This window comes from Leuresthes tenuis, unplaced genomic scaffold, assembly GCF_036924035.1.
Source record: "Leuresthes tenuis unplaced genomic scaffold, fLeuTen1.0.hap1 SCAF_12, whole genome shotgun sequence".
NCBI classification, from domain to species: Eukaryota; Metazoa; Chordata; class Actinopteri; order Atheriniformes; family Atherinopsidae; genus Leuresthes; species Leuresthes tenuis.
Genome location: NW_027325366.1, coordinates 4,132,277 through 4,257,507, shown reverse-complemented (window position 1 = coordinate 4,257,507; position 125,231 = coordinate 4,132,277). Strand labels below are relative to the sequence as shown.

The 125,231-nt window shown below is 39.4% G+C and overlaps 1 protein-coding gene across 1 annotated transcript; it reads right to left on the bottom strand.

Annotated features, from left to right (window-relative positions):
* Positions 1–24,649: 24,649 nt before the first annotated feature.
* Positions 24,650–120,600, bottom strand: ramp1 (receptor activity modifying protein 1). Its single transcript, XM_072397870.1, has 3 exons — positions 120,196–120,600; positions 57,276–57,411; positions 24,650–26,143 (listed from the first exon to the last, which is right to left on the bottom strand). The coding sequence occupies exons 1-3, from the start codon at positions 120,251–120,253 to the stop codon at positions 25,888–25,890; spliced, it is 450 nt and encodes a 149-aa protein (XP_072253971.1). The 5' UTR covers positions 120,254–120,600; the 3' UTR covers positions 24,650–25,887.
* Positions 120,601–125,231: the final 4,631 nt, after the last annotated feature.

Below are 125,231 nucleotides of genomic sequence, written 5' to 3'. Positions count from 1 at the left end.
AACCTTTTTCTTGTGTGGTGTCCGACAACTGTTGTGTAATTGATAGTTTTGAGGATCAGCTGGCTGAGGTGGTGAGGAAGTACGAAATTCTAAACAACATATCTTGTAAGACATGTAAAGACACAAAATGGCTAATAATTTGTGGAAAGAGGGTAGGCCTGTTTCTGTCAGAGTCCCACAACACTTAGCGCACTTGACGCGTGCTGCAGTGGGAAGGCCCGATGAGAACTAACCACGAGTTTGAGTTTCTTGTGAAATATGAACTATATTGGGCAGAACTAGCTTTATTGTTGTTCTTGTCAGCTCGAGAAAACAATCAAATTCCTCTGTTCTTGTGGAGTATGTACAGGCCTTTGGATCCATACAGTTCAGTTCGATTGCAATAACCTAACAATCAGGGTACGGACCAGGAGAGGTTATAATACCTTTTAAATGTGACAGTGAATACATCAACGTTACAGTTACTGTTGTGTTTAATTGTCATGCATTAGACAGACCTAACGCAAAATTGTATTCTTTTGTCCCAAGACTTTGTGACTACATTGTGCAAACCCCCCATTCTCGTTACAGCAAGAGATTTCCCCAGCTAACATAGAGTGTCTTCTTTAAACAGTCGCTGTCACAACATACGATCTATGTTTCAGTGTGCAGAGTTCATTCTGTGTGTAAAAGACAAAATCAGAGATTTATGACAACAGGTAATAGGCAGGCTAACTGTGCAGGCTTTTAAAATAAGGTGCTTGCAGGCAAGCCAGCGAGCTAATTAGTTAGTGCCCTTCAATCACTGAGACTTTTTCCTTTCACAGTGTCCATATAATTCTCAACATGTATATGCTGTGGTAAACTATCCTGCAAGTTTGCTAGGTCAGGTGCTTTTGGACTTTGGACAGGTTTGGTGGATAATAAGATGAAATATTGGCAGTTAGTATGTTTGCGGTTGAAATCACTTAGTGGCTGCCGTCTTTGTTAGCTGGACAACCTAAATAGCAAGTTCACAATTAAAAACCTGATGTAGTCAACTGACTCATTTAAACATCTGCTGCCTTGGTTTTTGACCATTGATTGTTGATTTCTGTGTTTGTGTGTCAGTCACAGAGCGACTGTGTCACTCAGGCAGGATTCACTTACACTTGTTTCAGGCCTCAACCATCTCACCTCTCATTGATTCTGTATGTGTCATCTTGTATTGATGAAACTGAATTGTTTGTTCATAGCTTTGCTTTGTTAGCATCGCTTGCCTAGAGAAGTTGAAAGGAGTTCTACTTTTCAAGTGAAAGTACGGGTGCCAAATCAGATCATGTGACTTATCTTCTGACCCAATGTCAATACAAATGTAAACGTTGGGCATGCTCACTTTCTGGCGGTGATGCATACGTCTTGCATGTGTGTGAATCCTGCCTGAACCAGTGACAGTACGGAGTGCACTGTGAATGGGTTTTCGCCAGCCCTTGTTATCACAAGATATATAAATAGAATATCCATGGAATTGACGTAATGCTGACGTCAAGTTTATCTCTTTATGTGCTGCTTTTCACAAACAGAAACTTCACAATTGACTCAAAGCAATTGAAAATAAGGATATTTTAGAACATAATCTTTAAACATTATTGTTCTTTATTTCCTCCATAAATCAATAATCAGTGACCATAGCAATTCCTACTAATAAAACTGGGGTTTTCTTATTGTTTGTTTTGTCTGATCCCCTAAACAGAACTGGATTGTGACGGATGAAGGAGCTTAGCTGTGTGTGAATAGTGCAGATGCTGTTATTGAATGTTAAAACACTGCTAAGACTATGATAAACACTCTCAGCAGCATTTTTTCATTAGGTGTCTGCAGCAACGTTAAATTAATTACAAAGACTTGTACATCTGAAACCCGACATCATGAACGGTTTGTAAAGATAGCAATGTGAAAAAAAAAAGAAAAAGAAAAAGCACCTTTTACTTGATGAGCCTCCATCTACCTCCATGGCTAATTAACACACTGGACGCATTTCTGATTACCATGTTAATACACGGACACTTTCAGCTATTTCAGTCCTCAGCCTTGTAGCTCTGATACTGTTTACACCTGCACAAAATGTACAATGTCCAAACAGATGTTCAGTTCAACTGTATTTCACCATTGTGGGTGTCTCTACATGGAAGCTGCCAATTTGGTCTTCTGAATCATAGCTTTACTGCTTGCTTTACAGTTGCACAATAGGCTTAATGCACATGGCAGTAATGCTGTACTTCCTGCAAAATGTAAGCCAGCTAGATCACTTTTACTATTGAGGTTGTGTTTGTCAAATTTTCTAAAATGTTTCAGAAAAAGTTACCTAAATTGCAGAAAACTGAGACACAAACATATGCTAATAACACACGATTAACTAAAGCTTCGTAAGTATGGATGGAGCTTTTTTTCTGTCATCACCGATGTATGACATGATTTTTGAATCATCAACCCAATATCGTTAATGGGGAGTTTGGTTAAGTCCTAAAGTTCACACGCCAGTAAACACGCCATAGCCATCTTTTGAAATCAAATAGCATCACAAGTTATTGAACTAGCTGGCCCTGAATGCAGGTATGAGTATTTGTAGCATTAACTGTCTTTAAAAATAATTCAAAGCCTGACTGGACAGAGTTATAGACAAGTTTCTTGCCTACAAACATTACTGGATGCATGAGCATCCAGGGAGCAAAGCCACATTTGGCATTCATGAGATTGTAATAAACTTCATTAATAGAAATACATTTTCAATAATTGAAAAACTCAATCATAAAACACTATTCCATTGACTCTTATGATGTGCAGGGGTTCAGTGACATGTGACTGTAATGACCCTCTCTGCTTACAAACTGATTCAGGCTCTTATGATGACAATGACCTGGATGACTGAGAATCCTCATCAACATCCATAGCTGTACTGTCTGTTTTTCCCTGACAGGCAGTGAAATGGCAGTTATTTAACTCACTGTTCAAACTGAAAGATGCATCAAAATTTATTATCCGAGACTATGAAAAGAACCAAATTGCTTTGTTAGCTTGGAGAAAAAATAAAATAAATCCTCATGAAATAATCATTTCATTGTCAAACTAGTTTAATGAGTTAGAGGTGCATGACTTTAAGCATTAACATTTTTTATATTCTTGTGACAGTCCATTTAATATTTCAGTTATTTTACTCACCTAGCTAAAAACAAGTGGTCAGCTGTTTTTTTTTTGTTTGTTTTTTTTAAAAACTACACTTCATTGTTTCAAAGCCCAAACTGGTTATTAAAAATGGGTTTGAGTCACCTGTGACTTATATTTCTGCATTTTACCCACCTGGAAGTGAGGTGTATTTTGGCAAGAGGGTACATGCTCACACTCCTCCACATGCATTCCTGCAGTTTTTCTCACTGTGTCTCAAAACTCTCCATTTTCACATTCAACTTGTCTGAGGAAGAAATGCAGACGGTGCAGATGTCTGTCAGTCACACACACTGAGCCAGTCGCTGCACTTTGGAGGATACACCATCATAACGTACACTTGCCCTCCGGCCACAGCATCGAGCATTATCTCGGGTCTGCTGTGACAGCTGACAACATCAGGTGGGTAATGAGATGGGTGAGTGCTATAAATCATATTTCTCCACTTCTCTAGATTTCCGGGTCCCAACACGCCTCCAGTGCCCGTTGAGTCCGCATACAATCTGAAGCAAGTCCTCTCAAACCATCCTCAATTATCTTAATGCATGTTTCCTCTCCCATGAGCAGCATTAGTGAGAGGGTGTAGAAACTGTGTCCCTATTGAGCTCACACCTGCCAGCCACATTAAGGAGAAGATTAATCAGTTTAAATGATGGGCCATTTATCACATAAATTGGTTGCAGCGAGCACTATTGTAACTTGGGAGATGATTTTAGTAGAAGATTATGGAAGGAAGGATTATGTCAAAACAATCTAAATCTGTTCTTGCTGTTAAAGCTAACAGATGTGGGATTGAAGATATATCTTGTTCAGGATTTGAGTTTTGATTAAGAAGTCTTATAAAGAATCATATGCCTTTTGTGTACGTAATTTACTAACTGAATTAATGCATATTAGATTTCTTTTTATACATTTTTGCAAAAGCTATAATCGTGAAGTTGTTATATCTGTCCACCCATACGTCCATCCATTCCTTCTCTGTACTGAGTTATTATAAATGTATGCTTCATCTACAGAATGGTGTCTTGTGAGTGTAAGTGCCCTCTGTCTCGCTGACTCTGAGTTCAACTGTCAGGATGGCCAGCCTTTTTTAATCATAACACATCTTTTTAGTCATTTCCTCATCCAATCTCATGAGGCCATAAACTGGAACTAGTGAAGCAAATTTGGTCTTAACATCTCTTTCATTTTCTTCCCCACCAATAAAACGGAAGACTGCAGCTTTGGAGTTGAAGCAGATTTATGTGTATGAGCTGTCTATAGAAATGCATCAGTAGTCGTCTCATAAAAGCATGGGTAACATTTCTTAGTTTTTTGTACAGTTCACTTTATTATTATTATTATTATATGACATTTACATGATTTTGGTGTTTCCACAACATTTATTGGAAGTGTAATCAGCTGGAACTGTTATAAGAAAGTACAAAACAACGACGAGGCATGTGTGTCATTTTAAGAATTTCTTATCAGCTAAGTTTGTGTCCCACGTATGTTGCGTTTGTTTAGAGCATTGGTTGCGAATGTCCTCAGAAATGAACATGGAGTCCTTAATTTAGGGACTGGTTACTGAAAACAAATATGTCGGAAAACTATATCCAGGATGAAAATACTCAGCATGGAAGTGCTGGTGCTAACTATGCTAACAGGACATCCATATTTGCATGTATATTGCAGGTATTTTACAATGCCACCTTACTGAAAAGCAGAAGAGTGAGAATGAACTTTGGAGGTTAATTCCACATTAAGCAGCACTCTAATGGCAACAAACTTAACATCAGTATTTGAAGAGAGTTCAATCTTAGCATAGAATTCATCACACAGTAGCAAGGACAATATCAGCAAAAAAGTATCACCAAATTTGGATAATACCTGCTTGAACGACTATGGTGGGATAACTTTGAGAACAAAGGAGTTGTTGCTGCAGAATGGAAAGACATTTCTTATATGTCAAGGACATTGCTTATTTCTTTAATTGAGCTGCTTCAACAGCATATTTACGGGATGACTGCTCTAATGAGGTCGCCTGTTAGTGTTGTCAAACAAGTGACTTGAACCCTGCAGTATTTGACAGATGTTGGGAGATTATTAAAGAAACCAAATGCCTTTGCAACGTCAATATACATAGGTGCCATATGTCTGTGCATACCCCCCCCCCAGGGTCCACCACACCAGACCAGGTGCATGCTGTGCAAAGAGGCCTCTGAGGCAGTCCAGTACCTAGTATCAAGCTGTCGGGTGCTGGCAGGTACAGCATAAATGGAACAGTATAACCAATGGATGTGACTAGTGTGTCAATGTATAACATGTATAACAATATGTATAACAAATCCCAAAGTCAAAGTGGTACATACCTACCAAGGTGGTGGAGAATGACAGAGTTAAGATCCTGTTGGACCTCCAGATCCAGGCTGATGAACTGGTGATGGCCAACAAACCAGGCATTGTGGAGGCTGACAAACCACAGAAGAAGGCAGTCGTGATAGATGTAGCAATTCCAAGTGACAGCAACATAAAAAAGAAGGAACATGAGAAGCTAGACAAATACCAAGGGCCAAAGGAGGAAGTTGAAAAAATATGGGAAGTGAAGGGAACAGTGGCGATTGTGGTAATCGGAGCACTCAGGATCGTGACCCCAAACAGTTCTAGAAACAACTAAGATATTGCGTGGAGGACAAGTGATATATATATATATATATATATATATATATATATATCTGAGAGAGAGAGAGAGAGATGTGATCTTCTCAATAGCTGTGAAGCTACAACAATTTCATTTGATCTGAGAAGTGAAAAAAAAGAATGACAGATTTTCTCCTAATCTTTTTGTATTAACTTAAATGCTGCCAATACAGATTTTACAGATTCAGCTAAATCAAACTACAGTCCAATTTTTGTTTCTCTACATAATTCCATGCTGTCAGTTTATGATCTGATGTAGTTTATCCTCCTGAAAGTATGGTGTGGCCTGCAGTTGCTGCTATAAACACTATAGCCACACATAAACACACACATATGCCCCATAGGTTACCATGTGAAAGAGTCGGTAATAGCAGTTTATTCTTACCTGTAGCTGAGAGGCATTATGAGAGAACACTCTGCAAATCTGCTCTACCTGTGTTTGCACGTGCATGTCCAGGTGTGTTGGTGTGTGTTCAATGAACAAGCTGATGCATGTAGACTCACATATGTCTGTGTATGTCTCACAGTGTGCAACTAAGGGTAAGTGCCTCTCTATTTCTTTTGTTGCGCTTCAAAAGCTACCCACACACTGTTGCCAGCTGTGGGAGGCATTTCATTGTGCTGTGAGATTAACTTGGCAGACTGCAAACGATAATAAATTTAGTCATGCCAGCTTAAACAGAAACAATAAATGCATCACTGTTATTAAATAGGCCTTCATCTCTTTTGCTTTGTTAAACTGAAGCAATATTAATATTGTGCTTTTTTCATATGCAGTTTTGCAACTGTGGTCATGTTCAGTGATGTGGATGAATCCTTCTACAAGCCACAAGTTCACATTCATCTCCAGTTTATTTTCACGCAAACCAAAGTGCTCTGCATGGAGTCATCAAAAAAGTAAATGAACGTGGTCATGTACAGAGTAATCAAGCATATACCTCTGCACATTTTGTTATATTTGATGTACTACAATACATAAGCACTTATTATTATGCACAAATACGAGCATCATGGTCAAGCTGAACACCACTGCACACATCCAGCAGCATTACCTCCACTGCTTGGCTTCATCTCCTGCTAAAGGTACTGTCAGCTATCATTTGTGATATTCATACAAATCCAAACAAATAAGCTTTACTCTGTTTCCAACCCCAGCTTTTGTGCAACATCCTTTTATATGCACAGAGATGGTGGGCTAGCAAATCCTTCTGTCTTCACTGATGTGTGCAGACATTTTGAAATATGTCTCAGGTTCTGCTGCAATTGTTCATCTCACAGTTTATCTTGCAAGCAGACTATAAGGCAATATTTTTTCTTAGCAAGCATCTCATACCAGGGAACACAAATGTGGGGAAAGCTCATTAAAGTTCCTGCGTCAGTGCATTCAGCACAGAACAGAGCGTAAGTCTTTCTCTGCACATAGTAATCTCTGCAGTTTATTCAGCACTACAGGCTGCAGGGACATGCTGTTCTACCGATAATTTTCAAATAACACATGAAAATGATCCCAGTACATTTACTTTGTGCACTTACTGTAAAATAACTGGTAGAAGAACTAAGATATGCAAAAATGTAAAAAGTCTCCTTATTCTACACTGTTAAACAAAATCTGGGAGATACAGAAATATATCCACCAAGATTTGCTGTCAGTTGCATCCGACACCAGTGACCTCATAAGCAGTTTCTGAGTTTTCAAGTGAAGCTCGGTTGCTAAGTGCTTTTAAAAGTTTTAAAATTTGATTTCTTCAAATGCGGGAGATTAATCAGAGAGAATTGATGGAAGATAAAGAGATGGCTAAACATATTACAAGCCTAGCTCTTTACCTTTGATTTCTCCTAATCTTTTAGATTAGATTAGATTCGATTCGATTCAACTTTATTGTCATTGCACAGGGTACAACAACTGAGATAACGAAACACAAATTTGAAGTGAGTTCAATCTTAGCATAGAATTCATCACACAGTAGCAAGGACAATATGAGCAAAAAAGTTGGGACATTGTCTGTCCATCCATTTTCTATACCCGGTTAATCCAACCCCTGGAGGGGTCGCTCGTTCATCACAGGGCCACACAGCGACAAAATAAAACAAACAACCATCTATGCACACACTCACTCTGAGTCACCAATTAAGCTGACATTCAAGTTTTTGAGTGGTGGGAGGAAGCCGGAGTACCCAGAGACAATACATCAATACTGAATACATGCATGCACGGGGAGAACATGCAAACTCCACTAAGAAAGGCACCAGCCAGGATTTGAACCAGGGAATAGATGTATTATAATAATATATATAATTTTCCTGTATCTATTCCCTCTTACTGTAAGGTAATGTTGTAAAATTATGCATAATAATTTCAGTATTTAGAAGATGTGACGGGGAAAATATTCATGGAAAAGCCAAACAATTCCACCAAAGAAAATTATTCACACACTTGAGATGGTTTTTGCCTGTTCAATAGAACAGTGGGAATGGTTTTTGTTGATCCGGGCACCGTCATGGGACAGGATTCAAACCAGACGCTGCACCACTGGCAAGCTATGGTCTCCCTGAAACCCACCTCTCCACCAAGTGTTGGGATGTTGTGTAAAATGTAAACCAGGGAAAACGTAGCTTTAAATCACTTCATATGGTCAAAGGGACCAATAATAACCTGGATTCAGCTGGAATTGATTTCACTCCCATATACAGTATGTTTACTAGAACAAAGACAGTGGTCCAATCAAACTGACCTATAGAACTCTAACCAAAGCTGATGAATCCAGGAGGTAATTTCATGTTGTTTCAAAGATTTTTCTACAAAGAGCAAATTCTATGCAGTCCATAGGTAATCTGCTGTTTCTGACCATTTCAAGGTAAGATATCCTGTGGATTTGAATATGCTTCCACATTTCTGATCAGTGATCACCTGAGTTACTTTATGTTATGACCCATGTGTTTTGTTCATTGTCACACCATGGTTGCTTTGCTCACCTGTTTTCCATTTCCTCATTCCTCCCTCTGTATATATACTCCTGGTTTTTGTTGGATCATTTCATACTGTTTCTTTTTATGTCCCTCAGTTTTTTTTTTTTGGGGGGGGGGGACACTCACATGACTAAGATGACTAAGTTTATGCCTTGTAAGATGACTGATCAACTGCTCCTGCTTCTAGCCCCCCCAAAAAAGAAAAAGAATAATTATAATAGAAAATTGTAACAAGCCCTATTTGTTGGGTTTCCATCCCTTAGAGAAACAAATGTGAAGCAGTCTTTTGAAACGATACATAAATTGTTTGATTCAAATAAAACAGTCTGGGTAGTGTCACCAGAGCATGGGGATATAGGCTACATTGCACGTGGCTATAATTCAGTAGAAAAGTACCAGAAGCAAACCTGGAGAAGGGTAAAATATCCACATAAAGAAAATGGAGACTAACTTTAATTTCTGGGAGTATCTGAGATATTCTATCATATCTGAGAAGATGTCAGTCAGTAATGTCAGTTAATTTTTTTTGGCTGGGACTGAAAACAGTTGGTGAGTCATTTTAATCTATGTCAGGTCAGACGAATTTTTTTCTGTTTCCCCTGAAGTGTATAAGTTTTCTTTTGAACAGGCAAAAACCATCTCAAGTGTGTGAATAATTTTCTTTGGTGGAATTGTTTGGCTTTTCCTTGAATATTTTCCCCGTCACATATTCTAGAAAAAAACCTGGCTATACTAAAATTATTGTACATAATTTTACAATATTTTGAAAGTCTGCTTCAAATTTACTTGACACGTATAGACAACTGCTGAGATCACATTTATTCCCCACTTCCATGTTTTTGATGATCAACTGAAGCTCCTGACTTATGCCTGAGTGATATTATGCTTTTAAAAAATATTTTTTGGTAATTTTTTTAATTTCTTTTTCTAACACATGATTGTCTAAATATAAGCAGATCAATAAGTATTCAGTGAATATATAATGCTTTTGAATATTACTTTATTCCTACTTCCAAGTCCCTTAAGACTCATACATTATAATCTAAAAAATGATGACATCACAGTAGGAACAGTTTACCTTATAATTCTCACATTTCCCCTCAGCTTTTACTGTAACAAAACCATTAAGACATTAAGGCTTTCTTTCAGGTAATTCCCTATGTCGTAATAAAATGTTTTGTGATGCATCAGAATGCTGTAAGGCTTTAGAGTACAGAACACGAGACTGGTCTAATAAAACTATTTAATAAGAAGATAAATTGACAATGTGTACTTTCCAGATCCACACAGATATTTCCAGGCACCCTTAAAAATAGGCCTTCAATATGGAAAAAATAAAACCTTGACAATCTTACTTAAGTATATACAGATTTGAAACCAGCCTCCTAGGCACAAATTTACTTTTTTTTTTATCCTTTTAAAAGTCAGAAGAAAAGTCTGAGCCGTTAACCATCTATTTGCAGCACTGCTCGTTGGGATTTATCTCCCAGCCTGATTGCTGGCAGATTGAAATATTTGCTTGTGGTTCCACTGGGAGACTGAAAAGACAGAAATACACCAGAACCACATCGGAGCAGACAGACCTACATTAAGAATGAACATCATCAGCACACATCTGGATATGACATTATGCGGTCTGTTATCAACATGAGGGGACATTAGGAGGAGGATGGGAGTGGTCGCTGACAGGAGGCGCCCAGATTTTGCTCTTTCTGTTCTTCCTCTCATTTTCCTGTGAGCAGCTATTGACTGCATCAACAATGGCAACAGGAAGCTCTCAAATTAGGTAGTAATCCACACTAAATAGCTTTGATACTTTATTTCATCATTTAATGGGAGGTTGTTTTATTTCCATGTTAACTTCACTTCAATACATTTGGAACAAAAATTGATTACAAAGATACAAACAAAAAAAATACAAAACAAAACCCACTTATCAAGTGACCCTTCAGATGTAAGATGATGTGGTAAAGCTCCCAAACATTCTTTATTGCTTTCAAATATATATTCTCTTATAGATCAATATTCTTATTTAATATCACTCTGTGTGAGTTAACACACACACAGAGTTACCCCATTTGACCTTTTTTTGGTGTTGTTGTTAGTGACTTCTTTAAAACTGCAGTACTGCAGTTAATCTTTCTAATAATTCAAGGTATCAGTCTTTTTCCTATTTCAACATTTGTCTGACTTTTGCTGACAAAAAAAGCGTTGACTTTAAGTGTGCACTGAGAAAGTGGTCGCTTTGTGGGGGTTGTCTCCTGTTTTGTTGGATACGGTAAGGGTTCAATGCTTCAATGCTTTTCCTCTGTTGCCTGGCAACATCATCAAAGGCAATGTTTGGAGTCTTGATTTATGATCTTAAAAAAGACGTCAGCAGTTCACCATTGTCCGTGTGATGTGGTTACATGTTCTTGTTATGTTTAATTTTGAAAATCCTTGGATTTGAATAGCTCATATGAGCTTCTACGGTTATGTTTAACAATAAATATTCAGCGGCTGAAAAAATATTGGCAACAAGCAGGCTGTAGCTCAAAAGATGAGCGTGGTCATCCTTCAGTCAGACGGTTACTTGATCTTTTGGCAGGAAGCTGAAACCCACATTGTCCCCAAATTATTCCTCTTTTATAAGTTGCTTTGGATGAAAGTGTTTGCCAAGTGAAGTTATTGGTATAAGTTTCTCAACTTATTCCAATAAATTCCCCAGGACAACGTGTCCTGGGGAAGACCCAGGACCCAGGCCCAGGACACGTTGGAGAGACTATGTCTCTCGGCTGGCCTGGGAACGCCTCGGGGTCCCCCCGGAAGAGCTGGAGGAAGTGGCCGGGGACAGGGACGTCTGGGTTTCTCTGTTAAAGCTGCTGCCCCCGCGACCCGACCCTCGGATAAGCGGCAGATGATGGATGGATGGAAGTTTCTCAACTGTGCTATAATAATTCCTGAATATTAATTATCAAGTTCATTGAAAAGATACAAATGGCAAATAAATGAAACTATCAACTCAATCTTTCCTCAGTCAGAAAGCAAACTCTAGTAACTGTGCTGGTGGTCCATAAAGAACCTTTAGCCCCAACGAACATCCAATATGATTACCTTTCAATGCCCATTTCCTCACTTAGGAGAGAATCCGAAACTAATCTGGAGATCTGATGGACTTTCATAACTAAATCTAAATTAAACTGATATTTGTATTAAAGGTATCAGTCAGGTTTCACTACATAATGTTTAAAAAGATTTACAAAAACTATCTGTTTCATTAACTGCAAGTTAAACTGTGGAGCGAGCTAACGTGCCCTAAACAGCACATCAGAGCAGCTCTAATTGCACTATGACTCAACATTATTGGGGTTCATAGAGCTCCAGTTATTTCTCATTCTTAACAATTGGTGTTCACTCATCTATTTTACAAAAAGGTCTAGATTTGATACAAGACAGTAATAATGTAAAAGCAGGAGAGATAAACATAAAACAGCATAGAAGATGCAGTTTTAGCACAAGATGCTGCTTTGTGTCAGAAGACAGAATGTGGGCGAGGTAGGTAGGCCCTACAATAATTTAAAAATGTCTTTTAGGAGCAGCGACACTTGAAAATAGGACAGTGTCAAGAAGTGATGTGGAATGGCACATCATGGAGCTCCTTCGTGGGGGATTATAATGGAAAATAATAGGAGTGGGTGTCGTTTGGTGCCAGTGTGCACGGGCCTTAACACCACTAATTATATATTTTACACTGTTATATAGGAGAGTCCACTTACACAAAGGATTTATAATTCATTTTGAGCACAACCACATTCAGAACTGAGGATTTATGCACAGCCTAAGTCCTAGTTTATACTCCTCCATAACGTTGATGGCGTCGATGTGACACCGTCGTCGAGCATTCGAAGTTCTGCGTCGAGGGAACACGTTGCTCTGCAATTCACCATAGGGGGGTGTGACTGTGTGTTTGTGTGCTTTCAGGGGTTATAGCCGAATCCTTGCTTCTTCTTCCGGTCACAGTTAACAACAGTAAACAATGGCAACCGAGGTGGAGCTGCTGTATTTGCAGTTGGAGCTCATCGATATTGAAGAACAAATGCTTAAATTGCAAATGTTGAAGCACAGGCGACAGAGAAGACGTTTGCGGAGGTGGTCTGTACGACCGGCCGAGGCTGGGAACGGGTGAATTTACAACCTGGATGAACAAATGCAAGTTTGATCATTTCGAATGTCAACGAGCTTCTTTGCTGTGTACAGCCGTTAAGACGGAAAAAGCAACTGCTGGAAATTACGCTCTGAGCGGACCAATCACAGCCCTTACGCCCGCGTCTACGCGACGTGTAGTTAGAATTTTTAGGTGCACGTCAGGCTACGGGGGAGGGGTCAACGTCGACGTCGTAGCTACAACATAGATGACGAGAAGCATAAACGGCCCTTAACACAGCGGTTAGATGCAAGTTTTCACCTTATTTGAAAAAGAAGTCTCAATCTCCTTTTCTACCGTCAGCCTGTGACCTACCAGCAGCAGCTTCTCAGTGGACAGATAGCCACCTTCATCAAAGATAATACCTCACTGTCGTCTCTTGAGCCCTTTTAACACTGTTAGCTGCAAGGCACTATTGATGCTCATTCCTTGTTCATCAGTTTTCTGTGAGTAAGAATGGAGGCTAGATGGGGTGAGGTTCAATTGATACAGTGGTTATGCGGCTCTGAGCCAGCAACAGAGAAAGCTACAGAGCAGAACTGGGGGGGGGGACTTCAATAGCAAACGATGCTATTGTCACTTCTCTGATTCTCCAGCTGTGGGACTGAACCACTTCTGTTTGGTCTTTGGGAATTACTAAAGGGGAACATTGGCTTTTTAACAAGGATGTGGTTTTTTGCCAATAAAGCTGGACTGCTGCATAAAAAAACCTTCAGTTCCATATTGACAGAAATTTTTCCCAGCTGCTGTACAGTTAACTTTGAAAACATGGATTACATTGATTTTGATTTGAAGATTACACAGCTAAAAGCCTTGCTGTTACACAGACAAAAGAAGAAATGTTCGAAAGTTTATCGCATTGTGTCACTTCTGTCCATTTTAGGGCACTTTGATGTAATGAGAGACGTGTGTTTCTCATAATAGTGCATTTGAAGTAATTTGATTATTAACAAGCTTCTGCTTATGAATCACAGCACAGACATTTGGCACACCAACAAAACAGTAACTGCAAAACACACAAGGCAGAAGCTCAGAGATCTTTGGATAGCTAAAAGACTACACAACCAATCTACAGCAGATGAAAAGTACAATCTATGTGTGTTTTCACTCCGGTCAGTATCTGTTGCTTGGTTGAGCCTGAGCATCAGTCTGGAATTTAATTGCTTTGCTTGGAAGAGAACATGAGCTTGCATATGAGTGGGTGTCTCCGTTTCTTTCAGTTAGTGCCATCCAATGTTCCAAGCCACAGTTCCACAAAGTCAGACTTACACCCTGTGGAGGTTGCTTAATAGTACAACTCAGTAAGTCATTTCACTGTCTGAATCAGTTACCAGTAGAATTTTGCTGGGAAGTGAAATATTGGTTCCTACTCTTCCTGGTGTAAGAAAACAAGACTGCAGCACAGGCAACAACTGGAAATGTTAGAATAATGAGGAAATAGGGTACAGTACTGGAAAATAAGACCTGGTTGTTGTATAATTAAAGAGTAATAGGAACAGTAATGTGTACATTAACCGTGTATTCTTTTATTCTTCCTTAAACTGAAGAGATGAGAAAACTACCGGTAAACTCTGGAGGATTAATTCATGTGAATATGACGTCTGTATTGGGGGCTTTCTTTATTATTGTTTTAGATTGTGCTAACACAAGTAAAAGCTTAGTGTGCTTTTGATAGGACTTTATAACATCACCTCTCGTATTGTCCATATGTCTGTACGTAGTTTGTGCTCACGTCATTGCAGTGGGGCTTATCAAGACAAAATTACTGCTAAGTTTTCATCCTATAAATCTGATTGCAATAAAGTAAAGCTGGAAACAATGGCACCATCAGGACGAGTAATTAAGTGTCAGAGTGACCCAGACTGAGAAGACAGATAAGATGTGTGCCTTTGTGTGATAAAATGAGAACATAGTGAGACCTAGTATAACCATACAAGATTACTTGCAAGCATTCTTTGAGGGTAATCAAATACTTTATTGGCTCACTTTCCCCTTGAGTTTTTCTGCAGCATACATGATTGTGACTGATAAAAAATGTTATATCAAAGATTACCAGCCATCATCTAAAAACAACCAAAAAAATCTTTGAATCTGCCTCTCACCCAGTGTCAGTATGGCCTCCAGGCCTCTTGCAACCCTTTAAAGTGGGGTTGAATGCACGCCAATTAATTTATACTATATAGCAATAATTTTACCAATACTGTGTTGATCTAAGACTATTACATCACATTTACACACAATGTTCCTTTTATTAACATTTAAAGGGGATATATGTTAAAAAAAATGTGGCTGTCAACTGAATAACTAAAAAAACACAAACCTGGCATTTTGTGTGCTTTTCTCAAGATTTAAAATGATCTAACACAGTGACCTGTTCAGATTTATAGGTGTAAATGTTACGATCATGCTTGGCTGTGGTGTCGTTTTAGTTTCTGGGTCTTAGACGGGGCTGAGCAAAAATATTTTCCAGGTTTCCAGGAAGTCCAGGGCAGAGTCTGGATTGCTCCTGCTTTCACACCTGTTCCTCATCTGTCCTCATCAAGGTGCCTTCTTAAGGATTTGCAGGAGCAACCAGTTTTCGCCAGATTGTCTCACTATATCAGTGGTATTTAGGACGCTTCCCGTGCTTCTCAAAAATTATACTTTCGAGTACTTACCTTGCCTGCCTGTGTTCATAAGTGCCGATTACGTCGTAATTTTCCTCGCTCTGGATTCCCAAGCTAAGGAGTTAGGATTCCCTGGTGGATTCCATAACACCTTCCTACTTCTCTTACCTGCCAGCTCGTCCCTCAGAACCACTGCACCACAACCAGCATCCTCCCCTTCACTCTTGGAAACCTACCTGGACTCAGTAAGAACACCTTTTCCTGGATAAATCACTCTCTCGGAGCCACACTATCCGTCTCCCTCCTCTCTCAGAGTTTGCTGATTACATCCCCCTTAGATCATTCTTCTGGCTTCCCACACCACCACCTGTAAATAAACTTTAATCTTTCACTCAAGCTCCCAGTGTCAGTGTCTGCTCTTGGGTCCTTTTCTGAGTCTGCAAAGCAACTAGTTGTGACAGTAAAGTTATGCCTCTTTTCAAGTTCACCCCATCTCCTCTGTTTGGCCTCAAGCTCTGAACCTTTTCATGCTCACATTCAACCTTTTACGACAATGAAGTCAGCTTTGTATGAAAACTTTGATTGTCTGGGCTGTTTAGGATTAGCTCACATAGATTAGGTAATAACGTTGTGTTGATGTACAAACTTCCAGCGAATTATTACTGTTACTTTCTGAAAGATTAACATTATTATTATTATCATTATCATTATTATGTCATTACTTTTGTAATTCAATGCTCTCCTCTTAAACAGTTTTGTTCTACCATTTGTACAACCCATAGCTGTGTGGATAAGGTGTATTACAATGCTATTGTCATTGTATCAATGCTTGACGCTGAACTACACACACACATATGTATTCACACAAGTTAATTGCAAGGTAACAGCACCTCAGATTTGAGCCCAGATGAATGCCACACAGAGTTTCAGTAGCAGACACATCACATCTGAATTGGATTCAGAGTGCATCATAGCACAGAAACAGCACTGGTGAAAGTTACCAATGATCTCCTCTTAGCCTCTGATAGCGGATTTATGTCTGTTTATCTGATAGATTCCAGTTTGTTCTTGTAAATGAAAAATCTTCCTCACACACCAGAGTAAGTCATGGAGTTCCTCAGGGTTCTGTGCTAGGACCGATTCTTTTCACTTTATACATGCTTCCATTAGGAAACATTATTAGACAGCATGGCATAAATTTCCATTGCTATGCTGATGATACTCAGCTGTACTTATCTATAAAACCAGGTGAACCCAATAGGTTGGTCAGACTACAAGCCTGTCTTAAAGACAAAGACCTGGACGACTCAGAACTTTCTGCTTCTAAATTCAGACAAAACTGAAGTCGTTATCTTTGGACCTGAGCGCTTCAGGGAGAAATCTAGTTATATAGTTACTCTAGATGGTATTTCCTTGGCTTCTAGTTCTACAGTGAAGAACCTTGGAGTTATTTTTGACTAGAATTTATCATTTGACGCACATATAAAACTTTCTTGGACTGCCTTCTTTCACCTTCGTAATATTGTTAAAATCAGGAACATCCTGTCTCAGGGTGATGCAGAGAAACTAGTTCATGCATTTGTTACTTCAAGATTGGACTACTGTAATTCCTTATTATTGGGCTGTCCCACATATTCTCTGAAAAGCCTCCACCTGATCCAAAATGCTGCAGCCAGAGTTCTGATGAGAACTAACAGGAGAGATCATGTTTCTCCAGTTTTAGCTTCTCTTCATTGGCTCCCTGTTAAATTCAGAATAGAATTTTAGATTCTTCTCCTCACATATAAAGCTCTTAATGACCGAGCTCCATCATATCTTAAAGATCTCATTGTAAGATATTTTCCTAACAGAGCATTTCACTCCCAAACTGCAGGTTTACTTGTTGTTCCTAGAGTTTAAAAAAGTAAAATGGGAGGCAGAGCCTTCAGTTATCAGGCCTCTCTCTGTGGAACCAGCTGCCAGTATATATCCAGGAAGCAGACACCCTCTCAACTTTTAAGATTAGGCTTAAAACTTTCCTTTTTGATAAAGCTTATAGCGCGAAGCAGGTCTTCATGATCAAATAGCTGCTAAAAAACACTACTAAGGAAAAGCAACAAGCAAAATAAATTTGTTTGGACCAAGAAACACAAAGAATGGACATTAGACAGTGAGTCCAAATTTGAGATCTTTGTTCCACCCGCCGTGTCTTTGTGCATCGCAGAAAAGGTGAACGGATGGTCTCTACATGCATGGTTCCCACCATGAAGCATGGAGGAGGAGGTCTTATGGTTTGGGGGTGCAGCATCCTGCAGTGACATGCTATCCCATCTGGTTTGTGTTTAGTTGGACCATCATTTATTTTTCAACAGGACAATGACCCCAAACACACCTACAGGTTGTGTAAGGGCTATTTGACTACGAAGGAGAGTGATGGGCTGCTGTGCCAGATGACCTGCCCTCCACAGTCACCTGACCTAGATCCAATTGAGATGGTTTAGGATGGACCACAGAGTGAAGGCAAAAGGGTCAACAAGTGCTCAGCATCTCTGGGAACTCCTTCAAGACTGTTGGAAAACCTTTTCAGGTGACCACTTCATAAAGCTCATCGAGAGAATGCCAAGAGTGTGCAAAGCAATAATCAAAACAAAGGGTGGCTGTTTTGAAGAATCTAGAATATATATATATATATATGTGTGTGTTTGTGTGTGTGTGTGTATATACAGTATATGTATATGTATAGATATCTATGTACGTGTGTACATACATACATGAAATGTTTATATACAGTAATGAATAATGCATTACTACAAGTTATGCTATGCACACTTCCTGCTTGGGCTATTACTATTTATGAGACAACATTGCTGACTGGCACCTATAACTTACACCACCAGAGTGCAAAACAGTTTCCATTGCGGCATCAATAAACTAACTATATTCAAATATATATTGAGGGAGCTTGAGTGTCATTGGGGTGACCGGGAGAACAGCTTAATAATGTTTGTGTTTTATTGAATTAAACTGCATACTAGAGGCCCAGGTGTTGACAACAGACGATGGTCTGAAATACACCATTATAAACTTGAGTCACTTGAAGTGAGTTGTTTATAGTTCTTAGTTCTTAACCAATGTACAAACATACAAAAACTAAGTGTTTACCAGTTGAAGCCTCGATGGTAAAAGTTCTTAAAAAGGACATAGTTAAAAGTGCATGATGACTTGGTAATGTAATCATAGATGAAGCATAACCACTATTTTCACAAACAAACTTTAAAAAAGGTGACAAAAAAGAAGAATGTGGAAATCAAAATGAAAGCAGCTGGCGTAGCTGCTCATTAAAAGTTTTGATAACTTACAATCCAGTGATGGTACTGAACCGATGGTGATGGGCTGACTTGGATAAGCCTTTTAAATCAGAGAACTCACATTTTCAAATGGCAAACAATACCCACAGAAGTGCTGATTAGTTACTTAGTTGATCATCTCAGTCAGCAATTAGAGTCACAAAAGCTTTGATTTTTTTGCCCCAAATTCAGCTTGGTGTGATTTATTTTTTTTATTTTCATTTATTTTTTGCAATTCATTCCAACTTTCCATTGAAGTTGATTTTTTGAACTACTCAACTCACTGTCTGCTGCTTTTGAGCAACAAGCTTACTGACTAGTCTTCAATGCTGTTTTTCAAATGGATCCCTCATTGCATTACTATCGTGTTGCTCTCTGTAATTCTATGAAGGCTCCACTAATCACAGAGCTGACCACTGACCGTAGTCTTCCTAGCAATGCAGAGCTGGAAACATTCTGATAGGATGACAAACAGGCTTCTTTAAATGAATCCTTCACATTCCTGTACAAATGAATGTACCAATTCAAAAGCTTTATTTCTTTAGACACATTTCATCTACTTATACATTCTTTTAGATACAGATTCATCCAGTTAAAAATGCAAGACTGGAATTTGCAAGATTATTATTTTTGATATTATTAGGCCTAGATGACCTTCGTAGGTCACTCCTGCTGCATCTTAATACAGCCATATTCCCAATATAGCTAGCTTTTTCTGTTCCTGCTGTCAGATGTCTAAACAACTCTAAACTTGAGAATGAATAGCACCACATTAGGCTATGTGGTCGCCCGCAGCTGCTTGAGAGACTTCTGCTCTGCTATAAGATCCTAAATCTATCTAAGCATAACATCATTTGACAAAACCACCCCTTACTTTGGTAACAGAAAATGTCTGTGATGTGATTTTGGCTATATTTACATTTCCGATGATCAGTGGCAGACACTCTTTGCTCTTTCGCTTCCTCCAGCAGTGGGAGACTGTCTGCTACTTCTCACTCACTTGACAGCAAGCACATTGAATACAACTAGATCCTGCCCTCGCAGGGGAACAGTGGTGAGTCTATTATCAATGACACAGGCAGGGCTTGTCGTAACAGTCATGAGATTTGTTGCTAGTCACTAGCACTTTAGCCTTCCTGACAAACATGTTTCCAGTACCTCAGTTTTTACATGCCTTAAATATAATTATTCAATCATGTCTTGCAAATGAAGAACTCCCACTAATTGAAAAGCCGCCATTCCAGTTTTGCAGAGAACACACCAGAGAAGTGTTGTTTCAGTAGGGATGAGAAGACACCTTTTCTGTTTAAGCCAACTGATATTTTGACAAAAGCATGTCTTGAAATAAATAGATTTTGATAGGGAATCAAGAAATTGTGCCAACTTGTTTTTAAAAAAAAAGCTAAATATTGTCACAATCATGCCTGGCTGTGTTGTTGTTGTGGTTTCTGGGCATTAGGTGGGCTTAAGACACGGTCTTAAGGAGCTGCAGGAGCAACCAGCCTTCACCAGATGTTCTCACTTCACCAGTGGTAATTAGGCAGACTCCTGTGCTCCATAGAGATTTATTTTGTAGTACTTACTTGGCCTTCTTGTTTTTCTTCAGTGCCACTTGTCAATTCTCCTCACTCTGGATTCCCACGCTAAGGACTTAGCATTCATTGTTAGATTTCTGTTGCCTTACCTGCCTGCTCGCCTGCTGTTGACTCAGAACCACAGCATCACAGCCAATATCCTCCCTTTTCATTCTGGAGTCCCACCTGGACCTAGTAAGAACTGATCATTACCTTTGTCTGGACAAATCACCTTATCAGCTCCTCACTAACCGTCTCCCTTCTCTCGGAGTTCCACGTTTACCTGGATCCTCCCTCTGACTTCTCACACAATGCACCCGTAAATAAACTCTGCTCTAACTCTAAATCTCCCAGTGGTCTGCGTCTGCTTTTGGGTCCTTTTTGTGAGTCGGCTAGGCAATATTAGCTGTGACAAATATGTCTCCTTCAAGAAAAATCCTTTGGTGTAGATATTGCGGGATGTCAGCAGTCTGCTCTCTTACCTCAACTCACACATTATCTTTGGTAATTAGATAACAAGATTTTCATCCTCACAACATCTACTGCCTTTGATGTCACACGTGGACCCTCTGCCCAACTCTCCTCAGGTTGGCTTTGTTCATAAATTATTCATCAAGGAGAGACCACTTCTTAATAAGGTTAGAGTCAGGTTAGAGTTATTAGTTTATATTTCTGCATCTTTTTGAGCATCTCACGTTATAAACCTTTGCCACCAGTGCCGATGAAAAGCTGCAAGGGTCAAGAAATGCCATCAACCTTAAAGCTGAGGGAATGTGCAGTGGTTTGAATAAGGTCAGAATGCTATCACAGACTCACAATCATACTCACATTCACATCTGCAGGAGACTGTATGAAACAATGTGTGTAGGAAGGGAACAACAGTGAACCTTCTATGCACGCCTTTCCCTGCAGTAGTCTGTTTGGTGGAGACAAGCTGAGTGTTTGCTTGGTATACAACCAATATATTTGAGCCAGTTCAGGGAGTAAGCCAGTCCATTACTCTGCAGGGCCTTTAACTTGTTTGGTTTTGTTTTGTTTGTATCTAGGCTACTCCTTTTTAGTTATATTTAAGCTTCTGACCGAAGCTTAGCCAACATCAAGATGGCTTGTGCTTACGTCAGTGAGATATTTATCATTTTTATTAGCCTGCTTGCACTGATGTTTGTGGTTCTAGCTTATATTCCAAGGCAGCTGGATTCTTGCAAGGTTTGCAAGAGCATGATTATGAATGAATCCAACCTATTTAAGCCTTTTGTTTGTCAGGAAGTCCAATCAGTCCACGCATCTTATCAGTGTGGTGATGCAAAACGATCTTTAAAACATTGCTTATTTGAAAAAGTAGAAGATTTTATTAATGAAAGAGAAAACAATAACAATTTTCTCTTGGTGCATAAAGTGTATTGCTGTATCATTTGGTATATTTTTCACATATTTTTCAGTGACTACTGTAATTTGTGAAAGTAAACCTGCCTCAGCCTCCTCTGTTACTTGGTTTTTGTATAAAATGTTAAAGGCAAGTATGTTATGACATTACTTTAAGTTTAGAAAAATTTTCCCTGGTGTGGCATCTCAACACTTTGGAAAAAAAAAACAGAAACATGATTCTATTGCTTTTTTCCTTTAGAATATTGAAGGATTCATCAGCAACTCGCAACAAAAACAGAAGCCACGATCTGTTTTATTTCATGTTTCTATTTACTTTAGTCTGAGAAACAAATTGTTTTAGTGTACAGTTAAGAAGAGTTTTGTCACGTCAAAGAAAAATGTTATTTTCCACTCAGCCACATACAAATGGTTAAAACAATCATTCAGTGAATATAACCTAAAAAAGGCACCAAGATCAGGAGGAAATGGGCAGTATTCTCCCAGTTACAGATCTAACAGCTGCTCAAAATTGCACTTGCACTATGGGGCTGCATCACTGAACCAAACAGCGAAGGTGTGAAATCACAAACGTTGACTTCAAATAGTGCATAGTTTGGTCTCTCTTCAGCTTTGGACAAAGCAAACCAACATTGTTAATTGTGCCACCTACATCCCCATGATGGATATGTTCTGCCAAGGATTCAACTGAGATGGCAGCGCAGCGTGAGCATGCCAGCATGTATGTATACTGGACACTTGAAAAAAACTAATGATTATGTCAGTCCAACCAAAACTAGACTTTTAAAATTCATGTAAACAGATTAGTTTGACCAAAACTGAATGAAATTGAGCTTTTCAAAATTCGCATAAATCCTAATGCGATTGGAGACAGAATAACTTCTGCATGCATGTGTACACGCTAGTAGGCTTAATTGGGCATAGGTGCTCAGCACATGCTCTAAAATGAAGCATTAGTATAGTAAAATAACTGATTTCCTAATAAATCTGCTGTCATTCTCATATTTTTCAGTTTCTCAACAGCTAAACATGTCAGAAATTGTGCTAGGCACCCCATCAGGGCTGCATATCAACTCGCACTCGTCACTGAGAGCATTTTCAGACTGACCCTCTGCTCTAATAAAATCACAACAGGGCTTCATGAGTCAGCATCATCATGACAAAATATTCATGCAGATTTATTGAAATATGCTAAATCTAAGCAATCTTTGCAAGTTTGGAAACTATCAGGTAGGAAATGACGTGGGTGTTTGTGTTGAACTTTAACTTACTATCACCAGTAGGTCTGCACCAAATCAATCCACTGAATATCCATTGACAGAAGTTACTCTTTGAACTTCGCTTCTCAGTGTAGGTACACAGCAATCAGACCTCTGTGGTCCAGTGCTGGTTCTTCGATCCACAGTGTTTAACTCCAGTATGTTCGTACAAATAAAGTCCTGTAACAAGCAAGGAATGAGATAGCTAACTTGGCCCTTGTGTTTCACAAGCATAAATCTAATTCTCTGATCTGGTTTATTCTGTGGTAGTCCTAGATTTCAGCTTCACTCTTCACAAAAATCTCATTACTCATCTTTTGTTTACATATGCAGCCCAAGTTCTACAAATAATGGCATCCAGGGAAAACACATTTCTGTGATGAAGCCCTAACAACTAGCTCGTTGTCAGCTAGATGGCATGGTTGCCTAGGTCAAGGCTAATGCATTGGTGAAGGCCTTTTCATATCAATACAATTTTAGGGGTGGGGTCAGCTTTTGTTTGCCTTGAATAAAATGATCCACTGCATCATGGTGCTCTGGTTTAAGATCTGCCCTAAAAATCCTAATAAGAAAATCTATGAAAAATTGTTCAACCGTCCAACTCGGCAATTCTATAAAACATAGCCCTTCGTCTTTTTACACGTTTTAAGTAACTATTGTCCAATACAGTTATGTTATCTTTCCATGTAAACATCAGAATTTGCTTTACTCTGCATTTAAAGAGAGTCTCAGTTCTGAATGGGTGAAGTCTTGAGTCAGAGTTGTTTCAAGTGACTGAATATCATTTAGGTTTGTGTGTGTGACTTGACTTGTGTCTGAATAGGCTTGAGACTTGAATGAGACTTGCTTTTCCCAAGTGACTGAAGATTTGTAACTAACTTGCCATAGTCTGTGGGTTTTTGCTTTGTTTTTGATTCTAAGTTTGTGTTACATTATTGTTCAAATTTCCATGATTTCTGTGTTAGGCTTTGTTCATGCTTGGGTTTTCTGCTTTGCCTTGCGATATGTATTGTCTCTGGATTCTTTTCCTGTTCTCCCTGTACACCTGTGTTCTGTTAGTTTATCACCACCACCTGTCCTGTGTTAGTTTTATTAGCTCCCTCAGTTTTAATACTCTCCGGGTTCCTTTGTTCTTTGCCAGGTTCTTGTCACAATTCACAGCATAGCCTTGGCAGCACTTTTTGTTTATTTGCCCACAAGCTCTCCATCTTCTTAAGCCACTTTCCTCTTGTCTGTTAGTCCTGTGTTTAGGTCTTACTCCTCCTTCTCTTCTGGCCATTGATTGTGATATAACTTCTATAGGAATTTTGGAATTCATGTGTTCTAGATCCCAATAGCCTTATACAATATGCTGCACATCTTCAGTGAGTTACAGTTCAGTCAACATTGCTATTGAAGTACATTCATTACATATCATATCATTTATAAAAAAAACACTGAAAAGACTTGCACATAATCATTTAATAAGAAACATACTGAGTGTATTTGACATAATAATCAGATAGTTTATTGAAATTTTCTTTATGTTCATAGATTTAAAAAATAAATCATTAAAAGTCACTCCAACTGAAGATTAGACATTCCATTACAAACAGTGCCCTCAGTTTTCCATGAGATTTTGGCACAAAGTATGAAGTGTGGGTGTATTTTAAAGTGTGTTTTGCTGATAGGCAGGTTACAGGTCAATGAATTTATAAAAGAAAGAGCATTCAAAAATATCAATGAAGAGACAGTTCATACAGCATACTACCACACTGTGACATCACAAATCAATAGAAACCCAAGGTCCATGATACACAAACTGTGCTTTTGGCTATGACAATGTTTGGCAGGGTTGTGTGTTTGCTAACTTAACCCATTGCTTTCTTTCTCCTCTGTATATGGAGTAGGGATTTTCCCACTGAATCTTCTACATTTCTTTTTTTAATTGAATATTTTAGGCTTCATGCTAAACAGGATGGAAGCTTTCAGAACACATTGTCACTGTCAGTCCACATTGTAACCATCCTTTCTGTGTTGTGCTTTCTCTCACCTGAACTCAATATCTGCTTCATTATTCTGTATGTTGTCCATCTGCATGGTTGCATTGCTTTGTTAAAATATATTAGACATTGACAAAATCAGCACATTAAATCACATAATTGTACACGCTGTGTATAGTTTCAGTATACTGTTTATACAAACACATAAAAAGTCACATCCCTGGGTTTCCTAACAGAAGACTTGAGTATCTGTCCTGTTGTATCCTCTTTACTAGCACTGGATATGGCTCTGTTGAGCTTTCTGCTGTAGAACGGGGCATCGTTTTCATGGTTATTGAAAACAATCGTTAAATTCTTGTGTTTGTAAAAGCATTACAATCACCTCAAACACTCTTTGCAAGCAGTTTCTCCCAGTAAAAGGATTTTGTAATTTACAATATCTTTCCATAAGTCACTGTTTGGATTTGGGTGAGCATGTCAGCACCTCTCCGCTCTGTAAACCAAAGAAATTACTTACATTCATGTAGACTATCAACAAATGCTATTTGCAGTAGCTTCAAACGATACGCAGAAGTAGGATCTGATTTTAAGTCTTATTCAACTCGTCCTCTGGGTCCATACTCTGTTCCCAAGCTTCACTCAGGAGAAAAAATCCTTTGGTCGCCAAATATGAGGAAAGTGTAACCTTGAAGGGTCAAAAAGTACTTGTTGTCTTGAGTCTTGTGATCCCCGTCCCCACTCTTTCCCTTTACACAATCCCCTCGCTGCGCTTGCTTCGCCACACTACCAAAGCTGTCATGAGGAGGGTGACCAAGATGGGGACAACAATGAAAGGACCCAGGATGCGGTTTGGTGGATCCCTGAGAAGTCGTCCAGATAGTGAGCAGTCGTGGAAGTAGTGCCTGTGGATTCGGATGAAGAACTCATCCACCATTCGGTTGGGCCAGTAGCACCCCAGCTTCAGTGCCACCAGCTCTGTACAGTTTGTCAACTGACTGTAGAGTCTGCATGTTAATGACAAAAGAAAGAGGGTCACACACTGAAGACAATAAATTACTATGCTATTATTCCTGAGGAACAGCTTTCTCACGTCACATTACTGACAATGGTAGCAAGCTGATTAATCACTCAAATTTCAAACTTTGAATTCACGCCAAGGTGGAGTAAAACAAATCCCAATCATTTCTAGCTGTCAATTTTGCTGAGAGACAGTTGTTGCTGGCAGATTTTCTATGATGATTTCTATGTTATGAATTGGATGAATTGATTGGAAAAGCTGTCTCTGGGTAACTTTCAATGGGAAAGTTATGTCATACCATGTATACCATGTATAGCTTATTGGCATTCATTTCCCAAATTCAAATCCAATACCAACATGAACAGAACTGCAACATGTATCAAAGCAGGTAAGCACACCATATTTATTAAACTCTCACGTGTATTTGGTTTCACAGAGGCTAAAAAATAAACCATATTTCAACCTTTTGAAGGTTGAAAGTCTTATTTTCATTGCTTAGTTTGAGGAGAAATCTAAAGGCTTTGCGAGAGAGTTTGCTGACAATGTCTGTGTTCTTCTGCTAAAAATTCTGCAAATGAGACTTAACTGAAAGACTAAAGCAGTAGAATGTAAAACCATCAACTTGCTAAAATGCCTAATTAACTTGAGGGGAATTGCATGTGATAATTGTCAGTTGATTTATCCCTGCCAGTGACTCTTGTCATATTACCTGCAATCCAATGGCTCATCGCTATCATTGTCTTGTAAATATCTGCTCTGGCAGCCATCTCTGGTAAGCACAACTCAGATTTAATATGCTAGTTTAATGTCTAACTGCTTTTGATGATGCATCCCAGCACAGAGTCTATCTTTGTGGAGGGTTCATAGTTGTAAACATCTCAGGGCTGTTTGGCATGGCACCAGCATACCAGAATATAGTGTTCTGCTTCAGGTGGCAAGTTTGCTGTTTTGCTGTGTACCTCTTTCTTCCTCCGTTTCATAAATCATCTGTGGAAGAGGGATAAAAAAAAAAAGATTCTGATCCTGCTGCTGGTCTAATGAGCACTGAATGAACACTGGGGGTGTTTTTTGAGTCACTGAATGAAAGAAGAAAGAAGGAAGAGCCGAGTTGGGACAGGGGCAGATGCCGTTGGTTACCAGCTGACTCCATGTAGCTAAGGTTCGGATCAGATTCGACTTGACAGCGCAGAGCTTTGGCAAATGTGTGTGTGCATTTATGTTCTTGAACACAATTCACTGAATTACAGGATGCACTTCTCTATATAATTTGTGTCAGATATTTATTTTAATCATAAACCTTCATCCCACTGTGTTCGAAGTGCATCAGCCTGTATGACAAAAGATCATAATTTACTGCTATACAGTGCACTTTTCAAAATAAAGTACACTACCTACACGTATTTCAGCTCTACTTGGATTTCTTATCTTGGCATTCAGTCCTCTGCTTAAATCTTTAAAACTACAGTAAGAATAAAGCAAGTGATGGGATGGGGAAAAGCATGTCTGTCTGTACTTTGCAGTTAGGATAAACGAATCGTGTTTTCTGCATGACTGGCAGAAACAAACATAGTTATCAAGAACATGCTGAGGTGCTGACATCCTGAGGTGATCTTCACCTTAACAGTCCCATTACCAACTATATTACAACCCAGCCTCAAGCTGAACTTGACACATACAGATGCTTTGTCAGAGTCTTTGCTTCACTTTTTAACACACTAGGTACCATTCAAAACTGCAAAAACAATGGCTACCCATGGCAGTCGAAGTGAGTTCTCCAGGGTAAAAATTCCATGAATAAAGGAGGTCAACCTTAAAGTTACACTTGATTATTTGGCTGTTTTTGGCGGTATCTCAGCCCTTGGTACTCTAGGGCATTTACAGGAATGTACATAACAAAAACCAGTGTGTTTCAAAACCAGTCAGGGGCACATAGTTTTAAGGTTCACAAACTTTTCTGATGTTGCTTTAAGAGTATGTAAAAGCATCTGTGGTGTAAGTCACATACAGAGCCAATCTCTTTTCCTTTTCCTTGTTTACAGTGTGATGAAAACTTTACAAAACGTTCTCCTTCACCTCAGCGATGAAGACTTTTTGTGTTATCTCAGAGGAAGTCAGTAATAAACAACAGAGGAGCGTTGAAACTGACCAAGTAAGAAAGTGATCCAACCTGAAACCTTCGCAGCTGACACACCTTGTATTTAGTGCAGAAAATACAGTTGTTGACAGCTTTACTGCAAAGTCTGATGTCTTTGGATTAAAAATATGTAATATAACAAAGTTTTAAGAATTAAATAACTTTTTCTAATGCTTTATGCAAAGTGTAGGAAAGAAGAATAGAAAAATGAAGATTTTTTGTGAGTAAAACTAATGACTTGTGACGATGACCAAAAGTTTTCTACTTTTGAAAAAAAATTGGTAACCTAGAAAATTGACACATTTTCTTCAAGGTTTATTGAAGACAAGCTGGGAGAATGTAGCCTCCAATATGTAGACTTATTTGAACCAAAACATGATATTTTCTGAAACCTAGCCAGGTAGTTTTGGTGCCTAACCTTAACCAAGCAGTGACAGAAAACAAACAAAGAAACTAAAATGTTATATTCAAATAAGATTTCCATTTCTGGGACAGGACATAATTGTGTCTTCTACCACACATTAACTGACATGTTGAAAATTTATCCAATACACCAAAATGTGATGTTGAGACCTGCTGGCCAAGTGGTGCACTTTATTTGAATCACTTTTTTCACACAGAAGAAGAAAATTAAAACAAGTAATCCAATATTACTTTTAAGAAGAGATGTGGAGAAAATAACTTCTAAAAGTTATATTAACGTTATATTGGCATAAAGTCTATGCCAATATAACGTATATGATGTCTCTCTATCCTTACAATTCAAGTCGAAATGTTAAGATTAAATACATAAGATTTTGCATCTTTCTCTTCAAAGTATTAACATTTTCTGTATATAAGCAGGGAAAGATGGAGAAAGAGCATGACAAGGTGTAGAGTGTAGAGCGGAAATGAATAATAAAATGTACCCCTCGAGTGAAAGATAAATGGCAAAGGCAGCTGAATCAGACAGGAGCATGCTGTTCTTAGCAGTTTGATCTGTTTACTGAAGAGCACAATGTGAATAAGTAAAAACATGCATGATTGGGAAAGCAGACAGTCTGTAGATAGAAGTCAAATTCATTAGAAAATAATCATGCACTTTGTGGACTGTATATTTTACATAGCACGAGTCATGTTTAGTTAACCACAGTAACTGTTGCGACAGTCATAATTATGTTGGCCCACATCAAGACAAAGTTTAGACAAACAATGTTTAACCACATTCACATGCATGCAAAACCCTTTCATAGCTTCACACAACCTGAAGCTAAAGTGGAGCACAGATGCTTCCAACAGAAACCTTTGACACAGACCAACACCTTCTGTTCTCTGCTGACTTTCAATATGTCCCATTTTTCTACCTGAAAGACTGAAATGCCACTTGGGGATACCAGTTTAGAAGAAAGGAGCAACACAATCTCTGTGTTTGATACTGCCCTCCCCATAACAACAGAGTCATATATTTAGAAGCAGTTGATATAAAGCAGTGTTAAACCCCTTAGTTTGAAATTACAGTCAGAGTGGCAAATATCTTTGGCATCTTGCCATGCTCTTAGTCGGTTATGTTAGTCACTCCATCCCTTCAAGAAAAAACACAGCTGCTTCATTTATTTGAGTGAAACTGATCCAATTTCACAGCAGGTGTGTGGATGTGGTGTGTTCTTCTGTGGTGCAAAGAAAAATAGAAGTGAAGCTGACTCAGTTTTTGCTGCCAAGCTACAAAATGTTCTAGGTCAAGTCAAGGTGCTTTGGTGGCCGGTAAACTGGTTGCAAAAGGCTGATTGCTTTTTTTCACTTGAAATGATCGTGAGAAAAAGAAAGTGTCATGAAACTGTTTTGTATCTCTTTAGGACCTTAAAATCTTACAGAGTAAGCTAACCAACACCAACACAGTTGCTTGAAAGAACCTAAGATTCAATTAGACTTTGAAAATAGAACATTTTAACCAACGTGGAGGAGTGGACCCATGAAGAACTACAGACTGCATATGAATAAGTGGGTGAACACAAACCAATGTAGTTTGTGAACTACATTTTTCAATTCATTTCACTTCATTTGGGGCAGCTGTAGCTCAGGAGGAAGAGCAGTAGCTCAGGAGGAAGAGCAGTCACCCACCAATCGGAAGGTTGGTGGTTCGACTCTGGCTTCCCCAGGATACATGTCAAAGTGTCCATGGGCTGAACCCCATGTTGCCGCCCCAGTGTATCATTGGGGGTATGAATGTGTGAATGATTAGAAAAAGCACGTAGTTATGTGCATCTTAAGACGTGCTGTATGAGTGTGTGTGAGTGGGGTGAATGTGGCATGTAGTAAAGCGCTTTGAGTGGTCAGTTAGACTATAAAAGCGCTATACAAGTACAAGTCCATTTGACTGCAGTGTTGCCAAATGTATGATAATTATTGTATTTGTACGATAATTTTGTAAATGATCAATAATCCCAAAAAAGGCCAAATATACGATAATTTGACCATTCTGTGAATTTGTGGTTGTAATCGGTTGTAATCAGCCTGTTGCAACTGTCTGTCGGATTTTTTTGTGAACCTTTTCCATTTCCATGTGATAAGTTTCAAGCCAATCGTGCTTTTCTATATGAGCTACAGTGGCGTGCATGTGTTTGCCTCAGAAGTTCCTAACAGTAGGTGGCCTCCAGGCCCACTCATCATTGTTTACTGGGGACATTAAGCCTAACGCAACTGTGGGGTTGCTGATGCAAAGCCGTGAGTGCCTGTTAGACGCTATAGTTCCAGCGACTCAATAGACTTCTTACTTTGGTTATGACGGGTGTACGATAATTTCCCTCAAAATACGATAATTTTATGTCTCTGGTACGATAATACTACATTTCCCACCTGGCAACACTGTTTGAATGGTGTTGCCATAGTGGTCTTTCTGGAGCCAGAAGTGACCATATTAGGTGGAGTTGGAGAGTGATCCCTAAAGGGTGATTGGACAGAGGTGCATTTCTTTTTTGGATTATATCTACAGCATAGATGTCAAATTCAGGCCGTAATTTAAGATTTGGTCCGCGAGATAATACCAAATGTCTACTAGAGCCGGCCTGCTGGTAGACAGCACATGCACCGCTAATACTACAATCAGTAAGGACCCAGAAGCGCCCCCTCCTCTGTTCACATTCATTAGCAATCTCCTGCTACCAGTCGCATCAGGCCACCCTTCCCAAAAATGGTCAAAGGAAAGATGGTAAACAGGAGCTTTCTAGACAGGTGGGAAGCAGAATATCTGTTCACAAAAAAAAATATTCTTCTTATTATTACTTTTTGCTTTGTTTTTTTCCCATTTAGCTTGTTTGTGCATGTAAAATAAATGCTGAGTTACGAAGACCAGTTACCAAACTAAAGGATGTATTTCACTTGCAAAAAACATTATTTTCTACCTGTGACGACATCACCATGAAACATTTGGTCAGTATCTCCTCAGTGGCTTTTTGGCCTATCCTCAAACAACTAATTTCTGACCATCAAGATGACATATCAGAACTGCGCCTGCTGGGATGGGGACCGAAAAGAGAATGGCTTTAAAATGGAGCATTTTAAGTGGAAGGTGACATGAAATGCAACACTATGAATGTAACACTATACAATGCAGTTGTGACTCATAAAGAAGTACACTCACTCTCATTACGCACATTTTACTGGACCTGAAACTACTCTGGAGTGCCCAGGATGTAGACTCAGTTTTTTTCTTTTCACTAAAACTATTGAAACATGTTTAACTTTACTCCGGGGGTCTTTAGGCAAATAGGTTACAAGAGATACAAAACATTAAAAAGGAAGCATGTTCATCATTGTCATTATTTGTGATTAACATAAGTTATAACCATATCAATATTGACCCTGCTTCACAGCTGCAGGTCAGTCAGTCACCTTTGTCCCATTTCAGACTTGCATGCAAATAAGTTTTCACATAAAAATGTTTGGTCAGTTTTTGCTAGTTTCACTCCAAAGTCTTGGAAGTTTGTAGCCTTTTAAAAAATTCTGTCAACTTGCAACACACGGCTCTGAGACTTTAGACATGCTCAATTTAAATGCTTCAAAATGTTTAAATACCTGATCATATTACTGAAAATCTGGAGCATTTTTTAATGACATTCTTAATTTTTTTGTTCAGTTTCTTTTAAGTGTTTGTTTACAACACATCACAGTATAAGTAAGTATGCAGCGTTACTCTTATGACGTGTTACATAAGGCTTACTGCTTGACAGTTTCTGTGATTTCTGCAGGTGTCTTTGTCAGCCTCAAATTTGGGTGCATCATTGTCCATGTGTCGAGCTCAAACTTGTTCTTACAACTGTGGTGTTACATCTTCCAGCTACAGAGGGAGCCAAAGAGCAAAACAAATTCCCTATCTATTCATCGATTTTTCATTTCCAATTTGTCTCTATTTTGAGTCACATACATGCACACATATGCACAAGAAGTAGTCTCTTTAAAAACACAAGTAAACAATGATACATGCCTGGCATGGAAAAAACAGCTGTAAAGATCTAAACTATCCAAATGTAATGCAGATCGGACGCAGCCCCACACCACCCGCAAAGCATCTGTGTCAAATCTCAGCTTTCTATCCTTGTTTAGCAAAGTTCATTTCTCTGATTTATGTGTCTTGTCAGATCCCAAAAACCTTTTGGTCATCTCTGATCACTGAAGTCAGCAGCAACCTCCAAACAGGCTGCAATCGACAACATCACTCAAATCATCACAAAGTTTTCTGTTTTTATGTCACATTAAATACATTTTAGTTAGGAAGTGCTTAACTTGTGGCGCCATGATGCAGACCAAGCAGCAGCCTTCAAAGTCAGCATGAAAGTTAAAAAAATTACAGCTTATCAAATGCCCACTTGAGGGTTGCTCCAAAAACAAGTCAATCCCAGGAGATTCCCAACCCTAGCTTAATTTTCTATTTTTACGTTTGACAAAATTCTTAAAACTTTAATCAAATAGAGCATGTATACATACTTATGGGTGTTTTGTGCCTTGGTAGATACAAAATCAGCAAATCAACAAAGTGTTTTCCCAAACTATGGTACATATGATAGAAAATAAGAGGTAATATGTCTACTTTGAACAGGAAAACATCATGACAGCATCTTGGGCTGTCACCTAGAAACACCACTTCAATACTTGTATTCATTGTTGTTGTAGAGATTTCATCAAAGAATAATGGGAGAGATTGCTCCATCTGAAACCAGGGAAATCCAAAACCAGGCCAAACTGTCACAAGCAAGCACATCAAATAAGATATTGTCTTTGTTTCTGCCATGTTACTCTGCTAACTTCCTGCAACTCTTTCTCTCTGAGTGAGTCGTTTTCTTTCCTACATTTCAGTTCATATTTGCTTTCAGTTTTCTCCCCCCGTTGCATTGGTTTCAGGTCAGTCAGTGTCATGATGTGAACATATGGAGCTTGTGAAGTGTGTGTTGATGTGAAATGTTTACATGCTTGTGCATTTGTGACTAATAAAAGCAATAACATTAACCAATAATAACATTTTTCACAGTTTTACATGTTGGGGTTGAGGAGGTTGAGTAGGTCGTCAGGCGTGCAAAGGCTTCGTCGGGCTCCAGGGCCAAATGGAGTTCCCTACCGGGTTTATAAAATTGCACCTGATATTTTTAGTTTTTGTGGAGGCAATTAAGAATAGTTTGGGAGAAACAGTTTATTCCTAGACCATGGCGTAGGGCAGCAGGCGTTCTTATTCAAAAGGAGAAAGAGTCATCGGACCTGAGTCAGTTCCAGATGATCTCTCTCCTAAATGTAGAGGGAAAGATTTTCTTCAGTGTAGTTGCACAGCGATTAGCAAGTTATTTAGAAAAGAATAGCTTAATAGATACTACAGCGCAGAAGGCAGGAATACCAGGTTTTGCTGGGTGTTTAGAGCACACTAACATTGGGCATCAGATTCAGACAGCCAAGATTTAGAAAACATACTTGCATGTTGTATTTCTGGATCTAGCAAATGCATTTGGTTCAGTGCCACACAGCCTTATTTGGAAAGTGTTTGATTATTTTAGAGTGCCTATAGTAGTTGTTAACTTAGTAAGAGCATGTTTTCAGGATATTAGACTGTGCCTAAGTACAGCAGGTTTCACAACAGGTTGGCAGAGGCTAGAAATAGGCATTATGGCAGGGTGTACGATTTCCTCATTAACATTTACAATGGTGATGGAGATAATTATTAGAGCTTCCAAGTGGGTTGTAGTTTGAGAGAGATTTCAGGATGACATGCGCCTTACACCAATTAGGGCCTACATGGATGATATGACGTTGGTGACAATAACAGTACCATGTATGAGGAGAATACTTGAGAGACTTGATAAAAATCTAAAGTGGCCTGGTATGAAAATCAAAACTACTAAGTCTAGAAGTATCTCAATAAGTAGAGGGAAATTAAGTGATAGAAAGTTTGTAATAGATGAAAAAAAATTCCAATAATTGGGGAAAAGGCAGTAAAGAGTTTAGGTAGATGGTACCAGGAAGACTTAAATGATGGAGATGCAGTTTCGGAAAGATGTTGCTGATGGACAGAATAGATAAATCAGGGCTTCCGGGAAAGTTGAAGCTGTGGTGTCTGCAGTTTGGATCGTTTCCTCGGTTAATGTGTCCACTGTCTGTGTATGAGATTCCATTATCTGTTGCAGAAAAATGGAAAGATTAATTAGCTTTTACATTAGGAAGTGGCTAAGTGTTCCTAGATGCTTAAGTATTGTGGCACTGTATGGGACAGGCATACTCCAGCTCACAGTATCTAGTCTAGTAGAGGAATTTAAATGTACTAAAGTTAGGACAGAGCTCCTGTTAGCTTGGAGTAAATATGTGGTAGTAAGTAAGGTGATTCCATACCCCACCAAGGGGAGGAAATGGAATTCAAGAATGGCAGCTTAGGAGGCAGAGGCTCTTACAGAGTTACTTCTGACAGACATACAGACATACAGATTGTGTCAGATTGTGTGGATTGTGGGATTGAGAGATTGTGGGTAATGTTAAAATAGGCAGGGAAGGCTTGGGGCTTCGTATCAAGAAGCTTAGCTGCAGGTATTGAAAATAAACAAAGGCAGGTAAATTTAGGAGGGTCTAAGGTGAAGAGAGTGGCAATTCAGTTTGTTCAAGAGGGGGAGAAAGTTAATAAGACAATAAGGAGGCAAGACAACTTAGAAGATGCTTGTGATTGGGAGATGCAGCTAGATTTAGGAGGAAAGCTTGTTGTTCCCCAGAAAATAGCCTCTACAAATCTAAGGCCTCTTGTGGTCTAGGAGTAGAATGTGAGTCTATTTCTGTTCTTTGGGTAGACTTAGTAGTAGAAGCATATGAAAGGAAAAAGCTTAGGTATGTGGAGTCTGAGGCAGAAGCAGAGCATTGAGGATGGAAAGGTAGGCTCTGTCCGGTGGAAGTAGGATGTAGAGGATTTGTTGCAAAGTCTGCTGTCTCATTGTTGGGGGAGTTGGGTGTAAGTGGACAGAATGTGAGGAAAATAGTGAAGGAAGTGTCAGATGAGGCAGTAAAGTCCAGTCAGTGGATTTGGATCAGAAGAAGCAATAGTAGCTGGGGGGCATGCTGGGGGAGCACTTAGGGTAAACGGACTCTTGGAAGAAGCACAGAAATACAGGATATATTTAAATGGAGGGTGTGGCCCGTGTGAGCCTTTTGAAACCAGGCAGCCATTTTAGGTAAGTTGGCCTGTATGTCCTTGTTTTTGCTGGCATTTTAAATGATTGTAGGACTGTTTAATTGAGTTTGTCTGCTGAATCTGCCAATGTGTCTTGTCCTGCCTCCACCTCTGGCACCCTTTTTACTTTCATTATCCCTACCCGAACCAGGGTTTGTATGAGTCTGGTCCATTTTTTTCTTCAGTACAAGTTTCTTGTGTTTACCTTGTTGTAAAGTTGTACTTGTTGTAAAATGTTGTAAAGATGTTACATATCCAGTGCAGCAGGGTTCAGTTGATCTCTCATGAGAAAACATCCCCATGTTGTGCTTTCACTAAACCATACATGTATACAATGTTTACATGCATTATGTAACTTTTCTAATTTTTTTCTTTTCAAGGGTGGGTGAGGGAACACATGCACCCACTTTTGGATCATATCCAAAATGTTTTTCCTCTCATATATTTCAATAAGCTAACAAAGTTAAGTGTTTGTATTCAGTTTTTTCTAAAACATTCTATGATATGAAAAAAGAATTTACCTCAGATAGAGGGTAACTCATAGAGATAGAGAGCTGCTGACATGAAATAATGCACAGTAAAAGGTGGAAAATATTCTTGGGTAAACTTATCATCATCTCTTTTCCAGATTCAACTGAAACCAAGCAGCTCTGGTGAGATGTCACAAGTGAATGTTGGCAGTATTGATGTGAAGGCCTGCTTCAAGAAGATGGCTCAATTAAAAAGGAGACGCCTTCTGTTACTATCCTCTGACGGGACCAAAAGATGCATTCTATTGGAAGTTGAAAATGATTATACATCACAAGCTGATAATATAGGAGGAAGACAATTATTAGAATATAGACTTTGAACTTTTTGAACAGAAACACAGTAAAAGAAAATGAAATGCTGTGTATTTATACAAAGAAAAAGAATGCGGACTTCTTCTTTCGAGGAGCAGGATTGTATGAAAAAACAGGAAAGTGCTGAAGCCAGTTTCATGATTTTTTTTAGTGCTGTCCTGCTTTAATCATTGTAAATAAGCCAAAAGAATTTTTTTTTCATGCAGTGTAAGGAAAATAAAAATTCAGAGCCAAAGGACACCAGATACTTGGAATTTTCCCCCTGAGAGATGATGGTGACAAGCTGCTTCCTGTTCTATCATTACTGAGCGCCTCTACTGTCATGGGACTAATGCAAATACAGAACCATTTGTACTGAGGCAAATATTGAGATCCTTGTCCTAATTCTATCAAAGAAAGCCCCAAGCACACAGCCATCCTCGTGATGCTGGGTGTTATCCAGTCATTAGAGTTGTAAAAACATACAATCCATTTTTAATTGCCAAGTAATCAGCCGTTTAATCACACAGACCCCACAGAGATGAAACTTCAGTTAGCTTTTAACACTACTTAGCTTACTGAATTTATTCTGCAAGTAACCTGATGTGAGTGCATCCATCCAAGGGTTTTTAAATTATTACAGACAACTGACAGTATGCATGACTGACTGACCAAAATACCCTTGAACAATCCCACGGGCAGAAACCTTTGCACAACAAAGAAATAGAGCTATTTTTGAACTGAAAGGCTACAGGAATTAAAGATTTAGACAGGGCCAAAGGAGACAATATATAACAAAAAAAAGACAACAACATAATTTCTGTTGTGTTTGGATTCATTGTGTTTGGATTCATTATTCTACTGTGTTCTGACCCTGTGCTTAAATCACCTTACCTGGGTGCTGCCTGCAGGCTTTTGAACAATTACTGGTCACCTGCCATAGAAGTTACCATAGCTTGCAAGGTAAAAAAAAACTCATTACATCTCTCTTTGGCATTTAGAGTACCAGTGAAAAACTAGTTCAAATCTATAGAGAACAATATAGAATTTGTAAAGAAAATGTTTCATAAATTTAATTCCTGAAAGTCATGACAGGTTTTTTTTTGGGCAGTTTCAACTCCGTGAGCTCTTCATCTAGACACAGTTACTGAGGATTAGGGGTTGCACGGTAAACATGATAAATGACTCCCCACTTGTACTTCAAGCCGAGGTTTTTCAGTAGGTTCAGTCACAAAACTAGTCCATGCATTTGTTACTTCAAGACTGTACTACTGTAATTCTTTATTATTGGGCTGTCCCAGATATTCTCTGAAAAGCCTCCAGCTGATCCAAAATGCTGCTGCCAGAGTTCTGATGAGAACTAACAGGAGAGATCATGTTTCTCCAGTTTTAGCTTCTTTTCATTGGCTCCCTGTTAAATTCAAAATAGAATTTAAGATTCTTCACCTAACTTATAAAGCTCTTGACTGAGCTCCATCATATCTTAAAGACCTCATTGTAAGGTATTTTCCTAACAAAGCACTTAGCTCCCAAACTGCAGGTTTACTTGTTGTTCCCAGAGTTTCTAAAAGCAGAATGGGAGGCAGAGCCTTCAGTTATCAGGCCTCTCTCTTGTGGAATAAGCTGCCAGTAAATGTCCGGGAGGCAGACACCCTTTCCACTTTTAAGATTAGGCTTAAAACTTTCCTTTTCGATAAAGCTTATAGTTAGGGATGGCTCAGGTAATCCTGAAACATCCCATAGTTAAGCTGCTATAGGCCCAGACTGCATCTGTCACACCTTTCCTCACTTTGCTCTCTTTTTCCCCTGTTTAATTTATCAAATGATTTTATGTACATGTGACATTATTGTGGATATTAACTTGTGTTTCCCTGTTCCAACAGATATCCTTTGAATGGCGTTATGGTGTTTTTCCCCCTCTTTTCTGTCTTCTCAAACCCCAGCTGGTCGAGGCGGATGGCCACCCTTCCTGAGTCTGGTTCTACCAGAGGTTTCTTTCTGTTAAAAGGGAGTCGTTCCTTTCCACAGTCGCCTCAGGCACGCTCAGGACAGGAGATTGGACTGAAGACATGTTTTGGTGCAATCTGTTGGTTTCCTTAGCTAGGATATTGTTTTTTGAATTGGCTCTATATGAATGAATTGGATTATTTTGAAATTAATTAATTGTATTTCTTTGGATTATGATTACAATGAATTGAATTCCAATTGGCTTGAATTGGACTATATTATTTAAGTGCCTTGAGATTACAATTGTTGTAATTTGGCGCTATATAAATAAAACTGAATTGAATTGAATTGAAAACCATGAAATGCTGAGATGCAATTGGTTCTCATCTCAAAAGAATGTCTCTCTCTGCTGCATCGAGGTTTATTCAAGTCAACCAGTCCCAGAAACCAGAAATTAAAGGCACCTCAGATCAGAGCACAAATCAGTCCAAAACTGACATATTGGTCTGCCTGAATCAGGTCTCCACGGCCTCATTCCTGCACAGAAAGAAACCACTACTTAGGAAGATGGATGGGAATAACAGAACTGCTTGGGCCAAGAAACCTAAAACTTGCCCCTTGCTAAAAGATATACCGTATTTTGCGCACTATAAGGCTCACCTGATTATATATTGTTCTACAAACCCTTGAATTAGGGTTATACATATAGGGATGAGTAGTAGGAACAGGGGATGACATGGGATTGAGCCTTGGTGTATCCCAATTATTACCAAATTACCAATATTATCCAAACATTATCACATGTGCATGTTATGATAACGTATCATTTTATAGAAGTGAGAAAATTAAGACTTATTCTAACTGAACATTTTTGGGTTAAAAAGATTTCTAAATAACATGTGAATGGTCCATAGACGTCTTGGCTAATTTTGGGTTAGATTTGCTGCAAACGTTATTTCAATGTTTACATTCAGATGGCATTTCATCAGGACATGCAGCATAAATATGAACTATAGAAGTAGGACACACTTGGGAACTTTGGCTGACTTTTCTTAATCTACTAAACTTAAATTTGTGTGGGGCACCAGAGCTATATAAGATCACTGAAAGATATGAGATAATTGATTTGAGTACAACCACTCTATATGGTTATAAGACTTTACTAAACATTTTATATTTGGGATTGTTGAAGCTATAACTCCTAATTCCAGATGTTAATAATTTCTTTACATATATGCAGTCAGCTGTCCCCTTTAAAGAGGAGGCATCTTCTTGTCAGCACACATCTTGCGTGTTGTTACTATTTCATAATATGATGACAACACACAAATATTGTGATATATTTAGAGTTTAGAGTAGAATTTCGAGAGAATTTTGTGTATTTCATATGACTAATTCAATGCCCCAAAACTGCATCTTTGTGTGGACCATATTTTAATGTGGATTTGGGAAAACAATTTTCAGATTAACCTATTTCAACATACAACTGAATGGATATCAAGTAATTTTCTACCAAAAGTCAGTGTTGAAATTTTGTTTGGTGCTTTCTGTGATTTTATAATGATTTGCTTTAATTCGATTATCTATGCTTGCTTGTATGATATATGAACTGAGTAATAATGAGAACTAATCTAAATTTTGTCAAGGATATTAAGGCCTAAATGAGGGCTATGACTAGATGCAATGTTGAAATCACATCCAGTGGGTAATGTGAACATTTATGGGCATGCTTCCAGGGTACAGAAATTGGTATTGACCACAAAAGGCACTTCTTGAACTGGTTCATACAGTGTTTACACAGTGTTTAATGCTTGAAATTGTGTATGTGTTTAAGGCCACACTGGGTGTAGGCATGTATTAACGTATCACAAATAGCCAGCAAACCCAAAAGACTTAGCAGATGGATGAGCATGTAGCCTAAAGGGTCAGAGACTGAGTACAGTGAAAGAACCTTTAATAGATTAGTTGCTTATTTATAAGCAACAGATTATTTCAAGTTGGTGATGTTAGAGTTTAGAGAAAAATACGGAGGGCAGCCTACATTTTTTTCTTCATTAAACACATTAGTGCTAATGAAGAGTTCCACTACTCTGCATACATTTTTGACACATTCTTTAATTTATGAATTCTTTTAAACTTGCTGACTCATTAGTAGGGCAGTGCTGCTAGCTGGACTTTATTATTGGTATTTTTCAAGCTTTGGACCTCCATTATTGCTTTATATCTGTAATGACCAGTGCCTTCGGACTCAAATAACACCACATAGAATGAAAAGTCTTAACAATTTTATTTCCAACAAGGGTAAATTTGCAAACTTCCTGGGTCTCGTCCTCTGGGTCTGCGGTAAAACCACAGCTGTGGGTCTGACTCCTCAGGTAATGAGTTCCAGAGGTGTCGTCCAGTGGCAGAAGAGGTGAGAAGAGTAGATAAACTTAATCAGGTTGCTTTCCATGAAGGTAAATAAAGGTTAATGATGATGTAACAACTAAGCTACAGGCTTGTGACGGGATCTGTAATCCGATAAGAACTCCAGGGATGGTAACAAGGTAGTCCATAAACAATGGTTAGTATTTCTTTTGAAGAAATAACTGGAATCCAGACTTACAGTTTATGACAAGGAAAGGTCCAAAGACAGGCAAGGGTTGTCACTGTGAAGGCAGAGGTCCAAAACAAATCCGAGGGTACTAGGCTAAGGCAGAAAAAAACGTCAAAACACTCAATATCAATCAGCTTGGAGATTGTAAATGGTCCCAGAAAGTGAAGGGCCAGTTTGTGATTTTCCAGGTGAAAAGGAACATCCTTGGTTGAGAGCCAGACCTTCTGCCCAACTTGGTAGTTGGGTGCTGTGATGCGTCTTCGGTTGGCCGCCCGAGTACAGACTGCAATGGTCATGATGAGGGCTTTTCGGGCCTTCCGATAGCACTGACAACGTCTTAGTGATACCTGGGTGGCAGAACAGTTTTGAATGGTTGGAAAAGTTCATAACTTTAGGAATAAGGTGGATCGGAACAAACAGTGAATTGTGAGGACAATTGGCAGGTGGTAGATGGCCATTATGACTGACCATAATCTGCGGTAGAAATTGGCAAAACCTAGGAACTGGTGGAGCTGTTTGCAATTCTGGGGCACCGGCCGGTTTCGCACAGCGCCTTGGCAGGATCCATCTGCATATTGTTAACTGAAATGATGAAACCCAGGAAAGAAACTCAGTGCAATCACATGCGGGCAATCGGATCAGATTAATGGCTAAATTACAATAAGATTGAGTTATTCAGCTCATGTAACAAGCTTAATCGGACAAGAAATCAAATCGGATCGGGTTACTTGCGTTCAAATTAAGACCCTGGGATAACTTGATCCGATTGCCCTCTTAACGTCCATGGAGACGACAGTGGGTAGGATCGAGCGTTCTGCGCATGCTCAAGATTTTTTCCTGCGATTATCACCCGGAAGTCGAAGAAGATGATATTACTGTTGTTGTTGCCGCCATCAGAAAGAAACAAACAACGTGATGTAGAATGCGCCATGGTGTATCACGTTTGTGCCATAACCATGCTCATCACAAATGTAGAGGGACGTAGCTTCATCTTGCTCTTCGTTCGCCATCTTTCTCGAATGCCTTAGTTTTGTTGTTGTTGGTGGTGAAGACGTCAACAGGAAGTGGCTATATTAGCGATAGTTGAAATGGGTACAGCGCCACTTATCTACTGTGGTATTGCATGCTTTGTGCCAGTGATTCGATTCATTCACCGCCATGTAACAAAGGATAATTACCCTTGCTCAGATAAGGAGCATAACCCAACTATAGCTATAATCCAGTTAATCTCATCATGGAAACCCACTGACAGAGGGTTGATGAAATTCATATTCATCTTCCTTAACAAACAGATTATTCTGGAGCAGACAAAGAAGAACAGACCTGACATGAGGTTCATGGGACTTGATGTCTTTAGAGAAGATGAGAAAATTGTGTCGGTAAACAAACACATACTTGTTAAGCATGTCATGCAGCATGTCGTTGGCTAGCGGGGGAAGGGACTGATAAGACCAGCCTTGAGAGAATCTGTGATATATTTATCCATGGCCTCCCTTTTAGGAGTAGAGAGTGAGTAAAGCCTGCTTCGTGGTGTCGTAGTACTGGGCAAAAGATCGGAGCAATCGTAAGCTCTATGTTGGGGAATAGATGTAGCTTCATGTTTGTTGAAGATCTCCCTTAGATCATGATATACGAAAGGGACTTTGGACAGGTCAGGATAGGTCTCTTCAGTATCATCCAAACTCTGGAAGTTAGAGTTGGCAGTGGAAAGGCATGATGCAGAACAAGAGAAGCCCCAACTAAGAATTTCACCTAAAGCCCAGTCAATATGTGGGTTGTGTTTGCAAAGCCAGGTTAAGCCAAGAATAATGGTAAGATCAGGGGAACCGATGACCATGAATTCCAGACTCATGATAGGGTGGGTTGAGTGGGTTTTGTGATAGTGGTAATGGTGTGAAGTACATGACCATCTATGGCAAAAACTTGGCGTGGTTCCTTGATGTGTCTCACTGTCAGATTATATTTCTTAACTAGGGCCTGATCCATGAAATGTCTGTCAATGACTGCTTTAATGGATGTTTGTTGGGTTTGAAAAGTAACCTGTGTCTTGAGTGTTGAGGAGGAGGATTTCAGTCCAAGCGTCTGAGGTGGGCATAAGAAAAGTAGACGAACTTAATTGGGTTGCTTTCACTGAAGGTAAAATTAGTGATGACATCACAACTAAGCGACAGGCCTGTGACGGGATCTGTAATCTGATAAGAACTCCAGGGATTGCAACCAGGTAGTCCATAAACAATAGTCAGTATTTCTTTTGTAGAAATAACTGGAATCCATACTTACAGTTAAGGGTAAGGCAAGAAGGCAAGGTCTAAAGACAGGTAAGGGTGGCCAACGTGAAGGCAGAAGTCCGAAACAAATCCAAGGGGGGGCTAGGCTGAGGCAGAAAACAAGGTCAAAACAGTCTGTGAAACTGCTGGATCGCTGTGCTAATGCCAACAGACAATCTGGCACTGGAGGAATGATAAGAGGAGGTTTAAATACAGAAAGAGGCAGGTGAGTAGCATGAGAGTGATTCCAAGGTACAGGTGGACTTGATTAGGTTCAAGACAGGTGGAGCAGCAATTAGGTCGTGACAATATCTTTCAAAATGTTTTGTATTAATCAAATAAAAAAAACAGCACACAGAAATGTTGAAAGTTCCTTTTTTAGTTGGTTCACACATCACAAATTAAAAATGCTTTTTAAGTTTAATCAAAGACAACTATTTTTAAGTCATGCATGTTTAGTCTTCTATTTATGTAGGAAAGAAAATATTTATTTAATATAAGACTGAAAATTACTCTTCAGTTATTTTTTGTGAACCAACCAAAACAATTATATTGGACACATGAGAGAATAGTGATAGACATTAATCTATAACCAGTAAAGAAAGTTATTTCATATTATCCTAGTTAAAGGAGCAGTGTGTAATATTTATGGTGATTTACTAATATAAATGGAATATAATACATATAACTATTTTGTTAGTGCTATATAGTCACCCTATGAAACAAGTCATTACATTTTTATCACTTTAGATCTCGCCTTTTTCGCGTACCACTCTACACAAAGGCTTACCCGGAGGACACCACTTGCGTCGCCATATTAATTACAGTGGCCTAGAAGGGGCAAAGGGTGGGGCAAGCTTCATTCGCTACTACTTTGCAGACGATCGGCTTATCTGATTAAACAAACGTAACGTTGATTCACGTGAGTTTATGTACCAAAACTGCTAAATAGCTTTGTTAGCTGGACAGAAATCACTTGGCATAATGTTATGGAGATCAGCTGATTTCAATCAAAGTGTAACGTGATACTAAGAGGCTTTGAAGATAACATCAGCCAGATACAACGTGTTGCCTGCTAATGCTATCCCTCTATCAGACTATATACAAACAGCCGTTAGTCTTACGTAGCTGATATTAGCTTTTATTACCACGCAGGTAGCTATCTGGGGTCCACAAAACACAAATATAATGCAGAACAACTAAGAGTGACATTCACTGTAAGTTATCTTTTCACAGAAGATCTGACCAAATGTAACATCTATTTATAATTTATATCTCTAAAAGTGGTTTCACTCGATGGAGAAGACATTGTGACACATTTGCGTGATGGATGTGTTGGGTAGTGTGTGCTGTACGCAGCACCAGGCCACCGTAGTTTCTCTGATGCATGGAGTGTTGCGTTCAAACGTACTCGGAAATGACAGAATCTGACGAACAGCAGACAATTACACAATGCTCCTTTAAGTTTGAAGAAGCCAAAAATCTTGCACTGTTGCGATTAGGGTGAGTTTTATTGAGCCCTGAGCCCCCTCCAAGTGTGTTCTCCTTACAAAGGAACGCAATTGACGTAGTGCCTTGTTATAAGTACCTTGGTGTTTTGATTGATAATCGGCTTTCTTTTAGATCTCATATAGAGAACCTGATCAAAAAACAAAAAACTAAAACTGGGTTTCTTTTATTGCCGGACATGCTTTACTTTTGCTGCCAAGAAAAAGTTGGTTTCTGCCACCTTTCTTTCTGTATTGGATTATGGCAACCTTCTTTATATGAATGCCCCTGCAAAGTCTCTGCAGTCTCTGGACTCTGTGTATTATGGTGTCCTGAGATTTGTTACAAGTTATAAAGCGCTCACTCACCACTGTACCTTATATGGCAGAGTTGAGTGGCGTTGTCTGCATGCTGTCTCTCACATTGACAAACTTTTATATAAAAAAAAAAAGCCATTTTAGGCCTACTCCCCCAATATTTATGTGGCTATATTACAAGAACCAAGAGTACTTACTCTGTACGTTCCAACGAGCGCTATCTATTAAAAGTCGCCAAAGTTCGCACGGAATTTGGCAAGCACTCTTTTATGCATTTTGCACCCTCTGCTTGGAATTCACTACAGAACACTCTGAACCTGAAGGAACTAGATTCTCTTGGAACATTTAAAAACCTTTTGAGTAACTTGTGAGGAATCAGCCTCATACTGTTCTTTCTCCTGCTTTACATGAAAGCACCATTATTTAACTTTATTGCTCTGATCTGACTGTATTTGTTTTTTTTGTTGTTGTTATTTGACTATTTTATGTGGCCTCTTGTCTGGTTTGTTTTAACCCTCGAAACTTAATGTTTTAAGCTGCTGCCCTGGCCAGGCTTCCCTTGGGAAAGAGATCTGACAGTGGGTCTACATGATGAGATTAATCCAATTATAGCTATCGTTGAACTATGCTCCTTATTTGGGCAAGGGCAATTATCCAAGTATACATGGCGGTGAATAAATGGAATCATTGGCACAAAGTATGTCATACCCTGGTGCGATTGGTAGCGCTGTACCCATTTTAACTAGTGGTATTAGAGCCACTTCCAGTTGACCTCTTCACCTTCTTACATTCTCCATCGTGTTGTTTGTTTCTTTTCGACGGTAATATCAACTCTTTAAACTTCGAGGTCACAGCCCTGAGAAAAAAATCTCGATCATGCGCAGAGTGCAAAGTCCAATTCCCAGTCCAATAAATCTGTCTACAAGCATGTTTAATGCGACTATCAACCGAGTTATCTCGGGGTCTTAATCTGACTGCGAGGAACCCGATCCGGTCCAATTTTAGTCAGACTAAGGTGTATACATGAACTTAATAACTCAGTCTTATTGTAATTTAGCCATTAATTAAATTCTTTACAATGCCATGTAACCCCACTGATTGTGTCTCAATCAGAATAAATAAATCAGAGCAGCACACGAACAGGCATTGAGTACAAAAGTGAGAGTTCTACCACACAATGGACATCTGAATTCTAACCAGTTAAACCTTTCTTTGTCAGGATCGATGGGAAGGTAGGACCCAGATGCAGCTCTCTTAGTTTAAAAAAAGGTTTATTTACAAAAAACAGGGAGCACAGCAGGAACGAAAGGCGCGGCGGAGCCGGATCAAAAATACTTAACTGTGAGCAAAAAATCAAGACTATGATATTCAAAAGACTATGGTAACAAAACTATGACAAAACAAGACTATGGCATGGAATACTATGAAAAACAAGGCAAGACTATGAGGCAGGAAAACCAGACTTATCTTCGTGCGAAGCATGGGGGGATAGTGAGGATTCTGCAGTGACTCAAAGTAAACCAGGAAGCTAAATACTGTGAGGGGAGTGATCAGTGACATGAGGTGCAGCTGTGAACAATTAACCAGGTGACTTGAGTGAACTGAACGTGACAGGGGGAAAACATGACTAGAACAAAACATGGTTAAACATAAACTGTGACATGACAAACTAATAGAACAGACTGTGACATAACATAAACTGATAACATGATTAACATAAACTGAGACAGGGCAGACTGTGACATTCTTCTTAAACATTTTCCGATGTCAGTGGACGCCCATGAGTTGGCTTGTCTTAACATTTTTTCAGTGTCATCAATAGACATTCAAATAATGGTCTAAACCAATGGACATGATATAATACAATAATTTCTGTACATCCACAGACACTCATTGGAAACATTCACATGTGGCTAGACCTGCTGCAACAACGGTTACATGCTGCCATTCCGACATCTCGCCATTCCGACACTTTTTTCCTCCTATGGTCGGAATGGCGGTATGTTTTTTTTTTTTTTAACATACCGCCATTCCGACAGTTCCTTTTAATAGCCTATTTTTCACCCAAAACATTTTGCACTAATGATATGCCGGCGCAAATACGCCCTAAAGTTTGGCGCACAAGCTCTGCACATGCAGAGGCCACAGCCTCGCAAACAAACTTTAATAATCTATTATCAAAATCCCCTGCATTTCAAATATAAAAATACAGATATTAATATAACTCTGGCGAGACTGAAACTGATTAAGCAGAAATACAGTGTCAGTGAGCTGTCACAGCAGCCAGCTGGAGCGGAGCTCTCCACAGAGCCCATGCGTCTTTTGCACGCTGTCATCATATGCAAAAGTAATAATTGCAATTACAGATATCACGGCTACTGCACAGGACACAGTTGCGAGCACTCTGCCTTGCCTTGCCAATAGGAGAAGAGAGAAATGACAGCATAGAATGTATAAAACACAACAAAATACAGTAAAAACGTTTATTCATGTTATTCACGTGATTTATGAGTACTTATGGGAAGCGCGGATGGGCTTTGCGCATTTGGCACAAACACACAGCCGTTGCGCAAGGCTTTATACAGCCTGTTGATATCTTAATGACATAACTGGTCACACCTGGGAGTAAATGTCATGTAGAGATTGTTTTTACATGACATTACAGTTGAACATATAGCTTTCATCCACAAACCAACGTGGGAGAGCCCGAAGACGCATGTGCCAGACGCATATAGGCATGCGTAAAACCAATTTTGACCACTTCATGCTGTTAATTTGCTTTCTTTTAGTTAACTTTCGTTTCTTTTGGATTCTTGTGCGTGTTATGGAGCCGTTTTGGTCCATGTTTGTAAGGCTTTTTTTCCTGGATTAAATTTTCGGAAGTTGAAACAAGTGGCATTGGAGTGTGTGATTGAAAACCACCGCGGTCTGCTTCTCCTCCTCCAGTTGCCGAGACTTTGTGTTTTTAATAACGCTTGTCTGTAAACATGTGTTAAACATATAAATTGCATGAACAGAAAGAAGGGACTCACCTGTTGAGTAACACACATTTCCTTATACGGAAAGCCTTGTCGGAATGGTGGGACATTTGAACGTCGGAATAGCGGGATGTCGGAATGGTGGGATGTCGGAATGGCGGGACGTTTGCATGTCGGAATGGTGGTATGTCGGAATGGTGGGATGTCAGAATGGTGGGATGTCGGAATAGCGGGATGTCGGAATGGCGGAATTTCAGAATGGGTGTTGCCACCCTGCAACAACACAGAACTGCTGATCTCAGAAATTTAGAAGTGCAGTGAAAAAGTGCTACAGCTACATTTACTGTGTAGATCATCTATAACTGACAGTAATATCCTGTGTTATAATAACAGTAACAGGATGCTAAGCACAATTTTCTTTAACTAAGAAAGTCTAAATTATATTCTCTAATTTCCTCCATTTCAAATGTTGACTGAGAGACTGCTGCTACAGCTAATATTAGCTCTCAAGCTACTGAAAGCTCAGCTAAAGCTCTTCATAGCTTGGGAAGTAATGAGTGAGAAGAGTGAACAAATGTCACCATGCTGGCTTGCACCCTTCCTCAACAGAAAACCCAAATGTTCAGTAGGTTACGTAGGCTTTTATAGTTTCTTATGAAAATTTGATTTCTAAAAAAAAGTCAAGATGTGTCCAAGATGTGGAGCTAAAATCCCCTAGAACTGTCAAGTTTCAAATCAGTATCGTTTTACTTGCATTACCTGTGTGTGGAGAAACAATGAACTCAAGAATCAATAGGGGAATTTTTAAATAACCATATTGTTCTATCAATAATGGCACTAGTATCAATTAAATCTTATCAATTTCAATCCCTAATCTTAACATAGTAAACAGTAATTTGTGGTAGCTTCATATTTGAGGCCAATCAATTGACAGAAATGCAACTTGCGAGTTATATTCAGAAAGCTTTCACTTGTGTGGAATCTATTATGTAAAAATAGGAACATTTGTGTTTTTATTATCTTAGAGAAAACTATTCATATCCACAAATGTGGCAGGTCACCCTCCTCATCCCTTCTCCATGTTGCACCACCGTGAAAACCAGAAGGTCTCAACCAAATACTGGCTCTAAAGCAGGCTTTTGTCGTTGTTAAGGTCACCATAGTAATTGCAGTCTGTGTACTTAGCAATGAAATTCAAGAATGTTTGGAGAAACATCCCTAAAACCATACATTACTTTCATTATGGTTTATTTAACAAGGCCTGGAGGCAAGAGAGAGATTCCTAAATGTTAGCAGGAAGATTTCAATTATGATATAATTGCAGAGGGATTAGTGGAGCTGCAGTTTTAATAGCGAGGAGTGAGGCTCAGATCAAGTCTTGTACATGCTAAACTAGATAAAGTTGGCCCAGTCCATACAAAACAAACAGCAAATGTCTGATTACAAAAAGATTTAAAAAAAAGAACATTAAATCGTGTTTTTTTAGTGACACAGCCTGCTGATATTCTTTAATGTTTAATTCTTTATACCAAGAAAAAATAAATTACTTAAAGGTAGGTGTGCATCCTTTCTATATGTACAAGCATGGACACATAATTTGTTACAGTACGCCTTAACAAGTTTGTAAACTAATAATAGTGTTTGTTCCTGGGTTGGTTCTCATTAACATGACTAACTCATCTGTCAGTCAGACATGTTTACATGCCTGCCCACACAGAGGCTCAAAGGATAAGGGAGCATTTCCAATTCCTCTCTAAAGGTCTTTATGAGGAATAATGGCTTCACTGCAAACTGACATGGTTTAAGGCTGCTGAAATAAAAGGCTAACCCAGATTTTAGGTGGTTTGTATTTGACAAATACTGTGCTAGTGACAATTAATGTTTTAAAGGGATATTTCATTGTGATGTATTAATTCAAGGTTAAACAGCCCGTACTGCACTAAATGGTTTGCTTTACTCTGTAATTTGCAGTCCATCATCTTTACAGGTGCAGACTTAATATCTGCACATCCTGTCTGCAAAGGCAGTGACCTGCTCTACAGTGGGTGGCATGTGTATTATTAAGCAGTCAGCAGTGTTCTGACCTCACATAGACTCTGGAGCACTGAGAACCATAAAAACTTTAGTGAGAGCTTGAACAGCTGAATGAAAAAATGTCATGATGGATAAGAAATAAGCAGAGGGAAATAAAGAGAAGGACATAAACACAAATGAGAAGCGCTGGCTACCTCACCCATCAGCTTTTAGAGTTTAGAAGAATTAATCATTCAGTATTAGCAGGGGTATGACCTGATTAATCAATAAAAACTAATATGTCTGTATAATGAGATGCAGATGCAGACACATAATGAAAAAAGAAAACATGCATTTTTTAAATTAGTGGCACATATGTATTCACACAGTTATTAAATGTTTTGCACATATAGATTATTGTTATCTAAAGACAAATGTGAGGGCTGGTTTAAAAATGAGGACTCTTGTTTAAAATCTTAAAGTAGTGCCAGCAACATGTTGGAAAATGTTCAGACTTATCCGAGATGGTGACATGTTATCATTCCTGTCTCCAGCTGGAAGTCTACATCTTTTCCTCTGCCTCCCATCTGCAACAGCAGAGTTGTCATATTTTCCATCTGCTAAGTGTCTTGGTCAGCGCAAACGGAGCAAAATGACTAATTTCACTGACATTCTTCATTTGGTGTCAGATACATGATACCAACAGTTTTATATGCACAGTGGTGAGAGCAGAACCTGTACTACAATACTTTGATCAGTCACCGTGTCATCAGATTATCAGCGTTTTGTTTTTTTTCCTGCGTGTATAAGCAATCATCACAGTCTAAAAAGAAATACATTTTTTTTTTGCTTTGGCTAATAAATAAGGCCTATTTATGACAGGCAAAAAAACAGGAGAGTACTTATCGCAGCCAGTGGAGAAATTTCTCTTTCTACCACATTGCCAGCAAAAGCTTCTTAAACAGTAAAAGCTAGCTGTCTAGCTGTTCTTCTCTTCCTCAACCACTTCTGTCACAGTTTAGTCATCCAACCATCAGTAATTTTCCATTGATCCTGCTTCTGCCCCACTCAGACTGTCGGTCACACACCCCTCATCAGTTAACTCCACTCACCTGTGCACACAGCTGCCTCTCATCACATGCAATCAGCCCAGCATATAGTCACCAGCTCCACACTCTATCCTTTGCCAGATTGTCTTTGCCATGCAAGTCTTTCCAGCGTTCTCCTGCCAGCTTTACCGGTACCGACCTCGCCTGTCCCTGATTCCCCGCTTCGTCTGCCTCCTGGTAATTTGACCCAGCCTTCTGTCCCTGACCAAGAACTTTGCCTCTCCTCTCCTGATTCCTGTTTGCCGATTTCTAAACCGTTTGTCTGTCTGCCAGAGTTTCAGTAAAGCCTTGAACTTTTTACCACTGTCTTCTGACTCCTTTGTACTGCAATTGGGTCCATACACCACCCGTTACAACTTCTTCTATTGCTCAGCAAAAGTTTGCCATTCTCTAAAGCCACAAATGTGCTGCAATAGCTTTCCTTCCAGAATTGGTTGTGTATCTTAATCTCCCGAGTGATCTCCATTTTCTGTTGTTGCTTTGTACTGAACTGGAACTGAATCAGAATTTAACAATATGGCTAGCAGACAAAGTTGTACTACATCTTCTGCATCCTCTCTGACTTTGTGGTGGCCATGTAAATGTCTTAGGGTGGTGCATGGGTTTAACTGTCCTAATTGGCCTCTTTTGACTGTATGTGTGAATTTGTGGATATAAGGTATGACTCATATGGCTCACAAGGGAGGTTCCCACTCTTGCTGCTGCTCACTTTGTTCCATTTTGAGGTTTTTACATAAATGCTTAAGTTAGTTTTCATAATAACCTCCTAAATTTTCAGAACTTGTATTGTCAGTCAAACTTTAGTCGATAAATACTGATGACTACCACATTTTTTTACATGGACGTGCTGAATGTATCCCTTTCCACTGAGAACAAAATTATAGATCTTGTGTCTATAATTCTTTCTGTACGACAACTCCATTATTTTTTCCTATATTTTATTTAGAAAAAAAAAATTGAATAAATGGAATTAAAATGTTGGTATGTTTTACAAAGCCAGACTGTGCAGCTATTGAAGTAAATACAATTGCTGTCATATCAGTTGTATGTATAAGAAAAGCTAAAGGAACAGGTTTGCTTCACAAACAGCTAAAGAATCACATTGCCAAATCACCACATTCTCAGTAACTTATATTTTCCTTGGCTGCAGTTCAACTTGCACAGTCTTGTTGTTATTCGTATTGTCTGTCAAAAGATGGACGAATGTAATCTATTGAAAAGTATATCGACCATGTTTCATATCTCTATCGATACCTCGTTTTATCGCCCAGCCTTAATATGTATAGATATATATGTAACAGATATAACAACGTGAATTTCTCTGTGCACCTGACAACACAGCAGTTCATGTGTAAAGCTGGTTTCACGGTTCTAGCTCAACAGTGATGCCTGAGCCAGCTGGAAATCTGAGCAGCTCACTGGATAACATATTTTCTTAGGCTGCCTCAAACAAAATTACAGAGTTGCATCATGTATAGGTTTTTGATTCTGTGGTCATCCAGGGTAAAAACAAATTCCATATGTCTTTACCCTTTATACATTTGTGAAATGGATAGCCCATAAAAGGTTAAATGGTATGTAGTCAACTGAAGGAAGTTTTAATTTGCACTTCAGTGATACTGTGAGGGAAATGATACATCAACCAAGGTCTTGACATTCTGTATCTCAAATATCTTGTCTTATCATATGTAAGGTAATACATATGATACATTTTCTTGTTTTTGTTCTCCATACTGGCTCACTTCCATGAGTCATGACTCATTGGAACACAAAGAAAATATTTTCATCATTATAGCCATTAATAACACTTGTGTCTTTCCTAGCACTGTCCAAATGTCTGTTGTGAAAGTAAGCCCATTTAAGTTGACTTTCCTTGAAGCTGACATGTTATAAGCCTTCTTGGAGGCTTAGGAGGCTGTTTTACAGATAACTTGTGATTCGAAAATAACTCATGTTAACAGCTGCCATTAGGACATCAGCTGTTTGCTTGCATCTTGATAGACTAGAAATGCAAAGATGCAACTCAGGGATGCTCTGCTGATGAGCTTTACAGCAGCTCAGTGAGTGACATTGGCACAGAGTTACACAGACTTATCAATTTATTGATTGCACCACTATGGGTAATTCTGTTCCTGCCATCAGTCTCAAAATTTCTAATCTGCACTCTGAATGACGTCAAGAACACACTTTATTGAGTGGTGAGCAATGGTGTAGTGACCTGTGCATAGCATTTCTCTGCCATTTTCTCATTGCATGCTTAAATTTGATAGGGACACATCAAAATGTTGACGGGAGAGCTGATACTACATTGACACATTGTAACTAGGAAAGATGTATTAGAAATGTCATTATTTGAGTCTGGCATGCAATATTTCAGCATTAGCATCTATGAGACTCAAGTGGATATCATACAGCAAAGGCAAAAGGAGAGGAAAGAGTTGAAAAACCAGAAGAAAGGCTTGTGTAAGGAATGGAATGACAGAAGTAGAACAAAAATGTTATTATATTGGTAAGAGAAAGAGAAAAGTAACAACAGTACAGTTTCAGACATAATCACTTCATTTGATGAAAAAGGGTATTTAATTCAGGTCATGCTTCAATCCAGAAGGAATGCAGTCACACTAAGTAGGTTTGGCTATGTGAAAACTTTTAAACTATAATAGAAGAAAAGTATATTGAAAGGAAAATGCCATTTAATAATGTAGAATGCAATGACTTTAAAGACTGTTAAGTGTTTTATGAGGTGGGAGCAGAATATAAACTTTGGATGATGTGACTGATGTGAAAGAGGAAGACCGACAGGAGGGCTGAGGAAGCTACCCTCCACTTGACAGTCATGTAACACTGAGAGGTAGGAAGGTGCAGTGAATGAAAATCCAAAGGTCATTTGATGTGAATTAGACATCTCCAGAGGCATCTTTGCCAGAATGCAGTACATCTTCTAAAGGGAACAAACTGTCCTGATGCATGACCTTTTTTACTCATCTGAACCACTTTTGACATTTCAGTCCTACATTCATCCATCTTTCCTTGTTCTTTTCTTGCTTTGTCCATTTCCTGGGAGGAGGTTTAAGTAAAAAAAAAAAAAAACTAAAGTCACAGGTGCTCATTATACTATATCCATACTATGCAGTTTACAAATGTAACTGCTATCCATTACACTGACTGCATACCAAAGTCTCTAGTATTAGAGTGTAGTATTAGAACATTTGATTCTCTACATTCTGTGACTTTCCTCCAACTCCTCTTCAACGACCTTGTGTGGGCTTTGTCACTTTATTTCCTGTCTGCCTTTCATGTATTTGCAGGGCTAGTTGATCAGGGGGCCCGGGGGTGGGGCCCGGCAGCGAGCGCCTGGTGGCCGGGCCTGTGCCCATGGGGCTCGGTCGGGCATAGCCTGAAAACATGACGTGGGTCCCCCTTCCGACGGGTTCACCACCCGTGGGAGGGGCCAAGCGGGTCGGGTGCCATGTGAGATGGGTAGCAGCCGAAGGCGGAGGCCTTGGCGGTCTGATCCTCGGCTACTGAAGCTAGGTCTTGGGACGTGGAATGTCACCTCTCTGTTGGGGAAGGAGCCGGAGCTGGTGCGCGAGGCTGAGCGGTTCTGGCTAGATATAGTCAAACTCACCTTGACGCACGGCTTGGGCTCTGGAACCAGTCCTCTTGAGAGGGGTTGGACTCTCTTCCACTCTGGAGTTGCCCGTGGTGAGAGGCGCAGAGCAGGTGTGGGCATACTTATTGCCCCCCAGCTGTGTGCCTGTACATTGGGGTTTACCCCAGTGAACGAGAGGGTAGCCTCCCTCCGCCTTCGGGTGGGGGGACGAGTCCTGACTGTTGTTTGTGCCTATGTGCCAAACAACAGTTCAGAGTACCTGCCCTTTTTGGAGTCCCTGGGGGAGGCACTAGAGAATGCTCCTACCGGAGACTCCCTCGTTCTGCTGGGGGACTTCAATGCTCACGTGGGCAATGACAGTGAGACCTGGAGGGGTGTGATTGGGAGGAACGGCCCCCCCAATCTGAATCAGGTGTTATGTTGTTGGACTTCTGTGCCAGTCATAGACTGTCCATAACGAACACCATGTTCAGGCATAAGGGTGTCCATATGTGCACTTGGCACCAGGACACCCTTGGCCGCAGTTCGATGATCAACTTTGTGGTTGTATCATCGGACTTGCGGCCGTGTGTCCTGGACACTCGGGTGAAGAGAGGGGCGGAGCTGTCAACTGATCACCACCTAGTGGTGAGTTGGCTCCGCTGGTGGGGGAGGATGCCGATCAGACCTGGCAGGCCCAAACGTATTGTGAGGGTCTGCTGGGAACGTTTGTCGGAATCCCCCGTCAGGAGAAGCTTTAACTCTCACCTCCGGCAGAGCTTCAACCATATCCCGGGGGAGGTGGGGGACATTGAGTCCGAATGGGCCGTGACTCCATTGTCGAGGCGGCTGGTCGGAGCTGTGGCTGTAAGGTGGTCAGTGCCTGTCGTGGCGGCAACCCCCGAACGACTTCTGGACGGCCTCTAAGAGATTCTGGTCCACCATCCGGCGTCTCGGGGGGGGGGAAGCGGCTCACAGTCAACACTGTGTATGGTGTGGACGGGGCTTTGCTGACCTCAACTAGGGATGTTGTGAGTCGGTGGGGGGAATACTTCGAGGAACTCCGCAATCCTACCAACACGTGCTCGGAGGAGGCAGAGTCGGAGAGCTCAGAGACGGGGCCTCCCATTTCTGGGGCTGAGGTTGCCGAAGTGGTCAAAAAGCTCCTCGTGGCAAGGCCCCGGGGGTAGATGAGGTCCGTCCTGAGTTTCTCAGGGCTCTGGATGTTGTAGGGCTATCTTGGCTGACACGCCTCTGTAGCATCGCGTGGACATCGGGGATAGTGCCTCTGGACTGGCAGATCGGGGTGGTGGTCCCCCTCTTTAAAAAGGGGGACCGGAGGGTGTGTTCCAACTATAGGGGTATCACACTCCTCAGCCTCCCTGGTAAGGTCTATTTGGGGGTACTGGAGAGTAGGATGGATTAGACTACTGTAATTCTTTATTATTGGGCTGTCAAACAAATTCTCTGAAAAGCCTCCAGCTGATCCAAAATGCTGCAGCCAGAGTTCTGATGAGAATATCATATTTCTTCAGTTTTAGCTTCTCTTCATTGGCTCCCAGACAAAGTAGAATGGGAGGCAGAGCCTTCAGTTATCAGGCCCCTATCTTGTGGAACAAGCTGCCAGTAAGATGCTAAAACTTTCCTTTTTGATAAAGTTTATAGTTAGGGATGGCTCAGGTGATCCTGAAACATCCCATAGTTAAGCTGCTATAGGCCTAGACTGCTGGGGGACCTCATCTGTGACAGCTTTCCTCACTTTTACTCTCTTTTCCTCTTCTTTAATTTCTCAAATTATATAATGTCACGTATTATTGTGGTCATTAACCTGTGTTTCCCTGTTCCAACAGGTATCCTTTGAATGGTGTTATGGTGTTTTTTCCCCCTCTTTTCTGTCCTCTCAAACCCCAGCTAGTCGAGGCGGATGATTCATTTTTAATTTGATTGGATTATGATTACAATGAATTGAACTCCAATTCGCTTGAACTGGACTATATTATTTAAGTGCCTTGAGATAACATTTGTTGTAATTTGGCACTATATAAATAAAACGAATTGAATTGAACTTTTGGCATTTATTAACGTTAGAGAAGCTCATTATATTTTTCTATTCATGTAAAAGTAAATCTGTTTGATTTTGTACCTGGATGTCTCTCTTTGTGTGTATGTGTGCGTGTTTGTCCTACTCACTCGACTGTGTCCTCCCAACTACACCACTGTCTCTGATCCAGCTCTTCCATGTCTAGCCTGAATTTGGCCAAGCAGAATTCCTCAATAGCGTATTCATAGTGGGATCCACATCTCTGTGCTGCCACACACTGAGACACTGCAGACAGAAAGGGGAAAACAAAGAAAGGGAAGGGGAGGGATAAATAGAGGTGACGGATGAAATTAGATTACAGTACACACAATGTTTGAATCGAAGCAGGTCCTATGAGTCATGGCATGACAGATGACAAGTCCTGTCTCCACATGTATCATGAAATAGGCAACAAAAGGAAATTAATTTATTTGTGCAACCGTACATAAATTTTGCATTGTCATGACTCCAAGCACAGCTTTGAATCCATTTAAATTGAGGGCTTCTTTTATGCCTACACCATAATTGTGTTTCTTGCAGATGGGGCACAACTCACTGCCTGCTAAACTAGAAAATTAAGATTTTTTACATGCAGACAACTTGTGAGAGAGTCTGTCTTATGGAATAATGCTTTCCATTACCGAAAGTTAAACCTACTCAGCTAATCTTTTAACTGCCTAAACCTAACCAAGTCATTTACATGCCTAATCCAGAATGTTTATACCAGCTCCATGTGTACTTGTCTTTCAGTGATACAATCCAAAATTGTTTTCCAGAACACACCTTTCCACACAAACAAGTCCAGTTGTCAAAAATTTACCCAAATGTATCCGATAGCTGCAAGAAAGTGCATCACTTGTTCTTGCAATTTGACCCAGATTTATTCTTGGCCTTAATTTATAAGATTTGGGGAGAGCTGTTTCACAACAATGTCCAAAATACTTCAAATTGATATACTTTCCTCTACTCATGTTTTTAGGCTTCCTGGACATTGGACTGCGTTTACTAGACTTAAACCCCAGACTTAAACACCACTCGAAAAACTGAAAACTTCCCTCACAGTAATAACCAGCTTTGTCAAAATAGCAATAACATAATTTCAAAACCAAAAACCCTTGACAACCTCTCTTATTTGTAAAGCTTGAAAAGCCCTCCCTTTCACAGTAATTATATCCCCAGAAGTTGATGCCATATCTGACTGATGTACAATAACTACTCAGGATTCTCCCTCACAGCTATAGAATCATGTGTACTGTAACAACAAAGCCATGGAGCGCTGTGTTTACAGTAAATAACGAATTATCCACCCATAGATTTCATACTAATGCATTTGTAACTGCTGGAGTTGGTAACACATCTAAACCCTCAAAAGATACTCCATCATTCATCCTTATCTTTTCATTCCCCTTCTCTTAGCTTACCTGCAGCATTTACTTATTCTCAGATCATTTTGTCATTATTCCTGTTTTCCTGGCTTTACTCCTGCTTTCATCTGCTGTTCCTCATTTGTCTTATCTCAGTAAATCTTTAGGTATACTCAATCTCTATTAATCTCACCACTGGCACTCTCCTCTGTGTTCTCTCAAAACTTCTTTTTTTTCTTCAGCCATGTTGGACTTTTGTGACCAAGTGGGAAGATAGATGTGTAATTTCAAGTGTTTTCTACTTATTGAGAAGCCTTCGTGTAAAAAAATAAATGAACAAATATTTAACATTTAAGAAAGAACCGTTAGTGATATTTTTCACTGGCTCTTAAAAATCAATTGAAAATTAATCATTATTTCAGCTGCTTATTGTTATTTCATGCAAAGAGGAGTTCACATGTGGGTAAGAGTTATTTTAGAGTGATAAACTGCTGTTTACAATGAAGTGGAGTTTTCTGTCAATGTGCGGTGTAAAAAGTGTGACAAGAAGAAGATAACAAACAAAGCATACAGATTGGCCTCACATCTGATGCCTTATTTAGTATTTCTAAGGAAAGTAACTCTGTTCCTCTAACATTTGTATTTGTTACTCCTTTGCCCATATTCCACTTCTCTACCAATTTTCATGAGATTTGGTAGTTTCTGTGTGGTCTTGGTGAGAGAAAGATCCTTAAAACAAAAATCTGCCTCAGCCCTCATCTTGGTATAAAAGCAGGTGCTCATATAATAACGAAAAATTACTAGTGATCTTGTATACCAAGGTGTCAAGTAGATGATGAGAAAATTATTTCATTGTGAAAAGACACCTTTATGACAGCACACCAAGTCAAGAATCCTCTCAAGTGTACATACATGTTTCCCTGTCATTGAAGTAGACTTATTTACCTGAGCCTCAGGGGATTCACTGCAAGACACAAACCCCTGGCAAACCACATGAATATGATGGCTGGTTAGCAGTTTGCACAAACATCAGTTTTCACAAACTGTTCTGCATTCCACTTTCTGAAGTCTCTTCACTGTCTCTATTCATTTATGCCACTATTACATGTTACTAATTTTGTGTCACTCATAGTTTCCAGAGCTGCATGTTGCCGGTGGGCAGTTACTGGCCCAACCAACATATCTGATGTTTTTGTTGTCCCTTGTCTATCTTGCTGTCCTTTTTTCTCTTTACGTCTCCTCGGCCCTACCAATCAAGGCATTTGACCACCCACACAGAACTTAGGTCAGTAAGGAGTTTCTACCTGTTAAAAAGGAGTTTTTTTCTCCCTACTGTACCCAAGGGCTTGCTTACAGGGAACTGCTGAATTGTTTGGTTTCTTTATGTAAAAGCTGTGATAGGAGTTAGATAAACATACAGAATTAAATAATTATGTATTGATTTTGTTGGACTGATTCTGTATCTGTCTCATTACTTTTGAACCCTTGCACTTTGTATACATTGGCTTTAAATGGTGATATCTGAAACACAGATCAATCAGTACTAATATACATCAAATAAGAGGTCTAAATATCTACAATCTAAGCTACATATGTCTGCATTTGTGCTTGAAAAGTGAAGAGAGGGTGGGAATATAGATGTACATTCAAAAACTGTAGAAACTATAAGGAAGGATGTAAATATGAAGAACTTGCTTACAACCATGAAAAGTGACATGTTGAAGGGAGAGCAAACTCTTTAAATAGCTGATAGAACTCTAATCAAAGACTGGGATCAAAAGTAAGATCAAGCCTATGTTTGTGAAATGCAGAAATGAAAGGAGCTCAAGAAGAGGGACGGAAAGATCCTACTGGCACTCCCTAATACTGACTCTTCTAAAAAAACAAAAAAAACAGGATTTCAGTTTCCAATGTGACCCAGTTGAGCATTTTCTGATCTGGCATCCTTCCGAGCTGGAGATATGGTTGGGACTATAAAACTAAAGCAACTTGTGAAACTTTAAAGCACAAATTTGTGCTGGTATGCAAACTCAGCCTCCCACATGTTGGACTCTAACTTTCCACTTCATTACTTAAAGGACACTGCTCCGTGTGCTAATGATGAATGTTTTCATAGGAGGACATTTGTGTGCTGCAGAGTTGTCCAAGGCAAACAAACTCTTATGCCTGCTTAAACACAACTTAATCAAAGTGTTTGAACAAATGGTAGCTACCATTTTCCTGGAGAGGTAATTGTTCTTCGTAATTTTCCTTGTTTAGGCCTAAAAAACAGTTTATTCCAAGATCATACTGTAAATTACCTTTGTTCAAAGTGAGCCATGCATCAAAAGGCCCTTTTGCTGGTTCTCGTCCTTCCACAACAAAAACCTCAGCTTCAGTTAGTTTAGCACCCCAGGATGATATATATTAAATTTAATGTAAGAGAGAATTCTAGAGGCTTTAATAAATCTGATGGGAGAACAGAAGAGAATTTGGTGATGTTGTAATGGCGTGACAAGTCTGTGAAAGACAAAGGTCAGAGTGGAAATATAAGATATTCATGTCTAAATTTTAACCAACAAAAACACTTCCATATTTCCATATTTATTTACCTCCAAACTATAACCACATGTTCATCATTGTGGCCATAACAAATCCCTACAAAGATCTCTTAAATTTGGACTAAGTAGCACTGTCAACCCACACCGTGATCTTGCCCCCAGTTTCAACCTATTCCAGTCAATACACAGCAGGCTTCAAATGTCAAACTTCACATTGAAACAAGCTGAAGCAAACATTATGCTATGCAATGAATTGTTTTCATCCTGGTCTTTTCAGAGGCTCAACTTGACTGCCTACTCCCATGGCAGCTGGGTCAGACTGATTAGTGGGTACAGACACAAGGTCCTCTTCCTCCAAGCCACTGGCTAAGATTCTGTTCTTATTACCACTCCACCAATTATAATTAGTGGCAACTTGCTGGATTTCCTGAAACAAGTTCTTTGAATTTGTCATCTTATCTAATCTATATTTAATAAACCTACTCCAGAGAGAGATTGACCTTGTGTTGCAGATATGACTACTCAATAACAATGATGGAAGAACAAACACATTCTGATTAAAAACAACAGCAATTTAATCCAGCCATAAAGTTAACATAAATACAGAGAACAAACTGTTGCTCTGTTTTGAAGTCTCATTAAATTCGTGCGTGCATAGATTACTTGCTTTAGCAGCGTGCTGTCCACATGTACAAGATATTTCTAAAAATAGAAAACTTTTTGTATTGTCTTCGCTCACTCTGTTAAAACTTGTTGAGATTTATAAGTAATCTCTGATTAATGCAGGGCCCTTAGGCTAAAAACGCATGTTCTCAGAAAACATCCATATTCCACATGAGTGGGCTAATTGAACCTCACTAATGATGGCTCAGTTGAATGCATGTTGAGCTGAGACAGCCTTGAGGCTGCAAGGAATTACATAAATGATGAGAACCCGAGAATAGAATCTGTATAGGAAAGAAAATGAAAATAAAAGGAGGTAGTTACAGAGCAATTACAGTCTCTGAATCTGTTTTGCTTTATAACAAATTGTTTGACCATAACAAAACTAAAAACTCATAGACAACATATTGGTAACTGGTCACATAAGTGATGTTTGTTACTGATATTATAAAATGTCCAAGTAAATGAGGAGAAACGTTCCTAACCAGTTTATTTTCGTCTTTCCAGTTACCTCATCAGTTACACAAATAAAAGGCATGGTTGCCTTTGATTTTAGGAAGGCTGCAGTGTTATCACAGTTTCCATTAGTTTGTCTTCATGAAAAAACAGGGTTACAGTAAGGGTAACAACATAGATATCTGTGGTTCTGGTTTATATGGGGAAGTACCCATTTATCTGTAAACTCAATGGAAAAAGAATTGTAAACAAGAAATAACATCTGTCTGCCACATTTTTCTTCTTTAACTTCACAATGAATTATCCCAAACACTTTGTGACAAAAAGTTCATTTTTTCCTCAACATGAGTGACCGTGTCCTGTTGCTTATAGATGTCTCATCCTGTCAAATCAATTTTATGCTCCAGACACACACATTGAGGCAATGTGTGATGAACCTGGAGTAAAGGTCATAATTAACTGAGAATTTTCACATTTCCCTCTGCAACCATTTATTGATTTGGAGCTCAAATTAGAAATAAGGCCACTTTCAACCTGAAAATTACTCACATTGCACATGTGATTTGTGCACTCATTGCCTTCTCCTGACTTGTCATTGAAAAGCGAATGCTGCAGGCAGGCAAGGTCTTCTAAGGTATCTTTGTTGCACACATTTCATTGTATTTCTAGGTTTGGATTTCCAGACCTAGAAAATGTTTCTTTTATTTCAACAAACTGTTAAACTTCCCACCTCTGGCCTTACGACTTGGCCTTGCCCATTTGTTTAGGTCTGGTAAAATGCCCCTCTTTTTTGGAAGATCAAAGATTATTGGTCAGCTGAGGTGGTGGAACCCCTTTCAATTGTTTTGATAGCTACCACTCATTGGGCTCCAAAAGAAAATAATGGGTATCTACCCTTATATCAAAATTATGTTTGAGACCAAATGGTAGGGCCAAGAGGAAGAATTTAAATTGGACCTAACTCCCTTCAGTGTCAAGTGTCTCCCAGAATGACCATTCAGAACTATGCCGCAGCAGTTATGTTTACTTTGTCCTGTTGACTCGTGTTGCGTAGTTTATTCATGTTTAATTTACTCACTGTCAAAAAACTAAGCTCAGACAGAAAATGAAATTACCACTAAAGTATTTTTCTTGCAGAAAAATAAATGTAGCTGTGTTTGAAATATTATTACTTGATTTATACACTTTTCACGCTGTTAATGTGTGCATATATCTGTGTTTGTTTATGAGCTGTATTTGTAGATCTACATCCTAAGTGCTTTTGAATTCAATTTTGACACATTCTTAATTTCTTTATCACCCTCTAGACTGACTCAGAAACTTAACTTGCATATTTATATTCTAGGGCCAGATTAACCAATGACTTGTGCCTGGGGAAAAATAATTGAAAAAAGTAATTTGATATTTTTACAGTATTTTCCACTGTTCTTGGTATGTTGCTTTGGTCACCACTGAAATCAGCTGCCTGTATCTGTGTTGTTCGTGGATCACTCATGGAACTGACTGCTCCCATCTGTGCTGTTTCTGGATTGCATGCACTAATTTACCCTGTTTAGTAATTCTGACCCCTGTTGTGCCACGGTCCTGCAAGCTGTTGCTTGTAATCATGTCTGGACAGTGTCTGACTGAGTGTGTGACTGAATAGCCATAGAGATGGTATGAAATAAACAAGGGCAGGCACCAGATGTTAAAAGCGTGTGGAAGTGTGGAACAGCAAAGAAGTTGAAATGGAACATCAATGAAAGATCAAGCAAATATATTCATACTTTAAGCAAATACTGAGAGAGGAAAGCAACTGATAACAAGATTTCAATCAGATTAAACAGATCTCTAAATAAAGCTGAGGCTGGGGAAATAGATGATACTTCACAGCATAGTTCTACTCTGTGAAATTCTCCAACATTTACATATTTTTTACAGTTTTATTCACTGATTTTAAATCACAAAGTGCACATAGTACGTGTGGCAAATGTGCAAGTTGATTCACTTAAAAAAAAGTAGAGATTTCTGAAGGCTGATCTGGACATTTCCAGAATGTTTTACAAACAAATGTGACCATTTTAACACAAAACACACCAATATTATGCTCCATGAGGCATTAACTGAGAAATGACACACAACCTTGAATAAAATTGGGTTACGTTTTGTGGGGCCTTGTTATGTTGTTTTATGCATCACTTAAAAATACAAACACAGAAGCAGGGGGTCTGCAGAACAAGCAAGGTCCTGAGATAAAAATGCTAATTTTGGAAGGATTGAGGAATTGAGGAAGGATGTTTTCTTCCCCTCTCAGCCATTCAAGCAGTGTGTCCTCCCATCTTACCTCAACCTTGTGAATTATACTGCCAATCTTGAGTAATTACTTAATAAAACATTATGGAACATTCACTCAAAGAGCTTAAACAGGTCTAATAAGACAGGAAACACATTTAATTACACTGAGGTGTCACTGCCCACCTGTAATAAGTTAACACTTAAATTTAATAAAGCCAACTTTGTGTATAATACAGCAATACATGAAATTATGTCCATAAGGTGATAAGCACCTATGACTTTTAGTTGGTCAGCTGCCTTTTACTTCAATGGCTTAAATTTCCACTGCCAGTCTGAGTTTCATCAACACTGTGTAATTAGATTCCTGTTCCACATGTGTGTTATTGCATTTTTTTTCTCCAGTATGAGTGTCTCTAATGTGTATTTGAGGCTGACCATGGCGAATGTTTCAGCTCCACCTATTAACATTTTGAAAAGATTCACAAGCAGCCCTTTAGATTACTGCAGCGCAAACAAAGCAAAATGGACATGTCCAACCATTTATGTTTAATTGCTTACTGTCTTTGGATAAGGTTAAAGAAATACAGAATGGTTAAAGACTGAAAAAAAATCTTCAGTGTGCTGAAACACCAGGCATGTTGTGTTTATTGTTTGGAGTCCGGCATTTTCTTTTTGGCAGATACCCATCTCTGCTGACCATATTTTTTAATAAAATGGGAACATTGTTAACCTAAATTTTGAAGTTTTCTCTGAGGTTGAGTTAAGCTTTGCTTCATATCACTAATCACGTCCCACTGGAGTCATATTTTAGCACCATATATTTTATCAGTGTAATTTTACTTCAATACTCCCATATGTTGGTAGGATTTTTACCGACTGTACTGATTTTGAACATAGACATGACCTACCACATGAGCGGAATCCACACTAACATTTTTTTCCCACCAGGTTATCTGTCTAAAACATTTACATTACTGATGCTGTTACTTTGTTACATTTCAATTTGAGAATTGTCATCTACAGCTCAGCCATGAAATCTATTATCTCAGCATACATTGTTCAGCCAGAGCAGAGAGTTTTTTTTTTGTACGTTTCTACGCTGCAGTTTTTATTGAGTCATTGTTTAGGATTCTTCTAAGTTGTGACAGCAACTATAAATGTGCCTATTGTCATTTTTCAGATTAAAGAAGGAGTCAAATGCAAACTGTGGACAGGAAACAGATTTTTCCACAGAGCAAAAAATCCATAAAAGTCTGACAAAAACACAAAGGAAGAAGAGATAGAACAAGAAATCAAACATGAGTAAACAAAATGAAAATAACCAGTAAAGAAGATAAAGATCTTTCATATAAACAAAGTATCGACACAAAGGAAAGGCATGAAGGAATAACCAAACAAAATACAGGTGTGAAACAAGGTCAGAAAGCAGAATCTACTGCGATGCACAAAAGAAAAGTGAAAGCGGCCAAAACACATGGAACATGGAAACCTAAAACCTAAAAGACAACCTAAAAACAAGCACAGAGAAAACAACCACAATTTATATTTTGGAAAACAGTGCCTCATATACAAGGGACTGTACATTGAAACAGGACAGAACAGGTTAGGATTTCAAAGATCAACACGTATAAAAGCCCCGCCCTCCAAACAATCAATTCTGTTGCAAAATTAAAAAAATAAAAACAAAAGAATCTCACAAAATTTCATCAAATGCTGTTTGAATATCCATATTCTAATGCAAATCAATCTTACAAAACGTTCTAACATCTTGTGATTAAAACTCCTGAAGGACTACAATCCTTTTTGTTTTGCATATTTTAGTCTAGATGACAGAACTTAAGCATTTACAATTAGCCCAGTGACTGGTTTGAATTGCTTTAATATTTGCTATACATTGCTTCATTAAGAAATAATATTGTTTAACATCTGACAGAAAAAGACAGTCAAAAGACACATTATTTTTCTTTTTGTCACCTTTCCTTGCAGCTTTGACTGTAGCAGCTATGGTGCTTTTCAAAAAAAATTATGTCAACTCCATCCATTTTATGTGACCATACACATCTCCAGAGTCGTAAAACCTGCTCTGACTTCCTGAGTTGATACCCAGCATCGTAGTACTGATTAGTGAGATCTCTATTGTAAGGATTAGTCAAATCAGATAACTATGATATACCCTAAATTTGAAAAACCTGCTTCATAGTGCAGACCTCAGATCATCAAAACAATTCCTTAACTTCCCAGTCCTCACCTGGCCACAACTAAGGAAATAAAACAAGATCAAACAAGTGATCAAATCACAGAAACCACAGATTAAAGGGAGTCGCCATACAGATGTTACAGTTTATTTTCTTTTAAAGATCCAGCCAGGTCTTTAACAAAATGTGAAACTTTTATCAAACTAAGTGTTTCTTTTTGTGCCAATGGGTATTGACTGTATTTGTACTTTCACAGCAATCTACTTCAGTTACAGGTCTGATTTGTGACATGTTTTGTGAGGGCTGGAAGGTATTACAGGAAAGGTTTTGATGAGGTACAGTATGTTATAGCAGCGTTTCTTCTTACATGAGCCAAGGTGTTTTCCTGACACTGCCAAGGTAGTTTTTAATGAGTAATCCTCACCTGGAAGATCAAATTGAGAAGAAAATTTACTTTAAAACATTAATGTTTGAAAGATGAAGTGTATTTCACACCTTGACAGTCATCTGTGCTGCTCTACCACCAAACACTTCATACAGTGAAAAACTTTTCACTGTATCTTTTCACAACAGTTTCACAAAATTCTACAAAACTGTATGCCTCTATGCAGTTTTTTTTTCATGCAGTATAAAAAAACTATGAATTTATGTCTCAATGCATGAATCAATAAGTATTTTTTTGGTTTCAAGTTTTCTTGTGCACAGGCCAATGATTTATAGATGAAACAGTCTCTTCAAACTACAGCCTATGACTTCTTCTACTGTCAAAATGACAAATAGGCAAGAGAGACAGGCAGCTGTGTTCATAGTCTAAGGCTAATTAGATGGCTGATGTTTTACAAATGACCCAGCATCCTATTCTGTGCCACCGTTTCCTCTCTGTCTCTCTGTTGCCATTTTCTCAACAATGATTCACAGGGAAGGAAACCTTCATCTCTGGTCTTTGATCAGAGTTATTTTTGACCACCGCTGCCCTCTCACTCGATCTAACATCTGAACACCCACTTCGTTGACTTCTCACCACATTTTGGTTGTGAATCATCTCAGTTCACCGCGTAGCAGTGGAGAGGAGAAAACAAGCAATCTGTTTCTCTTCCCACCTATCTGACAGCTCAATTTAGATTCCGTGAAGTTACACAGATTTCATGCATATTTTAAATAATAACGAGAAAAGCCCACACATTTGAGCTCTTCCTGTACAAAACTTTATCTATTTGATATTCACGTTTTGAAAAGTTTGGGTGAATATCTCTGACTCTAAACATTTTTTAACTTTGCATTTTTCCGCTCGGTACACCAGGAAATGAGAACACTTTCCAATAAAGTGTTTTAAAAAGCAACACCATTGAATGTGGTCGCAGAAGCTTAAATCTTTAATGTCCTGCTCTACCATTCAGTAACTTTATTGCAATTTATAGACTCTGTCTACCCATTGGTTTAGGGATGTAATACGAAAAGAAAGTATATTCTATGACATTAGTTTTGTCAAATTTAATATTTTACCAAAAAGTCTCACTCCAAACCTTTGAATAAAAACAAATGGTGACAAGTTGAGCAGTTAGAAGCTGCCTGTCAAAAGTTAAATAGAATTATTAGGCACAGAATTTACAGCTTTTCTCTTAAATCAAGTGATAGTGTAAATGAAAACAAATGCACAGTTACGATAATCATTGACTAATCCTACTGCTTTAGGGAAGTTGCAATTTTCATAAATCCCCATACAACTGTTTGATTGACTTTAAATAAATTCATGTGAAAGTGAAAGATTTTCTTTATCAAGACACAATAAATAATCATAGATAAAATAAAATTTGATATCAATGTCATTAATTACTGAACAAAAACTAAACTAAAATGCAGAAGCAGTATGTGAAAAACTAAGTCTACCTTACTGCTTCCAGAGGATTTAAGAGGGTAAGTAGTAGCCAGCTGCTGCTAAGTAGATGCACTTAATTTACTGATCATCAGTAAGTGCGAGCATCTCTATAAAAGCAGACGTTTTGGCATTTTGCTGGTTTGTAGCATTCAGGTATGTGTTAACACAATGCGATGGAGGAAAGACATCAGCAATTATTTTGGAAAAGCAACTGTTGTTGTCCATCAATCTACAAAACTTTATAAGACCATTTTCAAACAATATGGAGTCCATCATCCTACGATGATAAAGTGGAAAAATATTCAAGTCAGTTGATAATATTCCCTGGACTGGATGTCCCAGCAACTTCGTCAAAAGGTCAGATCCTCAAAGAAACTGCAAAAAAACCCAAGAGCTACATTTTTGACTCTACAGGCCTCAGCTAGCATATTAAATGTTAAAGACACAGGACCTGTGCAACTTGCAGCCCTTGAGTTGATCATAAACTCCTCAGTGTACCAAAGTATTCTTCAGAAGTGTTATTAACCAGCCAGTCACCATTACACACAGCAATGCATGTTTTAATAAGTTGAACACACATGACTCACAATGAGAAAATAAGGATCAGTAGCCTACCAACTGCCCATAGTCCTACTGCACACAAAGGGAATGTAAGTAATTGAGAATAAAAATGCCAGTCACATATAATTTTATCAGTTTGGTGTGTGGTTTTAGCTCTTAAGCTATTTATTGTATGCTTTCTCATACCATAGTAATGTTCTCCTAAGCTCAGTAAGTATTGCAGACTGAAAAATGAGGCAGCCCCTGAGAAGGAGAGGGACAGAGTAGGGTTTAGTGGGTCCCTTGAATTATCTGCTTGAATAGAGGTGTAAAATAATTGATGAAAAATTAGTTGCTGTACTAGTCTCTCTGTGTTATCTTGCCCAAAGCATGTGACAGATTTTTAATTAAGAAATTATCAAATTGTGTCAGCGTGTGATAAAAAGGACTATTTTTTAAAATGGCATTTAAAGGAGTAGTGTGTAATATTCATTTATGATGATTTATTAAAAGAAATAGAATATAATACATATAACTATGTTGTTAGAGCTATATAGTCACCCTATGAAATGAGTCGTAATGTTATTTGCATAAGTTTATTACTTTAGATTTCGCCTTTTTATTTACATATATTGTGGTCCGCTCTACACAAAGGTTTAAGCCTAGTTTATGCTTCTGCGTCACATTGATGGCGTACCTACGCCGTAGCTATGCCGTCAACGCGGACCACTACGCTGTAGCCTGATGTGCACCTGCAAATAATCCTAACTACACGCCGCGTTGATGCGGACCAAGGGCTGTGATCGGTTTGCTCAGAATGTAATTTCCGGCAGTTGCTTTTTCCGGTCTTTCTTCCCACACCGCCATTTTTAAAGTTCTTGTGGACCGTTAGGTAAAAAAAATGGACCATAAGCATTTGTTCTTCAATATTGATGAGCTCCAACTTCAAATATAGCTGCTCCACCTCGGTTGCCATTGTTTATTGTTGTTAACTGTGACCGGAAGAAAAAGCAAGGATTCGGCTATAACCCCTGAAAGCACACAAACACACACACACACATCCCCCCTAGCGGCATGGCGGTGAATTGCAGAGCAACGCGTTCCCTCCACGCAGAACTTCCCCCTCAAAGTGACACAGAAGCATAAACTAGGCTTTACACGAAAAGACACCACTTGCGTCGCCACATTGATTACAGTGGCCAAGAAAGGACAAAGGCTGACGCAAGCGCGATTCGCCGCTACTTTGCAGACGAAGAAGCCGGACGTGACGTTGGTGAAGAAGAGGAAGAAGGACACGAGGAAGCGGTCAGAATATATTTTGGAAGTTTTTAATTTTGTGAAGTTATCTGAATAGACATGGCGGACCACACTTATTGTTCTGTAAAACAAACCTCTGAAGACCACGAGTCGTAATCAAAGAAATGAGAACACAACGAGAAGACGGAGTAAAACTTGAAAGAAACATAAATATCCAGACGCCCGGAAAGGGGGGAGACCCAAGAAACCTTTTTCTTTGATCTCTTAACCACCCAATTTACAATCATGAGAAAGTGGATGGAAAACATTCCAACCAACGACCTTCCACCTTTGGAAGATTCTGGAGTCAGATTAACATCTGCTCACCCGGCCAGAGCTGGGTTTAAATAAGCAAAGACTCACCTTTTGGTACCAAAATGGAGGGAAGGATGCGTACCAAGAAAGGACATTACCATTCTTATCTAAAGAGTTGTAAATTAAAACGTGACACTTACCAAACGTACGAAATGCAGGTTTTTTGGAAATAAGAAAAGTTTTCAGAGCCAACTCCAGACGGATTAATGAAACTGTGACATCATAACCGCCTACAAAGTGTGAAACATAAAAACGGACAGTTAAAGCTTCATTTTAAGACGTCGTTTTCACGACGTCATAAAACACCAGGAAAATAATTATTCTGTCATAAGTCTCGGCTGTCATGCCGTGGAGCCACAGTGCCATCTACAGATTGTTGATACCGAACCTTTGAATTAGAACCATTCTGCATTTAAATACTCCTGTGACTGCAGCATTGATACAAATGAACTGCGTGTGTTACCATAAACCAGAGGTCCAACCGACGGAATAACATTCAGTAAATTAAATGTGTATGTAATAACTGTCTCATACTTGAAACTGGTACCGATTTAAACTCATCATAACCAATTGTCTTTCATTATATGGACGCTGTCAGCTGTTTCCTGTATATCATGCTTATGTTTCATGCCTGTGTTATAAGTATTGTATTAATGTACTCTTTGAATGTGCGTTAGGATGTTGGGATAAGAGAGACTCATTTTATTTTATAAAAGTTAATTTAGGAATGAAGCCATTCTGTTTTTCGCCCAAACCAAGTAGGACATCTTACTGGTTAAAAGCTAAAAACTAAACTCTGCCCTCGCCAATGAAAACCAAGCGCGCAGAGATTCAAATGGCTCTTCTCTCGTGTAAACTCTCTCTTGTAAATTTCTTGACTCTTGTGTTTTCCTTTTTTCTTGACCTCTTAGGCTTAGACTTGGGTTTTAACTTAGCCCTGACTTCGCTTATTTTACTTTCTTCACTGTCTTTACCCTTACTCACAAAGAAACTTCATGTGGCAGACTGAATTAAATTCAGAAAGAAAGGATCGGAGCTTTGTGTTTTTGTTCAAACGCGCCTGTCGTTTAATTTAAATTTTTTTGGTTAGTCGGCACCGGTCCGATACCACTCAGCTTCAAACTCCTGCAGCCAAAAGTGACTGACAGACGTAAGCCGGCACCATCTGGGCTCTGGCACGGAGGAACGCACGCAGGAAGCAACAGGAAATGCCTGTAACGTCAGCGGAAGCGACTGCGACCCAGAAATATCAGCTTGGGGCTCCACCGTTCTGAGCACGGAAAGAACCCTGAAGGCTGACCACCCAGCGGACTTCGCCGGTGAATCTACTCACAGTAAGGTTGTAGGCCCCTTTTAGGTTTCGTGCTGTGGTTGGTGCTAAGACAGGTGCCGATTTGATTTAACCAATATTTTACTCACTGTTAATAAGTTCTTCCAGTATTTAGTACGAGACCCGAATTAGAAGTGATATTAAGACAAAAGGTCCCATATCTCTTTAATCTGGCCCTTTGCTATTAACCGAAACTATGGTGTCATTATCACTATATGTCATGAGCAAATCTTAAGATTTCTGTTAATGTTAAATAAATAACCATATATAATCACTAGCCGTGTTTCATGTTTCTTAAGTAATTCCGGTCAATTCAGATGAGAACTCTCTCCTTCAGTAATAAGCTAATGAGTTTATAACTTCTGATCCTGTTTCGTCCCAATTTGGAAGGGAGGTGGGTCCCCTCAAGGTTAGTGAAAATTAAATTAATTTCATATATAAAATGCTACAATTTATATATATATATATTACTTATCTGATAAGCCCCAAAACATAAGAAATCCACTTCAAGATCATGAATCTATCCATCCAATGAATTGCTAAGAATGAGATGTGGTATTAATCATAACAATTGTGCTTTTTGTGAAACTGAAATTGAGACTACTGATCATCTGTTTTTCCACTGCATATACTCTGGGACCTTGTGGGAGGATCTGCAGGACTGGCTATCAACTAAAATCCAACTCACCCCTCTCGCAAGAGAAAATGTTGTATTTGCTGTTCATTTGAAAGAGTCGTAGTGTGATTTGATCGTAAACAACCTGATTATCCTGGCAAAATTCTTCATCCACACATCCAAATGGAAAAAACCAAAACCTCTTTTCTATGTTTTCAAAAAGAGTCATTTAGACATTCACCTAAGTGCTTTAAAACTAAAACGGACAGGAAACATGCACTGTCACGGACCACAGGACACAGATGCAGAGTCGATTTCAAGGCAAGAAGGTTTATTTGAAATAAACAAGTTGAGGATCTCCAAAACAGGGCAAAACAAAGGGCTATGAAAATCCTGAGGCACTCTCCTCAATGACTATGTTGAGGAGGGTGCAGCTATGAAACTTATCAAAAACCAAAAACTCTCTCCACTCCAGGAGGAAAACAGAAAGGGCTATGAATGATTACAATTAATTCTCACGCTCTCCTAAAGAGGCGGACTTATACAAAAGAAGCTCTCCCGATAAACGGGGCACAATCAAAATAGAACATAAAACTCTCCACGAAGGGAGGCACTATCAAACTTAACAATTAACTCGAAGCTCACCTTTAACGGCAGCGCGAAGATCTCTAAAAACAAAACACAAAATCCCTCCACTAGCGGAGGAACTATGAAACTTAAACCAAATACTGAACGCAATGCTCCTCTAACGGAAGGAGGTGTCTATGAAGCAATTAACAAGAACAAAAACCACTCCTTAACGAAGGAACAAAACAGGCTGTGAAAACTTACTGTGAACTAAACTAGGGCTATGGAAGAATTTACAACAAAAGATATCACTGTAGGAGGATTGCTCAACTACAGGCTCTTGGATTCAAGACTGTGGATTACATGGGACAAGGACACTGTGTGAGGCATGTAACAGGTTGCAACACACTGGCACAAGACAAGGGAGACGCAGACTATTTGAGCACAAGAGGCGCCATGGGGAACAGGTGGAAACACTTTGGAATCAGGGAAGACCATCAGACACACTTGACACAGAAGGAAGGGCAAGGTACCTGAAACGAGAGGAGCAGTTAGTGTTTCAAAATAAACCAGGAAATGACGCAACAAGACATGAATCAAAACCTAAAACGCGACATGCACGGTCTCTCCTTGCAGCATATGAAGATCATAAAATATTCACAGACCCCTAATAGGTATTTCAACCACATGTATTAACTTTTTTTTCAGTTTTGTCTCCATTTTATTTAACTTGTTTATTTATTAAATTGTTCTTTTCTCAATTGTCTATGGCTTTTATTATTGTAAATGATTCCTTCTCAATCAAAAAGCAAACAAACAAAAAAACTCAGCCTGATTGGCTGTTTAGCATTCCAATTAGGAGGCTTCCTCCTTTCCTTTACTAGTGTTATAAACAGTGACAAACCTATTTATTATTAGTAATAAAAGTATGATAAAAATAGTAAGTCAGTAAATAAACAATATGTCTCTGAAAAAGACAACAACATGAATCCGACAGTCATTTTGTGCTGTTTCGACCAAGTTTCTAGATATGGGCGGGGCTAGACCGTTGACATGCAATCGGAAATGACAGAATCTGACGGCTCTTACACACTGCTCCTTTAACTGTACCTCTGGTGCAATATAGGTAAGAAGACATTTAAAGAGAATCAAATCAAAAAACCTTGACCTTGATAATGTAAATGAAGGAAATGTTTTGGATCAAGTGGTCAGAGGTGAAAATGCCTGTGACAGAAGTTTTCAGCCACTGCTTCTACATTAAATTTAACAAACATAATTAGTGGCATTCAGCGGTATTAGTAGGAAAAAGAAAGTCCATGTGCCATATCTACTCATATTTCCATCTTAAAGTAATATGCAGTTGCTTTTTCAAAGACCTTTGTTGACATTGTGGTTTTTATATAGCAGAATACCTTTCGTGAACAAAATAAGCTGTAAATACAATGACTTTGCACTTCCACCTTGAAGCTACACTGCACTAATGACAATGTCTAAATCACAGATTCAAAGCAGCAAGCAACAAAGGAGAGAGGCAGAACTAATTTGCATATCCACAGATCTCAGAATACTAAATGAGACAAAAATGTAAGCTACATCTATTCCATTTTTATAGCATCAAGAGATGATTTCCATGGTAAAGAAACATCAAGGCATGCAATCCCACAGAACAGAGATTAATTTCAAGAGTTTATGGGAACATCTTTTCATGTTCCCACAGAATGTGAAGGCACTGAATTCTTGAAAATAATAACCTCTTCATCTGTTCTATCAAAAGTCAATTGTATTCATCATAATATATCAAAGATCTCAAGGGCAAAACTTGGTGTTGGGACACTTTTTATGAGACTGTCCTCCTTCAATAAATCAACACCATGGGTCATTTGTTCAAGCAGAGATTGCAACCTATGATTATGTCTCCATATCCCACATCTAATAATTGTGTGTGCAAGATGTTGTGTTACATATCCCCTAGGGAGCTAACAAAATTACATCACATATTGTCATGTTAGTGCTGTGAAAGAATCAACGTATTCTCATGAAAGGGTTTGTATGGAAAAGTTAATGTCCAATATAAAAGTCAAATATCCAATGACACAAGCGACCAGTGGGCATGTGCAATCTCCTGCAGTGAAAAATGGCTTCCATTCGTTTCAGCTATTGAACACGCCCCTTTCCGTCAGCGAAACAGAGTGGCAGGAAACATGTCTCAATTAGCATATTTTTACGTTTTCATAACGTAGCTTTTCTCACGACATAAACGTACATGTTAGGGTTATACTTTTTCAGTTGAATGCGCAGATTTGTTTTTTAAACCCCAATTTCACAACCCTGACCCTAACCCGGAAGCACGATATAAAAACTACAATTTGTACTAAATTGCCGTACACAGTGGTGGGCAGCGCCATATGTTTTGAAGTTTGAATGTGTTTTTCTTCTAATATGTGAAATTATGGCCAAGAAACTTTCAAACTTATTTTGGGGTTGGGAAGCACATCTGTTTGGGTTTTGACTACGTAGTGGCTACAGGTGTCTCACAGGTGATGGTCATATAGGTCAAGAGCTTTCCAAAACTGTTTACAACTGGTCTGTAGCTCATTTTGTTGCTGCTTTGTAAGCCTCCAAAGGTGTCTGAGGTTCAAGGTTCTAAAGTCACCTCTGAGGAGCAGGAGCTGCCCACAATTTTCATACTGACATATGCTACTCCCAAGGTCAAGACCTTTCCAATGATGTCTTCAATTTTGTCCTACACCAAAGTTTAATTTTCATCTTGCTCCAAGGCCCTTTGAGGTGTACTTTCTCAGACCCTTATTAAATCCAAGCTGGATGAAATAATTCAAACATGTTTTAAGGGGTAGTTAGTGACCACGTGTTCAAAATATTCACGTCTGCTTAATACCCTGTCAGACTTTTCAATATGGACCAGTGTAGATCCGGTTTTCCCCATAATTTACAGTGAGTTTCGTATTATATTTTCTGATTACCTAATATGGCCAATTATACCTACTGTATCCCTTTCCCCAGTCAGACAGGATGGTCCTAGATGACCAAGACTTCAGTATATTGTAATGCCAATACATATCTGGATATACAGTTTTAACCTTTGCATACATAACTTTACAAAGGTTGTTTATTAGCGATTATGCGAAGATGATAAAGGGATTTCTGAACACTTACAGTATTTCTTAACATTTAGCAGTAAATTCAGCCAGCCTGGGTCTCATTTTATTCTCTCCACCCTGTTCAAACTGTGTTAGTTTAGCTAAAAACAGAACTGCTACGGGTGTGTGGTGTCTGTAGCTGTTTATTTATTAGACCACCTATTTAATTGTCATTTTTATTCTCTTTTATCCCTGACCATTTTTATCTGTTAATTCTATTTATCCATGTTCACTTATTTATTGTTGAAATTAGCTACACTGATCTCCAAACGGTGGATGTGTGGATGCGTGAAACACAATTTTGCTTTTAGAGCCATATACTCACTCATGGAGAAATGTACAGACCAGCTTTCACCAGTGTCCACCTGTGAGCTCATGTTCATCTTATCTGCACTTTTTGTAAATAAATTCACTTACCTATTATTCACCTGTTCCAAATACTTTCTTTCTGGATCCTGCCTACCTAAAACATTCTATATTAATTATATTTATTTTTTTAAAAGATTGATTGAATTATAAATAACTTAAGAAAATGTAGGCATTATGAACTTTCGTTGGGAATTCAGAGCAATGGAGCAATATATTGGACAATATGCACAGAAACATGCTCTATTGTTCTGAATTAAACAGTTTGATCCATCAGCTACTTTCCTGAGAATCTGCTGTATTGCACTCCTGTGAAATAAATTATAGGGTGCTGAAAGCAGTGGTAAAAAATGTCAAAGTCATTTTCCCATCTGGCTGCCACATTGTTGTGAAAATTCTAAATGCCAACCCCTGAGGGCTGTCTGTTTACATACTCAGATGTCAGTAAATTAGTATTTTTATAGCTGTTTATCAAGTGCTGTTTGAGACCAAACAAATGACAACAACCTAACAATTTTCTCATTGCTCAAGGATACAACTGTATAGATGAAAGTAAGTCATTCTTGATATATATATATATTTTTTTTTTTTTTAATTTGGCAAGCAATGCATGATCTTCACAATGAATTAGCAGAGTAATGTCAGTAGCCAACAGCAGCTGCTGTCATTAAATAGTATCACAGTTTCACCTCTGGACCCTGTCACTCAGAATTACATGCATACAAGTTAATGCTTTCCTCCAACCCTACTGCCTGTCTTAATCAGACAGCTGAAAACTCAGGGGGGTTTATGCACCAATGAACATCCCTGAAAGCATTTCCATAATTGAAATGGGAGTTTTATGGAGAGCAGCAGAAAAAAAGATCCTTCAAAGAGACGTTAAAATGAGCAGTGCATATGTTTAAAATCAGTAGCCTATCACTGTAACACATTAACTTTCAATATGGCATATACAACCCCAGTTCCAAAAAAGTTTGGACACTGTGTGAATATATTGATGAAAATGATGTGCAAATCTCATACACAAAACCTTTTTTTAACAACAAAAAAACATAAAAAAACTACTTTTATTTCATGAGACATACTGGCACATCTTGATAGCAGCAACATGTCTCTCCCAGTTGAGGGGTTTAGTTTTTCAGGTTTTGGTTTTTCTGTGTTTTATTTCTATTCAGCTTTCTTGTCTGTTATTAATCATTTGTTTTTAATCGGGATATTTGCTGTTTGCCTTTCTCCACTTTAGATTTGTCTTTTTATTCATAGATTAAAGACAGATTAGTTGCTCTCTCTTCTTGTTCTTAGTTGGCATTCTCTGTAGTCTGTTAATTGTGTATCTGTTTTCACCATCTGATTTGTTTTGTGTTTAGTTTGGTTCTTTTCAATTTAGTAATTGTTTTCCAGCTCTGCTGCGCTTTCGGTTACAGTTTCCACACAGTCCGTTGCCCTGTGGGTTGTATGCCGTTGTGCGGTGGAGCTTCTCCCCCTAACATCCTTCGTAAGGTGACCCACAATAGCGCATAAAAATGGCAGATGAGTGTTGACTATTCTTGTGTTGATATCAGTGCCATTTGTATTTGACCACCCATTTTGTTCTAAATGGTACCAAAGCAGTATTGTAATAACTGTGTTAGAATTTGAGGGAAGGGCATTCTGACCAACTGTGGACATAAGAAACAGAGTATGTATAATATGCCAAGTGATATTGCATGTTATTAACTCATTGATTGATTCCTTTGGTGACAGTGTAAGCCATGTATTTCTCAAGGAAGTCCCCCATGCACTAGACTTTTACCCATTCTCGGTATCATTTTACACATTAAATTGACAGGAGTAAAGCTGAAATTTGGTGGGGGAAAAAAACAACCGATGGCAGTTTATTCTCTTATAAGTGTTAAGTTCTGTAAACTCAGTGTTTTGCAAGTACACACTTTATTTGTTCAAAGTTCAGTTCATATAGATTAAAATCAACTAGTTCACATTCATAGTTCATCATTTAAAAATCTGATCTAAGTTCACAGTGTAGCGAACTCAAGTGTGGAATTTAATCAAAATTGAAGACTTTGGAAATCTCCCACATTCCGGTGTGGAGATGTTTGTGTGTAAGGACCAGAGATCTTCAGATTTACAATAACCTTTGCACACTTCAGTGGTTTGCATTTTATTGACAATGCTATGAGGTCATGTCAGACTGAACATCCCATATGTCATAATTTGGTTGTAAAACTGGGCTCATCACAAACAAACATATATATTACTTCATCCTCCAAAAAAAATTTTTTATTTTTTTTTTTAAATACCCAAATTCATCTTAACAGACAGTTAATACAAGACTAAAAGTAGGCTCAGGACAGGGGATTTGACTGTAGAGAGAGAGTTGGTTTTCTTAGTTAGGAAATGTATTTTAAATGGGCATGGACTATGAATTGGACTAATTTTGAATTTATCTAATTTAATTATTATTACAATGAATTGGACTCTAATTTGCTTGAATTGGACTGTATCATTGAAGCGCCTTGGGATGACATTTGTTGTAATTTGGCGCTATATAAATAAACTCAATTGAATTAAATACTGAAAAGTATCAAGCCAAAGTATGACATAAGCCCTTTTGACACAAGCACTGGACTGGTCTAAATACGCGTCCTTGTTAAACGAAAGTAGCAGAAAATGTTCTGGCATGTGTGTGCATGCTGGTAAGAGTCGCTCCTTCATTCTCCCTTCTGTTGACCTGTAGGTTGCATTCCACTTGCTCCTCGCTACACAAACACATGCCATATCAATATCAGCACCACAAAGAGCCTGTTAGAACCCCTGAGGGGGTGTAACATACCAACAACCAAGGAATGAAGACAACATGTATCAGAATACATGACAATATCATCCAAGTAAGCTCTGCAGTTTGAAACATCACCAAGGGCTTTATTTACAAGCCTTTGGAAAGTTGTAGGAGTGTTACACATCCCAAATGGCATCACCGTGTACTGCATGAAATGGTCAGGTGTCACAAAAGCTGAAATCTCTGAAGCCTTTGCGGTTTACGGAACCTACCAATAACCCTTCAACATATCAAGCTTGGTGACATAAGTTGTGGGGCCTATATCATCAATGTAATCCTCCATTAATGGTAATGGTTATGCATCAGTCACAGCATTCACTTTCCGGAAGTCAGTGCAGAACCTTGGACTGCCATCTGGTTTAATTTCCAACAAACAAGGTGAACTCCAAGGACTCTCACTTGGAACTGCAAAACCGTGTTCAAGGAGATATTCCGCCTCCTTTTTCATCATCTCTCGCTTTGTTGGATTGACACGATATGCACACCGTTTAATTGGCTGTGCTTTAGTCAAAGAGATGTCATGGGCCACGACAGTAGTCTGTGACGGAATGTCACTAAATAGTTCAGGGAAGGCAGAAAGAAGCATGTGAATGTCTTCTCTATCACCAGCAGAAAGATGGAACAAATACTTGGATAGATTTGACAGGATCTCATTATTTTTGAGCCAAACTGCTTGGGGTGGTAATGCGCACAAAGCCTGCACATAATTATCATTCTGAGTGACTACCGTTACCAATGGCACCACAGGAGGAGCCGCAGATGTCACATCATTGCATTCCCTGGGACAATAACGTTTCATCACAGTCACATGACACACTCTAGTTTTCCTTCTTCTATCAGGAGTATGAATAACATAGTTGGTCTCATTAATTTGTCTGTCGACTGTATATGGACCAGAAACTTTAGTGGCCATCGCAGAACCAAGTATGGGTAAAAGGAACAAGACTTGATCACCTGGTTGAAATGACCGAGCAACTGCCTTTTTGTCATAGCGTTGCTTCATCTTTACCTGAGAAGTAGTTAGAGCATCAAAGGCTGGGGAGCAAGCTTTCTGAAGTCGCTCACATAGTTTTGCTACATACTCTGGGAGATGTCTAACTGGCTTCTGAGAGTCCACTAATGTCTCTTTGAAGACTTTTAACGGTCTTCTAACATCACGTCTGTCACAGTTCAGTCATCCAGCCATCAGTAATTTTCCATTGATCCTGCCTCTACCCCACTCAGCCTGTCAGCCACATCCACCTCGTCAGTTCACTCCACTCACCTGTGCACACAGCTGCCTCTCATCACATGCAATCAGCCCAGCATATAGTCACCAGCTCCACACTCAGTCCTTTGCCAGATTGTACCGGTAAAGACCTCGCCTGTCCCTGATTCCTTGCTTCGTCTGCCTCCTGGTAATTCGACCTAGCCTTCCGTCCCTGACCAAGAACTTTGCCTCTCATCTCCTGATTCCTGTTTGCCGGTTTCTAAACCGTTTGCCTGTCTGCTGGAGTCTAAGTAAAATGTGAACTTTTTACCACCCGTTACAGTACAATCTGGCCAGACATGGACCCAGCAGGACCACGCTCACCACAGAATCGGTTTGAGAGGATTGAGAACGCGCTCATGCAACATCAGCAGAGAATGGAGGAGGCTGATGTATATGCTAGACAAGCTGCAGAGGCCAATGTCAACGCCTTTGCAGCCCTCTCCGCCCAGTTGCAACAGCTGATGTCCACTCGCCCTTCTGCAGTTCCAGTCCCCACACCAGAACCTCCTGCTCCAGCTCTGCCACAGCCCAGGATGATCTCTGAGCCCCCAGTGGGAACCCCTGAGTGATATGATGGAAATCCTGAACTCTGCGGTTCATTCCTGACCTCCTGCTCCTTACTCTTCAGCCTGCAGTCATATAAGTTCGCCACCGAGGAAGCCAGGGTGGCATATATAATCAGCAACCCTCCTCTAGGGAACAGCAGAGTGGGAGAGGCGGACTCCCGTCTGTGCATCATTCCAGGCCTTCTCTATGGAACTACGCAGGATGTTCGGGTTGGGCGCTTCCGGATCTGATGCCGTCCGTGATCTGCTCTCCCTGCGCCAAGGGAACCAGTCAGTGGCTGACTTCTCCATCGACTTCCGGACCAGGGCCCGTCGGAGCGACTGGAACACTGCGGCTCTGCGCAATGTTTTTCTGCATAGTTTGGCAGACTACATCAAGGATGAACTGGTCTCCTATCCTCTACCTTCCACACTTGATAAATTCATTGAACTTAATGTCCGGCTGGACCACCGCATCCAGGCCCGGAGAAGGGAGAGGAGACAGAACACTCCTGGTCGTCTCGACCCAGCCCGCTAGCCAGGTTCCTCATCTGCTTCCGGTTCCTCTTCACCTGTTATGGACAATGGTGTAGAGCCTGAGCCGATGCAGGTGGGCCGCACCAAGCTTACACCCGAAGAGCGAGAGCGCCACCGTAAGAGGAACCTGTACATGTACTGTAGGCAAACTGGACATTTTATCTCCCACTGCCCGTTAAATGACAGGGCTCACCAGTGAGTGAGGAAGTCCTTGTGAGTCACACAGCAGCAAAGTCTTCCTCCTCAAGCTTACGCCCCCTGTTCCAAGTCAAGCTTCCAAGTCACCCAGCCCACTTTTATAGACTCTGGTGCAGATGCCATTATGGCTGAGGGCTTAGCCATACAACTGGGACTAAAGAGGATTCCGCTTGACACCCCAATTCCTGCCAAAGCCCTTGATGGCCATCTTCTGGAGTCTGCCACTCACCAGACTTCTCCTGTCCACATGCTACTTTCTGGTAACCACCATGAGACCATCCGGTTTCACCTCCTGTCCATCCTCGGTTGGAAGAACTCCCGTCACCAGGTCTGCCATAAAGAGGCCTCCGTACCCCAGCAGACAACGCGCTCCAGTTCCTGTCCTGACTTGTCCAGAATTCCTGCAGAGTACCATAACTTCCAGGAGGTGTTCAGTAAGGCTAAGGCGACTTCATTGCCCCCTCATCGGCCATATGACTGTTCCATTGACCTGATGCCTGGGACTTCACCTCCCAAGGGGCGTCTGTACTCCCTGTCTGGTCCTGAACGAGCTTCTGGCTGCTGGTACTATCCAACCTTTGTTGTCTCCTGGTGGGGCAGGATTCTTCTTTGTGGAGAAGAAGAACAAGACCCTGCACCCCTGCATTGATTACCGGGGACTTAATGACATCACTATAAATAACCGGTACCCTCTTCCCCTCAGCCTTTGAGTTACTTCAAGGGGCCATGATCTTCACAAAGCTCGACCTCCGTAATGCCTACCACCTTGTTCACATCAGAGAGGGGGATGAATGGAAGACTGCTTTTAACACGCCCACCGGACATTATGAATATTTGGTGACATCACTGGGCCTCACCAAAGTCTTCCAGGCCTTGGTCAACGACATCCTCAGGGACATGATTGACAATTATGTTTTCGTCTATTTAGATGACATTCTCATTTTCTTCAAGTCCCGCGAAGAGCATATCCACCATGTCCAGATGGTCCTCCAACACCTGCTGGAGAAGACCCTTTTCGTGAAGGCCGAAAAGTGAGTTTCACACACAGTTTGTGTCATTCCAGGGTTACATTGTGACCCAGGGTCTCCTGGAGATGGATTCTGCCAAGGTGGACGCAGTTAGGTGTTGGCCAGTCCCTGAAACCTGTAAGAAGCTGCAGTAGTTCCTGGGCTTTGCCAGTTTTTACAGGTGCTTTATCCGCAACTATAGCTCCATCGCTGCCCCTCTCACAGCCCTGACATCTTCCAAGACTTCCTTCCGATGGTCCCATTCTGCAGATACAGCCTTTCAGACCCTGAGGGACCGCTTCAGTTCTGCTTCCATCCTCCAAGTCCCTGATGCCAAACGGCAGTTCGTCATGGAGGTGGATGCATCTGACATGGGTGTAGGGGCTGTGCTGTCTCAGCGAGCAACCAGTTACCAAAAGCTCCACCCATGTGCCTTTGTCTCTCGGCATCTTTTATGACATTGGTAACTGGGAGCTCCTAGCTGTTAAACTGGCCCTGGAGGAGTAGCGGCACTGGCTGGAGGGAATCAAACGGCCCTTCCATGTTTGGACGGTTCTTCTTTGAAGGAACAAATAGGCCATCGTAGTATTATTTTTTAAAAAAAACAATTAAATACTCAGCATGCTGCCAAGAAGGTCTGCTGATAAATAACTGCATGGTTTCTCTCATAACAGCTGGGAGGTAAAGGAGATTTTTATCATGGAGATTACACTGTGGAGATTGTTACTGTCAGGGAACGGTGGAGAAGGTAGGACCCAGATGCAGTTCTTTCAAAATTCAAAAAAGGTTTATTCCAAAAAACACAAAAACAGGGAGCAAGGCAAAAACAGATTAAAAAATACCAAACGTTAACAAAAACAAGACTGAAAATGAGACTATGAGACAAGAACCAGACTTAATTGTGGCACGAAGGGTAGTGAAAGTGAGGATTCCGCCATGAACATGGGTGAACCAGGAAACTAAATACTGAGGAGGGAGTGATTAGTGATGGCGTGCAGCTGAGGACAATGAAACAGGTGACATGAGTGAGACTAAGTGACAGGGGAAAAAACATGACCAGAAACCTGAAAACATATGAAAAAAGATTTAACAAAACATAAACTGTGACAGTTACCTATCCCATGTAAAACCACTTTAATTGCACATCTCATTGATTTGGTATTTTACAGGAACAGAGATGACTGTTGCAAAGTAATTGGTTTTTATCTCTCTTAAGTGGGACACCTCTATAGACCAACAGTACATCAAAAAGAGATGTATAAGGAATAAATGCAAAAAACCACCCTAACATTGCATTGTAGTGGTCTTAAATCTCTAGTGAAAACAGTGAAAACCCAACCACAGGAGAGTTCATTATAACAGTATGCTGAGGGAAAAGTGTCTGAATAACAAATGTAATACAAATATAAAAAATATAGAAACAAAAGTGCAGCCCAGACACACTAAATATATAATCTATATAAGCAGTCAAAGTTAAACAGGATATATATATAATTTTTGCTCTCCATTTCCTCAGCCCACAATCTTTTCTTTTTTCATAATGTGGTCAATCCACCCACTGTGAACAGTTTTTATTCATTTTAAACTGAGAGCATGCTCTGCAGTCACAGATGTCAAGAGGGAGGTTTGTTAAATTCACCAGAAAGCCACTGCATCTTCCTTTGGACATGATTAGTGACCACCGCCTGACTCAATACCCCCTGAGTCGGATTAGTTTTTGTTTCATTTTCACTTGTTTCATTTAATTTTCTTATTGAAGTTTTGTTTTTGCAAAATGTACTTGGTGCTTGCTCTGGATTTGCTGAGACATACACACACCACTCTTGCACACAAACACAATTGTACAAATGTTCTTCACACTCCTTAATAAACAACACTGTAAATAAACACACCTTTATCAAACCTCCCCCATTACAACATGTCCAAAGACTGCCCATTGTTACAATTACTGAAAAGTTGGTGCTTGTGTATGAGTGTGTATGTGCCATATTTATCTATGTCAAGTTGAGCTCCATCCATCACCAGCTGGTCGTTACAGTAAGCAGGGCTTTCAGCACAGATATACATCTGGCTCAAACAGCTCTCTTTGGTAATAACACACAATCAAAAAGTCACAGAACAACGGGATGAGCTGCAACACTGTGCAACATGTTATCTACAAAGCACAGCGAGGAGATCAGCTTTGTATACATGGTGTACGTGGCATTCTCTAAGGAATGACAACATATCTTTGTTCTTTGCTACAATGTGCCAAATCTTATTTGTGCATGTTAAGACTTCATACATATTTGTTAGCAAATATCATGACAGTGCAATATTATACAGTGCTGTAAAAATAGATACTATTGAACAATAACATGTCATTAAAGTAAATTTAAAAAAGAAATGTCATCAGAAAAAAATCTGTCCTATTTAAAAATTTGAGTCAGAAGAGGAAATAATTGATAGAATAGACAGAGCATGGACATGAGGCCTGTTAGGTGTTGGTAGCTGATTCTATGGGTTGTTTGAGTTTTTGCGTGGGTTCTTCATGTCATGATCTGTGTCTTTTGGTATTTTTTTTTTTGTCAGTTTTTTTTCTGTCTTGTCTCAGTCCTGTTCACTTCCTCACTTGTTTCCTCAAGTCTCTCTTCAGTCCAGCCATCAGCTCCTCTCCCTTCACCTGTGTTATGCTCCTTAGCTGTCTTCACTCACCAATCGTTCTTCTGTATTTAAACTCCTGGTTTTATTCACTCTTTGTCAGATCCACTGTTTTCTTTACGTTGTCCTCCCAAGTTGCTTTCCTAGCTTGGTGTACTTTTTGAGTTTGGTTTTCAAGTGTTCTTTTTGTAAATGGTTATCCAGCTTTGCTATGCCTTTTGTAAAATTTCTTTTACAGTTTCTTTTCATTTTACCTCCTGGCTCCCAAGCTGTGTCTGCACCTGGGTCTTCCTTCCTCGCCACCTCCTACACGTGACACTTCATCTACTAGGCTGGACATCTACTGTCCTTCCAAAGTCAAACATCAGTCTGTCAGCTGAAAACACATATTAGAACCATCAACTACATCGACCTTTCTCATAATAAGCCCCATTTGCTGATTGATAAAGCTGACATTTACATTTGATCTCAAAGTCTTTTGCTCATATGTCCCACCACGTGTGACAATCAAAGGGGGAAATTTATTAGGCACATAAGTCATGAGGAGACTGTGTGCACTTATCTAAAAGAATGTAAAATACCAAGATCTTGAACATAGATATTGTATGCATTTGTAGTTTTCAGAAGTGTTAAATGGCATGTATTTTCCTGTCAGCTGGGTAAGCTGTTACCATGGAGGAGGTGTTCTTGGTTTGCAACAAAGTTTAAGTTCCTGAAATGTGTCAAAGCTTCATCCACAGAAAGGTGTGGAGCCAGCTTCAAGGTCAGTGATCAGTGTTCTACTTTTTTCTGACTAACCTAAGTATAATTTGATTAACTAACCTATCAGATTTAGGCAAAAAGTTCAGATGGTGAAACTAATTACGTGACACAAATAGAATAATCACTAAAAGACTAGGCTCAAAGACAATCCTGTGATGGACTGATGACCTGTCCAGCATGTACCCAGTCTCTTGCACAATGACCATTTAAGTTATACAATGAAAACAGAGTGCATGTACACAGAAATGTGAGAGAAGCTGTCATTGAAAGAGGGACAAAAGGATAGGCCAAAAGACTGTGTTTATAACAGCTAAAATAACAAAAAAGAGTGGGCTTGTGGTTCAAGAGTACAATTACACAACACAGAGGGAGGGGAAAGGGCATGCACTGCATGAATATACACACAAACAGACTCTACATAGACAGGCTGTGATGAGCAGGTGCATCTCCACAGGCAGAGAAACCACACACAGAGTGAGTATCACAGGTGTGATTAGAGGTAAGCAAAGAGCTGGTGAAGCCACAGAGGTGGAGAGAGATGCTGTCAGGATCATGTAGAGACAGAGGAAGAAAGAAAGACATGAGCTTCTTGTTTTGACGTCAACACACATGTAAATGCTATGAACTACCAAGTTCCATTAAGGTGATTCACACAAGTTAAAACAATGTTTTTCGTTATTCAGTCATGTGGAAAAGTAAGAAGACCCTCTTTCAGTTCTTTCTAATGTTTTCTCTGAACATAATAAAAAAAATCTGGTCTTTACCAGATACTACAATCAGAAATATGACCTAAGATGTGGGTCCAAACACTTTGTCGATCAGTGGCAAACAACAAGCACTCCCAGCAACACAATTTGCAGTGAGCCTGTGAGCCAATACTGCTAGTGATTAGTGGACTGAAAGTGGACAAATCCTTTTACCGGTTGTGACAGGTTTGCTAGCTTCAGAGTTGCCCAACCTTTCTTAACGATGTCCAGCTTTTTTTTAAAAGCCCGTCTTGAAAATGGCTTTGACAATAAATCTGCAACCAAATCCATTTCTTCTCCTCCCTCCGCCATTGTGGGTTGAGAAAACAACTATAAAATCAACACAACTTAATTTTTGCTCTTGCAGCTCGCTACAGATGCAGTTTGCTAGCTCTGGCTAGTACACTCTCTGACTATTCAATCAAAGGGTATGAATATGCTGACGTTACCGTACACCTGCTAGGGGCCTTGGTGTCACCAACTAAAAATCTGACTGGTTGAAGCAACAGTTTGATCGACACTTATTATATGCTACAGGGCCTGCAGAACTAATTGTGAAGGCCTGCAGGCAGATTTATTTGACCCTGGCAACAAATGATGGCTGAAATGTGATTGGTTAAATGCTTTCATATGAAAATACACGTCTGGAATCAGCGCAACCAAGGCAAAAGCTATGAAAGGAAGCAGACAGACCATTTGGAATTATTTAATAAGTATTCATGGACAGAATATAATCAACATCTGTGTGTGATTCAGATATTAGGCCAGAAGAGAAGGCCTTGCAGGCCCTGATGGCCCACCACTAAAATATACGTATATTAAGTCATCAAGAATATAGACATAATATACGTTTATCATCTCTAGTATGATCAAGAATGACACAAAAAGACAGGGACAGAGACAGCATGAGTGGAACATCGTCAGAGGAGAGACTGAGGGAAAATGAAGATGAGAGGCAAGTGCAGTCTTAAAACATGAGACTATCACAGGTAATTTACAGATAGCTCACAATACCATCCTCAGCAAACATTTCACAAGCAGCCAAAATTGCTAGCTTGTTTTTTCTATTGTAACTTTTGTTAGAAAAGATTGCTGTTTACTACAATAACATGCACATTTTGATTAGATTATGGTTGTAATGTGTGATGATTTGTTTGTAATATGTTAAGTCAGTGCCTGTATGGAGTGCTTGCTCACAGCCTCTTTGTGCAATCAAAACTTAATGTCCGCTGGAAAAACGTGGCATTTCTAAAGTAGAAATGTTGTATTTATATATAAATTAATTAACCTAAATGTAAAAGAAAACTTGTGAATCTTGACTCTTGTTGGTAGTGTCACGACTAGGGCTGTAATCAACCAAAGAAATACTTGGTTGACCGAAACCCTGAAAAATCAACTCATCGGGGGAGGGGGCGACTCGACTCTTACGGCAAACTCGACTCTGACGGTTCTGACAGTGTTTTGCATCACGTGCATCTGAGCAATATAATAGCCCATTGTGGTAGAAAAAATAATAATGATTATCCAAGCACTGTTAAGGTGAAAAACACTCAGGCGGGTTTATTGAACAGTTCTTATACAAGAGAGAGCAAGCCTCTAACACAGCACCTGTGTCAGAGTGTAGCTCTGACTTACAGTTTCAGTGCATGTTGCATTGTTTCAGTGCATGTTGCACAAACGAAAATGAACAAAGAAATACAGACATGTTTGATTGGAAACATCTTATCTCTCTAGTGCCTGAGAAAGTTTCACAAGTAACAAAAGAAATATTGTACTGTAACATCTGGTGCATCTAATGCCTGGGAATGAATATCAAGTCTTACAAGTGATTTAAACACAATGAGACACAAGTATAAGGCTAAATAATATTTTCCATTACACCCATGCTTACTGAAAATATACTGATATCAGCACAAGAAGGCAATTAAACACAAAAGGCGTATATCTGAGGGATGCTGCCATTGTTGCGGGCGGGTGCGCCTGCAGTTATAAAACGAATAAACGATCATTAGACTAAAATATTGAAATAGGTTTAATATGATATTAATAGTCATGTTTGCCATGTTTGTAGTCGAGCTGTGATATGCAAACTGTTGTTTGAAAATTTTGCATTTGACTTTCTTTCCGCCTATTTTGTTAAAATTCTGCCACACTGCCGATGTCTTTGACATGGATGGTAGAGGAGGACTCACTGTAAATGAAACGCTCAAAATAAAAATAAATATTCGGCAAACCAGCGGACGCTGAATAACGTGGACGCTCTTCAATCTGCCCGTCTCTAGTGGGTTGGACTAATCCAAAATAGTGAAAAGAAGGGGGGTGTTCTCTGAAGACAGGCTGTTACCTGTGAACCAGAGGTGCTCTGAAAACACCCCCATTAGCACTTAGTACTTTCCTCCTGATGAAATTAACTATAGACTGTATGAACTAGGCAAAAAATCGACCAATCAGAATTTTGGTCAACTAAGAACGTATCGACCAATTAGTCGACCAGTCAACTATGACTTTACACCCTTAGTCACCACTTCAAGGAAGTGGTGTCAACAGAAAGCTTTAGAAGAAAAGCTCGTTTCTTGTCGCTTAACAGTAAGATTTAGAAATACAAAAACGTATGTTATACTTATAAACTGCATTTTTTTCAAGTTAGATTAATTGGTGAAAATTGTTTTACAGGTGTTGCAACATGGAGCAAGTTCTCAAAAGCATACAGAGCAGAATTATTCAGACCAGATTCCCTGGAAACCTGCAGAGAGCGCAATAACACATAAAAACTGCATTCCTGGTAAGCAAAAAAAGTAATATAATAGCTGTTTTTGTTATTATCTCTAAGAGATTGCAATAGAGAACTGTTTCTCATCAAAAAATTAAGTTGATGTCGGTAATTGAGAAAATACTGCTAAAGCCCTTTCAGTCTATTTCCATGGGCATCCCTAATTTGCAGTAATAATTCATACAATAGCAAAATAATAGAAATATGGAAATACTGGTAACCATTCAAAACTGACATAAGCAAACTGTCAAAATTGCAATCATGAGAAATGAGACTAAAGACACCCACCAAATAGAAAAATATTAAATGGGGCCTCAAAAAAGTACTGCTTCCTAATTAATAAATCTTATTTTTAACCACAGGCTATGCAGGAAAGTAAATTCCCCGCAGCTCAGAGGGGAGCTGTTAGGAAAATGCTCATCCAGGCTTTTGCTCACAGTTTTGCCAGGCATTCCTGAGTAAGTCATGGAATGGTCGGTGAGTATTTTCATCTCAATAAAATTTAAAGCTCTCATATTCTTTGATTTTATTTTTTAGAAATGCTCATTTTAGTTACTTTGTGTTCATGACTAAATGAATAACTTTAGTTAGCATTAACATTCTACTTTTGTATCTAAAGTGACATTGAAAGCAAAACCCGAAACAGTGGTCAGCACGTGATTTAAAGCAATGTAATAAGGGCATCAGTATAAGGTCAGAGCGGATAATTACAGCAAAAATAACTTAAAAGCACCAAAGGCCATTGGCAGGACTCCTTGACATCAGCCACTTCCTCAGTCTGTCAGTGGTACATGCCATGTGGGGGCTTCCATTATGGTTCCTCCTCTTTATCCTGTACCTGTATCATTGAAGTGCCTTGAGATGACATTTATTGTGAGTTGGTGCTATATAAATAAACTGAATTGAAGCGAATTGAATACAGAGAAGAACTAAACCAAGTTATTGCTACTCAAGGTGGTTCTACGAGCTACTGAATCATGGAGTATACTTAGTTTTTGATACACTTATTCTGCATTTTGGCTTAGTTTTTGTTATAAACAATAATGACAGTGTAATATGGTAAGTACCTGGCAAGGATCAAGTGATTTATAATGCCGTCTTGCTTTATAAAATCTCTGAATTTAAAGAGAATGTACTTTTTCACATGGTTGTAGAGCTATCTGCAGAATTTGGATTGTCTGGAGAGGTTAGGGTTATGGTGGGAGTGAGTTGTGTATTTTTTGTAATGCTGGGTGCATTTCATGACAAGAAATGAAAAGTCCAATGAAAAAGAAAAGTCAATTTCCTGCAAGACTATATGTGCAGGAAATGGACTGAAGCACACTGTGAATTTTGAACACGTGATTGTGAGATGTTTTAACAGATTAAATACAACTAATGTAGCTGTAGTTTAAAAATCATTCAAAAAGTGACAACATATTTCACAAAGACATGTTATTCATGCTTTATATGTGAGGACACCTTTATAAATGGTTCTAATCATGAGCATCACTTGATTCTACTTTTTTTCTACTTTTGTTTGACTTCCTGATGTGATTACATAAAGGAGATCATTTCAGGCAACATCAGATTTAGTTTACTTTTCCATACTGATAAATACCTGGAGGACACACAGCATGCATGATTACGCCTACTGAAGCACATTGTCAGTGTTTGCAGTGTGGAAATATCAATTCTAAATGGAAAAACAAACACAGCGAAAGGTTGAAATAGTCATAAATATGCCCAAAGGCAGTAAGAATATTCCAGTCTGTTTACATCCTTTGGGGTGGATGTGGAATGCTTTTGGTGTACCCTCTGAAGCACAGAGCAGTACTTTTGGGACCACAGTGCCAAACCTACTAATGGGCAACTGCCAGTTCATGACTGTTAAGAAAGCTTGTTGGGTGGGAGTGGGTTTTGGTGGAGGGTGGGTTGGGGTGATGGTTGCATTGCCCATTTTACTCCCTGCAGCTGCCAAAACCAAAGCTCTCCTCCACTTCAGTGCTGTCATGGAAGACTTATTCAGTGGCCAAAAATATGCGGGAGATCACTATGCTGCTTCTGCAGTGTTGTTTTTATCTATGACTAACAAATCGGAATGTTTTTTCTCTCAGTATTAAGACATTAAATCTTTGAGAACAACACTACTGCACACATTTAAAGTACAATTTCAAAATGGTATTTTTGCTTTTTAATTTGTGATTAAAAACTGCAAACTTTTCGGGCTCTTGCTGTGTAACCTCCTGCTCTGAACTCTGGCAAAATGCACAGCTGTAAAATATGTTGAAGTAGGAGGGATGCAGAAACCTCTTCTCTGATTTTTCTCTTCTCATTATCTGTCCTAAAACTAAATGTAGGCATAAATCATCTGCCTCCTGCTGTTGTGTTTAGGCGTCTGGTTCAACACTGTAGACAGAAAAGGTAAGACATTACACAAGGCCACGCTCCAGCCAAGTTACAGCCCTCAGTGACAGTCTCCATGTTTCTCTGTTCCTCTTTTTTGTTGTTTTAAAATCAGTGAACATCCACCCCTTAACAACACTTATGCTCAATAATATGCCCAAATACACCCAACCCTGATCACAATTAGGGGCGGTAGTAAGAAATTACAGTACATCAACACTGATTATGCACTTGCACTGATTATGTCTTCTTTGCGGACTGGACTTTTTTGAGAGTTATTACAAGTCAACATTATTGGTTTGTTCATTTTAATTAGCACAACTAGCTGAGTTCGTGTTAACTAGCCATCAACAATTTTGATCAAGTCAGTACCTTTACCCAGTTCAGGTCCAGGTTAAGCACCAAGTCCTGGTGCAACATTTCTTGACTTTCCTCGCTGACTCCGCCAAGGCACAGCCTGCTAACGCTGCCGAGCTACAGCCGGCCTTCTTCCAGCCGGGCTCCTCCTCCTCCTCGTCCGAGCCGGCCTGTCCGCCGGGCTCCTCCTCGCCAGAGCCGGCCTGTCCGCCGGGCTCCTCCTCGTCCGTCACCTGCAGAAACTCGGGTGGGCAAAGCTGTGTCCTCGCCCTCGGCCACGGAGGCCCAAGAGGGCGCAGTCTTGTCCTCGCCCTCGGCCACGGAGGCCCAAGAGGGCGCAGCCTTGTCCTCGCCCTCGGCCACGGAGGCCCAAGGGAGCGCAGCCTTGTCCTCTCTGTCACCTGCAGAAAACCAGGTGGGCGCAGCCTTGTCCTCGCCCTCGGCCACGGAGGCCCAAGGGGGCACAGCCTTATCCTCGCCCTCGGCCACGGAGGCCCAAGGGGGCACAGCCTTATCCTCGCCCTCGGCCACGGAGGCCCAAGGGGGCGCAGCCTTGTCCTCTCCGTCACCTGCAGAAACTCAGGTGAGCGCAGCTTCAATAGTGGGAGTCCAGGCGGACCCATGCCTGTACTCCCTGCCGCCAGGGAGCGCCTGGACTGTTCCTGAAAGAACTTCACCTGAGGGGGCATCGATGCAAGGTTCGTCTCCCTTTGTCCCGTGCGAGTGTGCTGTGTCTCATTGTTGAGCCTCTCATAAGCCTTTGAAACCCGTGTTCCATGTTCCCCATTGTCCCGAGTTTTTCCCTCGAGCTTGCAGTCGAGCGTTTCATTTTCTTTGTAATTCATTGCCAGCCTAGATTACTTATTATAACGGTAAGTTTCTTAGCCTTGTTTTTGGTCCTCTTGTTTGGAGAGTTTTGAGTTTGTAAACGTTCATAGCCACCTCTGATTAGCGGTTTTGTGTTTTGATTTACTGAAAATATTTCGTGCCGCCGTTAAAGGCGAGCCTTAAATTTACAGTTAACGTTCATAGTGTCTCTGTTTCATAGGACTGCGTCTTTGGTTTAAATCCGCCTCATTAAGGAGTGTGTGACTTGATTTTGTAATTGTTCATAGCCTTTTGTTTTCTTCCCAGTGTGGAGTGAATTGTTTATCGAGAAGTTTATCGAGAAGAGCGCTGAGGCGTTTCACAGCCTATTCTGTTGCTCTGAGCAACAGAATGCCTTTTCTGCCTGCTGTGTGTTTATTTTATCAATAAACATCTTTGCTCCGAACGTGATCCTGCATCTGCGTCCTATATACTGGAGGTTCCTGACACTCAGGTTCCATCTTTCAAATATTAGACTGGTCCATTTGTTACTGGATACATAACAGCAAACTTTACTAATATTTTTCTATATATTTATTAGAATAGACAGGCAAACAGGCATAAACAAATTAACTCTTACTAGAGTAAATATATGTTTGTAGAGAGAAATAATTGTCCCTTCTGCCCCAGTAAGTCCAGAATGAAATTACCTACACTTAACATTTGAAGAATATGCAACCTTCAAATCAAATTCATGTGAACTGTAAAAATGGCATCCATAATATATATATATATATATATTTAGCTGTAACCATTACTATTTTCCAACCTTAAAGCACTGTTTTTGCACATAGTTTTAGGGTTAACAAACTTCTCTAGAGTTGCATTCATTTCAATTCAGTTTCTTTATATAATGTACATAATTTTTACATGTTCATATACATATTATAAAGCACAAGGAATACTTTGTGCTGTAGCCCTCATAACAACCATCCATGAATTAAATAATACTTATTATGACACTTCAGGTGAGACCATTCTAGGGCACTACTCTGTCTCTTATTGATTGTTGGTTTTGGATATTTTCTAATTTAGGGCTGAATTTTTGGACCCGAGAGGACCTCCTCATTGAAAAATGATTGGATAGAGAGGCTGAGGCAGGCTGAAACAGTCTATACTAATTTTTAAGAATAAACTAACTTGGAAGTTGATTATTGAGCAGTTTGGGGAGGATAGGTCAGGGCAACAAGGGGTAAGTCAGTATTCAGTCAGTAAGTCAGTATTCAGGAGCAAAAATAAGCATTCACTATGTTGCATAGAAAATTACAGTCTTGTGAGTGTTGTATGTATATAGGCTTTGTCTATCAATTCTGCAGAAGTTGCAGGTAATTTCAGATTAAAAAAAACTGCATCAAAGTCCATGAGAACCTGGAGGATATGTTTAACGCTCAGGTTCATCCCAGTGATAATAGTCACTTTGAAGAGGCTGTTCATAAAACAAAATCCACTATTGGTTTGAACTTTGGTTCTGAAAGGTTTGTTAACTACAATTGTGACATAATGTTTTGGTTTATTAATGCATTGTGCATGTTCTATCACATGATTCTGACTAAACCTTTTTACGCTTTTGCACCAGTAATTTAATTTTGGTTTGCTTTAGAGACAAGATAGCTTTGCAGTTCCTTTATACAACTAAACTGAGAGTTTTTTAAATAGTAATTCTAAAGTTTGTAAAGTAAATCCAAACAGTTGTTAAGCTGGAATTCTTTTCATGCCTGAAATAACAGCATGCAACATTCTCATCTTGTTGTTTCTTTCCTGTTATCTTCATCTTTTAAAGTAATCCCATCAGGAACTGCAAGAAAATTGTTGCAAGAAACAATTAAGATACACTATATTGCCAAAAATATTCGCTCATCTGCCTTTACATGCATATGAACTTATGTAATATCCCGTTCTTAATTCATAGGGTTTAATATGACGTTGGCCCACCCTTTGCAGCTGTAACAGCTTCAACTCTTCCAGGCAAGTTTTCCACAAGGTTTAGGAGTGTGTTTGTGGGAATTTTTGACCATTCTTCCAGAGGCGCATTTGTGATGTTGGACAGAAGGCCTGGCTCACAGTCTCTGCTCTAATTCATCCCAAAGGTGTTCTATCGGGTTGAGGTCAGGACTCAAGTTCTTCCACACCAAACTGGCTCATCCATGTCTTTATGAACCTTGCTTTGTGCACTGGTGCGCAGTCATGTTGGAACAGGAAGGGACCATCCCCAAACTGTTTCCATAAAGTTGGGAGCATGAAATTGTCCTAAATCTCTTGGTATGCTGAAGCATTCAGAGTTCCTTTCACTGGAACTAAGGGGCCAAGCCCAGCTCCTGAAGAACAACCCCACACCATAATCCCCCCTCCACCAAACTTTACACTTGGCACAATGCAGTCAGACAAGTACTGTTCCCTTGGCAACCGCCAAACCCAGACTCCTCCATCAGAATGTCAGATGGAGAAGCGTGATTCGTCACTGCAGAGAAAGCGTCTCCACTGCTGTAGAGTCCAGTGGCGGCGTGCTTTACAACACTGCATCCAACGCTTTGCATTGCACTTGGTGATGTATGGCTTGAATGCAGTTACCATGGAAAACCATTCCATGAAGGTCTCTACGCACTGTTCTTGAGCTAATCTGAAGGCCACATGAAGTTTGGAAGTCTGTAGCGATTGACTCTGCGCACTATGCGCCTCAGCATCCGCTGACCTGCTCTGTCATTTTATGTGGCCAACCACTTCGTGGCTGAGCTGCTGTCGTTCCCAATCGCTTCCACTTTGTTATAATACCACTGACAGCTGACTGTGGAATATTTAGTTGTGAGGAAATCACACGACTGGACTTGTTGCACAGGTAGGATCCTATCATGGTACCATGCTGGAATTCACTGAGCTCCTGAAAGCGAGCCATTCTTTCACAGATGTTTGCAGAAGCAATCTGCATGCTTGAATTTATTTACCTGTGGCCATGGAAGTGAGTGAAAACTTTTGGCAATATAGTGTCCACTGTCTCTGTAGCAGTGGACATAATAACTGACCAGACTGTTGTCTGCACAACAAAAAAACATGAGAAAGTGTCATTATAAACACTGAAAAACAATATGAAATAATTTTCCTAAAAGAGAAGAGAGACTTGAAAATAAGGAGAGACAGTGTAAGCAGATTACTCAGTATTAGACACTAATTATACACATAGTAAGCTACACACCGATCAACATAATGCTGTTTATTAGTAGAGACTTCTAGTAAGTAATCTCAAGTAAGGCTCTGTCATATTGAACTTACAGTAACTTTACCCTGCTTTAACTCTACTTCCCAATTCATGACTTATTCAACGTGACTTAATTTGAAACTATACAGTTGATGTAAGGTAGAGCTTTCCTATTATTAGGCTGTCTTTGTCTCCTCACTCAGCAGTTTAGACATCATCCACTTATTCTTTCTCCACCTTGTAACTCTCCCAGGCCACTAACAAAGATCAACTTAAAAAATAATTATACCTGTAATCTGTTCATTCAGGTATGACAGGACGAATGAATCGTTGTTAATTTTTTAGAGGTTTCTGTTCGCTTCCATTTACTAGCAGGGTATACTTGTACAGATTAATACTGATGATTAGTCACTACTATAGAGGGTATTTTCCAGGTAGCAGAAAACATTACTGATCTGAAAAATCATGAAGGATGTTTTCATGACAGTAGTTATGTAAACATAACACGTAAATTCAACAACATATATGAGTGGAATAATAAGAACTGTAACTCATGAAATGGATCAGCTACAATAAGAAGGTTATGTTCTTTTCAGAAAATATCAAATATGTCCGACACAAAGATATTATTTTACACATCAGTGTCTACATTAATTATGCTTTATGGTTATGTTGTAAAACATAGAGGTAATAACTCAGTTTTTATAACCTGAGCGCAGTCTAGCACAATCACAGAACAAACAGTGAGAGACGGGATAAATGTCTTCATGCTTCCTCCTCAATTTGCCACAGAACTCATTACTAGAGTCACATATGATATCTATGAGAAACGGCTTCCTTATGAACTCATCGTAAAAGAAGACTCAAGGCCTGTCCACACGAGTACGCAACCTCACCCTATATGCTGTCATTTTGAAAGAAGTCTCCGTAAACACGGGGTTGTTTCCAGAAAAATCTGCGTCCACATGGATTCACTGGAAACGACCCAAAACACTGTAGTACATATGCATATACATATACATATGCTCCATACAGGAGGCGCCTTTATGTGGCGCTGTGACACCGCCAATACACTAAAACCGGAAGAGAAGCCATGGAGCATGCGTATAAAGGCATAGACATATAAAGAATCTTTATAATGTCTATGTATAAAGGTAGTACAAGCCTGTAGTCCGCCAATGTTGTTGTTGTTATGACCATAGACATAGAGTTTTGGAAAAATACAAGTACAATGGACTTGTTTATAAGTCTATGGTTATGACGTGTCCAGTGACAGTGGCTGAGGTTAGTGGTTAGAGAGGTGGGGCTCATACGTCATCGTTTCTGAAGAAATCTGCTTTCGCAGTCCACATGACTCCGGGCTATCCGGCGTTTTAGGATTTTCCCACTCTGGGACCCGTTTTAAAAAAATACCGGTTTCACACCTCGAAAAAGATGGATCTGTTTGGACACGAGGCCGAAACGATAAAGTATTTAAGTAGATTCGACAAAAAACGTTCTTGTGTGGACGGGCCCTCAGTGACATTCTCTGTAAGTGGCCAACAAATCCTCCAATCAAAACAAGCAAACAGGTAATTTGTTCATGCACTGAAATATGACCCCTTACAGCGTTCTGTAAAGTACCATCCCTACAACAACAGGAGTGACCTATACGAGTGTTTTCACATCAGAGCAGACGTCATCAGGCCCGCATTAAAGCACTATGGACCCCGGGGCTAACCACTTTCTCAAGGCCCTCCACACCACCGCCACCGGGAATACATATTTATAATACATAAAATAATACTTCAAGAATCACTGCAGTATAACTTTGACTGTAACAAAACAGAAATTTACATAGCTCTTCATATCTCTATACAGAAATTGAATTAACATACTCATATGAGACTATGAGCACTTTGTTAAGTTCTTTTAAAATACACAGTTGTGGAGTTTGAAGAGAAAGAGACGACGTTTCGGTAAGTCTCTATTATTTATTCTTCTCCTTACTCCACTTTAAAGAAAACCCTTAAAACTGACAATAACTGACATCAACTGACAGAACATACATTTCGTTTTCATGACAACAAATGTTGTCATGGAGACCAGAAATAGAACATTATTTGTGTGTACGTTCTAATTCATCAGTGTCGTCACACAGTAGGGCCCTACGCGAGACTGTTTTCTTAATCCTGCTCCCGCTGAATTTCTGACCATTCCCGCCAGTGTGTGTCCACTCCCGCCCGCACCCACAAAACTTTGAGAATTTATGCCCGCACAATAATATAAATGCATTGATTTTGTGTCTTCTCCCGTCCCACAGGAGAAAACACGTCATTTTATAGGCTATTAATAAAGAGATTCATGGACAATTGAGAAACTTCTCCAAATGTCAGACTTGCCTTGCTTTGTCTTTGTGCTGTAAAGACCTTTGAGCTTCCTTTCCACATCATTTATTGACATCCTGTCGCTAGGATACATCCCGATCCCGCAGTGTTTTTTTTTTGCCGCCCGCAGCAATGTTCATACCGCCCGCTCCCGCGAGATTTGATTTGGGTTCCATGGGACCCGGTGGGATCCGGTGGGACCCAATCCCAATGCAGCCCTCTAATACACAGAACGGTCTGAGAGCCTTGTGTTGGGCCCCCTACGTCGTCAGGCCCCGGGGCTTGAGCCCGTGCATTAATACGGGCTTGGATGTCATTCTCAGGTGTGTCCTTTAACAAGTCAGACACACCCCTTTAAGGAGGCAGGAGGAGTGATGGATGGTACAGTTAAGTGCAGTGCTTTGAACCAATTTGTGTAAGATCAAATTGAGACGAATGACAACTATGACCAAACTTTACTAAAACATTTTTTCTCCAGTTTAGACAATAACTTACTTGGCCAACTTATGTGATAAGGGTTAGAAAATGATCATGGTTATGGGTAAAACACATTTTGGATGAAAAAAAAGTACTATTTTGCCTTCAGCCACATCACCAATATTATTTAAAGGCTCAGTGTTTTGGTTGTAATATGTCATTTTTGTTTCCATAACTCCACCATGAAACACTGACCAAACAGTAACTGTACCTTAATTGCACTGATAATACCAAAGTCCCTGTGAACTTTCTGCCCTCTGGCACATAAGAAGGAAGAGTGTGGAGGTGTGATCTCTAGGCAAGCTGGACTCTTGGACTTGTGCTCGGCTATGCTGCGGGCCAGGACTACAAACTCAAGTACAAAAGAGATCTCACATGCTTAATACAAAAACTTAGATTGTACTTGAAGATAGTATGGACACCTCCTTCACTTTGATTGAGGTAATATAGTTTTAATCAACATATAACTGTCTGATGCTGGTTTTATGAGGTCTCAGATGGTAGACATTTTGTTACAAGGAACACTTTCAAAGATGATTATCATTTAGATCTTTGTTTTCTTCAAGGCTGAATGATTAATTTTAAGCCTCTCAGGCACTTGGGTTTGTCAGTGTAGGCGGCGGCGAGGAGAGAGGACCCAAAATGCAGACTAAAGGCAAAAATAGATTTATTCCAAAAACTGTAAAGCAAAACGCAGCTGAGCCGGAACACTAAACAACAAAACCTGATAAAACAAAAACTGAGGAATAAACAGACCTGACTAGACACAAAGAACAAGAACTTGAACAGACCGAGTTGACATGATGGGTAACGGTGAGGATCTGGCAAGACTGAGACTATACAGAACACAAAATACATATCATAACAAAAACACAAAATATAGATCGTGACCGGGTTTCTTTTTCGAAGTTCCCTTTTGTAACATTTTATGGGGATCAAAACCAGATATAACAGAGTGATCTTTGAAAAAAGTTCCTTGAAAGCAAAAATCATTGTTATTACCTTAGAATGAGCCATTTATATCTGCAGACAGTATCTGTTATTTTTGCACTGCCATGCTTCTCCAGAAGCCAAAAGCAGCCAAACCACAATAACTGAGGGAAGACAAGCAATAATATATAATTTATGTTGTACAAAATTTCCACAAGACATCACTACACTATACCCACTGGACATTTAAACACTGCAGTGGTGTTTGTGTATCTACAAATGCAATAAAGATACACAGTTTCCTTTGTTGACACCTAAGCGTAGTTTATGCTTCTCCGTTATTTCGACAACGTAGCTACGACGTCGACGTGGACCCTTACACCGTAGCCTGATGTGCACCTCCAAAAAATTCTAACTACACATCGTGTAGACGTGTATCGAAAGTGCATTTGTTCATCCAGGTTGTAAATTCACAACCAGTGTGGTAAATTCACCTGTTCCCAGCCTCGGTGGGTTGTACAGACCACCTCCGCAAATGTCTTCTCTGTCGATATAAGCATCTGTTCTTCAGTATTGATGAGCTCCAACTGCAAATACAGCAGCTCCACCTCGGTTGCCATTGTTTACTGTTGTTAACTATGACCGGAAGAAAAAGCAAGGATTTGGCTATAACCCCTGAAACCACACAAACACACAGCCACACCTCCCTACCGGCCTGGTGAATTTGCAGAGCAACGTGTTCCCTCGACGCAGAACTTCAATGACAACGTCACGTCGACACTGTCAACATGATGGAGAAGTATAAACTAGGACTTAGTGTCAACTGAGCTTTGGAAGTTTTGCCAAAGGAACTGCTGCAGCTTGGCAGAAGATATCTGACTCAATTTGAACATCTCATGAATGTGTTCACATGTGCAACACTGTCTGTAGCAACTTACTTGTGTGCCACGTTTAAATGTGTGTGTGTATGTGCCTTTGTATGAAACTGACTTTATTGCCTTTTATCACATATTATCAGATATGACCGTAAATAAAATGTGTGTGCGTCTGTCTGTATATGGGTGTGTATGTATGTGTGTTTAGGGCACATAGTGTGACTTAATACTAACAAGGGATGAAAGTAAACGTTGGTTTCATTGAGCCTAGATAATTACGAATCGCTACCACTGGAGACATGGCCCACACATGATTTACAAACACACATGGACACACAATGATGCACAGGCAGATTCACACATGCTTCATTAACTGGCTCTGCCTGGGCGCTGCTCATTAGCTACTGAGGTGTAGCTTTGTAGAATTGCACACATGTACATCACATAAACTTAAACACCTATACACAAATCCATGAGGACCCAACAGTAATGACCAGATATTACATGTGCTAATGTGGAGAGAAAAGGAGGGCGTTTCATCCTTATTTTTCTCCTGTGGGTGTGTTTTTCAACCCCTTCCATGTGAATTATGTCAAAGCGGCGGCTCTTAATATTGTCTGTTTTGTCCACTATTTGTCTGGGCTTTTTTTGTGAGACTAAACACAAATTGAATTAGTTGGGCCTACAACAAGTTGTGTATGTCTCTACAAAGATGTGTAGTTTTGTATGATCAGAGGATGTGGTTAATATAGTGAGAATATTCCACGGTTCCACCAACATTTAGGGTATCATACTGAAATTCTAATTGGTGTAATAGTGTGAAGAAACAATACGGCAGAATACAGAAAGTGTATTCCCTACAAAAATGCCACATGTGTGGATTGCACTTATTATGGTCTGCATCTCATTTTTTTCTTTCACAGCTAAACAATGTTTCACAACAACTCTCTTGTTGACAGCACTACAGTTTCAATGCGTACAACACTGGACAATGTTGCCCCTGTGAAAAGAAAGATAATCAGTCAGAAGAGGTTGGCTCCTTGGTATAATTCACAGCTGCATGCTTTAAAGCAGACTGTAAGAAAGCTGGAGAGACAGTGGCGTTCCTCTAATTTAGAAGAGTCTCAATTAGTCTGGAAAGATAGTTTAATGACATAAGAAAGCCCTTTGTGATGTTAAAACTGTTTACTATTCATCATTGATAGACGAAAATAAGAACGATCCCAGGTTTCTTTTCAGCACTGTTGCCAGGCTGACAAAGAGTCCGAGCTCTGTTGAGCCATGTATTCCTTTAACTCTCAGCAATGATGATTTCATGAGTTTCTTTACGAATAAAAGTTTCTATCAGACAGAAGATTAATGGAATCCTTCCCACTATTATCACTGACGTATCATCAAGTAGAGCAGCTTTAGAAGTATCTTTAGGACCTGATTTGTATTTTGATGGCTTCCGCCCAGTTGATCTCTCTGAGCTAACAACAGCAATAGTCTCTTCTAAACCATCAACCACCAATGAACTCTCTTTGCCTCTGATAGCAGACTTGTTTCTGTGCTTGTCCTCTTGGACCTCAGTCCTGCATTTGATACAATCGATCACAGCATTTTATCACAGAGGCTTAAACATTTCATTGGGATTAAAGTAACTGCATTAAGCTGGTTTAAGTCATATTTATCTGATAGATTCCAGTTTGTTCTTGTAAACAAAGAATCTTCCTCACACACCAGAGTAAGTCATGAAGTTCCTCAGGGTACTGTGCTTGGACCGATTCTTTTCACTCAATGTATGCTTCCATTATGTAATCACATGAGACAGAATGGCACAAACATTCCATTGCTATGCTGATGATACTCAGCCTTACTTATCTATGAAACCAGATGAACCCAATAGGTTGGTCAGACTACAAGATCTAGATGACACTTATTTACTGCTTGTAAATTCAGACAGAACTGAAGTCATTGTCTTTTGATCTGAGTGCTTCAAGGAAAACTGTCTAGCTATATAGTTACTCTAGATCAGTGGTTCCCAACTGGTGGGTCGCGGACCCGTTTTTAATGGGTTGCCAAACTCTGACTGGGATAAAAAAAAAAGGTCAGAAAAATGACCATGCTTTAATTTTGAGGGGCTTAAAATGCTATTCACACTCTTAAACAGTAGGTGGCGATGATACCCTGTAATGCTAATCGACAGATAGAAGAAAAGCTACGGTTTGTTTTTATATTAGAGTGACCATGGCTAAACGCAGGTACGACACTGACTACATAAAATATGGATTTTTTTATATTGAGGGAAAAAGGGGGGGGAACGACCTCAGTGCACTTTTTGATTTTGAATTAAAATGCAGCCATTTGAGTGTTTAAGGGAATTTTTCCTCTCTACCGTCACACTCTTTTGTTTGCTTTTGTTTATCGTTAAACTTGAATTTTGTGTCTATTGACACACTGTGATATTTTTTTTTATGTCAGGTTCAAAGTGCAACATGTTTTCATTAAAGAAATTTGAGATGTTAAAAATGTTCCTGGGTCACAGCTTGTCTATAACAAATGAAGGTGGGTCCAGAAGCCAGACCAGTTGGGAACCACTGCTCTAGATGGTATTTCATTGGCTTATAGTTCTACAGTGAGGAACCTTTTTGTTATTTTTGACCAGAATTTATCATTTGATGCACACAAATAACAGGTCTCCAGGACTGCCTTCTTTCACCTTCGTAATATTGTTAAAATCAGGAACATCCTGTCTCAGAGTGATGCAGAAAAACTGCTCCATGCATTTGTTACTTCAAGATTGGACTACTGTAATTCTTTATTATTGGGCTGTCAAACAAATTCTCTGAAAAGCCTCTAGCTCATCCAAAAATGCTGCAGCCAGAGTTCTGATGAGAGCTAACAGGAGAGATCGTATTTCTCCAGTTTTAGCTTCTCTTCATTGGCTCCCTGTTAAATTCAGAATATAATCTAAAATTATTCTCCTCACATATAAAGCTCTTAATGATCAAGCTCCGTCATATCTTAAAGATCTCATTATTAGACATTTTCCCAACAGAGCACTTGGAGTGGGAGGCAGAGCCTTCATTTCTCAGGCACCTTTCTTTTGAAACCAGTTCCCACTTTATATCCGGGAAGCAGACACCGTCTTTAACTTTAAGACTAGGCTAAAAACATTCCTTTTTAGTTCTCTTATAGTTAGGGATGGCTCAGGTGATCCTGAAATGTCCCATAGTTAAGCTGCTATAGGCTTAGACTGCTGGGGGGCCTCATCTTTCACACCTTTCCTCACGTTGATCTTTTTTTTTTCCCCCTTTTATTTCCTCATATGACATTGTGTTCATTTGGCATTATTGTTGTCATTAACTTGTGTTTTTCTGTCTCAGCAGGTATCCTTCGAATGGTGTTATGGTGTTTGTTGTCCCCTCTTGTCTGTCTTCTCAAACCCCAGCCACTCAGGCTTCCTGAGCCCCAGACTCAAGAAGCCACCTTTCCTGAGTCTGGTTCTGCCAGAGGTTTCTTCCTCTGAAAAGGGAGTCGTTTCTCTCCACAGTTACCTCATGCACGCTCAGGATGGGGGATTCGACCGGAGAGAAGTTTTGGTGCTATCTGTTGGTTTCCTTAGCAAGGAAATCGGTTTTTTTAATTGGCTTTGTATGTATGAATTGGACAAATTTTGACTTTAATTAATTGGATTTGATTGGATTAGGATTACATGTATCATTTAAGTGCCTTGTGATGACATTTGTTGTGATTTGGCGCTATAGAAATAAACTGAATTGAATTTAATTGACATGTTCTCATATCATAAAATGTACCTTTTGTTCTATGGCAAAACCCGAAACAGTAGTCAGCACTTGATTTAAAGATATGTAATAAGGGCATCAGTATAAGATGAGAGCGGCTAATTACAGCAGGGAAAAAAATAGCTTAAAAGCACCAAAGGCCACTGGCAGGACTCTTTGACATCAGCCACTTCTTCAGTCTGTCAGCAGTACATGCGGGGGGGGGGGGGGGGGGGGGGGGGCTTCCATTATAATTCCTCCTCTTTCTTCCCTTCTCCATTGTTTTTTTTTTTGCTGTCTGAGGCATTCACTTTAAAAGACCCTGCTGGGGGCCATCTTCCCGATGTACTCCTGGATCTTTGTTGTTTCGAGAAGGGGGGTGCGGCTTGACATCCATAAAGATGAATCATTCACCTTTCTATCACCCACTAGAAATACGACATAGCGAACATGAAAAGTAGGAAGGAAGAGGACCTTGCTTGTGAAAAAAAATTCCAGTTGAGGTATTATATTATGCTAATTTAATTACAGCAAATTGTCACAGAAAGGTGGAAGGAGAAGCTGGCTGCTATAATTGATTTCTTAACTTCCATATGAGGAAACAATAAAAAGGATTTTCGGTGCCACGGTTACCTAAGGTCAAAGTAATATATGATGCCAGCTGGTCACAGAAAAATGAGCTGTTCAATCAGGTGATCACTGTGGAGAAGTGGGATATATGTCCAGATTTACCAGCAGCTACAGTATAGAGATTAACCTCCTCCCACATTATCAGAGGGGAGACTGAGTGTTACTGAAACGACTGCTCAAATCTGTCTTTACATGAACACTGGCAGTCTAAATTTAAACCAATAGATTTTTTTTCTTGTTGCACCAACTGGCTAGTTATGTGTGGCTCAAAGAAGAGCAACAGTGACATAAGAGAATATTTGCCTTTTTCCATAATTGTTTGCTTTATTTCATGGAATGACTATTGACAAATATCTGTACAAAACAATTGCTTTCATTTAGTCCAATTTGGGATTTTCTACACTGCCTTGCTCAGTTTGACACTAAATCCCCTCTAGGAAATTGATAAATTACGCTTCACAAACAATGGAAATAGGTATAATCATAGCAACGCTGATGGAAGGCAATTCACTAGAGCTCCATTATAATAATTCAAACCATGATAACCTTTTTTCTATTGCAACAATAATAGAAAGTTTTTAATGTGACCTATGAGAGTGGATTTCTTAAGATAAATAGGGTGTGAACATCTAATCTCCTGTAGCACACACTGTAACACTGCACAGTATTCTTTGTCAAGGAAATCTGAAGCCACTGGTACGAACAGAATGGAGGAATTGAAGGTCACTGGTTCAAATCCCTGACCTCATTTTGATCTCTGCAGAAAATGAATGCCACCAGGATTCCTTACCCTAAAATGCCCCCTGCTTTATTTAAAACCTCTTAAATTGGAGAAAGACTGACTGTGATGGCCTTTCTTTCCCACACTTACACAGCATGCACTAGATCTAATGCTAACACAGATAACCACAACATTTTTAATTTGATATGCTTGAAATCAACAAATCCCTGCCCCTTGGCTAGGGATTATTTGCCTTTCAGTCTCTGTAATTCGTAATTGCGGACGTACTTTTAAATTATTACATTGTTCTCAACACTTTCAATTTGTCAGTTTTACAATTACTCTAACCAACATATCAACAAGACTAAGACTAAAGAGGTATGCTTGCACCTCTTCAAAGCTTTTGTAAGACAGAAGGCAGCCTTGAGTTAAGTTCTAGCATTAGCATACATACTTAATGTATGTCTGACTCCATAACAACAGATAGCAATATGTCTCATCATAGATTATTAGATATATTGGGCTTTTTCAAGTTGACTATTATATCACTCACCAAAATAACTAATCAAATACCTTGACAAGCCGTGAGTTGAACAGCTCTGTACATTGTACATTGCTTGTAAAGCACATACAAAAATAAGTAAAGAGACTATGGCTACGTTCACACTACAGTTGCAAGTGACTTGAGTCCAATTTTGTCGCTCATATGTGACCCATATCTGATTTGCTTTTGACAGTGTGAACAGCACAAGTCGCGCTGAATCTGACATTTTCGAATCAGAATCAGGCCATTTTTAAATGTGGTACTGAATCGGATACGTATCTGATTTTTTTTAATGCGACCGCAATCTGAACAGCCAGGTTGCATTTAATGTGACTTTGATGTCATTCTGACCTGCGCTGCACTGCTTTGTAAATGAATGACAAATAAAGTTCATTGAAAAAAAAAATAATTAAGTGTGCCACAGGCGGGGATAGGCGGGAGCCAGAAACAGAATCAAAACAAACATGGAGAACAGCAGTGAAGCAGGCAGCCAGTGGACGGATAGTGAAGTTTTAAACCTCATTAGTATTTGGGGTGGCACTTTGGTGCAAGCTAGACTTGAAGGGCCTTATCGTAACCAATCTGTTTTCGAAAGCATTTAGAGAGAAATAATAATTCATATGAAATAATATAATTATAATAATTAACATAGTCTGGCATGATGACCTGGTGCACGGCTTTGCAGAAGTCATGCACAATAGCGCAAACGGAGGACTTTGCGATGCCAAAAAGGTTGGCCAAGGTGCGGTAACCTGCCCCCGTTGCTACTCAATATAGTCCCACTCCCACTCACTTTCTCAAGCAGTTGGATATCCTGAACGACATGTCTCCTCTTGAAAGTCTCGGGGAGAGGCACTGACAAATGTGATGAAAGGTATTCCTCGACTTTCTAAAGATCTGGAATAATTCCTGCTCCGTGTAACCAGCCACATCCTGATCCCACCACTCTGACGCTACGTCCAAATACTCTGTGCGGATGTTGCGGGTATTGCTCCACATAGAGCCATCATTGACATCTGAATTTTCTTCCTCCTCCATGATGTCACCCGCTCACAGATTTACCAGCTGCCGCCACACACTATTTTTAGCATTAAGCCATACAGTCCTGCAGTATCGGTTACCGTTGCCATGGTCGCTATTCCGTAAACACCATTGTGGCGTGGTCTATGGGCGTTATGTCATCAATGATCAACTGCGCATGAGGATCACTTCAGGAGTGTCAGCAATCCATAGACAGGCCACATTTAAAGACGTAATGTGAACAGCCAAACAAAATAAATAAATAAATCGGATTTGAGCTGTAAATCGGAATTGTGCATTAAGACCTGCAGCGGGAACGTAGCCTATATTTGTTTTTCATATTTTTTGTGGCGATCTATGTCAGATCCAGTCTTGCCACACGGGTCTTGCTTTCCAAGTCTTTTGTTAAACAGAATTCTTAGCTTTAAGTATTGTCTTGTATGGTGGTCAACACCTAACTCTTGTTGGTTGCTATAGCCCCCCCCTTCCATTAATGCAGAGGCATTATCCTCTTTAATGCAGGTGTTAGCTCAACTGAAATTCAAGGAAATCGTTCTGGTAGGTGATTTTAATTGGGACTGGCATTTACAAGTATCTGATCCTTTTAAGGCCCAGTATCTGGCTCTTAACCTCACTGAAATTATTAAAAGCCCCACTTGTCTTAACCCCAAATGTCTAAGCAAATCTTCTCCTATCGATTGTTTAAAAACCAGCATGCCACATAAATATTCTGCCACAGCAGTTTTTGCTAATGATCTGAGTGATCATTGTGTGATCGGTGCAGTTAGAGACATTAAAATCCCTCACACTATGCCTCGTATTGTTCATAAAAGAAGTCTTAAGCACTTTGTTGTACAAGCTTTCCTTCATGATCTTCATGATCTTTCACCATTCGGTTCAGGGTGAAGGGACGAGATCAGCCATTACTTGAGACACAAGACAAGACATCGTGACACAATTGAGTGATGGATGTCAGGCCACCGTAGTTTATCCAAAGCCTGGAGAGTTGCGTTCAATGCGCAATCGGAGATTACAGAATCTGACGAACAGCAGATAATTACACAATGCTCCTTTAAATATGGTAAATGTTTGAAAACAATATGAAAGGCAGTTGTATCGTGGCCGGCTATTTTTATGAGCTTCCTTGTCCTCCTGTCCCCCTTACTCACCATCTATCTAATTAGCCAAAGTCCAGAGGGCGGATCTGTTGTGCAGGTTCAACACAAGCACACACAACACACAGCAGACACAGTTATAGATCAGCACTATTAAAACTTTCACTGTCCAGCCCCACCCACCTTATTTATCTCCTTCTGTCTCCTTAATGCAATTCTATCTGTCATTGCCTTCCCTTCCACACCACCGTTGATTTATGAAGCTTCTTAAAAATGTTCCCTTCAGTCCTTTACACCAGAATTACATACTCCAAACAAAGAGCCACAACAAAAGGCAACAGCTTTCACAAAACCTATGTATACATATCCTCTAGATGGTTGGGAGCTTAACTTGGGCCTGAGGCAAAAAGACAAATAAACATTATTGAGTCTGATGGATACATCACAGACTCGTGAGAATATATCTGCAGGGGGAGAGGCGTTTGTTTCTCTTCCCCTATTCTTGTCTTGAGAAAGATCTATGTCTGCTGGGTAACAAAATCTCACTGAACGCAAACTCTTCTGCTAAAAAAAATACAGAGCATTGCATCAAGAAGTCTGCATCTTGTCTGTTCTCACTTGCCATATAGAAAAAAAATGGAAATATTGTACAGTGAGACACTGATAACAATATTCTCCCTTAGCTCCAGCGTCTTTAGCACCTTAGCTCATAGCTTGAGTTTCTTTAAATATATTTTTTTTTCTTCAGTATCACAGCTGTCATTATCCTACTTTTCAGCCAGTCTTTTAAGTGTAAATGGTCTAAATACACCATGGTATAAAGTTACCAACTCAATTATGTAAAATGTTAGCATCTCAAATGTCAGCTATTTACCTAAAGAGTTGGTGAAGACCAAGATTGGGGTTAAGTCTGTAAGAGTAACAGATATAGAAAAAAAATGAGCAAAACATTCAGAACCTGTTTTTCTATGTCTTAATCCTACTAACTGCTGCTTGGGCAACAGTTTTTGCTTGAGAAAAATAGCTCAGGGTCATTTAGAAGTTAAAAAACAAACAAAAAACTACAAAGATACAGGGAGTTTCAAATACTGCTATAGATGCTGGAGTTTCACATACCCCATACAATTTATTTATGTGTTTAATTATGGTCTAAGCTAAACTAAGTCAAATTTAACAGAAAAACACATCGAGTGCTTAGTTACAATAAATCATCTAACACTTTGAATTTCTACTATTTTTTTTTCCAATTTTGATGAATGTTTTTCAAGATAACTAAACATGTACATGTTCTACACATTGTGATAAACACAATTTTTTTTTACTTACTTTAATCCTGACTAATTGGCGGCTGTAGCTCAGGAGGAAGAGCAGTCGCCCACCAATCGGAAGGTCGGTGGTTCGACTCTGGCTTCCCCGGGCTACATGTCGAAGCGTCCTTGGGCAAGACACTGAACCCCACGTTGCCTCCCAGTGTATCACTGGGGTATGAATGTGTATGAATGATTAGAAAAAGCACGTAGTTGCTGTATGAATGTGTGTGAGTGGGGTGAATGCGGCATGTAGTGAAGCGCTTTGAGTGGTCAGTTAGACTAGAAAAGCGCTATACAAGTCCATTTACCATTTAATTCAGTCATGCAAAAAAAGGAGATGAGCTCAACAGGAAATTTGCATTTGAAACCTATAAACACTTTTTCTATCCAATAGCATTGTGAGGACAAACAATAACTACATAACATTAACTAAGTAAATGTGTTCTTGAAAAAAAAAAAACTAAAACATTTGCAAAAAAACAGCTTTTTTTAGAATTGTTAAAAGTGATGTTGTAAATTTGCAACCGTGAGTTTTACAGGGTTAAAGAGCCTGCTTGTCAGAAGTGGGGAGGCTGTGGTTGCTGTGGTGTGGCTTGGCGTGGAGGTACGACCTGGACACAGATATATTTTTAGAAAGTAAAACTTTATCTGTTTCTCTAAACAAAAACAATACAACGCGTGGCTGAGCCGGAATACAATAAATCTAAACTGTGGACTATGAAAAACTAACAAAACAAAACATGGCATGAAACATGACTAGGACTAGGACTATAACTACGGCTACGGCTACGGCTACGGCTACGGCTACGGCTACGGCTACGGCTACGGCTACGGCCAAAACCTGATACGACCAAACCTGACGTGACATCAGTGAAGGTGAGGATCTGGCAAAGTGAAAGGGGAAACCTGGAAACTAAATACTGAAGGCAGGTGATTAGTGATGGAGTGCAGCTGAGGGGGAAAGCACAGGTGAAGTGAGTGAGCTAAATGGCAGGGCAAGAGAAACTAAGGAAACTATGGCAAAACTAATGACTAAACAGAAACCTAAAACACAAAAAAACACAGTCATGACACTGCTGACGTACTGTATCACAGTATGGTATGGCAGCTGCACCGTTGCAGTGAGGTAGAGACTCCAGAGAGTTGTAAAGGCAGCACAGAAGATCATTGGCTGGGCAGCCAATCTCCTCTCTGATGGACATTTACACCTCCCGCTTCCTCAGCAGAGCCAAAACCATCACCAAAGACAGCTCCCACCCTGGCTTTGACCTGTTGGACCTGTTGCCCTCAGGGAAGCGCTACAGGTGCATCAGGACTAAAAGAAATAGATTCAAAAACAGCTTTTTCCCAAAAGCAATAACCACCCTGAACTCTCACATGCACTGATTTCATAGTCCAACCACCCCCACTCCCTTCAATCATTACTAAACATTGTTAACTGTAAATATATATATAATATATTTAACACAGTTTTGCACTATTTTTGGAGGCTTTTAATCTCTTTGTACATGTGTATAGTGACAATAAAGGCATTCTATCTTCTATCTTACGGGGACAGTGGTGGCTCATGATAGCTGTGTTTAGAGTCAAAGAGATGCACATTACTTTCCATGATTTTGTAAGGATTTTGAGGGCAATGATCACTCATTACTTGCTCTCTTTCACTTACTCATCACTCTCTCTGTATGGCCTGACTGTAAAATCAATAACAGGATATGGATAACTAAATATTTTCAGACAGGATCTTTGAGAGTACAAAAAGGTTGCGAACCACAACACAGCTATTTTATTTATGATAATGGCCATTTTAGGACCAAAGTTAAGTGACCATTTAGGAAAACCTGCTTTTAAAGCTGACACACTAATTATCAACATGCACTTCCAATGTTTTAAATGCAATATATTGAAGGCAACATAATGGAATCAAAATGTTGTTGTGTTTTAAACAATGACAAGTGTACATAATTAATACTATATGAACTCATCTAACATTTCCACCTGCAAATTATTATAGTTTTTTGCTTGTTTTACCATTGTCTGCAGTCAAACTGCACTTCTTTCTGGGGATGAACAATATATCAGTGCTGTTTGTGATTTTACCTAAATGTACACGAAGAAAAAAATAAATTAACACTTGAAGAGTCAGATGTGTTGTTCGTTGTTGTTTTAACATTAATGAAGTCAGCTAGATTTTGTCAGGTGTACCTATTATTCTTTGCCCATCAAATCAGTTTTTCCTCACGTGCTGTTGTCTAGCATCCAGTATTCATCATTGTTGGATGTATCTATTTACATCCACATTTCCATTTTTAGTATCCGGTAATGTTCCCACATGCATAATGAAAGTGTTGGCAGCAATCTGTGCACTACATAATTTTGCCAAAACTTGGCTTTTTGCAGTACAGACATTTTATCTTTTCAGGTCAGGGTCTTTGCAGTGGCAGAAAAGTTCTGGGAGGAGGTGGTCCATGAAGAATAAATCAGCCTTGGGAGGAGTTTCTCGTAGAAAGTGCTCATTTCTATGTTGCTGGCAAATGATGCTGCTTGTCTTTGTCCACACCATGAAATGACATATGTACATATGACAAACATACATTTGAATCAGTGAGTAATATGAGTGGGTGGGTTTCAAATCATAGTCTAATGCAGTCAATGAAGTTGTTTTTTATAACTTCAGGGTTGTTGTTTGTGGGTCCACATTTTAGCCATATGATTCTGCGGGAGAACCCATCTATGCAGACAGATATCGCCATGCTAAACGGTTTTAATTTGTCATATACATGCCACAAATAATTGGGACCCATGGAATGGTACGTGCGTCTGACGAACCTACAACATGTCCGCAACAAGGTTCCGCGTGGTTTGAGTTCACGAAGCATCCACATTACCGTCTCCCTTTTGACACACAGGCCATGTTTCTGTTTTAAGGTCAGCCACATTGTTCTGTACCCAAACAGCTGTCCAGGTCCATGCAGCTCAGATACAATGGCCTTTCTGACTTCAGTTGGCGATGAGTAGCCGCCTCGTCTCCTCAGTCCTAAATCTTTCAGTTGTGCCTTCAGAGTCCCACGAGACATTTTAATGTCATGATGGGTCGAGAGCATATTACGAATTACATCTAATGTATGTCCTTTGTGAAAGTACCCTCTTATCAGTTCAAGCTCCTTTTCCACATTTTCAAACTGGGTTTAAAATTCCCACAAGGACACTGCTGAGAGTAACAGGAAACGACATGTCACCAGACTTGGATTCGTCCAATCACAAACAAGAAGCGTTGTCCCCAAGGTCTCTACCCTTTCTGTAATCTGAAATGTTTTTGTATTTTCTGAAATGTCGTTGCGTTTTCTGAAATGTTGTCGTGTTTTCTGAAATGTTGTTGCGTTTTCTGAAATGTTGTTGCGTTTTCTGAAATGTCGTTGCGTTTTCTGAAATGTCGTTGCGTTTTCTGAAATGTCGTAGTGTTTTCTGAAATGTTGTTGCGTTTTCTGAAATGTCGTTGCGTTTTCTGAAATGTCGTAGTGTTTTCTGAAATGTCGTCGTGTTTTCTGAAATGTCGTCGTGTTTTCTGAAATGTCGTCGTGTTTTCTGAAATGTTGTTGCGTTTTCTGAAATGTCGTCGTGTTTTCTGAAATGTTGTTGCGTTTTCTGAAATGTCGTCGTGTTTTCTGAAATGTTGTTGCGTTTTCTGAAATGTCGTCGTGTTTTCTGAAATGTTGTTGCGTTTTCTGAAATGTTGTTGCGTTTTCTGAAATGTCGTTGCGTTTTCTGAAATGTTGTTGCGTTTTCTGAAATGTCGTAGCGTTTTCTGAAATGTTGTTGCGTTTTCTGAAATGTCGTTGCGTTTTCTGAAATGTCGTAGTGTTTTCTGAAATGTCGTCGTGTTTTCTGAAATGTCGTCGTGTTTTCTGAAATGTCGTCGTGTTTTCTGAAATGGTGTTGCGTTTTCTGAAATGTTGTTGCGTTTTCTGAAATGTCGTCGTGTTTTCTGAAATGTTGTTGCGTTTTCTGAAATGTTGCTGTGTTTTGACCCTCAGGGCCACTGTAAAAGAGGCTTTATTATGAAATTGCAACATTTGGCACTGTGATCCAATGTGGTTAGTTCTCTCATGAGCTGAAGTTAGAGGAGGAAAAACCTCCTTTTAATAGGATGAAACTTTTATCAGAACCAGACTCCAGCAGAACCAGTCTCAAGTAAAAATTTAAACACAGGTAGATAATGTACAATTACTACCTGTGTATTGGAGAATATTGGAGTCACTGCCACCAAATGTTACTGAGAAATTCTATACTAAAACAACTGCGCGTGTGTGTTACTGGTTTAATGTTTAGTCAGACTGCGAATTGTATGGAGATCAGATCACATGCTATGAGCTTTCAATGCAGAAATCCTGTTAATTTCAAATGTGACAAATGTTTTTACAACTCAAATGCTCGTTTATACAGCTGGATTTTTTGAAGGCTTGTGTAATTCCAAATAAAATCACTCAAACCAAATCAATTGAAATAGAGTCTCGTTTTAATGTTTCTTATTTTTCTCGTTTCTGAAATAGTACAGAATATGTAGATATGTAACAAACACTGTCTCATAAATAAATCTGAATCTCATACTTAAGTTGGCATACACGGTGCGTAGCATTTTTATTGCCCACAATCAGTTTGTCAGAATTTCCATGTTTTTCTTGTTAATAGTTATTTTGCCATGAGTTTCCCTTTTGCCATTTCAATACCATTTGCTAAGTTGCTTCAGTGTGTGAAATACTTAAAGAGAATTGTAATTGAATCCAGAGCTGTCACTTGAAAGATGATCACCGCAGAGAAAAAGAATTAAAGCAACTCTCTTAGCCAATCCCATCATATGTATTTAAATAAGTGATTGACTGCCTTTTTATACATTTTGCATTCTCTGGACCAAAAACAAAAAATACCACAGAAAATTAGAGACTGAAAAGAACAAATGTTGGCTTGAATGAGATGTATTTCTCATTTGTTCCACTTGTTCCCTGCTTGATAAAATATTCAATCAATCTTGGACAATATCTAAGACAAAAAAGAAAAGAATTCTAGGCAGATAAATGTTTTTAAGTTTTTCCAGGATCTTTAGAAAAATATACTTTTCAGGACTCTTCTAAAAACTGTCACTTAAGATAAGAACACAGTGAATCATCAATGAGACAACCACGTTGTGGTTATGACTCATAACTCTAAATCCAGAACACCTACATTTTCCTTTAGTCAAAGGAAACAAAGGCCAAAGAACAGAGGAAGCTTTTGTTTGTTAAACCTTTGTTAAAGTGGCACACAGTGAGCGTGCACGCACTGCAGTTGAGTGTGTTAGTGAGTGTGTGCTCATTTCCTTTTTGTATTAAATGCTTCTAAGTCAATAACAGACAACCAGGGTGGTGACAGAGAGAATCTTTTTTTGTCGGTCACCACAATGTCACACGCTTTGTTTTGAGTTGTGGTTAGGGTTCACATTACAGTTCAATGAAAGGATAAAGGATTTCAATGGTAAGCATCTAAAAAATGGAGCCAAGTCAAAAGAAACTGTTAATATGTCTAAAACTGCAAAGGCCGTGAAAATATCATGTGTGAAGTCAGGAGAGAAAACTATGCAGATGAACAGTGATGTTCATCTGTGTAATTTGTGTGCTCTGTGTGCTCACACAGTGTTATACATACTAAAGTAAGTTTTCACAGTGATGCACTCTATTAGTGATCAACATGATGTAGAGTATTTTAAGGATTTGCTTACCTGTCTCGATTCAGTTCAATTCAATTCAGTTTTATTTATATAGCTCCATATCACAACAAATGTCATCCCAAGGCCCTTCAAATATATAGTCCGATTCAAGCCAATTACAATGCAATTCGTTGTAATATGATCCTTTGAGCTGAACAAAATGATTTATATTACCTAAAATACTTTACTAATTCTTCAACCTTAATTGGAGATCAGTTTCCTGTGAATACATAATTACTTGTGATCATAAACAGTAGCAGCACACCAACACAAAAATCACATCGCATCGTATAAAGTGGATTATACGTGGACTTTATATCATAATTCCTATGCTGTGCTTTTGCATACTTTTTTTCTTACAGAACAATTTGTGGATTTAAACATCAGTCAGATGTTTTTAAGTCCTACTCTATGAGCGTATTTCTGGCGAGACAGTCTGAAACTGTTTAATTATTCACCTCTCAGCCCTCTCTTCTTACAGTCAGCTTTCCACTTTGCCTTTGACAGTCACCGTTCCAAGTAGGAATAAACACTTTTGATTTGACTGGTTAAACAGCATGTTTTATGAATTAGTTCTGGCATACCATAAAGTGGCAGTTTGCTGTTTTCTGCTTAAGGTCTTAGCCTGTGACTGTACTGTTTAGGCAAAGAATAAATCTTTGGAGAGGAAAAGTATGGAAAGGTTGTAAATATATTTGGATGCTTCTCTTATCACAACCAGAAATCTTCACACTTGCACTTAGTTTATCAGCTCGTTTGACTGTTTAGCTCTCTGTGTCTGTTTTTCTTCCTTTTCTTGGTTTTGGTTCCCTGTTTATCTCTCTGTTTGATTGCTCGTGTCTGTTCACGTGTATATATGGGCATGATCACTCCCTCCTGATTTGGGTATTGACTCTACACAACATAATGTGAGCAGTCCTCATCTCGTGGAGGTTGGTTGGCTAGAATCACCTTGTAGCTCCTCACTCTTATCTAAATCCGTTGTATCTGTTTCAATACATTTGAGTCAATATGAAAGGCCGCTTACAACAAAAATGTCAGGCCAGAAAAATCTCTCAAGTAGTAAAATTGATGTTCGTGGTCAATGTTTTAATGTATACATCTTGGCAAACAGGGCAAAACTAAACTGTCAATTCTTTAACAAAGCACAGATGTTTGTCCACAAACGAATTAAAGGAAAATAACTGCTATTTAAATACAATTGGAATTTTCCCTACAATCTATCTGCATAAAACACTTTTTTATTTCTTTAACTAAATTATCTCCAAATTATACCCAATATTAGAAGTCTTTAAGTTAGTTTGTTTGCACAGATATTTGCCCGTTTAGTCCATCTTCCATCATCTTCTTACTGCACTTAATGTATATGAGGTTTTCAAGATCTTTCTAGCTCATATAACCAATCTGACATCTCAACTAGAGTTAGTGATTTCATTAAAACCTTACAAAAGAAATAACAGCCACTCTAGAGAGATAATCTATGGAGGAGCCTACACCCACATGTCAAACTGATTTATATACAGTAATTCATCAGAAAACTGCAGGATCTAGTTAACTGGGATCTAAATGTCAGATAATTTTAAAAACAAAAGCTTATGTAACAATCTGGTTGTTTTCATCCTGTCTGTTTTATTGGTAGACTGAGAGAAATAAAACCTTAAGGTGAGTTTCCCCTTTGTGTTATATCTATTGTTGTTTTATGTAAATAAGAGGTATTTTCATTTTAACCATGAGGTGGTTGAGACTGTGAGGTTAGAGATGTAGTGAGTGGGTGTATTTTTTCAGTCTTATCATGTTTATTGAATCATTTCAGTATAAGGGAATAACACACCAAAAAAAGTTGGGATGCTGTGTAAAATCTTATTAAAAACAAAACCATATAGACCACTATTAAATTCACAATTGAACATAAAAAACAAATCAAATGTTGGATCTGAGACATTTTATGGATTTAAGATTTAAGAATCTGTCAGAAGTAAAGATGGGCAGAAGTTCAGCAATCTGCCAAGAACTGAGTCTATAAATTGTGGAGTAATTTAAAAATAATGTTTCCTGATGTAAATTTGAAGTAAAGTTTTCCATCATCAACAGTACATCATCAAAAGGTTCAAATAATCAGGAAAAATCTCTTTGTGCCAGGAACACGTCTGAAAATGAATATTGGATGCTTGTGATCTTCAGGTCCTCAGGCAGCACAGCATCAAAAACAGATATGACAACGTCATGGAAATCACTGCACTGACTTAGGAACATTGTCTGTGAACACAATTCACTGTGCTATCCACAAATGCAGGTTAAAGCTCTATCATGCAAAGGAGAAGCCATACATGAACATGATCCAGTAACACTGCCATCTTCTCTCAGCCAAAGCTCATTTAAAATGGACTGAGGCAAAGAAGAAACTGTTCTGTGGTCATTTGAACTTTGAAACTCTTTCTTGAGATCGTGGACGTTGCAGCCTCTGCATTAAAGAGGAGAGGGACCATCTTCCTTTTGTTAGCCCTCAGTTCGAAAGTCTGCATCTCTGATGGTGATGGAGGTGCACTAGTGCCTGTGCACATCCAGAAATGTATCGAAAAACGGTTTAAGGTTTCAGAGCAACATGTCCAGAAGATCTTTTTGCAGGGCAGGCCTTGTATACTTCAGCAAGACAATGCTAAACAAGTGTTATGTCTGCCTGCACCCAATATCTTTCACCAACTAAAAACACCATTAACATTAACATTCAACAAAGACCCACGACTGTTGAGCAGCTAAAATCATATATTAGACAGGAATGGGACAACATTCCTCTCCAAAAGGTCCACCATCTGGTCTCTTCAGTTTCCAGATGTTTACAGACTGTTGAAGAGGGGATGCTACACAGCTGTAAACATGCCCCTGTCCCAACTTTGTTGAGACAAGTTGTTTCCATCAAATTCAAGATGAGCTAATGTTTCTCATGCAATCATGAAATGTCTCACTTTCTATATTTAATATGTTTATTTGTTCTATTGTAAGTGAAATATTGGTTTATGACATTTTCAAATCATTACCTTCTGTTTTCATTTACATTTTACATAGCATCAAAACTTTTTTAGAATTAGGGTTGTTAAAGTAACCAAACTAATAGACTAGTAGAAGAAAATCACACAAAAGAATAATCATATAAGTGTACAAATTATACATACACTCAGAGATGCACAACTGTTCATATCCATCAGTAGGAGGCATTAAAAAGTCCCCTCCATCATCAACTTCAGATGAAAGCAACTAAGAGTCTTCCTCACACATCTCACTAGCTGCAAGTCCTTCCTTCCTGAAAAAATGTCACTGCCTGGCACCACTGCAATGCTCCAGTTTAAACAAAGATCATTGTGTTTACACAGCAAACAGGGTTCTGTCTCTCTTACTAATCATTTAATACATTTTAAATAATCTAATAAACCAAAGTCTTAGGTATAATGAAATAGATCAAATGGGTTAAGTATGTTATGGGTTGCGCGACTGATACAAATATTAAATGTAGTTAAAATATATAAAAGCACACATAAAAGCACTGGCACTATGAACTTTGCTGTGTGCCACAATCAAGTTCTCATCCATCATCACAGCTGTCTGAAATCCTACAACTGTGATAAACTAAGTAGACAAGTTCCTCTCTGGTCCTCAACTCTCTAACATAATCATTATTATTATTATTATTATTATTATTATTATTATTATTATTATTGTTGTTGTTGTTGTTGCCATCATGAAGCGCTCCTAAACTGGGGTGCATTCAAACTCATTAGATTCACGCTCGTTTCTCGTCACGACTTTGCATTTGTCCTTTGATATTTTCCCACAGCACAAGTCTTCAACATTTCATACATTATTCAACAGCAGCCAGAGCGTGTGAGACTCACCTATGATGGACCACAGGAGCATCTGTTTCTGCAGAGCCGAGCCGGTGTGCGAGACCATCCTGTCGCTCCCCAAACGATCCAGTGACTGAAGTTTTCAGGGGGAAAGTGAAGAGATCCAGCCAGAGCTCAAACACACACAGATAACATCATAAAGTGACTGCGGGTTTAAAAAAAATCCATGAAATGCAGCCGCGCGGTTAATCGGCCATCTACTGTATCACCTTGCGCAAACTGCTCGGGGGAGAGTCGAGACTCGTTTTTGTTCCTGCTGTGCGTCAACTCCCCCGAGACTTCCTGTCACCGATCTTATGTCATCCCGACATGACACATTTAAGCCGTGAAGTTGGAGCTTTTTTGCCAGAGGTTGGGAGGGGGGTGTGGTTTATTTAAAGTGTGCAGTCTTTAATAGTGCCGTTCCCTGCGGGACGCGCCAGCCACGGACCGGCGGAGCAGTGTAAGGACGCGGCAGCGGGGTGAGCGGCGGGGAAACAGGCTGGACGCTTTACAGAGGGAGGCGGAAGAGAGAGAGGGTGAGGGGGGAGGCATCGAACCGCTTCTAATACTTTTCCACTGGCTAATTGAGACATTGGAGCGCACAAAGTAGACCGTAGATGGATAAGGAAAGTCATCGAATACACCGCTTAAACAGTTATAAACTCTGTATCATATATACTCATATACACTCATATACATTATACACATATTCTCAATAATGCTGATTGAGTGCATGTCTACAGTACCAGCCAGCAGCATGTGTGCGTATGAAGGTGCACAGTATGGTTTAGTGTTAAGAACGAAAGGAACAGGATCAGAGTGGCCAAACATCGCCATCTAGTGTCCATATGAAGCATCTCTAATTTGAGCTACAAATTTGGCTGATGCTGTTTTTGAATTATTTCCCACCATGATTTAATGTATATTCAGCATGCATCATGATGTTACTTCAGTTAACTTATGTTTAATAACGCCTCCAGTGTTTTTAAATATTAAACAATAAATATTACAGGCAGCTTTTATGTTGGTGATGATCATGGCATTTTATTTTTAAACAAATTAGATTTTGTGAATGTAACATTTTTCTTCTGTATCATAATTCTTCTGTATCATAATTTCATTAAGGAGTCTTCAGGAATAGTTCTCCAGGCTTCTTGAAGGACATCCCAAAGCTCTTCTTTGGATGTGGGCTGCCTTTTGTTCCGTTCTCTGTCAGATGATCCCACACTGCTTCAATAATGTTGAGGTCCGGGCTCTGGGGAGGATTCATCCCTCCATAAGACCTGTTGCCACTGATTTTCAGTCCACTTCTTGTGTCATTTGGCATAGCTCAGCCTTTTCTCCCTGTTTCCCTTCCTTAAGAACGGCTTCTTGACAGCCACCCTTCCATGGAGACCATTTCTGATGAGGCTTGGGCCAACAGTAGATGGATCAGCTGAAGGTCCAGATGCATCTCTCAGGTCCTGTCAGGTCTTTGCTGGATTTTTTTTTCTTAAGAACATCACTTTCAGATACACTTCGTCTGCTGTAGATAGATTCTTAGATCTGCCATCTCTTCTTTTGTCCGCCACTTGTCCAGTTATCTCAAATGTTTTAAGGATGCACTGCATACCATGCCAAGATATGCCAAGTTTTGACATAATTCCCCATAATCACCTTGTTGATGCAAAATACTATTTTTGTCTTTCAAACCATGGTGTCTTTGATACATTCTGATTTACAAAAGAAATGGGAATAAATACTGTCTTTCACACAGGCTGCTAGTTACAAAGTATCTATAGACACTACGTAGAATCTTTTTTGCTGAGATGTCTGTGTAGACACAACACTGGTTCATCCCTTGGGTTACTTTCTTTGTCCTTGAATTATTCATAGGTCAGTGTTAAGTGGCTTAGTAAACAAATAAAAATCAATGAACGTGATTTGAAAATGTTCACTACAATGATTGAAAAAGCAGCAAATGCAGAAAAAACTTCAATACAGAAAGTACTGGAGTACTTTTACTCAAGGCCGACTGTAAAAGATTACAAGGAAGTCTGTCTGTCTGGGGGAAAATATAAAAAGAATTAAGGTAATTCAATATTTTAAAAATTATTATACATGTGAGATGTGTAATAATTTTTAAAATAATAAGGACAAAATCTGCTTATGTCTGGATCTGCTCTGCAACTTTCTCATGTTGCTTTATTTTTTTAGACTGGTTATCTCTTGAAATCAAGTTCCCCACATATGCTTCTACTTGTGTCTTTATACGTAATAGCTAATATGATATACTGACACCTTAACCAGTAAAAGAATCAACTTAAATGTACATAAGACAAACTAACCCTGCTCTGTTGGTTTGTTGTAATAAGTATATTGTATTCCTTTTGAAATACGTTTGAGCCGTTTTTCTGCTTAATGAAGGTGAAACTTCATTTGCCATGCCGCTTAAAAGCTGTCTCTCTATGACTGCAGTTTTCTTTGAGCACAGTGTCAGAATACACTTTTCATCCGAATCAGAGGGTCTAAAGATGACTCATGTGCAAGGGCTTTAATGTTACTCTCTCCTGCACAACCTTGTGCCTTAATGTGAGTCACAATGTCAGAACTACAGGAGAGGCCTCCAGAAAACAAAAAAAAATATGACTCAGTTGGCTTAATAGAAAACTCAGCTTGTCAAATTATCACCCACTGAGAGAGAGAGGGGACCCAAAAGGATGAGCAATTTTTCCACTCCAAGGGCCAGATGAATAAATGTTTCAAACACACAAACCTGCATTTTTAAGGAAAGATTGTGCAGGGAAAATGTGCAACGTCATCCAGCACCCCACATTTCCTCAGGACAAACTGAACTAAAGATTCAGTGCCATCTATTTGCTTCCTTAGCTCGGCTAGTTTTTATGAATTGGCATTATGTCAATGTAATTAAAATGAATTTGAGTGAATCACACTGAACTGGATGTCACGGTTTGTGAAATGGCAAGAACCCAAGTGCAGACTCAAACAGAGGCTCTACAGCAGAATTAAAATAAAATGTTAATAAGTCATACTAAGAACAAATAAAAGGCGCTGAACGGCAGGAATCCAAACATAAACCCAAAAACACGAATCCAACAGAAGGTAAGAGCTGCACAGAAAACAAAACTGATAGGGCCAAAAGATTTACGACAGGACATCAACAGAGGATGTGGCAGAGAACAAAGAAACCCAAAGAGTATGACTGGGATAGGATGAGTGAATGGAGATGAGTGACTGAGGTGGCAACATTGCAATCTGGAGAAGGTAAGGGTGACAATAACAAAGAAAATCAGACTCCAAAAACAAGCGTAAAAAAAAAACTAAATGGAATAAGGCAAATGCTTCTTAAAAAACAGAACAGCATCTTACCAATAGCAATGAGCACAAGTAAACCCAGACAAACCAGAAGATCTTAACAAAACATAAGAAATCATAGATAATGTAATTGAACTGAACTTGATTATAAATAGGGCTGGACTGTGGTGTAGCAGTTAGCAATTGTTGCCTCCCAGCAAGTGGGTTTCAGGTTCAAAATCCTGACCGGGGCCTTTCTGTGTGGAGTTTGCATGTTCGCCCCGTGTGTGTGGGGGTTCTCTCTGGGTACTCCGGTTTCATCTCAACATCCAAAAATATGCATGTTAGGTTAATTAGTGATTCTAAATTGGTCCTTGGAGTGAGTGTGCATGGTTGTTTGTCTCTGTGTGACGCTGTGATGGACTGAGTGTACCCAGCATTATTCAGTATTCAGGTATGAATGTGTGTATGAATGATTAGAAAAAGCATGTAGTTATGTATCCTAAGACATGCTGTATGAGTGTGTGTGAGTGGGGTGAATGTGGAATGTAGTGAAGCGCTTTGAGTGGTCAGTTAGACTAGACAGTTGGGCAGTTGGGATAGGCTCCAGGGCCCCCGCGAGCCTGAATTGGATCAAGGGAGTATAGAAAATTGATAGATGGATGTATTGTAAATAGAATGGATTTGTTTAAACTGGATTATCATAAATTGTACTGTATTGGATTATAATCATTTGATTTGATTTAATTAAATAGACTGAATTTGGTGAGAATATATTGGATACAATTATAATCAGTTGGGCTAAATCATAAATGGATTGAACTGGATTGGTTTGTACTGTTTTTAAAATAGACATTTTTAATAAACTTGCTTACTTTTTCTGTAAAGTGCTCAGAGATCTAATTTATTGTCTATTGATGATTTATAAAGAAACTAAATTGAACTGAAGTGAATTGAAGCAGTAATGCTGTGCTAAATGACATAACAGTTTGCTGTGCAAACAGATTACAGCTAAATGCTGATCCTGTTGTTTTCAGACAAGCTCACACCATTTTAAACTCTCAGATGTCAGAGGACCCAAATATACTTACAAGAACTGGTATGGATTTAAAATATATGTCTGTGAGGAACTGTCCAATAAAAGGAGAAAAACATTGCTGGTTCATTTAAACTTATCGGTCCTTAATGTTGCAAAGCTCTGTAAAATTCATTCCACACTTGAGTTAATGAGAAACAAACAAAAGAAAGATTCCGGGTCAGGAAATTAACAGCCTTCTCGCATTTTAAACCATCGCTTTAATGCCTGCCTGTCTGACTGTCTCCAAGGCAACCAAGTGTAAACATACGGCAGGAGGCATGCAGGACAGAAAAAGAAGGAAGAAGAGGAAACACTTGTGTTTGGACTGTTGAAAAAGATCAAATGTTTACTTGCTAAATGCCCACAGAAGCTTGGATGTGATGTACGACTGAACTTATTAGAATGGCTTGAAAAATATGAGACACCAGTAAGTAAAGAATTCAACTTTCTATTGCAAGTGATGCTCCTCAGTCTTCAGTTAATGAAAAGTAACAATTACTAACATTCTATGACCAAAAAGCTCCTTTACAGATTCAATACCAGTCTGATTTATACATTTGATTTGTTTTTAATCAGCAATTAAATCAGAAAGAGTTCAGTCACAAAGGACATGTTCCAATTTTGTTTACATGCACCTCATATACACCCACATTTTAAATGCTGATGATCA

Coding starts and splice junctions, on each gene's coding strand:
- ramp1 (XM_072397870.1), bottom strand. CDS start 120,253: ATGGTCTCGCACACCGGCTCGGCTCTGCAGAAACAGATGCTCCTGTGG. Junction 57,412..120,195: donor GCTCCTGTGGTCCATCATAG/GTGAGTCTCACA, acceptor TTCTGTCTGCAG/TGTCTCAGTGTGTGGCAGCA. Junction 26,144..57,275: donor AGTTGGGAGGACACAGTCGA/GTGAGTAGGACA, acceptor ATTAACATGCAG/ACTCTACAGTCAGTTGACAA.